The sequence below is a fragment of the Diadema setosum genome, chromosome 20 (genome assembly GCF_964275005.1).
Source record: "Diadema setosum chromosome 20, eeDiaSeto1, whole genome shotgun sequence".
NCBI lineage: Eukaryota > Metazoa > Echinodermata > Echinoidea > Diadematoida > Diadematidae > Diadema > Diadema setosum.
The window spans coordinates 34,908,678-35,032,737 of NC_092704.1; the positions used below are offsets into that span (position 1 = coordinate 34,908,678).

The following is a 124,060-nucleotide window of genomic DNA, read 5'->3' on the forward strand; positions in this document are numbered from 1 at the left end:
TGTTTGTATTTCTGCCTTGTGTGTCGGTGTGTGCGTATTTCGTAATGTATTTTCTCCGTGTCTGGCGGACGAGAACCAAAAGGCCGCTTGTAGCTTTCTTCGAATGTTGACCTTTAATAGATAAATGGTACAAAGGTAACTCAGTTTAGTTTCAGTCTCGTATTGTGGCTGCTGTATAATCATGCTTCGAAATATTCCGTTCGAGATATCTTGATAAAAGAAACTATACTTCTTGCCATATTCTTTAGAAGGATCGACTGGTGACTGTAAATGTTATGTTGTAGCTTTGGTTAGAGCTGAGGTAGCTAAGGTACATCAAAATATAATGGCGAACTACGAAAACAAGAAACTATTTGGCGCGTGGGACTACGTTGTCTGCTGTCTAGTGCTCGCTGTGGCGTTCATTATAGGCGTGGCGACGGCCTGCTACGGTCGGAGAAGACGCGTGCAGAGGTCTCCGGAGCGGTTCCTCCTCGACAATCGTAAGTCGAGCGTTGTGCCCGTGTCGATTTCGATGACGCTGACTTTCACAGCGGCAGTCAACATCATCGGCACGCCCGTTGACGTCTACATGTATAATACCATGTTCTGGTGGATCAGCCTGGCCTACGTCATCGGTGGCATTCTCGTCTGTCGTCTGTTCATTCCTCTCTACTTTGATCTCGGTGTGGTCAGTGCATACGAGGCAAGTGTACAAGGGATTATACCGAAAGTGTCCTCGGCTTTTAGCGAGTTTGGGATTGAAAGTGTAGCCCCGCTCAAAACCTGTTTTTCACTTACATAGCCATTCATCACCATATTACCAAATAATTTGACGAAATCAAATATATACGTTATACCTTCGTCTGCCTGTTCGTGTGTTTTGTTTGTTTTGCTATGTTTTGTATTTGTTTTTGTTAGATCTCTTGTAGAAGTATGTACTAAGTCAAGTCAAATGTCCTAATTTTCTGACAAGCCATTTCCATAGGAGCCCTCGACGTTTTTGTCGCATGATCACATTCGAAGACAAAATATACTCATAAATATAAAATCCTTGCAGGTTAAGACATTCGGCAAAACAAGGGGTAGCCTTTTCTTTTCTTTTCTTTTTCTTTAGCTATGATTCCATAAGACGGAGAATTGGTATAGTATCTGATGGGTAAGATGATTCCATAACTCTTTAGTTTTGTTTCCTCCCATCTCTATCAGTACCTGGAGATGCGTTTCAACAGGTCCGTTCGTGTTTTCTGCAGCCTGCTGTTTACCATTCAAATGGTAAGTTTACTTTTATGTTTGTCTTAACTTTCAGCCTTACATTTTACCTATTTTTACACTTTGCCATTTTCTACCCAGATGACCAGGCCCTACCCCACAATGTTTGGGTAAATTGTTGTTGTTTTTGTTGTTGTTGTTGTTGTTGTTGTTGTTAGAGCACTGGCGACACTGTCTACTTTACCCTTATGAAATAAGACCCGTAAACGCCGTCATCATTAACTTTATTAGATTAAAAGAGACTATTTTCTTTATGTTTATTATAGATGTGGCAGTTTGATGACAATATCTGTAAATCAAGTGCATAAACGATGCTCAAATTCACCCCCCCCAAAAAAAAAAATTACATCATCCATTTAGCTGCTTCCCCGAAAATAAAGTTCTATTAGAGATATTTTCCGTTCCATTGTTATACACGTGCCTACAAACATCTTCATTCTCCCGACAGATGGTTTTTCTTGGCGTTGTCTTATATGCACCTGCAATGATTGTACAAACAGGTGAGAAACAAAGATATGATTATTATCATGACTATGACGAGAGAGATATATAAGAGTGATGGAAGCGTAACCTGCTTATAGAAGTAATTTATTTGACCTGAACACGTTAGGGTGTTGTGAATTTAATTATCAAACACTCATAGGTGTCCTGATATATTCGCACGAACATTATGGCAAGATAATATAATATTCACAATCATTAAGAAAATACTGATAAAGCTTATTTTTTGGTCATTCTGTCATGTTTAGATTCGTGGAATTTTTTAGCTATCTACGCAATGTGCATATAACGTCTGGTTTTGTCTGTGTCATCTATCAGAAATCTCTTTTACAACAGGACACTATTTGAACTATATAAACGCAACATGAAGTTTTTCGATTTCTGTTTTTATTTCCACATCAAGTAGTATAGACCTTTTGAATTTGATCTCCATATCTCAGATGTGTTACATGTATAACAAGTTCAAGCGAAACGATATATTATATCATAATGCGTTTCCATCTTCTTTTCTTTCCTGTTTTCACTACAGTGACTGGATTTAGTCTTTGGGCAAGTGTTGGAATAGTCTGGCTGGTGGCAATTTTGTATTCAACATTGGTACGTCTGCATAAACTTGGTCATTACCATGACAACTGAAATGCGTTAACCCTATAAAGCCCAAGGGGGGGGGGGCACATTGTGCCCCCCCCCCCTACCATATTTTCGTTTGCCACTCCTACACCTTTTACTCGATTTCAACCAAATTTGGTGACTTTTCCTAAAATCTTATTGCGAACATTTTGATATATAATTTAGCTATATCCGATATTGCTGGTTGCCATGGCAACCGTAAACTGACAACCATGTTCGTCAGATTTTGCATGATTTTCTGTTCAAATTTCAATTAACAATATGATAATGGATGGAATGGGGGTTTTCTTGGCTGCAATTTGCTGAAGGACCAAAATGTGAAGTTATTATGGTTGTGAATTACCCTGAAATGGTCTTCTTATTATTTCCTTTATTTTTTATATGACATAGGCATCAAACAATAGACATAATAGAAATAATCGAAAATACAGCATTTTCCAAAGACTACCCTTTTATTTTGTGTTATCTTCACACAAGCTTTGCCTGTAATATCATTTCTTAATCATATTATCAATCTGCAAACTTAAAATTTCAATATTTTGGAAATATGAAATATGATACCAATATATGTACCCATTCCAAGCAATACATCATAGGTTTCATATATTTCTTTATATTGTATTGAATAGCGCCCCCACATGTTGACCTTGAGAAATTTCAACAGTAACAAATAGTAAAGGTTGACTTGCTTTTCCTTTGTGGTAAATATGAAAATGATTGATATGAAATAAAAACATATATAGTTGGGATAAAGAAATAAAAAGAAAAAACACGATTTTAGCATATTTCCTATGTATTTCTTTGTATTTTGGTTAATAGCGCCCTCAGTGGATGACCTTGGGAAATTTCAAATGTTGGGTCTTGTAGAGTATGAGTTGCTCTACCCATGTGCCAAATATGACGGTCATACATCATATAATAAAGAAGATATATATAGGGGGGGCACAATGTGCCCCCCCCCCCCCCCTTGGGCCTGGAAGGGGTCAAAATAGCTTGGGCTTTATAGGGTTAAGCTCGCCGCACACCATACGCCTCACGACTATACGACTGACAGGCTTTGGATCCGAAATAAGTCACAATAGCCTAAGAATAAATACGCCTGTCTATTTCAGATCCAAAGTCTTTAGGTGTGGCCGGTAGATCAAGTATAGTGGTCATGAGGAACATAATGTGATGTTGTATCTATTATCTTTACACCGTGCTTACAGTATAGACTCTTGCTCATAACCACCCCTTCCCGAAATTGATTGATGTAAATTATAACGCTACATGGTCCATTTTTCATTTTTGAAGCGCCATGAGCACTGAAAAGTGGACCTGTGCGCTATACAAGTAACCACTATTATTATTATTATTTTTATTATTATTATTATTATTATTATTATTATTATTATTATTATTATTATTATTAAATGGACATACATTTTAGTCCTACTTTATGATAAGCAGGATGTTTTACAAATTTTTCTTACATCAGAATGAAGGAAAGTGAAATATGATAATACAGATAAATTCTTCTGGATTATTTTTAAGAATCGGCAAAGAGGGGGTCTATTCACCACATCTATTTCTTTTATGAAAGAGTGATTCTAACTAAACCAAAGTACAAACGTTACTTTCTTAGATGAAATGAAGGAAAATTATGATAATACAGATATACATGTACTCTAATGGAATGTTTACAATCGGCCATAAAAAAAAAACCCAACAATGTCCTACTATTGCCTCATTTTTACCCCCTCCCCGAATATACACACCTCAAAATTAAAAGTCTTGGAAAGGGCTTAAAAAGAGACTATAGGGGTTACTTCGATTGTTGTTTTACAGTTTATGAAGTCTTGAACTTCAACTCACAAGTTGAGGTTTGTGGGTAAAGGGATTCCGTCAGTGTAACTGGTCAAAACTGTAACAGGACATGGGTTTAATGTTGATGTCCGCCTAATAACGCAATTTTCTGCCCCAAATGGGCACCTAATGGAGCATGTAGAGAAATATGAATACATTCAACCTCGCCGAAGTCGAACCCAGATGGACCGAAGAAAATTTTCCTACTTACGTGAAGTTTGATTTACACCACAGAAATAACTTATATCTATAGCCATTCGGAGTATAACATTCCCTCGACTTAACCAATTTTTAGACTTGTGATAGCTATAATCCAGTGATTTTGACTGAATATGCATGGGAGTTCTCATCTTAAATAATTTTGTTTATTTTCCATTCTAGAGTTGATCATGCCCTGCTAGAGAGAGCACAGTGTCTCACAGTGTTCACAGTGTGTTCACATAATCGGCTATGTGAAAATGCTCGAATTTAACAATGTGAAGATGATTTCACACTGGTGTGGTCTTTCACAGAGAGTTTACATAGCGATGTTTTGTTTCACAGTGTGAATTGATGATTCACAATGTGTTCACACTGTGTTCACAACGTGTTTCACATTGTGTTTCACACTGTGGAACACCGTGTTCTTTCTAGCAGTATGATGTGATCGTAACCGGAAGACTGAAGGTGGCAATTTTCGTTTGCATGTGAAACTAAAACGGAATAATAGATCTCATACACATGCTTTACCTCATTTGCCTGTCAAAGTAAGAAGATGATTATGCAAATTGTCTTATACAAATAGCAGTATCAGTCACGATTTATTCAGAGCATTTGCATCTTTTGGGAGACGAAAATGTATTTTCATTATTGAAGTTCTTTCTCTGATTTTTTTTTTTCTACAGGGAGGCATCAAGGCGATAGTATGGTCGGATGTTCTCCAGGGCGTGGTCATCTTTGTTGGTATCGTGGTTGCCTTGGTGATGGGATGCCAGCGAGTTGGCGGGATGGGAGAGGTGTGGCGGATCGCCAGTCAAGGAGATCGCATCAAAGTGGCAATGTGAGTAGAACCATTAGCGATTTACTGCACTAAGCATTTGATCTATCACAGAAGAATGGATAGCATTGAAAGAATGATATAGCAATTTATATGTTTGACTTTTCTTAGTCTCAGTTGAAACGATTAAAGAAAGACGAATGGCGACGAGGAAGGACTGTTGGTTGATTATGTGTGTACCGCAACTATCGTCAAGGAATATATAAATATTATTGATGTAGTAAATTTCGCCATTAAACGACTACTCTCATTTTCTTTCCTTTTTGAGCTCCTACACACTCAAACACTGTTGTATACAACCACACCACATATATTCTTTTTCGCAATCTCATTTACAAATCTACATGTGATGAGCATTTTAATCGTCACTGCTGTTGCTCTTAGTGTTCCTGGTGTTTTGTTTTGTTTTGTTTTGTTTTAGGGAGTAACAGGGAGTAACAACAGGTGTTGGGAGTAGTAGACCACTCGTAGTTTGGTCATAGGGAGTGCCCGCTATATCAGATATATTAGTAATCCGTATGGTAATACGGATGCTGGAAGACGAGTGAAAGGGAATATACATAATGAAATCAACGCGTAATGATATCTATACTACAAAATCATGGTTCTTACGAAAAAAAAAAAATCTAGAAATATTTTAGAGACAGATGATGTATATGACAACCGTGTTCATGGATCTGCTTCGGAGCAGAATTACGTCAGTGGCGCAAGTGTGCTTCAACCTATTTGATTGGTATCACGAAGCAGATGACACCTCCTTGGTATTACTGAACCTTTATGCACCCATCTCCTTTGTCCTTTGTTTGTACACCAGTATAAGCTTTGACCCCACCGTTCGACACACCGTCTGGTCAGTGGTGGCCGGAATGACCGTCATCGTGCTGATGACCACTGGAACGAACCAGTCTATCGTCCAGAGGTACCTCAGTCTAGCTACGCCAAGGAGGGCCAAAATGTAAGAGCAAAATATAGAGGTGATTTCATATAGTTATGGATGGTCCAGGAGGTACTATACTCGCCTTGGATAGTACCCCCTTGGTATGGTTGAGTTGGTTTATGAGAGATGACACACCAGCAAGTTTGTTTCTTAACCCTCTGGGTGTCACATTTATTTTCCATACATATGTATGTGTGTAAAATTTGGGCATATTTGACTACTGACACAGCCGGAAAGGGTTAAAGAGGAATTCCAGTCCAATTATGAATTAGTTTGATAGGAAATGACAAAATCTTAAGAGCACAACAGTGAAATTTCGATAAAATCAGGTAAAACTTACGGAAGTCATGTAATCAGAAAGGAGGTAGTAACTAAGAGCCGTTCTCGTACAGTTACTGATCTGATGATGTCGTCACCTCACATTTATCCATTGATATGTACCAGAAAAGACGAAAATTCAATGTTTCTATTACCAAAGTGTAAAATATGGTCTTTTTCCTGGTTGAATAACTTCAAAGTAATGATCAGTTAGATATTTCAGGACTTGATACTGAGGCGTAACTTAATTTGATTCAAGAACTAGTATTTTCAACATTTTATGTACAAACTATATGGCAAGTTGTGAGACGATGACATCATGACTTTACTATTTGCATATTCATATTGACTGTTCAAGAACTGTTTCCTGAAGAAAAAAAAAAAAACTTGCAAAACTTCAAAATGTCATAGCTTCTTTCTTTTTTATCCGATTTTGATCAAATTCCCATTTTTGTGCTAAGAAAATTTTACTCCTTCTTTTCAGGCTTTTTTTTTAATAAACCAAATGAATAGTTTTATTTCAAATGCAAATGGTGTTTGGTAAAATCCATGCCAGACCGACAAAGTTTTGAATATATTCATGTGTAATTGACCTCTGCTTATATGTCGCAGTTCTGCATTATTTTTACTCCATTCATTACAGACGTCTCCTATCATAACGGATAGCAGCTCATCCATTAATTTTGTTCTACCAATCTTGACCACGAAACGAACATTATGCTTACCTCCCAAAAGAGAGTTTTTGTAAATTAGATATTATGAATGTATACATGCAGTTTCTTTTATCATGGTTGCCTCTTTCTCTCTTCCCCCTAGTCTTGCAGTTTGATTTTTCTTGGGTTTGTTTTTCTGTTTTGTTTTGTTTTGTTACCGACAGAGCTATGGCAATATCTACGGTCCTAAAGATTGTTCTGGTGAACCTATGTGTCATGCTGGGCCTAGTGATCTACGCCTTCTACAGTCGATGTGACCCTCTTTCTGCAGGTGCTATCACCCATCCAGATCAGGTGTGTACAAACTGATCGTTTGCCGCCAAATAAATGCTAGAATAGGCAATGTTTGAAGAAATTGGAAAGTTCAAAGTACCAAAAGTTTGCATAAGATTTGAGTTGCATTCCATAATTGCATGTTCCTTCGCATATCTGGCAGTCAAACGAATTCAATATGAAGCATAATTGCAAATGTGCGATCGACATAACATTGATACACCTCATTAGCATGTGAGAATAAAGAATTATTATCTGTGAATGAAAAACTAATTTCGTAACATGGAAAAGTTGAAGCCGATGTTAATGTATGCTCAGTTAAGCTGGTACGGACAATTTGAATGGTATGTATAGCACTCACTCGTTGTGCGTTATTACAAAGCGATTCCTATACACTGATACAGTCGATGCACAGTATTCTTTATTCGTGTTTATCTACCAATGAGCAGTTTCTTTTCACGCTTGATTTTCCTTTTTTTCTGGTCAGTCTCTCACACACACACACACACACACACACACACACACGCATACCAAAGCCATACATGATTATGATTATATCTATATTCTTCGCCGAGGCACATCATCTATACTGTAGATGCGCATCTCGCTTGAACTTTGTCTATTCTATTGTCAGCTCGCCCCTTTCTTCGTCATGGACCTGTTTGCTGATCACCCAGGGTTGCCTGGACTGTTCGTTTCTGTCCTCTTAGCCGCATCAATGAGGTAAGCTGTACTCTTTGTTTGCTAATGTTCTCTAGATCCAAAGACGAAATCGTCCTCGGACATGGACTGTGTGTATACAGTAACTTGAGCAGAAAACATAAACATAAATATAAACATAAATACATGTATTATTATAGCACATACATGTACATGTACGTACGTCGTTTATAGGCACCCATCTGAGGGTATGTAGGTTAATTATGAGATAATAATATGTATCAATTATATACATATATATATATATATATATATAGATATATATATATATATATATACATTCAACATGCACAGTGCAAGAACACAATGGAGTGCGGTTTGTTCAAAGATTTATTTCTGTAAGTTTGGTAATTGTAGGAAGACGAAGAATTCACTCGGGCTTAACAGAATGCCCAGGCTGTATGTATTGACAGGGTGATTGTTTCTGGTACTATCATAGGACGATTTTAAGCCCACCCAGCTAACTTGAATGTTGGAGGGATGCAACCTATTGTTGAACGCTATTGCCAGTATGGCTTTCATCTCAACACAAAATAACAAATATCAAGCCTTGTATTCACGCGTATTCAGCACACGTATAAGGTTCCAAGACTAATTTCACTTATGATCACATCTTACTCAAAATCTATTCTTTCATCTCATCATGAATTATTGCATGACAAGAAATATCGTTCAATCTCAGATATTGAAAACAAAAGACTTAATTCTTTGGCATTTTCTTTGACTTGGTGGATTTTTTTTTTTTTTTTTTTTTTTGGGGGGGGGGGGGTGAAATAGCTTATGTCAAAAGTAAATAGCGAAGATAGAATTTCTTTTCATATTTACCCAACATTGTTTCGTCTCTCACCTTCATCATTTAGCGTGGTTATACCCAATTTGAGGTCACGTGGTATTATTTAAAATGTGGGTAATATGACAAGGAGGAATGCAGGACAGTGTAGGGTCCACAAAACGTCATGTAAGACGATGCAATGATTGATCGGAAAATAAAAACGTAATGCAATGATTGATCACAAAATAAAAACGTAACGCTCTCAATCACCAGCTCGCTATCGTCTGGAATCAACTCACTATCAGCTGCAGCAGGAGAGGATTTCATCAAAGCTCTCTGGCCAAGCATGGGCAGCAGTCGATATAGTATGGTACTGAGGTTAGTAGGTTAGTATCGCCTTTTATCTATCATTGATAGGTTATGATAGGCCACTTTACACTTCAACAGTGTGTCACTATGACATTTTTCCCTAACTTTTAGGCCTATATGTTTGTAAAATCGATTAAACATTTCATTTCGAGACAATATGTATGATTGAAAGAAAGATATTATTCAGAGGGGTGGAGGTTCAGTTGTAAGTTTCTTCAATTTGTCTCCCTCTACAAATTATTATCATGACTATTTTTTTTTCTTTTAGATGACAGCTTCAAGTCCCACTTGTTTCTTTTTTCCGACATGTTTGTTAATTTACACATCAGCAGTTGCGTTCTCAACAAATTAAATTTGTAGAGAGAGAAATAATGACGAAACTTACACCTGAACCCTCACCCCTCTCAATAATATCTTTCTCTCATTTAATGTGCCTTGTCCGCCTTGAACTACTTGACATAACAATGTCGGAATTTCAGAGCTTGGGAATTTGTTCCATGTTCAGAAAGCCGAGCGTGTCACTTCCTGCAACCACGGACAGCCTGGTGGTAGTGTCGCTGCCCGGAAAGCAGTAGATGACAGGTTCGAGTCTCACTGGTTCTTTTTCACCGACATGCCCGTTAATTTATAGATCAGCAGTTGCGATGTTAACAACTTCAATTTGAAGAGGGAGACAGATTGAAGAAACTTACACCTGACTGTGTATGATTATTGTCGGAATTCGAGTCAACGCCACAAATGTCGTGATGTCGTGGGGTCATGAGAGTTATGTCTATTAATTTGTTATGACGACTGATAAAACAACTGCAGGTCAACGTCTGCATGTATATTCTTGTTGAAGCCGTTATACGGGCTAGTCTTGGTGGCCACGTGATGCGTCGTTTCCTAACTCGTCACTAGTCCTCCTGGCGTACAGAATGCGGGACCAAGCTGCTAAGAGTAAAGTGGGAACCTCGGCCATCGCCAGCATGGTGAAAGATGCGTTGAAACTTCCAAACATATTTGCCAGCAGGCCTGTGGGGGCGTTTAACGAGACATAAGGAGAACAGAAAAAAATTAATGACAATCGAAACTCTGATCATTCGTTGGGCGTGCGTATTTCTGTATTTGATTGTTGCTTCACTACGAGCAACTTAAAGTTCGTGTGTCCCTTTTGCATCCTGAAAATTAGATTCTTTCCATAAGATTGTATTATATAGAGGTTAGTAATTCAAACATTTCCTTCTGAACTGGAAACTTCTTTTCACTATTGATGAGGCAATAATACTATAGATTTCCAGTTAATCTATTCCGACACCAAAGGTAAGTCTTCCAACTCGGATTTCTGGGGACAATAGGCGTTTGATCACGTCACTGTGACGTCAAACTATCATTTATGAAGTGCGGCGGATGTCGGAACTTGTACATGTTTTTTCATGAGGCATATTTTGTTATTGCCCATTCTCCATTATACATGTAGATTAGATGTTATAGCACATCCTGCAAGGCAGAGAATGTTCACATTTATATGTTCATATGTTTATATATTCATATGTTTATATATTTATATATTCATATGTTTACATTTTTTATATTGATATGTTTATATTCAATCATAAGTATGTCTGTTCGAATAATTTGATAAAAGATATTTAGCAAATGACACATCAGTGTCATGTGATCAAGATGGTTCTCCCAAGAGAGATCATGAAAAAAGTAGCATGCAAGATTTTCTGTATGCCTCGAAAGGCATCTGATATGGTAATGATATTGCAGATAGAGAAATCACAAAGTTGTCAGGAAAGAGTTGCTACATGTTATCTGCACGTATTATGTAGCACATGTACATTTGTGATGAACTAACCGGCTATGAATGAACCAAGCATAGTACCAGCTCCCCAGCAAAACACCTGCAGACCAGCCACGATGTGGTAGCGTTCGTCTCGGGACAGCTGCCGTGGAATGAGTAGACATAGTGTGGAGCGAGAAGATATGGAGAACTCGGTAATAACTGTGGCTCCAAACATGACGGGGATATTATAGAACATCACATCAATTAGGAGAGACAGGGCAGACAGAATGGTCGCAAGGATGAAGACGATGTGGAGTCGGTCGCTGTACCGATCTGACACCACAGCCATGACGACGCGGCCGAGGAGGTTGGAACCAGCAGCTATCCATCTCAGGGTGACGATGTGCAAGTTAGAAGCGCCATACTCGAAGGCGCGGGGTATAAGGAACGAGTACCATCCACCAAATACCATTCCATAAAAGAATGTCGCAATTATGAAGACGGTCAAATAGGAATGCGTGTGCAATGAAGCATGCAGGCACGTTTGCAAGAGTTGAAAACATTTATATTCCTGCGGCACATCCGTTAGTGAGTCCTTTAGGGTTTTATGATGGGATAAATCTTTGGCATGTTCAGTGTCAGTAGTTCTATATTTGTCATTCGAATTCGTGGAAGCTAGGCATTCTACATCATGGAGATTATCGGATTTTTGGTCATGGCGAGGGTAGTGGCTTTTTTTGGCTAGTGGTGAGCGTTTTTTCCTTGTATCTATCTTCTTGGATGACGATGAATCTTCAGATGTACTTTTGCGACCAGATATCAGTTCCGTCTTTTCATCGGAGCTGTCCTCCGACGTAGAAACCGTATCATCCGTGCTCTCCGTTGTCATGACAATACAGCTCGCTGTGTCGGTCTTCCCCAGCCTCTTCCTCCGTGTGTCAGCTCTTCGGCCTGCCGCGCGTGTTTTACCCATAACCCTAGGCCTACCCTTGCTTAAAGTCTCCCTAGCTTGGGATACCTCTGCCGTGGCGGTGACAACAGAATCCTGAGTTTCACGTAGGACAATCAGAAGCGCAAGTGGAATCATGTTACACATTAATCCACCAAAAATTAACAAAACACCTCTCCAGCTGTAGGCAGGAATCATCAAGAATTCCAGTTTTGGAACGATGAACGTGCCAACTGGATAACCATAAAGGGCCAATGAGAGGAGAGGCCCGAAATAGGATCCGGCCTCGTCGCTCAGTTCTAGTATGGAGGGAACGGTGAACATGCCGAGTCCTAATCCTGGAAACAGAACAAAGAAAACATAGAAGTGTGTAACATTCCAGAAAAGTATGATGGGAAGGAAAATTTTACATCGCCTATTCAGTTCTGTTGTGCATATATGTTCTCGCAGGAATCTCATTTCTTTCCCAAAAACACAAGCACAAACATACACACAGACACATGCAAACAAACAAAAAGAAACTGACAGAAAGGAAAAAGTTTAACGTTCTTGCATCCAGTGCACGTTCATTCAGTCCGTCATTTTACCGATTTTGTCTTTGCAAATGAGTTTGAAATTTTGGACCGTTGCATTTTTCCTGTTCTTTTTTTTTTTCAGACCTTTTTTCCCTTTGTGCATTAACTTATTTTCTACTGACATTCTGTACCTAAGGGGCCAACATTCTACAAGCTTTGACTTTCTAGTGGGTCCAAAATTCAATTTTTTCGTATTGTTATTTCATTTTGATCAATTAAGTTTTCATGAGAACCTATAATTACTACAAGGTTCCACAATTATTTTTTCCCATCTCAGTTTACTTCGTTCTGCCCATGAAACTGTATTCCCTGTTACCAAAGAAAATGAAATGTCTTTGTTTGTTTTTTTCGAAAAATGAAATAAAATTTGAATTGAATCGCATAAACATTGTCTGCCTACGCCATTGATGAGAGAAGGTAGTGAGTTACAAAGAATTACAGAATTTATATTTGTTGACACAACACCCAGGATGGCCTGCCGATGCCTTCATACGGCTTCATGTTGACCTTTTAATTTTAGGGTTTAAACTATTTCGTTCTGTCTGTCTGATCTGCCATTAATGTGTGGGTGTTCTTCTTTCACTCGAGTTAGAAAGCCACACCAAAATGGCGGCAGACTCTTCAGGTAAATGCCATGGATGAACAACTCTTGCGATTTACGACATTCTTCACGATAATAATGATTTAATTCTTCATAAAGCGTGATCTACATCGGGATTACAATCTACCTAATTACCTTCACCTGGTTGTTTTTGCTGATTTCTTGTTCAAATCACAAGAGTGAAAATATCATCCAGAGATTTACAAGTAAGCATCTACACGTAGGTCGACATATCCCGTTCCAGCTAAAGAAATTATATACATCGGATGGTTTGAGAACAGCTAGCTAGCCCTTAACAGGGAGGTGACCACCTCCCTGCCCTGAAGTGAGCTTGCGTAGGTTTATTTGCCACGATAATTGCGAGAAATCTGAAAGCCAGTCGGCCATTAAGGTAGATTATAGCTTTTTTCATCGTTTCTGTGTGAAGCGTTGCAAAGCACAATTCGAGTTTGGTCACGGATGAGGGCACACGTGTTGCGTATTACAATGGTGTTGAGGGCCTCAAGGAAATGTTACATAATGGGACTTCTCGAATGAAAAGAATTCGTTTTACAATGAGAGTAAATGTTTCCATACCGTAACTCGCTACATTGACCTAATATACGTTTTCTTGGCCCCTTTCGTGAAATTGTTCATTTTCATTTTATGTGCATTCAAATTCGTATTTTTGGACCGGTGAAGTGACTGTGGCCAAATGATTTCACGTTTAATGCTGTCAAATTAGTCTTTAGGCACCCAAATCAGTGGTCACAAGTTGAAATACAAATGTAAGCGTTCAATTTTGTGTTTGAGCTTCTAATTCCAAGTTTGTGCGTTCAGATCAGAACGATGGGATCGCCGGACAGGAATATAAAAGCCCTTCCAATTTCGTTAATTCATTTGATAATGAGGTATTTAAATCTAAGGCTGGTTTCTTCTTAGCTTCGTTTTATTGTAATACAGATCGAGCACGTAACAACGGACGAACACCTATAATGATTTGACTTCTGACATGTTTTGAAAAGGAATACGTTTAACTTCAAGGGGGAAGAATGTCATGTACTCAAAGAAATAAAAACGTGTTTTGAATGCAGGAAAGGAAAGATTTTTTTTTTTCTGCGATTATTTCCTTAAAATCATTTCTATTACTCAACAAGACGGGGAACGTTAGCACTTTCAAATCGCACTGGACCAGACCAAAAATTATTAATGGGTGTGTGTGTGTGTGTGGTGTGTGTGTAGGTAGGTACACATTTGGTCAAACGACCAAGGCAGTTATTTTGAAATCTGTTATATACCTTTGTAGATTACTTACATTTTCACCTCGATAGAATTGAAGATGGCCCAAAATCCCAAAACTTTCCTATTTTGTGTTCAATCCGAATGAATCATCCACCGCCCTGTTTATTTCATTTCACTTTATATTCATCGCAGAATTACTTGCGAAAGTTCGTCATGCATCCACCCTGTGGGGTATTACAATATACAGGAGGCAACAGAATCGATGCTTATTGACCTGATTGATGGGCAATTAGGTCTACCAATAGCAATTAAAAATAATCCATGCAAAGAATCATTAATTTTATCCAAACTCTTGTTTTGTAAAAGGAAACATAGCTAAGTAAGCCTACTCACCTGATACCGCGAGACTAACAGCAAATCCATCAGTATCCAAGGCAAAGCTGGCCATAATGATACCAGCAGACGAGAAGAATGAGCCAGCTACCAACATCAGGCCATTGTGGGGCGGGTCTAAACAGCGGTACGCGACGCCAAAGACAAGCGCTGAAACGAAGAAAGCAATGAATAAACGAGAAAACTCGTGGTGTACTTATGGTATAGTTTCGGTTGAGGTGGGGTTTCAGGCAATGTCAGGTTTAAGACGTTTTTGATAATGATTTTTTTTTTTTTGTTTTTGTTTTTAAGATCGTGAGAAGTCTCTTATGAAATGTGAAAGAACAAATCAAAATTTATTTGACGAAAATTAATTTTATAATAGCTGAGATATCTAAACAAAGCGATCCTAATAAATGGTGGGAGCCGCCTTTTATTAGGATCTCTTTGTTTTACTGTTTTGTTGTTGTTTTTGACACTTCAGCAGCCATTTCAAAACCGAATTTTTTTAATCACATGAACTTTGAATTTCATCTTAGAATGTAATGTTTTTGAACATTTGATAAAGTGGTTTCTATATCTCGCAAAAAGGTAAAAGCTGAATCCTCATCTCGATCAATACTATACCATCCCTTTATTAAAGAGAATAGAATTGTTAAATTCTACATTGTTCATCATTTGACAGACATACATGAACATGCTTGGGAATATGCAGGAACTTCAAATTTCTCATTTCTCCATTTCTTCTCAGCCAAGTATGGCAAGTCTAACCATGGTGGCAATATATATCATTTACTGCTCATCCACAGACCTTAGATTTTAACAGGGGAGTCGAAGAAAACACCCACAGTTTTTAGTACTTGTCTATTCTGGTTCTTGTTTTATATATCATGCATAATGTAGAAAAAATATATACCCCATTCCCCTCCCCCCCCCCCCCCCGGGGAAAAAAAAAATGATACGTGGTTACATGATGAATGAGAGCAATATTTAAGGAAAAGATGCAGTAGGTCCAAGAAGTCTCCTACTCCAGGCATTATATAGTCAAGAAAGGCTCCCAGTGTAGATCAAGCAGGGTACCGGTACCAGATATAGAGAAAATTGATGGTTCTAGCTTGGGTTCATCCGAGAAAGAACCTTATACTAGTATTTGCCTCTCAGTTTCCGCTAATCAGGAAACGCTATTTGGCAAAATATCCAACCATCACATTTAACAGCTCGGATATAGTATGAAACTTTTGAATATGAATTATTTGTAAGTAGAGAGGAGTAGAGCGGTAGGAGAATATTGAAATACTCTCTAGCGTGTAATCCAAGTCTTGTAACAAAGGGGCAGCTGAGATCGTTTTCTGTATCTAAACAGTTTCTGTCTTTATTCTGCTAAACGTTGTGAAATGCAGTAATAAATGCAAGAACATGAAAACTTGTGTTTCAAAAATAAGATTATCAAGAACAGCCCCCACAAAAAGAATATATATATATATATATATATATATATATATATATATATATATATATATATGAAGAGAGAGAGAGAGAGAGAGAGAGAGCGAGAGAGTAAGTTGTGCACGTGTTGGTGTGATAATATCATCAAAAATAAAACTGAAACCAAGTTCATGCTGTATTCACCAACAATTTTTTTCGGCACAAAACTTTTCGAGCGATTGGTCCTTTCTCAAGTGTTGATATAACACTTGAGAAATATATATATATATATATATATATACATATATATATATATATATATATATATATATATATATATTCATTTAATTCACTAGGAAAATAAAGCTACTCTTTGATTTATGATATATCATAATACGTCATGCCAATACATATCGACATTTTAAATCAAGGAACACGGCTACAGCTCCTCTAGGTCTGGAGAATGAAACATTTTTATAGGGGCTCGTGTGTGTTTTCTCTTCCTCCGGTTCCCCACTCGCACGGCTATGTGAGCACGTATCACATACTGGGGCAAACATAAAATGTGATATCTCTATCGATAGTTCTACAGAGGCCTGCTTTGTCGTGATTTTGTTTATCCGCTTGACTTACGTCTAGGAGTTTATCATCATTATATCCGCTTGCTTGCGTCAAAGCCCACACTAAATATGTTGTTCGGTCTGCTTACTTTTTGTTTGTTTGCTTGTTTTCGTTTTTTTATATAATGTGGCTCTTTCAAGCAGGGTCATGTTGCATAAAAACTATAGTAACTCTAACTCTGCAATCAATGGTAATCATCAGTGATTTTTGGGCGTTGACATGGGCTATGGAATAGCATTGCTATGGTAGTTACCATTGATTGCAGAATGACCATGAATTGCTAAGTTACCATAGCTTTAATGCAACAGGGTTCTGGTAAATGAATACGGAGACTGATCTATATCTAAAGAGTGTAAAACACATTGGTGGGGCCTGTGATCAGGAGATGTTGCCATGTAACCTACCTGAGCAATAGGTGAAAGCGCCGAAAACCCCTAACACGATCCAAAAATCCGTCGCGGAAGAGTCAAGACTCCATGAAATATCGGGGAAACAACTTGTTACGGTCTTCACGATACCCGATTCGAGGCATGTCCTCAGGAAAATGAGAAGGACGATGATCAAGCAGCGAAGACTGGCGCGTCCCGATGATCGTGCCATAGTTGACATGAGACAGAATAAGCGCCACGATTCATTTTCACCGAACTGTCGACAGTCGCCTGAGCGTTGGCACTGGATGGGCTTCTTATAAAACGCGAAGGGAGTACGTATTCATGGATAACAATGTGCATTCAAGTGTTACTTGTCCTGGTATTTACAGCGGGCTATGTTTGAACACACACGAAATGAAGTAGAGCTGAAAGCAGACATTATTATATCTGTCGCGAGGACAGTCTTGTTATACTGGCTGCATGTTTCTGCTTCCACTTCTTTTACTTTACAAAGCAACCACTTTGTCGAGACCGTCGACTTACGAATACAGATATCATACACTTTCTACACACATGGTATTTGCCGACAGAGCAATATGTTTTAGATGCTAGTCGGCTAATGTTGTACATTGGTTTGTATTTGCCTGCCTGTTACTTTACAGCTTGTATAGATCCAAGCTAAGGTGAGGAGACAAAGTGATTTAGCTTCTGAAATTAGATTTAAATCTAGAATTTAAAGTTTTATCGCGGATATTCTTGTGTCAATCTTGTATCACCGAATTTGAATTGAACTGAATTGAATTTAATCGTTGAACATGTTGACTTTATTTTTCCAACCCATTCACAAGTTGTCGGCAATTAGATAGTCATGATAGCTAAAAACTTACATGTTCAAGTTGTCTTCGAACTTATCGACCAGTACTGATTAATTGATGCAATTTGATGTAAGTTTAGATGCTTCGAAAAGCTGAGATACATTCTTAAATATATATATATATATATAATATGCACCTGGATAACATCACTCAATTCAATACATTTTGTATCTGTGCGGCAAAAAAAAAAAAGAAAAAAAAGAAGAAGAAATAACAGAGGGTACATTATTGGCCACCGTTAGCACACTGGCAGTCCGATAGTATTCAGCTTGTAATCACTTTGTGTTTTCGGGTGTTTTTTTTTTTTTTTTTTTTTGGGGGGGGGGGGAAATGCCTTCTCATTGTCTATCACTATTAATCTGATAATTATAGCAGCTAATTCTGTAAAATTGTCGTCAGCCCAAGGATTATATGAGTTTGGTCAACATAGCCACACCCCACTGGTGGAAAAGACTTTGTTAAGAATTGTCTCGTTTGATGAAATGAAGGGGCTCTCATCAGAAATAACTAAATTCCAATTTAGTTATTACTAAATCAATTCAATTACCGTTTTCTGTCTCTTCATCCACCTTCTGTCTCTCAATCTTTCTCCATCATTTTCCGTCTTTTCTTTTTATCTCTCACTCTCTCATTTCAAATGTCACACATTGCAGGCATTCTCTATGGATTTGTTATTCTCGGTTTTGCCTTTCTCGCCGCAGCGCTTCGACAGAGTATCTTGCCTGTAAGGACAAAATTTTGCAATTTGCAATTTTATTTTTCTCATTAATGGATATTTAATTTGGAAGACTTTATTTCAACCTTAAAGCGATTGGGGAGTGAATACCAATAACTAATTTCACTTTTCATCAGCACACCAAACGGAACCAAAGCAATAGTATTCGGCCATGACATCCTTCGAATATGGCAGCAAGATTTATGAAAATGATAATAATGATAACGCTCTGTACTTACGTAATTTTCATTTTTGTTTCGGTATTAATTGACTCTGTGTGCTACATTGATTTCTTTGCCATACGTATTATGTGTGTGGAATTTGAAACGTATGTGTTATCTCTTAATGTGTTTCAGTTGACAGTAACTGTGTTTGGAGTAATCGGTGGAGTAACTCTTGGTGTCTTTACGCTGGGTATATTCTTTCATCGGAGCAACCCGAAGGTGAGAAGATTTTGTAGATCAGTGTATGTCAGAAGTGCGGATAAACATCCAAAGTTCATTCCCGTCATGTCTCAAGTCAAAACTCCCGAATTGTCTGGAGGATAACGTCTTCTTTGTCATCATTACTACCCAAAGCATTGTTAACAAACAGTGTCATTCAAATTTCAGTTTGATTATAATTTCATTTTAATTAAATTCAATTTTTCCCCACAGAACATAAAACAGGCGTACATAATATAAGAAAAATTACAAACGATCTGAGTGCACGTTGGTTGACTGGAAAATGAAAGTAGAAGTAATTGTAATGAATGGAAAGCCAATGTAAATTTATATATATATATGTATATATATATATATATATATATATATATATATATATATATACATATATATATATATATATAGTTTCAAATGAACGTGTACATCATAAAGTTCTGAGAAAGCAAACTTTCATTGATAGGTTTAAATGCTTGAATGTTATGCTTTGTGTAGGGCCTTTACACACAATGATTTGTACATTTTCAGTGTTCAGCATTTTGATACAGCTATGAAATATTGATGCCATAAGTGAATGACGTGCGGCACGTATTTTTTCGTTCAGTCTTTCTTGAATCCTGTTGAAGTCTCATTTTCATCACTTTCATTAAAGACTGTGTGAAATTAGATTTGATTTGATTTTATTGTTGCACATCTCAAACACAAATAACGTGATACAATCGATTGAACGTAAGACTGGACATAGCGTCGCAATTTAAAAAAGGAGACAAGAGAAGACGATTTTACAAACATGAAATGTGGGGGACCTACTAAAAAGCAGAGCTTGTAATCTATAGGTCCCTTGATGAAAATGTTGGTCGTATAAAACAAGACCGGTGACCAAATGACTACCTTTTCGTCTCAGGGAACCCTTATTGGAGCCCTGATCAGTCTCCTTGTAGTCGTTGTGCTGAAACTCATATCGACCACAGCTCCCTCCTCATTTTATGACGGAAGTCCGATGATGATAACGGGATGCTTGTCGAAGAATGCTACGACCACGGCATACGACGAGCTCGGAGCCGTGTTCACCGAAGTTCCGATGACTTCAGCTGAACCCTCATCAGACCGAAGGTAAGTACATCTACATAGTTGATTCATAAACTGCACTCAAAACAACTACACATTCGTTCATATTCTTGGAATATCTATAAAATCCAAAATTGTTGACAACACGACTTACGCGTCAAGAATTATTTCGATGTCCAGCAGATTCGTTAATTTCTCATTTGTTAGTAAAAGAAAATGAAAATTTTCATTTTGATAGGTAAATGTGCTGGACTGGATTTTCCCTTTTTCAATGTGTGTGTGTGTGTATGTGTGTGTGTGTTTGTGAGTGTGTGTATGTTTGTGTGTGCGCGCGCGCGTGTGTCTTTTCACCCAGCGATGGCTGCACCAAAACTTTAAGATTCATAAATTTTGAACGGATTGTATGATTTTACTTAAACTTCACTGATGCGTTTCACTAATATCAGTGAATATTCCTGGATTTCCTTATTCATAGATATATATTTGGGTTTCATTCTCCTTGAAGAGCATGTTTCTTCTTCTTCTTCTGATTAAGTCTGCCTCCGTCAATAGGCTGAAGATTCTTGCAGACTGTGCTATTTACATTATAATACAGTTTATTTACAGATATAAGCACATAGAAAATTTGAAGAAAATAATTAGCCACTGTGATCAACCGTTAGTCGGTTTCGGGATGATCCCACAGATGGCGCTGAAACAATTATTTCTGACGACAGGGAATTCCAGTTACTTACAGTTCTTGTTTACGACGGGTATGATATATATCATTATAATTTCATTATTGGTGATGCTTATATCAGATTTTCTTGTTCTGATCGTTGAGTTGTGCTTTTTCGTGTGGTATCTAATCATATGAGCAGTGTGATTAAAATCGCCACCACTTGTGCTATTCTTTGATCATTTCTCCATCCAGATACATCCTCGCCGGATTATATCGTTTGTCATATCAGTACTACGCCCTCATTGGGCTTGTCCTGACAGTCGCACTAGGAATGGTAGCAAGCGGCTTGTCCGGTAAGTCTATCCAATGTCCATTTATTTCTTTTCCACGTAGTGCTTACTTTGTGATGATGATTAGTGTACGATAAAATGAGTGAATCAGACCAGTGTTACGCCTCCCTGGACGAATGAACGGGGTCATCCCACTAGACCGACACCCACGAGTCATACAGCCCACGAGTTCGACATTGAAAACAGGTCCATGAGTTATACAGCTCACGAGTCATACAGCCCACGAATTCGATACTAGGCAAATAAAGCCCATGGCCCGAATTTACGAAGGTGTTACAATCTTGTCCGTGGTTTATACCATGGAGACCATGGAGCGCCAAATGTCGCATGGAATTTCTCATTAGGAAATCCGTCATTTCGTCGACGAAATGATTATTTCGTAACAAAATATTCTATGCGACACTTGGCGCCCCAAGGTCTTTGTCCATGGTTTAAACCATGGACAAGATTGTACCACCTTCGTGAATTCGGGTCTTTGAGCTCGACACTAAGTATAAACAGCCCACGAGTTCGACAGATATAACACGGGAAGTAATGTGTCGGTCTCGTGGGCCTTGTTAGCTTAGTGTCAAACTAATGGGCTGTATGACTCGTGAGCTCTATGACTCATGGGCTCTATGACTTGTGAGCTGTATGACTCGTTGGTGTAGGTCTCGTGACGTGCACCCGAATGAACTGAGTGCTTTGAGTCTTGTGATTAGATGCTGTATACTGGTTATGATTATCAGGCTTGGTGGAATGAGACACACATTTCCATCTAAATACTAATGTAGATTAAAAGGTCATCATGTTAACTCTTCGATCTTGACATGCAATCATTCTGCCGTATTCAGGTATTATTTGCTCGCTTGTTTATTTGTTTGTTTGTTTGGTTAGCTGGGGTTTGGTTTCATTGTGAATGTCTCCCTCTGTGATTTGGCTTCTATCTCTGCCTCATGAATAATCTTGATGACACTTGTTTCATTCATTCATTAAACTTCTCAAAACATTCAGCAAAGCTCATGAGTAGTTTTTAGTTGTCATCATCCTAACTCTTGACTTTGTTTTTCATGCTCTGATTGGAACTATTTATGCTTGATAAAATGCTTGATGATAAAATTGCTTGATGCTTGTGGTTCAAGAAAATGAAACTGTTGTGTCACTTCTGTTGGGCCTTCTCTCGTTTCTATTCGACACATTTACATTAATTTACATATATGTGTGTGTGCGTGTGTGTGAGTGCGTGTGTGTGTGTGTGTGCGTGCGTGCGTGCGTGTATGCGTGTGATTAGATATTATTCATCATTTCTTAACCTACAGGATTCACTGTGTGATCTCCCGAACATTTCATAATTGACGGCTATCATGTAATCCGGGGAGAAACCCGTTCTTCTCGCATACAAATGATCTTGACTGCTCAAAATATTGATAAGCCGAGTAAAAGCGCAAAGAATATATCTTTCCATAATCTACTGAGTAGATAAATTATAGAAGAAGCTCGCGCGAGGTCACGCGGTAAAAGTAGAGTAGCCTCTTCTTATCAATGATTAATCTTTAAAAGTCGTCAGTATCCAATTTAGATATCATTCATATTTGATAAACTGCTTTGATGAATAATCTCCAAGCAGAGTTCTTTTTCATTTATCTGAGAAAATAAACACCGGTAGAAATTTGCTGATTCAGGGATTTTGCACTGGATTTGTAACCAAATCCTGGAATGCCATAAATGTGTGGCAGGTGTAGCGACGTAGATTTGCTACAGTATTAAACAGTTGAAACTTGCACATGATACCTGATCTACCTGATGTATGTTAAATGCATCAAGTACAACCTCAAGTTAACCTTTCATTCAGGTTTCCTTGTGCTCAATTTGAATAATTGATTCATATAACATTTATATATCTATATCTATCTATCTCTCCCTCACTCCCTCCCTCTCTCTCTCTCTCTCTCTCTCTCTCTATATATATATATATATACATGCATACATAAAGGTCTCGCATTCATGATAAGGTCACGAAAATGCATTGACCCACTCAAAGACACACTATACATTCACAAACACCCCCCCCCCACCCACACACACACACAAATATGAGTTTGATATGAAATACAAATTTATTACAAAATTCAAATCATAAACGCATATTGTCTTTCAACTATTTCAAAATGAATAGAATGACCAGACTGACTGGTCATTCGAGTAAACGAATACAAAAAAAAAAATGTAAGTAAGATATTGGTAGTTTGGTAGTTCATGATGCTTGATGTGTTAAAGGATAATAGTGAGTCCAGTGGACGATAAACTGAACATTTTCGATTAAGAGAAAAAGCGCAATCTTTAGAAAGTCAGCGTTTGGCTACCTTCTTTAGGGAATCTACATCCAACGACAATAGAGGTCTATCAGAACGCTGGACACAGGAAACTTATATTTGCACGTACAGTGTATCCGGAATATCGATACATTGTATAGTACCTAAAATGGCTGCTGTGGTACATGTACTTGTGCAGAATCAATCATAACTTCTTCTTTTTTCATGAATGAAAGTGAATAGCATTCAGTGGTGCCATCTCCTTTTCATGATTACAAGCATTATGCAATACTTTTTGTACCAGGTGACTTTTTTCATGCCGATTTAATGCTGTATATATCATGCCGAAGCGAGCTTACGACACTACGCATGATAGTTGACCACCGTTTATCAAATGAAGAAAATTATTAGTGTAGTGATGAGAAGACAAAAAGAAAGAAGACCGGCGGGAAGGAGGACAATAAGAAAAGAAAGAATTCGAGAAACAGAAAAAGAGAAAGAAGACGAGTTTCAGAGCCAGACATGTTTAAATATCTTTGGCTAATTTGGTGTAAGCTCTGGAGAGGTATAACTCTCAGTGTATGGGCAGGTAGATATTCTGAGGACAGTAAATTTCGTCACTTTTCAGACTGGCATCGTTTATAAATACTCGGCAGATATATTCAAGAGGCGTAGCGAATCACCACTTTTGACAAAGACCATTATCATTATTTGCGGCAAAAAAATGACGTCATTCGGTCGAGTTGATGTTGCACGTCAATCATAAATACCACATGCTAACATTTCTGAAACGTTCAATCTTTACATCGTGCCCTTTTATCCAGTTGTTGTGTACGACCACAGGTTTGATGTCGGCGTGTTTCTCCCGCCATTCCTCGTTAAAGAAATCGTTTCCGTTCGGGAACCGTCTGGGGTCCAGAAAATTCAGGTTCAGCGATTTTCTAATGTTTGGCTTCTTCATGAGCCTATTGAGAACCTGCTGGTCGGGTATGTTCGGTCGCTTCTCAATGAAGTCAATCCAGTTCTGAATAAAGTTTATCGTAGCGTTGGTGGCGCTGTAGTAAGCAAAACCCGCGCATATCATGTCTGGACGCGTTGCGTCCTCGTATAGATCCTTTTCGAAGTGGATGTCATAGTCGCCAGTAAAATACGACAAAGGATTTTGCAGCCAAACGGTGTCGACGTCACTAAAGATGACGTCGATACCCTGGCGCAGGAAGTCCCGGATGTACTCGGGTCGTTTGTTGACCAGTTTAAGGTAGTCTTCAGAGCCAAACTGCAGGAGTTCGCTGGACAGTCTGGCGGCGCTAGTCAGTCGCACGTCAAGGGTGATGTCGGTTCGGTTACGCAGTTTCTCGTAGACATCCTTGTCCTCGGCGATAATGGTCACGTGGTCGGTTATACCGCATCTCTTAAGGCTTTCCAGCCAGTTGTTCGTAAAGTCCAGAAAGGCAAGGTTTGTGGAAGCGAGTATGACCCACTGACGCGATGTTTGCTCCTCACGAAGCACTCGGACAGCAGAACCCTTGACCAAGGGCGTGTTGTCCTCAGTATGGCTTGCCAGGTTAATCGGTCCACTACCATCTTCAGAGTGGAGTGTCCGCTTCTCGACCGCTTGAATTTTGAGCACGTGCACTATAGGATGTTGACAAAGAAAGGAGGAATAAGAAGAAACAAGAAATTTCATTATAAAAATATTAATTCATGAAGACCTATGGAAGATTTTTAGTGTCTGAATATGACACAGACTTAGATTATGTTATTAATGCTTTACATTTATAGGCGTTACTACGTATGGCACAGCATAACGTCTTTACATTCACCTATAGGGCTCACACCTGTAAATAAAATGGAATGTCCCAGACCCCTTCACTAATTTGTATCAAAGATACCAAAATAAATGAAGAAAAAAAAAATCAATGATGCAGTTTAGCAAAAAAAAAAACAAAAAAAAAAACCAAAAACGAATAGCTGTAGATATTGAGTATGAATTCCTATGGAAGATGAAAGCTTTTCTCATGGAATTTGAGGGGACTGTATTTCATTGGGTGCATGTACAGAAAAAAAGCTGATTTTTTTGAGTGAAAAGAACTCGTAGTCTGGCCTTGCGGACCCTTGGACAGAGTTTGAGCGGAAATTTGATGGATGAAAGGGTATATCTCACTTATCCAGGTTAGTGAAGATGAAGCACCTCATTTCTCCCAGCTATTTTACAGAAATTTTTTTAATTTTTGATTTTAACACACGTCTCTATGGGGAATTATTTACCCGTGTGAGCCCTATAGTGTACGATTCAGGAAAGCTGACCGTTAATTGCAAACACGTGTCCGCTTATACCTGAAAACGGACCAAAAAGGGGGACTCATATACCATGATATTGACATATTATCATATGCATTCAAAATACTGAAAGCAATAATTGAAATCGTTGGAAAATTTTCTTTTGAAGATAAGATGTTGTCTATTATAACTATCATACAAACTCTATTGCAGTCAAAATAATTAATATAGATAACTTTGTGCCTGCTTTTATAGCTCTTTTATTGTGCTGCAGTACATATATATATATATGTATATATAATATATATATATATATATATATATATATATATATATATATATATACATATATATATGGTTGCTGTTTTTATCCACCATAAATACACTCAAAACTGTACTCGACAGAAATCCACACCGGTTCATTGCATAACCCCTTTTTCATATTTTTTTGTCTTCCAGTTGCTACAACATGGGTCAAGAACCCACTCAACCCCCCCCCCCCAAAAAAAAAAAAAAAAATAAAAAACCACCGAAATTCTTAAATCACGCTTCAACTCGATCGAAGTGGAAAGGTAACTTCAAGACCTGAAATTTTCATTTTCTTACCTGTCCTTTACGTGTTTACATTATTGTTATGCCTTTTTTACGTTTTCATCATTACTACTACTGTTATTATTGTATTATCTTTGTCATCATTTCTGTTATCATTGTTAAAAGGTAGAAAAACAAGGATCATGTTTCGATATCATTAAGGTACATGAGTCTATAGACCCACGCGAGGTCAAAGGTTGATGACTTAGTTAAAAAAAAAATCATGGTAGACTCACCTCCAGCCGATTTCCACCCAAGAACAAAGCTAAGAGCCCCACACGCCATGATCAGAAGTGCGTTTTTTATCTGATAAGAAAACGAGGGGAATGAAGAAATAAACCCCCATATCTCGAGAGATAACATTGTAGCCACCTTCAAGTAGATAGGACAAGTGCTGAGCGAGATGCCACTTGAAGTTTGGATCACATCATGAACGTCTCATAGAAATCTTATGACAAGCTTTATAAATGGAATGACGTGCACGTCATGTTTGGTTATCTCTCACAGTTAGGGGAAACAGAACCAGTTGTTACGACACTAGTCATGTACAGTTTGAAAGAATTTGATGACGAATAGACTTCATTTCAAATGACTTTTGGCCTTCATGCCTTATGGCCTTTTTTGAGCCACATCAATTTGAAAGCTGTGTAATGCTGTCGCTCATGTGCTTCGAACATGCACAGACAAAGCTGTGTTGTAACTTTGTAAGAACATGTTAGGACACGAATAATAATAAATCAAGTTGGACTCGATCTGCTATAATCATGCTTGAAAGTTGACATTTCTTATCTGCACAGCATTGAAGAAAATTCATCTTAATATGAGTTGCCATGATAACTCATGCTATGTGCTACTCAGTGTATATATTATTCTTTAGATTGTATTCTAGGGCATATCAAATACTTACGAACTTTTAACTTTGGAAGACTTTACATCAGACGACTAAAACGTACGAGCAAAATCCACAGCGGCGAAGCATTAATTTGGTCCCTTTAGACATTCAACAGGTATTTGTAACTCACTGATAATCTTGTACGGTACCGGGTTTACAACATGATAATAGCGGTATACGATCTTCGTCTCTACACACATTTTGGTATCAAATTGAATAATTGCACTTAACAGCTTGTGCCAAAAGATGCCAAAGTGATTGACATTGTCATGATTGTCGACCTGTTTAATGTCGCATTTGAACAAAACTTATTTGTTGAAGGATTTTGTCGGTCATGTCTACTAACAGACAGTGTTGAAGATGAACAGTAAACGGGAGAATGTTATGAATAATAATTCATGGAGTATTGGTGGAGTTCATAACTCAATTGCCAATGAAAAATGAGGTGAATTAGTAATTTCGGAGGAAAATCTTTACCATTCCAGCACGTGATGTTCTCATCATGTTGTCTTCACTCATTGGGCGTGGTCTAGAGATGAAACTGGTCGGGCTCAGCTTGACGTCACGTGCCTAGACACTTAGCTCTTAACGTCCGACAGAGTCCTGTGATATTTGAATTGTGGGAGAAGAAGAGGTCGGATAAACATATCAAATACAAAAACAACCCAACAGTACAGATGAAAATTATCAAACGGCTTGTGGTACCAAAAAGGCAGCCAAACGTATTTATGCAAATGAAACGCAGACATCCCCAACCATGACTGAACAAGGACATTTGGTATGCACCGTTACAATTATAATGTTTATCTCCGAGTTTGGCTGTTTTGATATGAATCAGTCATCCTTATGATGCTAAAGATGACGATTATTACTACTGAAAAGAATAGAGATGAAAACTGTGATGAAATAATGAAACAATGAGGACGTTTATTACCTCACAAGCATACATGTTCCCTCAGTTGAGGCAAAATGTAGATCTAGGGTGTCTTCAATTTTTGAGAGTTTTCGTCTGGAATAAAAAGTCACGTCAAATCATCACAGTTTAGCTATATTCTTGTAAGTGCTTGGAAGTTTTTTCCAACCTACTTTTCAACTGCACAATCTGCGTTTATAGCGTTTCTGGTTCCAAATCCCTCCTCGTGTTCATTCTCGTTTGGCATGGAATAATGCTGATGGACACAAAGATCTTTGTTTCTATTCAAACAATCGCAATCGAACATTTCTGACTGATATCCAATTTTGGTTGATATAGCAAATTACAAACATAATGCTCTATCTTGCAAAGAGCGCGCTTTTATATATTTCCCCTTTTTACTGTACGCCAAAGTGTGTGTGTGTGTGTGTGTGTGTGTGTGCTGACCACTCGAAGTGGTATTTACTCTTCCCTTTGCAAGAAATGAAGTGGAGGTCCTTAACATGCCTAGGTCATTGCACACACACACACACACACACACACACACACACACACACACATAGTGTGTACCGGTAGTCAGTGCAATAGACAGAGCATCGCTTCAGAGAATGCTTCGCTCATGCATCAGCGACACTTGACATTTTGACGTGCATGGATCAGCATTTCAAACGAATCAAAAGCGAATCAAAACCATTCTCAAAATCGGATTGAGGTATAAGCCAGGTCGGAGTCAATTCATACTATACAAATTGATACAAATAACCTTTTTTTTTTTTCTCTCCCTATCTCTGTCTTTCTATCTCAGTTAGTTTCTTCATTCGTTCCTAAGCGATATAATACATAAACTTGCCGGACGTAACAATCATTTATTGAATCATTAGTCATGTTCAAACAGAGAATGTAATTGCGTAGATCACGTGACCAGAATAGTCTGTCAATCGACACTTGGGGAAGCATCCATTTGACGGTGATACATTGAATACTTTAACAAACTTTAGTCTATTCAAATTCATGAAATTCTTCCGTCGAGATGTTTTCATTGCAACTGATTGACAAATTTCCCTACATCGACGTAAATAAGCACTGAATTGATCAGTGTTTTAGTAGTAGCCATGATAAAAATCACGGGCGTACATACTCGAGCAGGATTCGAACCTACGACCTCCTGATCACCGGACAGGCGTCATCTCCACTAGACCACCGAGCTTTCGCCCGACAGCAAGTGTTGGTTCTAGTCCTTATAGCATGCAGCGGGTACTGCTTTGTTATTCAAATTCATGAAATTCTTCCGTCGAGATGTTTTCATTGCTACTGATTGACAAATTGCCCTACATCGACGTAAATAAGCACTGAATTGATCTGTGTTTTACGCCCATGATTTTTATCATGGAAGAATTTCATGAATTTTTATCATGGCTACTACTAAAACACTGATCAATTCAGTGCTTATTTACGTCGATGTAGGACAATTTGTCAATCAGTTGCAATGAAAACATCTTTTTTTTTTTTTTTTTTTTTTACTTAAAAAGTAACACGCCTGTTGGTACAAAAAAAAAATGGCCTTTTCTGCTCATGCACAGTGTGGAACACAACACACCTCGAACAGTTTTCAGAGGAAGATAATTTCCTGCTTACTTTCGTAATTTCGTCTAGGACTGCAGGAAATTGTCGTCTTACTAATAATACTAAAAAAAAAAAAAAAAAAAAAAAAAAATTCATGGAAACCATACCAGAAAGCGCCATCTCTGAGAGACATTCCCTTAGCAACGGACTTTCAGCTGAAAACAAAGTACTTTTTTAACCACTGTAAGTGGACGAATAGTTTAGGGTGCCTTTCGTATCGAGTTTGGTGTTGAATTAAGAATCAAGTACCATTTGGGAGTGCCCTTCAATATTCTCGAGCAAATAAAGACAATATTCTCAATTATTTGATTTTGTCAAGATGGTAGCAATTCATTGCCAGGAGCCAATACGTCAATTTTTCCTTCCACAATTTATTTAGAATGATCTAGGTCAATAGACAAGAGATCAATGGCTCTCGAGTCTTCCGCGGCATGTAATGAACGTGCAAGGCTCATAATTCAATCCAGAGTATCAATTTCTGGTTGTTGAAGAATTTCCATGAGAGCTGTTCTCGCATTCCACAGATATTTCGCGATGCATACACCAAGAAGTACTTCCGCTTGTTGGCGTCAGATGTGAAAATAATCCTAATGAATTAGATATATATGTATATAGATATTAAAAATTTGCAACCACATGCAGTGACCTCAGTTAATGATGTGCTTTAGGAAGAAACAGATTGGAACGATACTAATTAGCCCCGTTATAAAAGAGCTGTGTTGTAATCCGACCTGTTGTGTTGTTTTTTATTTTGTGTTCGTTTATTTTTCGGGGGACTAATACAAGCTACGCTGTGTTATTTAGTCTCCCCACTTTGGTTCTTTTGACTACAAGTGTTGCAAGTGATGTTATTAGTACATGCATTATTGTTTCAATTATTTTTGTTACAAAACGGAAAATATTATTGTATAGTAATAATTGAAGTAATCATTGTATCTTAGTTATGTTTGTTCCATACTTTTGTAAACTCAAAGTGGAAATAAATACAAATCAAATCAATTAAATCAAACCTGCAGTCAAAAGAACAACCGTCATCCGCAACACATTTGACAGATTTAATATTTGATATAGTATATCAGACATACTGCTATGTGATTTACCACCATGCAAAGCTTGTTGGAAATTGAAGTATTTCGTTGCTGGAAATGTTTTGCTACCATCTTAATAAATCAAACATTCGAAAATGTTGTCCTTTGCCCAAGATTTCTACCAAAGGAAACCCGAAGTATTAGTTTACTTAAAGCCAAAATGCTTGAGTCATGTAAAAAGTGGGTAAGTTTGCTTTCAGCCTAAAACTTTTTTTTTTAAAGGGTAGATCTCTGAGAGATGTCGCTTTCCAGTAAAGTTTGCATGAAATGTATATTTGTGTGCGTGTTTTTCTGCAGTAATAAAAGGGTTATGATATCAAACACAATATCATCTTTCTTTAGAGATATTTGAAGGTGTGTTGAGTTCACCCAATGCCCTAATCACATATTTTTGAGATTGATTTTGATTCTTTTGATACACTTTTGATTCGTTTGAAATGCTGATCCGTGCACGTTGAAATGTCAAGTGTCGCCGATGCATGAGCGAAGCATTCTTTAAAGCGATGCTCAATCCATTGCATTGACTATGGTTAGTGTGCGTGTGTGTGTGTGTGTGTGTGTGTGTGTGTGTGTGTGTGTAGCTGATCACTCTAGTAGCTATTTACCTTGCTTACCTGACCTTTGCAAGAAATGAAGTGGGGTCCTTATCATGCCTGGGTGATTGCATACACCAATTGCATACACCCTCTACACACACACACACACACACACACACACTCCTCTCTCACCATAAATTATAACTACTCATTATGCATCCTAAAGTCAATGCAATTGACATAATAGTATTATGAAAGCATTAATAAACGCGCTAAATGCATTATAGCATGGGTCTTGTCGATTTCAGGTCGAAGTAAAATGCTTAATGTATAACATTGGCATGGGGAGGGTGCGTGATTTCTTTTGCCATATACCCTTTAAATAATATTAACAAAACAACTTCAATTTAAACAATCGAGTAAAATCAATGACAAATAATCATACATCTTGATTGATATTTAGCTATCTTGACAGATCGTGTTTTTTTAAATAAGGTGTAAATCGACATACTGTAAATGAAATGGTTACCCAGTGAAAATGAAGCGGAATAAAAAAGATAAAAGAAAACAGTAATAATCGTTTTATCTATCATCTAAGGGTTTATAGTGATTCTATGGAAAATTAATGCTGCAACTGTACTTTGATACGATAACATAGCTGCGGCGTTGAGTTCCAAATGTTTTAAACCTATCATCGAATGTCGCTTTAATGTACTTGTGGCCATAAGGGCATTCAAACACAACATGCAAACATAATCCCAAGTGTATTTATTCATGTGATCTTCGTCTGTCAATATGCCAACGCCTACACATCCTTTCTTCTTTAATAATCCCTATAAAAAACGCGGTAACTTTTGTCATAGTTTTCATAAATTGTGTTGATATTTGTCGTCAAAACATTTGACGTCTTTTCGTACCGTAAGTATCCATCCGCATGTGTTATAAATGGCATGCAAGTGAATTGTGATTGAAATCTAGTGTGCAAGCAGTCACTCGTACTGTATTTGATCCTCAAGTGTTACTCTTGAAAGAAATAAAAGACCTGGAAATTAATGTTTGAAGTGTAGAAACGACAGAGTCATGGAAGTATTTATGTAGCTAACAAAGATTAGTTTTTAGCTCAATATGACATGAGGACGATCCAGTTTATTTGTTGGTTTCGGAATGCTTTTATTATTATTATTATTGTCAAGAATTGACAGTATAAACGTAGATTGTGGCGACCAAAAAAAAATCGACGATGCGACAATAATCTTGTGCGTGGAGATACGACCAGGGGGTAAACTACAAGGTACAAATTAGTCTTGATCAGGGCTTTACTGCGTTCTTTTTGTAGTCAGACTAACTCCATTTTTAGTCAGCCCATACCCGAAAGGAGACATACAAAATAAAATTATTGTCTTAAAGACGACGAGAAACATTGTTGCAATCACCGATGATCTTTTGATGAACTTCAGTTCTATCATTTACAGTGCGTTTTACTATCCCATGTTCAAGATGACATTTTACTCAATAGAATGATATAAAGCGATATGATCTTCAGTATATTCATGCAAATTAGAAGTAAAATCAGAAAGTCATGGAAATATAAAGTTGACGTACTTCATGAAATTGTAATATCAGGTTACAACTACTATGCTAGTTAGATGTGACGATAATGTTATCACGTCACAGCTCACTCATATGTCTGTATACGTTACAAAATCATGTTTATCCCAAGGTTATCAAGCAACTGACCCCAGACCCTGCTTAGTTACAATTTTGCAGTAATCTACTACAAATTATATGATTCATTTATTTGGTTCATTTGTAGAAAGGAAAACGCTCAGGGCAGACTTGTTTACATATCGTTATGGGACGTGTGAGAGGATGATGACATACATCATCAGTGTGGAAATGCGATCGTAGTTAATATAACTGTTTCGATAATGGGAAACTGTTTAATTCAATAATTCCTTCTCTATAGTAGTCCAGTAGACGATGTCATAGACCATGTACATGACCTGGAAAAGTTTTTAAGTACAAGGTTTTTTTGTTCGTGTTCTAGAAAGGTATTGGAGTAAATTTAGCTTGGTTGCCACCTGGGCAACCTTGGGCAACTGGCCTACTTAGCATAATTACGTAATTAGCATAATTATATAAAATATGTAATATATTACTAATTTTAATACAGGGAACCAGAAAACATGGGAAATAAAACTTTTTAAGGGTTTTCTATATCGAGGAATCCATTCATAACTTATTTTCAATTTCAAATGATGTAAGTATCTTAAATACCGTAATTAGCATAACGAGCGTATTTGCATACGTATAGTAGTGAAGTATATGGTAATATATACCATATATTACCATATACTTATCAAATACAGGCAAGCTCAGTTAACTGTAGTACCCATCTTAAGAATGAATCAACCACAACATCAAGAAAACCTTGGGCTTAACATTTTCAGGTCATATCCATGGTATATATTACAATCTACATGTACTTCACTATTGTACGTATGCAAATATGCTCATTATGCTAATTACGGTATTTAAGACACTTACATCATTTGAAATTGAAAATTAACGTTATGAATGGCCTCCTCGATATAGAAAACTCTTAAAAAGTGTTATTTCCCATGTTTGCAGGTTTCTTCTATTAAATTAGCAATATATTACATATTTTATATATACTAATTACGTAATTATGCTTATATAATTATAATTATACGTTAGTAGGCTAATAAAAAAAAAAAAGTTGCCCAAGGTTGGGCAGGTGGCAACCGAGCTAAATTTACTCCAATACCCTTTTAGAACACGAATCAACAAAACAACCTTGTACTTAAAAACTTTCCAGGTCTAAAAAGTTTCTACTCGACTAAGGTGGCAACCGAGCTAAATTTGCTCCAATACCCTTTTAGAACACGAATCAACAAAAAACCTTGTACTTAAAAACTTTTCCAGGTCTAAAAAGTTTCTACTCGACTGTAGACTTTTATGACGTTTTCACTATAGTCTGATTGTTTATTTATAGCTATGTATTACAGCTAAGACAAGCAGTACACATTTCACTGTCTCTCTATATCCTCGTCTCCAAGTCACTTCGAACCCGTAAACTCAAGTTATTTCATCATTCAATCAGAATGAAAAATGGCGCTATAGAAATTGTACGTATTATCATCATTATCTGCAGCCACAATGGCTTTGCTAACGCGACAGCCCTTCCGTTTGTTGATATATCGCTTCAGCTCATTTCGCATTGTTAGTGTACACACATGAACTGTGTGATAATGGATGCGATGATGATAAAGAAGACAAGAAACCAAATCAAATCAAATCAAATCATACTTGGCATTCGCCAAAACATTGTTATACTTACAGTAGGATTGTCCGGGGTTAAAACCGCATAATGCTGAGACTTTCGAGACACCTGAAGAGTGGGAAAAAAAAATCATTAAAAAGCTTTCCGAGGTAATCTCTGGTGAAAAAAAAAAATGGTCTGCATGATGTACGGATGAAACCATAAGCCTTCCAAGATCTTTTAAGTGTGTGAAGTGTCACAATAAGTCGATTGATTCCCCCGGGTTTTTTTTTTTTTTTCATCGGGCTTTCATTTCTCCTGTCTCTTCTCATTTCGCAGCTGTATTTGTAAACCCCGTTACCTCCCCTTGTTCAGCAGATGATAATCACTCTACAATACAATACATGAAGAGCCACAGCTACATCCAAAGAGGTGTGGAGAACTGCGATTTAAAGGTTTCATTTCAGTTGCCGTTGCTTTAAAACGTTATTGTTGGGAGGTTTTAATATATCTTGACTTGAATGCGAGCGCATTCTTATAATAAAAACTAATGAAGGAGAAGTACTACATTAATGTTTTCATGTTTGTTGCTTTCATTTTAAGATGACCGACTCCGCCTGCGTCATTAACTATTCAAATCACACAAATCTTTGGGTCAGACAATCAATTTTAACCCCTCGCACATTGGAATAGGGTGTTTCATGCCTGAACACAATTGGTGGATTGCTCTGTCTTGGCGGTAACCATGATAACGGGTCAATGGCTAACATGTTATCGACTTTAGACAGGGAGAAGGACAAGGTTGTGCCACAATTCCGCGAGTAGAAAATGCTTAATTTAGGCCATTTTTTTTTCAGGAAGGTACTGCTCATACAAGAGCCATATCTTGATAATTATGTTGTATCGGTGGGTCGGCGTAGGTCTACTCTTCATTCACATTAGGTCTATCCTTTCAATTTCTCACTTCACTCAAGTTCCTTCAAATTTCATTTTCAATATCACGTGTTACCTAACAACGCACATTTAAAACAAGGATGAATGTAGTATGCTGCCTAGAGAAAAAAAAAAGATAGAAAAACATTAAATGTAGATGTGTGTTAGTTTAAGGGGCACTTATGATAGCAAATACGTATACATTGTCCATGCTTTTCATCACAGAACATATCTGTATATCTGAGATGACCCTAGAAATGTAATAAAATGCAGCGCTGTTAAAATCTTAATCACTCTCGCGATATTTCTTTTCTGTGATGTCAGTCATGCCTTGATACAGCATTTTAATTATATATTGGAATATAGGATAGACTAATCTGTTCTTTTTTCTATCTATCTATCTACCTACCTATCTGTTTATCTATCTTTAATTATGATGAAATGACTACCGTCTGGGCTTATATACCAAAGACCACACAGAACCATTAAAACTCATATGGCATGCAATATTCAGTTTTAGACTGATGATATAGAAACACTACCTTAAAGAAGCGGTCATGATCCACAGCCCGCCGCCAGAAGCTAGCGGCCAGGTTCTCCCGTGTAGGTTGGGTGGAGTGGACATTCAAACTCCGTCAGTCGTAATAACTACTCACTGTGTGGCAAGCACCGGGTATACTGTTGATCGCCCAAGGACCACTCTTGCGCTATGGTTCTTGGTCGAGGATGTTGTCTGAGATAGTGCGTGAGGCTCCTGGTGTACACAACGCGTTGAATGCGTAAGGCTGTGAGAGAACTCTTATCAGTTAGCTATTTAGTACCACAAATAGGTATTTTACCAGACGTGATAATATTATGTGCTTTAACGCACCTGCACAGTGACGGAATATACTAGCCCGACGATTAACTACAGATGTACTATGTGCGTTTCCCCGTTTTATTTGACGAATCGAATGCGAATCTGGTGGCGCCTTGTAAAATCGAGAAACATTTCTTAAATAAGTGTCCAACTGTGTTCCATGACTAGTTCCGATTCAATCTTGTTGTTTTACGGTGTGAGTGAATATCACAACTAGATGCAGTCAACAGACTTGCGTAATCTGCTCGGCAAATAATTATTGATAGTAAACTCACTATGTCTTTTTTCTTGTTTTGCGGGAAACAGATATCAAATGGAGATGAGAGTCATTTATTTAGTCATCTGATACATCCGTGTAAACTGCGAGGTATTTACAGTCTTCATCACGTGACGTCACTCACGAAGAAATCCCCGTTGTTCTCCAAGAAACAGACCAAAGAAGATTTGGTCGATCGATTAGTCACATTCCTTTATCTTCGAGTATTTTCGATGGTACGACGACGTTGACAGATATTGTTTAACAATTCAATTAAATTCAATTCATGTATTTCATTCTCATTTTTCTTCCAACAAAACATATCACAAAGTAAATCAGGAATTCTATCATAAGCATATATATACATTACAAAGTACGAAAAATAAACGATAGTCAACAGACTAATAAAAATTATGTATACATACCGAAAAATACAAGGTTATGTTTAGAGGGAGAAAAGGAGAATTGAGAGGTCCACAAAAAGCGATGCTTGTAGATTGTGGACCACTTGATAATTTCTTTAAAAATACTTACTTCAATTACAAGTAGGCGTACATAACACAAAAATAATCAAGACAAAATAGAACAAACAACAGAGACACAACAGCATGGCATGACTAAACTGAGGGGGATACGATCTCATGATTAGACTTAACCAAAGTTTCAATAACGCTATCAGATATCTTATTCACATTTAATCAGAAGAAACTTTATTGGTTTGAATATGTATTTATGGATAAAAAGTTCAAGTTCCTTAATCCGAAGATTCGTAATTCCGATAATGAAATCAAGCTTGTTATTCTGAAGGTTCGTTTATCCGAAAACGAAATAAGCTTCGTAATTCCGACGTCACTATAGTACGCATCTTTTTTTCTTCTTCTTTTCTTATTATTATTAACAAACATAGGTATACTGAATTTTTGTGTCTCGAAATAAGGAATCTTCTGAATAACACCCTGGATAAAATACTACTTTTGGCAAGGGTGTTGGGGGAAAAAAAGATAAGTGAATTTCATTCACACGACAATGAAAATTGACCGATACCAGACAACTGGGTTATGATAACATGTGATGACCGATGCGACGTGTCAAACTGCCTTCTGATCTCAACGGATTTTTATTATGTGCTGACAATATTGCAATTTTTGCAGAATATTTGTGTTAAATGTATTTATTTTTCTCATGTAATTTGGGAAGTTGTTGCCACTTAGTGATTTAGGCCACGGACTCTCAATCACGAAGTTCCTGGTTCGAGACTCATGAATCCAGCCCCTATTCATAGGCAAGACACTTTATTCTCATTGCGTGAGGTCCTTCGAACCAAAGGGACTTAAAGCTGTCGCTTTCGTGGTTACTTGCGTACAAGCATCAATTGCTTCCTTGGAGTTTAAATGCAAAACAATTTGATTCTTAGATTCAAATGCGGTTGACATTATGGTTACTGGATGTATACGTGGGTGTAGGCAGCCAAATCAAAACCGTCAACAATTTTAATGACAAAGAATTACCCGCAAACGAGTATATATTAATAAGGACGGGCTGCTGACCTTTATTTACGAACCAAATGGGACAATTGTTTGATTGCGGCTGCACTTCTCGGACAAATCTATTTACTTAATCTTAAACATATCCAGGATACGGAGATAGCAGGGTTGACTCGATTCATTCTCGAGTCTATGACCCCAGATCCAGTAAACCTTAACTTTGTTCATTTGAAAGTTGAAACGCAACTGTTCCTTCGAAATTTCTGTGCTATGCGCAACTTAAGTTCTTTTATAACCCTGTAAGTTCGCTTACGAGGAAATGTGACGTGTGCACAAAATCATAGTATAATCATATTGAAATTGAATGAAAACAAGTGAATTTTAAGCAGAGGGATGAAGATTGGGTATGAGTTTTCTTCAACATTTTCTACCCTCGGTTTCTTAAAATGTGTATCAGCAGTTGCGATCTTACAAAAACTTCATTTGTACAGAGGGCAGACAAATTAGAGAAAACTTAAACCTCATATTATGGTATTCTTGGTGTGATCACTCCTATAGTTGCCACCAGTATGTTCAGTAGAAGCAGATTTGATGTAGAGTTCTTCACTTGGTGTTCAATTAAATGCCTGTCAACAATTACACACACGTCATCTTCACAGAAGTCAATTCAAATCCATACATACGCTACACTCGCTCCACTCCCTAGGAAACATTCCAGAGAGACAGACATTTTGGGGTTTTACTCGCGTACTTTAATCCAAGCGCAAATAACGCTCGTCTTCCAATTAGGAATTCATTTATACGCAAGAAGTCAAACCAAATAGAGTGTTGTGATTATGATGTCTCCTACACGAGTCCTCATTACACGAACTACCATAAACCTGTTCCCTTCGAGGACTCGAGGTAAATATAGGATCACACCATTAAAGACGATGTGAAATGAGACCATTTTGAGTTTTATTGCTATTGTGGTGTCAGTTCCACTCATCAACGCACACCATGCACCCGCGTTTCACTCTTCATCTTATTTTGGTCAACAGAAAACTTGATCCGCCTTGAGAAGTCATCGCTAATTCGACCAGTTTAGTTGAAACAGACATTCCACAAAGTATTCATTCTAGTTTACATGAATTTCAGTCAAAATGTCGACCCTAATAATCATATTTTGCTCCCCCTCGAAAAAAGAGGGCATCGTGTGAACATGGACCCTCCATGGTGTGAATACCATGCGTGTTACTATCAAAAGTTTATATAGGTCTGAAAGAGAGAAGGATGGTCAAACATGAAAAATGGGAGGAATACTGGGAAATAAATTCTGTGAAAATTGTCGCTTGTTATGCCAGTGAAAATCAGTAGTTACCATGGTCGGGCCGACTCCACTTCAGGCCACCTCTGGACGTGATCTGTGGTCTGTAAGCGGTACTTGATTCTCTCCTCTGTCTTTCCTTTTCTACTCATGTCTTTCTTTCTCTTCTATATATCTGTCTCTCCCTTCCCTCCCCCTCTTCTTTTTCTTTCTTTGCTGGTGTATTTGAGTTTGTCTTCCGAGTGCGTGGGTTGGTTTGTCTCTGTACTCTCAAAAGTACCTGATATCTTGCATTCCTGTAAATACTCCATGTACATGATAATTGTTAATTGTTTACTCTCAAACTCGAGCATGAAGTCTTATTATTCTTTCACCAAGGTCATATTTACATGATACTTCACTTCCTGCTGATAATTCCACTCAATATCAAAACGTTACGTATTCCCTTCAATTGAAATAAACACTTGACGATATAATGTTAAAACCATTTTCTAGAAACAGATATTTTCTTGTTCATGTGAACGGAAACTCCCGTAGACAGTGGAAGAGAATCTAGTTCTATAATCACGAGTAAATTCATACAAATTGGGCTTTAATACATGCAGTACGTATACAAGAGCAAAGATAGCTCTATATCCCTGCGCGACAACTTTGATTAATTTAAGATGTCTAAAATGATTAAGTACTGTTACGACATCTTTCATTCGCTTGTAAATGTACTCGGCTTATTTTACAACAAGAAACAAAAAAAAAAAAAAATCGGCTCTGAATAACACCACTCTGTGCTGAGGAGATTCGTTGTTGTTGTTATACAGGACACGGTTGTGCAGTTAACTTCTCCACGTAATATTAAGGTTATGGATACATGATACTACCTAGGACAAGTTGCACATGCTCTGTTATTCACCACTATAAACTACATGGACTCCAAGCCGTTAACTCGCGAGATATATTTCAGTATTTCTCCATGCATTCTGTAAATAACCCAGAAGTAAGCAAAAGCAGGTGTATAATTTTCTTTCATGATAAAATTGTTGCCAAATAAAACTAAATCAAATCACATCGCATTACATCAACCTGTAAACTTGAAGATGAAATGTCTTAATACCCAATCCCCTTTCGCGTGCCCCACTGTAATCAGGATTCGAAGACCCCGACACGGTCCATCCAAGCCTAAAACTCTACGTGGTGGACTCGCTACTCTGCTGTCTACCCGTGTGCCTGAAGGACCTAGTACGTCGAGATGGTCTACACGTGGACGCACACGTCGACAAGGTTAGCATGTGAAGAGAGCTTTGGTCATTGTCAATCTTGCCTTTCCGCTCAGCAATCCCAATTGTAAAATATCAACCACAACGCGCAAATTAAGATACGAAAACATTGAGATCAATAAAACAGGCATAATTCAATCAATCTTTAACAATAATTTTGATAACAAAGGCTAAAAAAGAAATAAAGCAAAGTTTTGGGAAATCTTGACGAGAACATTATTTTCAATGTCAATACAACTTTTGAATATATATGTCTCATCTCTTGCGACACATTAGAACATTCGTCATGAAAAGACCTGTCTTCATCATTTTACCCCAAAATAATTGCAAAATTTTGATGTTTCATGTTCATATACCCTTCGGTTTGAATCAATGGGAAAGTATTATAATTCTTCATTAGGTACTGAGACCCTGTGTAGGAGACTTGACTTCAATTAGTAAGAATAATGATCCTACTGATAGTTTGATAGCTTTTATCAAAAGAGGCCAACGGAGTCAACGTAGAGGCCCCCTACTGCAATAATTAAGTCGCACTTTATAGGTTTTCAAGTGAAAGTGGTATGCCTGTATGGTGGTTATCATTCCTGTAACTTTATTTCTTTTTTTAGTCGATTAAGTACGATGCATCCAAGCATACCAATGTAATCACGCAATTAAAAAAAGAAATAGATATGGTCACAGCATCGCCGAGCCATTGCAGCGGCAAACAAAATTGCGCTAAATCATCTATATAATCAATGTATTGATGAAGGGCTAGATTACACATTATGTTCGGCTATTACACCTCAATCTTTTCGCAAAGGATGAATATTACGAGAAAAAAATTATGGCTGAAAAAAGGTAGTCGAAATTGATATTGGATCATAACAATGAAAGCAAAACAAAAGACACGGGAAATTAGTTTTCCTGATTTCGTCTCTCTTACTTTATTGAGCATTCGAGTGTTTCTTGTAATTTCTTTTCTTGTGCTTTGTATTTGTTGTTATTTTTTAGATAGAGAAAGAGAAAGAGAAGGCCAAAAATGCATGCGAAGATGCCGAGACCTCCGTACCAATGATTGACAAGCCACGCCCAGCGACACCCGTCTCCGACTACAATGACTACCAGGATGAAGAAGACAAGGTTACAATCTTAGCTTTTTTTTTTTTCATGATAGGTTTGTGACAGGTCGTATACAATATATAGACCTATACATTATTACGTAGCTCAAAGAATGCAAGTGAATTCTTAAACATTATCTATGTGCAAAATTGGATTTACACACTGATACTGACTGTAAAATAACATTAATCTTAATCGCATTGATCACTCTATGAATCAAAGAGAATTACAAGTATTTCGCATGCCGATATTATCTGGTTAACCAAAGAGTACTTTAAAGCTTTGATTAGAGCTATCAATAAGTGATGTTCCATAAAAATCGTAAAAAGTGGTAAATGTATTATTAGATCAGGAATCTCAAAATTGCCACATTGGAATGTGAATAAAGGAGACGTAACATCTATTCCATACAACTTGCAGTTGACTTGTTATGAGCCCCAAGCAACTCCGGTCGCCTGAGTTTACAGAACATAACAGTATCTTTCATTAACATAAGGAGGGTTCCATCAAAGAGTAGTGGATCACAACTAGCACCTGTCGGGGTTTTTGTCTCTCTCTCTCTTGAATGATTAAAACGAATATGATTATTGGAAAAAGCAAGAAATGTCCATGTTAATCAATGAAACCAATTCCTGTCATAGATGTGTGAGTAAAAGAATACCCTCTGATGAAAAATGCTCAGCGGTATTCATGCAGCAACTGCTGTTTTAATGTGAGCATGTCAGAAACTCATATGTGAACATTACATGCGTAGAATCACTGCAAAAAGGGCATACTAGACTTGTTAGACACATAGAAATGATAAATACTTGTTAATATGTAGTCATACATATCAATTTTCAATTTGTTTGCTGTCCAGGCAAATGAAGAACTTGGAAATAGTCCAGAGGTGGACGCCATACTGGAACCGTCTGCAGTCGATAACAATGAGGACTACGTCCGAGGCCGCACGATGACAACAGAATTATGAAGTGACAACTTGGCTGTGAACCAATCACCATGGAAACGATCTACACGACAAGGCCAACCATCTCATTATAGAATAACATAACTTATTACTTAACCATACCTTCCCTGAATAATAGTTTTGATGATGAAACAACTTTTGTGGACTCACATTATGGCAATATACCACTACCATGTAATGATGTCAGACAAGAACATTTTCTTGGTTAGCTGCTTCATAGCATCTCAAACAATAAGGTTCGCATCCCAGCTTTCACCTTGGTTAGAATAAGCCAAATAAGTTATCACTGTTTTGTTGATCATAAACTGAAGGCATAAGTATTGTATGCAATAGATCGGGGAGGACATCCGGGAACTCTGGATCTTGCTAGGCGGAAATGACTTCACTGCGCCAAATCTATTAGAAATATTGAGAAGCAGACAGAGTGACGTCACACCTCGACCATCTTTTATATAATACGAGCACTTTCTCGAGCTTCTCATTCTCATTCATAATTATCCATGCCCACTCGGGGTGAGCAAGGCTCTTCAACTCACGTGTAGAATGCGCCTCATTGAAACTATTAAAATGGATTAAAATGTCATGAATGCTTTACGTATTCTTAGAGAGGTTTTCCGTGATTCTTCAGTCACCCAAGGCTTACACAGCATCAATATGTAGCGTGTCCACCATGTCCACTGTGAAATATTTCTACTCAGTGGGAATACGGAGTGAAAATTACATAGAATTAAAAGACGTTGAAATAGAATCCACGTAAAAATAGCACACTTAGCCCATTCAAAAAGGGGCAGATCCAAGAATTCTGTAAAGGGGAAGGCTTTAAAAAATTAAAGGGGGCGCACACCGCCCAATTTTTCTTTTTATTTCTTTTGTTTCTAACAATAGATAAATTAAAAAAAATAAAGGGGGACAACGCGCGACCGACGCGCCCCCGCCTGGATCCGACACTGCAGAAGGTCTGTGCCTGAATGAGAAAAGGGAATGTCTTGCTGAATTTTTAGAGAACGTACCCAACTTAACTGCGTATCATGTTGTTCTCAAGTTGCTGTCGTCAGAATCAATGCAATGATCGTATCGGAGCTCACAGAAGTGGATAACCGCAGAGCACGAATTAATGTTATCGTATCGTGGTGTATGTGTAATCTTATAGGACTCTGAAATATCGGCCACAATCGCTACCGCATCGAACGTGCCTCTAAGAATAGTCTGTACAGAATAATTCCTATTTCCCTTAATATGAGTTGTCTTTGTAGACAGATTTGACCGTATATAATTATGGGTGCCTATGTACAAATATCTAAATTTACAACACAATACTGCATTCGTTTGTTGAATTGCTTTATCCTAAAATATCTGAATATACTATACAATACTGCGTTCGTTTGTTCATTCCTCTATCCTAACAAGTCATTTAGCAGTCATTTAAGCCACAAAGTACTAATCTAAGGCACATGTACGAATCTTTGAATGATATGTACTCTGTGTAGCAAGGGTCAATTTACAGTACAGCTTGTCTTTTCTTTACATTGATCTACTTATATTTATAAATGTTTGTATGTACATTTCCCCCTTGTAAAGAACAAAATATTGAAAGGCTTACAAGCACAGCTTGAAATGCTTTCAACAGATAGATTTCAATGACTCTTCGACAAAGGCTAGTACGCCCTTTATGAAGGTTTCGTGGCTTAAGTAGGTTGAAGTTTAACAATTTAACCCAACGCTGTCGGGCTAGTATAAGTCACATAAAAGGCGGAAAACTTTAAAGAAATTAAAATTTCAACACATGAATACTATCATTGTGTCCTTTTATCTATTCGTACACAACCACATACACACACATAAATAGTATATATGAATATATATATATACATTTGTGTGTCTATATAAATGTATATATATATATATATATATATATATATATGTATATGAGATACATAATATATAATATATATTTGCATGAACATAATGCATACTATAGTACACACAATTGATAATGTGTGTATAAGATCACCTTCACATCATTCTTCGGGCGTGTCTTGGTTGTTGCCCACGCTAACACCATCCTTAAAATACAATCAAAGGTGAATAAAATGGTATTATTCAGATCTCATTTGCCCTGGGAGCACTATGTGTAAGCATAGTTTCCTTTTTTTTTTTTTAATAATAAAAATCTGTCATTATCATTACTCCCAGCATTGTCAGATGGACATTTTGTACACCTTGGTGAACGAGACAATCTCCTGTTGGAAAATTCAACTGTTCAAATACAGACATATTGATTTATAGATAAGAAATGAATGCCAGCATATTACCGACCACATAATCATATTTTTTCCATGGCTGTCTTAATAAGCAGAAATGATAATCTGGGGTATCGCGAGAGCTAACAGCCGATAGTTATGCAGGGTAAAGTCTCGAGTCATTAATTGTTAAGATCAGCTATTAGAAAATGACAAGAAATTTTATCTTATTTTGTAATGAAAAGTGCTTATTTGGTTGTTGGTGGACACACACACACACATATTTCAAGTTCTAGTTGTTCAAGTTCAAGTTGATTTATTTCATTTCCAACGAACAAATAATTAGGAATATAATGAAATGTTCGTATATACAGAGGTCAGGAAATTAGTACAACAATGCGATGAACAGAATAACATGTTATAAAGACACAGGTATGTTATCAACAGAGATATGAATAAATGTTATATTATTAACGTTAAAGACAGAAACAAACATATACAGGCCTACACATTCGCACATGCGTCACGTCATATGAAATATGATAAGGTATCATTTTTATGCCGCATGAAATGTCTGTGGTATGCAACAAATTAATTTATCAATTAAATATCAATATTATGTGTTACTCTATGTTTTCCCCGTTTTCTTAATTTCAACGAAGCAGGAAGGCATCAACAGAGGGCGTCGGTCAGGTTATAAATCAGTTTCGGATCAATGGTCATGTCGTTGTTCGAACCTTTAGAGAAGTTATAACAATTTTTTTTTTTTTTTTTACAGAATAAAGCTTCAGACACAGTTAATTAAATGCGTTTGAATTCGAAACGAAACATAAAATCTGAGTTGGAGGTGCCAAGCTAGATCAGTGAGTAACTGATAGAACTTGCAAAATGCGTCACAAGTGAATTTTGACTTAGTCAAGTATTTCTTTGCAAAAGAAGACGAAAAAGGGACGAAAAAAAACCCGACAAATTTCGAAGAGCTTAGCCTCCTCAGTGACAGACGAGGTCATCGGAGGTGACAAGCTATCGTCTATATGGCAAAACCACGTGAAATATCATGGACTGTGTTACTTTCTTGCTAGTTAAATGCTAGTATTACCTCCAAACTTGGTGACCCTTGCGTACAATTGGTGGATGCATATCTGCCCTACAGTCTTCATCCCCATCATCTTCTGCGTGATGGCCGCCAAGGCATTGATTCCCGACGAAAACGAACTGAAAAGAGGAGCACATAAATCATACATATCACACACATATAAACACACGCACGCAAGCACACACACACACACACACACACACACGCACACACACACACACACGCACCCCCCCCCCCACACACACACGTACGCACCGTGCAGTATAAGCCCACGTCCAAAGAGATATAATCATCCACGCCCCACTAAACCCCAAACAATCGTAAGCCAGGAATGAACATCCCGTTCAAAATCTGAAAGCAGATACCAGCGAGAAGTAGATAAGATTCCAGACAAGCAAAACGTGCGTAGGAACCGACTCCAAAAAGACACTCGAACCATTCTGGCTCATCCATGTCTCTGATCTTCTCCTCAAGGCAGCACTACCCATGAAATGAGGTAAGTGTGATCTCCCTATTTCTCCCAAAAGTGCTACTAATTAAGGCAGTTCATATTACTCGAGAAATGGTGCTGCGAGCATCTTTTTTAAAAAAAATGTTAACTGCTTGCAAACACGTTTTCAGATATGTTATTCTGTGCGGAAACTTTATTGGCGGTAGTCACTCTTCCCCCTCTATTTTTCCCCTTTTATGTATCATGTATTACGTATTATGTATTATGTATTATGTACTATGTATAAGGACTGTAAGTAAATCAAGCTGGACAATACGTTAAAGCTGCAGCCTTTCTGTATTATTTACAAACTTTAGTTGTTATTCAACGTAGTAAACCACCTACCTGCATTATATATACTATAATGTTATCAACAATGTGTGTACATGTACGATGATAATGCAGAAACCAATAAATCAAATCAATTCAAATTATATCTCGTTAGAATTAATGTGTGTGCCTTTTTTTCTATAAAAAACATATATAACTCGGATTTACGTCATTTTCGAACACCCCCCACGCTAAAGTATAAAGGGCAGTAGGCCTACACGTATAAAGAGTCAATTAACTCAATACATTACACGTAAGTACATAAATTATAATATGATACAGAGCACACACAATATACATGTCTCCACGGAAGCCCATTATTATTTGAGATCCACGCATATCAAATTTAAGAGAGAAATAGTTGAATAGGAATTACTTTACATTTTAAGACATTTGAAGATATGTAACTATTTGCAGTCTTGTAAACATAATTTGTATTTTTAGCGAAATCAGCTCGTGAAGGTGATACGTACAAATCACTGTGCATAGTGAGATACGTATGAACCAAAATAGTTTCTGTTGAATAGGCACTGAGTTGAAAAGTTGTTGGTACTTTATTCGCAGGGGTAGGCCTACATGAAGAAATGATGAAAATTCCAGCGTTAAAAGGCATCGCGACGGGAATGTGAACACTGCGTGCGAGTGACCCCATAATTGTTAATGTTTCATTATCCATCAGTGTAGCCTCTCATTATTGCCACTGCTCTCTCAGAGGGCCCTACCATTCCTGCTTGATTAATTTGTTAGTGCGGTAAAAAAGAAGAAAAGAATGCAGTAGAAAAAAAGAAGAAAAGAAAAGAAATGTCTCGCATCATTAGAAATGTTAAGGATGACAACGGGGAGGGCATGCCAGATCCCGCTCTATACCACAACGGTGGTTGGGAAGTACAAAGACCCCCCCCCCCCCCCCCCCCCAAGAAGCAGACAAACATGTATGATTACTTTTTATTCTCTTTTTCATGCTATCTTGATATCTGACAAACGATTCATTCACTTCACACGGTCAACCTTTCATTCGGTACTTGGCAGTCTGATATGCAGTGACTACACCTTGTTCAACCTATGCATTGTCACTACCACTGACTTTTGATACTGATATCATGACATGCAAATGGGCAGAAGTGCCCTACAGCCATTAAACAGCATTCCTTTGTTGCTCATTTGGGCCTTCCCTGCTGGAAAGAACACAGTGTCTTACAATGTGTTAAACTCGAGCGTTTTAAAAGTGTAAACACAATGTGAGTCATCAATTTACAGTGTGAAACAAAGCATTACTATGTGAACACTCTGTGAAAACCACACCTCAGTGTGAATTGAGAGTATGAATATAAGAAAGACCCAAGTCCATGGAAGACCATTTCGAGTAAACTTAAAAATACTTCATATCCTTTTTATTTGTCCAATACTATTCTATTCAATAGTGATGGGAAGGCAACATTGTATATACAAATTAGAACATATTATAACAATTAACATTCACATTATTTGTGGAGAGGCCATTTTGTGTGATGGACTTGGGTCGTTCTTTGAATCACATACATGATATTCTGCTATAGAGATGAGAGAAGGACGAGAGAGGGCGTTATAATATGAATGTAAGAATGACCCAGGTCCTTCATTCTTACATTCATATAAGATTTCACTCATTCATTTCAGGCACTTCCGGGGGTAATTAGGATTTATCATTTATACACAAGATGAGTCCATGCATAAGCTACAATTTCCCATGTCAAACTAAATTTGGCCAAAAATAAAATGGACTTGGGTCGTTCTTATATTCAGATCTTCAATTCATCTTCACACTGTTAAATTCGAACGTTTTCACATGCATAGTCGAGTATGTGACCACACTGTGGACAGACGATGGGACACTGTGTTCTTTCCAGTAGGGTTGCTCGGTATAAAAAGACGGCATAAGTCACTGTACGACACTCTGATGAAATAGGTGATAAATTCACTTCCAATGGGAGTACCTTATGATGTGGTAAGGAAATGTGCCTCAGAAAAAGCAATGCCTACACTAAATCATAAAGAAGTAATGTTTGGGTGGATATTGTGGATTTAGCAACTTTTGGAACAAAACTTCTAGTACGGAAAAGTGCAACATGTAACTACAATTGAGAGACTAGTTTCTACGACTTTGTGTATTTTTTTGAGAAGTTATCTCCATACAATCCTCATCTGTTTTCTTCGTCTCTCAAAGGAATTTTTATGCATGGTAATTAAACATTCCTCAGTTAACAATCTCGTAATATGTGGGTAATCACGGAAACTTTAGCACAAATATGAAAGCTAGCCCGAGAAGCTCGCCAGTCTGGTGTTACTCAACTCAAAGTCCGGTCATGCATGCACACTTGTTTTTGCTCGGAACCCGCTGGATATATCACCTTTGGGAACAAAATACGTACGGATTACACAGATTTTGGAACAAAACTCATTTGTATTGGCCTGACTTTCTCCATTTTCTCGCAAGAATGTCAATAATATAAAAACATTTTTCAAAATATGGGACTACTGAACTGAATGCATTTCCGCCAATTAGTCTAACTGATAAAAAAGGAAACAGATTTAGTACTTTTCGGAAAGGAACTCTCCATAATATGATATAAAGAAGGTACATGCAAAGTCTACTTTATTCATGATTGTTTTTGAACTTGTGTCAATGTTTTGAATGATAATGTGTGAATATGTAGAAACACAACAGAATGTAATGTATCCAGGAGCAATAGAACCCAACATCGTTGTAAAAGTGTTTTGATAATTACTTTGTCTCTTCATTTCAGAACATCAGTCATCTAATTACAAATACATCTGAGAAAAGCTGTCATTTCAATCTTACAGACAACGACTGGGTCGCATTGAATCTCTTTGCAACCAGGTCTGTACCTGGAGGATCAATATGGCATTTACCATGAATTTATCTACAACATCAGCAGTAGCCAGGCAAGGTGAGTTCAGATGCAGCAGTTTCTCAATGAAGCCAAGGTATAAAAGCTGGCATATGGGTTTCCCTAGTCCAGTTCCTAGACTGTATTCGCAGCATCCATGCATACAGTGTGCCTACCACGGACGTTGATGGCGTCTGAATTACACAAAATTTCGGGAGTACCCGTTGGTGGAGTGTCGCTATGTAATCAGCGGTTGGGCGCCTTGTGTGGGGCACATGTATATGCGTGTGTTTGTGTGGGGATTTGGACTAAGGTTTACCCAATGTTTGCATTATGAGCTTAAAGAAAGTCAATCCAAATGGCACTGCCAAATATTTAAGATCCTAATGAGAGCGAATGAGAGATACAACAAAAAGGTAAAGTTAATGAAAATAACTCCAACAAGTAGCATCTTGTAGGTTCAGATCATATCAAAAATACTCATAGATATAAAAACCAACTGCAAACCATACTCGTCAAACATTTTCAGCAGATACAATGGGTCAAACTTGTAGCATCACCCACGTATAAATGATAGTCCAACATATTTCCAGAGATATAATAGGTCAAACTTGTAGCATCACCCACGCATAAATGATTATAATAGTCCAACATATTTCCACAGATACAATAGGTCAAACTTGCAGCATCACCCACGAATAAATTATTATATAGCCCAACATATTTCCACAAACTGTGACTACTCTATAGTTATAAAGTAAACAGTTTAAAGAAGAGGTGGGTATGACAGCATGGCTCTTCATCTTGTAGTTTATTCCATCGCACTTTGAGGAATCATATGGCTAAAATATAGTATAACATATATTCTTTGATATTACATTTCGATAGGAGAGTCCTATTTTGAAGAAAAAAAAATGTAAGCCGAGAAAGGAAAATCAAGAGAGCACATCATATATAAATTGAAAACAATCGTGACTGTGCTGATCAGTTGTGTCAAATTATGTATGTATACTATATATAGGCATGATAAGACTATACTACTGACAATCAAATGTACAGTGCTACGTGTTCAGCAAGTTTGTGTTGAATAATGTGAACTACCAAAGCAGAACCAGCTATGAAAAGACTCACAGATAAGAACATAACGGGCCGGATAGCATTGGAAGAGCGTGGAATTACATAAAACATGATGAGCCGGGCATCTGACACCTGATCGTTTAAACTTCATAATAAATTTAGCTACATTTTGAATAAATGGCACGTATTTGTTTTCATTTCTTCAAGACCTAGAAACCTGAAATACGTAATAAAGTGCACATGCAGCATGAATAACGATGACCGTAGGCAGGACTGGACAGACATGATCCTATCTATGTCATACTTATATGTTCAACACCATAAATCGATCGAAACAATGTAGCCACTGGGTTAACGATTAGAATGATAACGGAAACTGGGGGTTTTGTGATCTATCATACTCTTATTGTCAGTGAGTGCCCGAATGACAGTTGCTTGTTTATAGGTCAGCAGCAATTTGTATATATAGGCGGTGAATACAATAGTCATATTTCCCTACACAGCAAATTAGAATCTAGTAAATTCAGTGTTTTATGCTATGCGACGATGCCCCTCTAACGATAACCCCACACAACATTCTCTGGGAAAGGATTGTTAAATCCGTTTATCTTATTCTATGTCCAGGTCTGAGGAACCTTGGGACGTCACATCGCATTCGGCATTGTCGACCGTTCAGTGTGCAGAAGAAAGATGTCTCCAATGAGTTTACCCATGTCATCGTGGGGGCAGGGTCAGCTGGATGCGTCCTTGCCAACCGTCTCTCAGCATATCCCAGCAACAAGGTTCTTCTCTTGGAAGCTGGGCTGAAGGACCACACTTGGCAGATACACATGCCTGCTGCCCTAAAGTATCCTCTGAGCAGTAAGCGGTACAATTGGTATTACCATACTGTTCCTCAATCCCACCTGGATAACCGAAAGATGTACTGGCCCAGGGGTAAAGTGCTTGGTGGATCTTCCTCCATCAATGCCATGTGTTACGTCAGAGGACATCCCTATGACTATGACAGGTGGGAGACAGAGGGAGCAAACGGTTGGTCCTATGCGGATTGCCTCCCGTACTTCAAACGTGCACAGTGCCACGAACTCGGGGGCAATGACTACCGTGGAGGCAGTGGCCCACTCAATGTTTCAAGGGGCAAGACCAACAACCCTCTCTTTGAAGCTTTTATTGAAGCCGGATTACAGAGTGGGTATCCATACACTGACGATATGAATGGCTTCCAGCAAGAGGGGTTTGGATACATGGACCTCACCATCCACAATGGTGTTAGATGGAACACTGCAAATGGCTACCTTCGAAAGGGGGGTGTCCAGAAGCGGCAGAATCTCACTATCAGCTCGCGATCTTTGGCCCATAGAATCATATTTGATGGAAACAAGGCAGTTGGTGTCGAATACATGCAAAACAAAGTCAGGAGAGTTGCCAGGGCTGCAGAAGATGTGATATTGAGTGGCGGAGCCATAAATTCTCCGCAGCTCCTGATGCTCTCTGGCGTTGGAAATGCTGATGACTTGACAGGCCTGGGTATTCCAGTTGTAGCCCACCTTCCTGGTGTTGGGCAAAATCTTCAAGAACACCTGGACGTCCACGTACAACATCGATGCACTCAACCGATAACCCTATACACTGCACAATGGAAGTTTCCCCACAACATGATTCGAATTGGTGTTCAGTGGTTCCTGTTTCAGAATGGACTCGGTGCGAGTTCGCACCTCGAAGTTGGGGGCTTCATCCGCAGTCGCCCCAACGTCGAGCACCCAGACATCCAGTTCCACTTTTTGCCTTCAGTCGTAAATGACCATGGTCGTGAGCCTGGAACTTGCCATGCCTTCCAAGTTCAGGTAGGAAACATGAGGGCCACAAGCCGGGGGAGCATAAAACTGAAATCTAAAGATCCATTGGATCATCCAATCTTGGATCCCAACCACCTTGCAACAGAAATTGACAGATGGGAAATGCGCGAGTGTATCAAGCTCACTCGTGAGATTCTTGCACAACCTGCCTTCGATCCCCTCCGTGCCGAAGAGCTGCAGCCGGGACCATCTGTCCAGACGGATGCTGAGATTGATGCCTTCATCCGTGCAAACGCCATCAGTGCCTATCATCCATCATGCACCTGCAAGATGGGATCAGAGGATGATCCAATGGCTGTTGTGGACAGTAGCACCCGCGTCTTCGGTGTTGAGAATCTCAGGGTAGTGGACGCTTCTGTAATGCCGAGCATTGTTAGTGGGAACTTGAATGCCCCGACCATTATGATCGCAGAAAAGGCAGCGGACATCATTCTTGGAAAGGCGCCACTAGCCAGGGCAGATGTCCCAGTTTGGAGACCCTCCACCTTGAAGACCCAACGGTGTAAGGGACAAGATGAACCACAAAAGTATGCTGTAGTCGCATGAATCAAAGACCTCAGATTATTTAGTAATTTATATTATTTTTATTACCGTGGTGATGGTGAATTTGTTACTGTCATACTGTAGGATTGGTACGTCTATAATGGGCACAGCAAGATAGGGTAACAGAGATGACAAAATACGAAGATCATGGCAATTAAGTGTTTGATTACTGAGTGTTATGTCAAAGGTCATTGTCGAAGTTAAAAAGGAGAAGATGGCAGGATGTGGTGTGCTCGTAGGCACACTGAAGTGGTAATAACAGTATAATCATACGGTCTTATGACGTCATTCTTCTCGTTGCCACCATCACCTCGGCAACTAACCTGTACTGCCTCTCCTCGTCTTCTGCAGGTAAGAAAACTTTCATTCCATTTGTAGTTGTATTTTGTACGCGTAGGACATTATTGTTGTCTGTGGACTGATTGCTGCTATGTTTGTTGATAAAACAGTGACAAAATTTTAGGTTAGAAGACATTTTTCTTGTAATTAAGACTCGAGAAAGTCATAACGTCCTTATGCTATTAGTTTAGAGAATGGGTGTTGATTTTTCACTTTTCTCGCAAGCATATTGTCATCCAGTGTGTAGAGTTAGATTCTTGGTGTCCGTAAACTGACTTAGATGATGTATAATAGTTGGTCATAGGACGAGAAATCATTAACTAAGAAGATTCATTTCCGTGGTTTATTATACTGATTTATGTAGTGAACGACTATCTATAGGGAGAGCTTATGGTTTAATGGGAAAATTCCCTGACGCAGACATTTATATTACCGGGATGAACAGTACCGCTAAGTATAAAGACAAACTTGCACAGACTGACAGCTGCCTCGAACATTACCTCTATTAGCCTATATATAACCACAAGTGACAACGAAATATGTACCCCATGTTCATATCAATATAAATTCTTGTCTAACTCTGCAAAGATAAATGTAAGCAGAACACGTCGGCCTGAGCGTCAATGGGCAGGCTATACTTTATGTTCACATGGAGTCCATCCTGCAGAGCGAACGGTGGTGGTATAACATGCCTATCATTGTCTACATTGTTTGAAAAAAATGCTTTAAATAAGTGAACATAAATTACATTGTATTAAGAATTAATCGTCTGTATTCTATTAATCGAATGATGATGTGAAAGAGTTCATTAAGAGGTTTCAAATAAAGTTTCTTTTTCACATCACCCAACACTATGTGATTTTGCTGTATTAAACCTCTCCAGATTTTTAGAATATGGGTGTGTTTTGGGTTAACTCCCAAACGTGCTGTAAAAGTTCACTTACTCTGAATATTTTATCGCAATGTTGTTTCAAGCAGCACAAATTACTTAGTAACACGTACACTGCAACCAGATCGAGAGAGAGAGAAGAGAGAGAAAGAAGAAGAGGAAAGCAGATGGAGAGATAGAGAAAGACAGACAGACGGACAGACGGACGGACAGACAGGAGTCAGAAAAAAAGAAAAAAGATGTGCTAACCTAATGGACGCGCTGACCTCAGCGGAGAGAAAGAGTCCGGGCAGCCCTGGCGAATCCCCAAGAGTTCCATGACGAGCAGGGGCATGATCTATGCGGAAGACAGGCCACAGGACATTGTGTAAACACTGTTGTCTACTCACTTGTTTAATATCACAATAGAGCAGACCGATCGTATAGTTTTGGTTGAGACCTAATTTCAGGTTTCTACCATTTTTTGGTGAGATAATCAGAAACCTCTTATGAAATATGAAAGAGCATGTAATTCTATGAGGAATTCAACATTTATTTGATGTAAATTGGTTTTGAAATGGCTGAGATATCCAAAAAAGAGCGATTCTAATGAAGTGTGGGACCCACACTTTATTACGATCGCTTTGTTTTACTTTGTTTTTTGATGTTTCAGTCATTCCAAACCCGATTTTCATCAAATAAACTTTGAATTCCTCTTAAAATGGTTTGTTCTGCACTACATCGTGTATGTGTTTTCTTGGTATCTAGCAAAAAGTGAAAAGCCCAATTCTCATCTCCACCAATACTGTACCATCCCTTTAAACTATGCACAAGAAGTATGGAACTATTGGTAATAGTGATGTTGCCTTGTTCGCTCGTGGCATTTTCTACGGTAGGCCTACTTGCATGACACTTCTAGAGAATGCCTCCCGTATAACTGTTACCCGATATTTGCTAGATGTGGACTCATGTAACACCGTGGTTGAATAGGGACAGGATGGGTAATGTTGGGTCAAAAATATCTGCCTTATGGCCGCGTTGAAAACATGTTAAGTCATCACTTTCTGTAAACAAGCTCCATTAAGAGGTACGTGGCGGTTTTATTCATAGGCTGTCTCCTTTCTATTTCTGCTTAAACTCTTTTAATCTAACACTTGATGAATCATATGGCTCTATGCACTTTACACGCAAAACCTGCACATAAGTGTATTAGTAATCGTGGATAAATTTTGATTGTTTTCATTTCATTTAAACATTTTATTAAAACTTCATTTATTTTCCACATCCTGATAACAGGCATTTACAAAAAGTACAGGAACAATAAATACACAGTAGAACATTGGAACAATACAGGAAAAAAATATGTCCAACTTACAACAATTTCACAACTACAGACAAACACAACATAAAAGCAGTTATTTCAGTTTGTGGGGGATCAACATAGACCGTTGGTCTTTCTATGGCTGATCCCAAATATTACAGCAAAGAATAGTTACATTGATGCAATATTGATTGTTCTTAGTATATTCGTACCGTACAGTGCGAATAAAAAAAAAATGTAATCCAACTTTTGAGGGCTACTATTTGACAATTGTCAGCTAGGGAGAGCACAATGTTACTTATTAGGAAAGACGAAATATTCTTCTTTCCATTGGAACCTAATTGTGTTGACAAATGTCATGCATGACTGAGCACATCAACTTTAAAGACAAGAATGACAAATTACACTTTTTCCAAGTTTGTGTGTTATTGTGAAGGAACAATGCATGTCTCACTGCATGAATGAGATATGTCAATGAAAGTGGCTAAGAAGTAAAAAGTTTCTCCTAACCTTTTATGATTCATAGCACACTTAGACATTAGAAATGTCTGTGCCTGCATGAGAAAAGACGTTTGAGAAAATGTTCACAACTTAAACTGCGTTGTTCTCAGTTGCTGTCGTCAGAATCAATACATTGATCGTATCGAAGCTCACAGAAGTGGATTAGTGCAGAGCACGAATTAATGTTATCGTATCGTGGTGTATTACATGTATGTAATCTTATGGGACACTGAAATATCTGCCACAATCGCTACAGCAATCGAACGTGCCTACAACAATTGACTGTTTATAACGACATTTCCTATTTTCATTGAGCTGTCCTTAACCCTATTAAGCCCAAGCTATTTTGACCCCTTCCAGGCCCAAGGGGGGGGGGGGGGGCACATTGTGCCCCCCTATATAACTTCTTTATTATATGATGTATGACCGTCATATTTGGCACATGGGTAGAGCAACTCATTCTGTACATGACCCAAAATTTGAAATTTCTCAAGGTCGTCCACTGAGGTCGCTATTTACCAAAATATACAGAAATACATAGGAAATATGCTAAAATCATGTTTTTTCTTTTTATTTTTTATTCCCAGTATATATTTTTTTATTTCATATCAATCATTTTCATATTTACCAAAAAGGAAAAAGCAAGTCAACCTTCACTATTTGTTATGGTTGAAATTTCTCAAGGTCAACACGTGGGGGCGCTACTCATTACAATATAAAGAAATATATGAAACCTATGATGTATTGCTTGGAATGGGTACCATATTGGTATCACATGCCATATTTCCAAAATATTGAAATTTTGAGTTTGCAGATTGATAATATGATTAAAAACTGATATTACAGGCAAAGCGTGTGTGAAGATAACACAAAATAAAAGGGTAGTCTTTGGAAAATGCTGTATTTTCGAAAGTATTTCTATTATATCTCTTGTTTGATGCCTATGTCATATAAAGATAAAGTAAATAATAAGAAGACCATTTCAGGGTACTGTAATTCACAACCATAATTACTTCACATTTTGGTCCTTCAGCAAATTACAGCCAAGAAAACCCCCATTTCATCCATTATTATATTGTTAAATGAAATTGGAACAGAAAATCATTCAAAATCTGACGAACATGGTTGTCAGTTTACGGTTGCCATGGCAACCAGCAATATCGGACATAGCTAAATTATATATCAAAATGTTTGCAATAAGATTTTAGGAAAATTCACCAAATTTGGTTGAAATCGAGTAAAGGATGTAGGAGTGGCAAAAAAAAAAATATGGTGGGGGCACAATGTGCCCCCCCCCCTTGGGCTTTATAGGGTTAACAGATATATTTTACCATAAATATGTAAGTATATAATTTTGGGTGCGATGTACAAATATTTAAACTTACTGTACTACACTGCATTCATTTCTTTTGTTGTTCTATCCTAACGAGCTATCTAGAAGTAATTTAAGCCTCAAAATTCCAATCTAGGCAAGGCAAACATACTCAACTTTGACTGATCACTTATACTCTATATATGTAGCAAAGGTTCATCTATTTATATAGTACAACTGGTCTTTTCTGTACATGGATCTACTTATATTAAAGATTTGTAATACATTTCCCCTTTTTTATGAAAGACAAAATATTGAAAAGCTTACAAGCATAGTTTGAAATGCTTTCAATATAATAGGTAGATTTTAATGACTCTTCAATAAAGACAAGTAGGGCTATTATGAAAGCCTGATGACATTAATAGGTTAAAGTCTAACGCAAACGTGTGAACGCAAAAGTATGAAAGGCGGAATACTTGAGAGAAATTAAAATCTTAACTCATGAATACTATTACTATAGCATTGTTTAGTTTTCATTTTTATTATTTGTTTCTCCTTGATCTCTATCAATTTCATTCAAATCATACATGAATTAATCCATTCTAAAAGGTATAGCATAAAAAAATACAAATACAAAAAAGATCGTTTTATCCTTTCATAAACACACCTTCACACATACACATACACACACACACACACACACACACGTCTCTCTCTATTCAATATTGTAATATATATATATATATATATATATATATATATACATATATATAATATACATTTTATATATATATATATATATACACACACACGTCTCTCTCTATTCAATATTGTAATATATATATATATATATATACATATATATATAATATACATTTTATACATATATATATGTGTGTGTGTGTGTGTGTGTGTGTGCATATGCACATAGACATTCATACGTCATCTCTAATTAATGGTAGAAATGATAATGTTTATATAAGGCATGGATTTCTTCACTTTATTATTCTACATGAAAAAAACAAACAAATAAACGGCCGTCTGTCACCAATGTCCACATTTTGAGATTCGATTTCACACTCCTGTGATCCGCTCCTGAGGAGAATCATCCTTCCAAAGCATCTTATCGAATTCTTTAGGCTCGTCTTCATGAGCCGTCGTCTGGTCTGTTGTCTTCTTGTCATATTGCGAAACGATCACCTTCTCATCTTCGGGCGTGTCGTGGTCGTTGCCCACGCTATCGTCATCCTGAAAATACAATTATAGGTGAATATAGTGGTATTATTCAGTTCTTATTTGCCCGGGAAACACTTTAGTGTGTAGACATAGTTTTCTTCTTTTTTTTAAATGTCATTATCATTACTTCCACATTGTCAGACGGACATTTTTTTTTTTTTTTTTTACACCTTGATGAACGAGACGATCTCCTGTTGGAAACTTCAAATACAGACATAAAATTATCGACTCATAGATACGAAATGAATACCAGCATATTTCCGCCCCAAATCAGAACAGAATGTGGATAAAATTCGATACACATGATTGTATTTCTAAATGATCACAATTACTTTCATGACTCTCTTAATAGGTAGGCCTACCTGAAAAGGATCTCGGGTGCCTACAGATAACATGTCTCTCGTAAAAGATCAAGGAACTTTGGAAAATAAGTTCAGCTATGGCAAGATTTTTTTTTTTTTTATGAGAAGTGCTAATTTTGTTTTTCAGTGGACACATGCACATAAATATTATACAAATAATATACAATATAGATAGATATACATATAAGATTGCATGATTATATCCATACATACATAACATCGTGTCTAATGTATGCATTCTCGACATTACACCACAAATTGAATAAAGGAACCGCTAATTTCAACCTTATGTCTTACTTCAATGTATGTTTTTCCGTTTGTTGGTTGCCTTTTTAATTTCATTGATGCAGGAAGGCAACAACAGAGGGCGTCCGTCAGATTATACGTTAATCTCGGATCGATGGCCGTGCCGTTGTTAGAACCTATAGAGAAATCATAACAAAGTGTAATAAAAGCAAGACAATATTCAGAGTTGTGAAGGTTCAGTTGTGAGTTTCTTCAATTTGTGTCTCCCTCTAGGAGGGAGACAAATTGAAGAAATTTACACCTGAAAATATGAATACATTTAGAGAATAGAGCTCCCAAAACACACCTGAAGTGGAGGTGGCAAGCTGTATATTTCAATAACTGACTGACAGAGCCTGCAATGTGCGTTACAAGCACAAGTGAATTTTGATTCACCAAATTATTTCATTGAAACAGAAACAATTACACGAATATCAAAAACATATTGGATAAGCAAGCATTCAAGGCAGTACAGTATGTCCCCCCCCCCAAAAAAAAAAAAAAAAATACAAGCAATCCTTATTTCTCTTTGACCACTGAAGCAAATCGAATGGGGTTTCCTGAAAGATGTGTGCCTGAAATTGTATTTAGATTGATTCCCTATTTTTAAAGATATCATTGCGTAGGGTCCCGTGGTATTTTTTTTTTTTTTTTTTTTGGAGGGGGACATACGGTACATGAAGTAAGGCACAATTCTTCATTAGTTTCTCTGATGTCAACACTTTCTAAAGAGAGTAAAATGTTAACAAGTTTTATAAAAAGACAGTCTGAGGATTACTGCAAAGACCTAGTGCATTATTTTAGTGATGAGAATATGAAAAAAAAAATACTTCAGGAAGACGCATTAGGTGGTAGGAAAATGGCGATGTGACACGAGTTGTTACGAAAGTGTCGTGACACCAACAGATTTTTGATCCTGATAATAATGCTACATACGATTGCGTTATCCACATAACAGGCCCCCTATGCCCCCACCCCTCCCCCCAGGAAAAAATAAAAACAAAAATCACAGAAGTTCAGGTTCATCATTGATAGAGTTCCTCATTCACAGAGTATACAGATCCCGAAATATGATCCTATATCAAAATAAACTCTTGTAAAACGTTTACTTTGTTTACAACACACATTAACATAGGCATTATTTTAGAGATAAACTTTATAATAATCGATGTAAGCACTGACCTACAAAGAAGCAAGGGTACAACAAAGCCTGATAAGATAGTAGTATCCCGTATGTTTGTGCCAGTCCTATAATGATCATGATACTATGGATTTAACAGCGAGAGTCCTTTCGTATCGGATAAAGGTGTTGTAATGCTCTATGATCCTCACATATTTATCTATATCAAGGACTTCGCCTATTTCGTTCTTGCTTAGACATGCATTATTAGTGATTGATTATTCCACATGCTGTGCCGTTTAATTACTCCAAATCTCAATGAATTGCATTTCATCTAAATTCCAAATATAGCACATTGACAACGAACCTGAAAGTTATTACTTCAAAGGGAAATTTTTTTCACCGATTTCCTTTTTTTTTTAACTGCGCGACTTGCCTGTAATGTAGCTAGTGACGGTTCCCATGACAACACAAACGAAGCATCCAATAGGCGAGTAGTACAAGAAGGATAAATCATACAAACCGCCTACACTTGGTCTGGAAATGAAAAGAAACACACGAAACCAAGATCACTTAGGATACATAGAATATGTATAATGAATATATACATACATATATATATATATATACTGCAAGGGTTAGGGGAGAGGGTTTTCTGACCGAGAATCCGAAAAATGTCAGACACAAGATGACATCGACTAAAACCAAAAGAGCTTTATAACTCTGCCAAACAAGAAGGAAAGAGTCTGATTATAGAGTAATATTCGCAGACGGGTAAAATGGATTTTTTTTTTTTTTTTTGGCCGTAGCACATGACATAGAAATGAAAAGAAACTACCAATTTTGAAGAGTTTACCGAGCCTCCTCAACGGCTGACGAGGTCACTGGCGGTGACGAGCTATCGTAAGTCGAGATCATCTCCGAAACCACCATTATCTCCGTTGCATTGTACATCGTACAGCCGTCTACAGATAGGACGTTAACTCCTGAGGAAGACGGGTATATCAGCGAGCCGACTTTAATCCAACCAACGAAGAGGACGCCACTCAGTAATCCAACGATTGCACCCTGAAGAAAGACACCATTTTGATAATCAAGTAATACACGGTATATTGTATTATCTGCGAGCACTAGGTAAATGAATGGATGAATATAGTGTGTGTGTGTGTGTGTGTGTACACATATTTGCACAGCTTTTTATGAGGTTAAAATCCATGCTATAAACATGAGGGCGAGTCTCTTGAATAAGCTTATTAAGTACTTTCATTCTACAAACAGTAATATGGTGCTACGAGCATTAAGAATTTGTTGCCAAGTAGCCACTTTGAGTGATTACGATGCCGTTTCTACAGTGAATAAGCTAACGTGTTTATTGAGGAAATAATTTTCCTTAATCTTGGTTTTCATGTAGTTGTAACACACGGAGACCGTTACACAAACTGAATTGAATTGAATTGAATTGAATTGAATTTATTTTCCATTTCCATGTCAACATGAACAACATGAACAAGTACAAAGACATGATACATATCATTAACACACAAGTAAAAGTACAATTTACATAGACAATTGAAAAAAAAATAGAGACAATATGAATGGCAAATGGATGGATCTCCAGAAAGTAATAAAATAACTTATAACTTGAAGATCCAACAACAATCATATAAAGTATAAGTTGTCATTGACATGCATATCAAGAACATTGAGACATTTGTACATACGCACACATACACGCACACATATTCAATTCAATTCAATTCAATTCATTTATTTCATTCTCATTTTCTTTCCAACAAAACATAACACGAGGTAAATCAGAAAATCCATCATAAGCATGTATACAGTACAAAGTGCGAAGGATTAACGATATCCAACAAACTAATAGAGATGAATCATGTATACATACGGGAAAATACAAAGTTATATTTTGAGGAGAAAAAAAAAAAGAGAACTGAGAGGTCCACTAAAAAGCAGTGCTTGTAGATTGTGGACCACTCAAGAATTTCTTCCAAAAATACACATACAATTACAAATACATTACACATATGCACAACAACATGGCATAACTAAACTAAGGAGATACAATCGAACGGAATGGGACAAAAACAGAATTAGTGGAAGAAAGGGAAAGGAAGAAAGAGAGAGAGAGAGAGAGAGAAATGAGAGAGAAGGGGGAGGGAGAGGGAGGGAGAGGAAAGATAGAGAATGCCTACACGCTGAACAAGAGAAACGGAAGAGAGAATTGATGAGGTGCTTCGAACAGCTGGTGACTGCACGCAGCTGTGTAGAAATTATGCAAATAACATGCCGTATTTCATTGCCTAGTAATGCCGTTTTTCACTGCGTAATAATGAATTAAATAACCGATGATGACCCTCATGTTTGCTGTAACCTGTATAGGTAATGAAAATAAATATCTTAGCTAGAATTTAACAAAAAAGATTTCAAATTACGCTTAAAAATGTATAACGATGAAGAATTTTTTATTTCAGGACCTAATGAATTCCCAAATTTAGGGCCGATGTATATAAATGTGTTCTGAGCTAATAAGGTTCTCAAAAGGGGTAAGTGAAACTCATTAGAGCTCCTAGTAGGATAATCATGAAAAGATTGATTTCGTGGAAACATTGAATTAAAAATATTGGGAAGAGCATTTGTGTTATAATTGAACATGAACTGGCCCAGTTGAAAAAGAAACAAATCTTTAATTTTTAAAATCTTATATTCAATGAACAATGAATCTGAATGAGAACGTGGCGAAACCCCACAAATAATACGAAGTACTTTCTTTTGTAATAATAATAATTTATCTAATAAAGTTTGATGGGCGCTACCCCATGCTAAAATTCCGTAATTAAGATAAGGTAATATTAAAGAAAAATACAACGTTAACAAAGACGACGATGGAATGTGAAACTTAAGTCTGTTGATAATACCAATATTTCGTGAAATTATTTTACTTATGTTGATAATATGAGGCCTCCACGAAAGCTTATCATCCACTGTAATACCAAGGAATTTTATGTGGGATACACGTTCTAATTGAGTACCATCAAAAATAAGATCTGTGCTTAATGTTTCTATGGATTTACTAAAAAGCATATACTTAGTTTTCTGGAGATTAAGTGATAATTTATTAGCTCTTATCCATTGAGTCACTTTTTTCAATTCAGAGTTGACGGTGTCAATTAAAGTAACTGGGTCTTGATGGGAAAAGAAAACATTTGAGTCATCAGCAAAAAGTATAAATGAGAGTGTATCAGATGACCTGCAAAAATCATTGATGTAAACAATAAAAAGTAAAGGACCTAATATACTACCCTGAGGGACGCCACATTTAATAAATTTGAAACTTGAGTTATTCTCGTTCAGAGATACATATTGTTTTCGGTTTTGCAGGTAACTCCTGAACCACTCCAAGGCCTTCCCCCTTATGCCATAATGTGACAATTTATGAAATAAAATGTCATGATTAATTGTATCGAAGGCCTTGGAGAAGTCCAGGAAGATACCAACAAGATGCGAATGATTATCTATTGTATGCGCGGCATTATCAATAAACTTCAATAGAGCGTGAATAGTGCTGTGTTTCCGACGAAACCCAAATTGAGAGTTTACAAAAACATTATGAGAGTTAAGAAAATTAATTGTTCTTTTAAATACTAATTTTCCTAAAATTTTAGATAAGGATGAAAGTAAAGAAATGGGTCTATAATTGCTGACATCAAGATCATCTCCTTTTTTAAATAAAGGGACAACCTTAGCAATTTTCATTTGATCAGGAAAAACGCCATATAACATAGATTTATTGAAAATATGTACAAGTGGGTCCACAATTGAAGATATAATACCCTTTAAAATGAAATTACTTATGTCATCATAACCCGCACTGCGTTTGTTATTCATTCCAGCAACAATATCCATTATTTCATGTTTCGTAGTTGGAACGAAAAAAAATAGAACTAGAATTAGATTCACCTAAAAAATGTGAAAAATGTGTATTAGACGGTGGTACTTCTTTCGCCAAATTCTCTCCAATCATTGAAAAATAAGAATTAAAAATATTTGCCATATCACCAGAATCTTCAAAAATTCTATCATCGAATCGAATTTTTGTAATACTTGATTTCTTTTTTGATACATTCATGGCCTGTTTCAATACCTTCCATGTATTCTTCATATCATGTTTATATTTTTCTAACTGAATCGCATAATATTTCCACTTTTCAAATCGTATAACTTTAGTTAAAACATTTTTATACGATGTATATTTCCTTTTTGACTCTTCAGTTTTTTTCATTTTATATTTATAATATAACCTATTTTTCCTATTCACAGAACGCAAAAGGGATTTAGAAATCCATGGAAGCTTAGGGGATGTTTTATAACTAACTAACTTATCTTTTATTTTAGGAATATATTCATCTAAATTTCTATTAATTATCTCTAAAAAATTATCACATGATACATTAACATCATCATTATCACAAACACCAGACCAATCAACTCTTTCTAAGCTAGCACCAAGGCTAGCTAAATTTTCTGGTGTGGCTCTTCGTCTAGTTGGAGGAACATGAAACTTATTAACCGCATGCTTAAGATTAAACCAAGCCATAACTGGGAAATGATCAGTCATATCGGATAAAATTATAGAAGAATCTAAAAATTGTAATAAATTACCAAAAATATTATCAAGGAGGGTGGCGGAATGATTTGTAACACGTGTGGGTTTCGAGATTAAAGGCAAAAATGAGGCTGATAAAAGTATTTCAAGAAACTCTTGTGACATGATATCATTTTTTATCAAATCAATATTAAAATCACCCATTACAAAAACATTTTTATTAACAAAAAGGGGACTCTTTAACACATTTGTAATATAATTCAAAAAATCATTAGGATTAGAACTAGGGGGTCTGTAAACAATACCAATTATAATATTCTTACTTTGTGGAACAGATATTTCCACAAATAAAGATTCTATAATATCATTCATTGAATTTAACTCATCGCAAACGTTGTAATCAAATTCATGAGACAAATAAAACGCTACCCCACCACCCGTCCTATTCAATCTATTATTAACTATTAAATTATAACCATTTATTGCATACGGTAAATTAATATCAGATGATAACCATGTCTCAGTTAAACCTATAACTGAAATTTGTTGTTTATTTTGATTATCTAATAATATCTGTAATTCATCAAAATGCTTATTGATACTCCTGACGTTTAAATGTAACATAGAAAAAATTTTTCCAGAAAAATTTTTCACGATACCTTTAAACTGATCAACTGTAACATACTTAGAAGAAATTTGGGCCGGATCATATTCAAAATCAAAATCATCATATAAATCTTGTGAAGACGAATTAACATTATTAATATATTAATTATCAATAAAAGCAGATGAATGTGAATTATTCCGACTTGATTCTGTAGGGGAGTGTCTAAACAAATCAAAGAGTTCATCATCATCAAGGGAATCAAATGCTAGGTTGGGTCTATTAGCCATAATGAAAAGCAGGATCTACATAACAGCATATCAATTGGTGAGGTTGCAAGAGAAAAGACATATTCTGGCATAAGTGAAGCACAAACAATTCCGAGTTCATGGAGAGTACAGCGAGTAGGCAAACACAATAAACAAAGAATTCTGACAACATAAACAATGAACATAGAACACATAAACAGACTTGAATAAGTGTATGAAAAAACATTAATTTTCAGCACAAAGCATAATATGTCTGCGTTGCAGGTCTCATAAATTAATCTTCTTGTTTTTCTACATGGGACATTGGCTATCCTCTTGACAAAATATGGATGTAATCAAGGTGTCGATAAAAATTGTTAATGGCAAACAGATATTGCAGAATGTTGGGGGTTTTTTTGAAATAAAAAATCAAGATACACATGAAAATGAGCTATAGCTTATCATGCTAAGTGGATGAGTAATAAACAGATTAAAGCTTTCACGCAATGAATCCATTTTGGGAGAAAAATATACAAAGAAAGTGTATATTATTTGTGTTGAACAAACGGAGCGACAATGTGGAGGCCACAAAGAAAAGAAAAATATATATATAAAATCACACATTATCAACTCAATATCAGAATAAGTTTACACATATTACACAGCACTGTTATTTCCAATAACAATTCAACAGTAAATCTATTCTGATCACTTTAAAAAAAAAAAAAAAAAAAAAAAAAAAAAAAAAAAACATGCAATACCCTCAGAGTACATCGTTAACCTGTACACCTGTTTTGCAGTCAATCACCTCACAAATGATTGTGCATACAGCCACGGTGCAAGTCATTGTGCATGACCGGACGGTCGCGCACAGAGTACAGTCGAAAAGGTAAGTGTGCCAGCACGGACGGACAGCAGTACAGGTGTGGTGAGGTAAATAAGAATTCCTTTCATAATCTGTAAATACATTTCATACTTGTGACGTTTGTAATAACTATTAACCTATGCATCAACTTACTATAACCTATCAATCATTTAAAAAAAAAAAACGTTTTAGATATAAATTCATCAGTATTCAAACCTATCATATCGAGTGGATGACTGGTAACAACTACAGACAATGTCATTCTCATCGTATTAATATAAGCTAAATATTGTATATGCTTAGAAAATACGAGGGAAAACATGAGGGAAAAAATGAAGAGCCTGTTTGCAAAAAACCGATAAGTCCACATTTGCCAAACGGAGATATTTGCGATTAAAGGTCAAGAAAAATAAAGAGAATAATAAGAAAATTTTTGCTTCTTTTGACCATAACTTCAAAAAAGTACCTTTATATGTAATGACCAAGATATCATTTAAAAAGTGATATTTTGTACTTTATGACAGAGACCGTACTTCAAAATCTTCAAAAATGGACCCATCGGTTTCTGCAAACAAGCTCCTCAAATGTACCAGTACAGACATCGAATATCGGGATATAGGCCAATATACATGTACCGATGGGTCTGTGTATTAAACAGTACCAGCCACCATTTATAATACCTATTCTTATCAATAAATTCCTAGATTACTTAATATTAACGTAGTCAAAGTAACGCCACTCTGAGCCTATTCCCTATTACACAGACGAGCGTAAAAAAGTACTCATACTGCATGGACAGTACATCACCTTTCGCCCGCACGTAATCATTCTGAAAAATACATGTTGTGTAACAGCAGGGATGGACGGTAACACCACCCTTTAACATGCGCGCACACCCACATAAAGTTACATGTTTAATAATTACGACTAAAATCTATAGGAGTGCCAAATGAAACAACTGATTTCTTAAAATTCTTCTTGTTTATCGGATTCATACATAAGATCCAGATGTAGGGCTATTACTATAAGCCTCGGGCCTTCCTCCCCATATCATGTTATTGCACTAATACTATGTGCAGTACGTGAATCACCGTCTTCATCTATGCATGTGAAAAAGAATTTTAAAAAATCTAAACAATTTGCGTTAGAGAAAAAAAAAAGCAAATGGTTTTATGACTTGTGGTCTCAGTACAGATTGTTGTGATAAGACTGTAAACCATGATGAGAAAGACGAAGTGTATAAACTGCTCTGGATGTCAATTTCAGTCTGCCAAAAAAAAAATAAAATAAAAATGATAAATATATATATATATATATATATATATTCGGCTGTTTTCCTAACAAAAATGTTTATATATAACACACCCCGCGCACAATCGTCTTGCCTTTTACATGCGAATATCTAGACTTATTACTCAAACACAAAAACAAAGACTGAAACGTTCAGAAGAAAAAAAAAACAAAAAACAAGGAGAATTATCTAACTGATCCATACTCACTCCCACCTCAGTTTGATAACTTTCCCCCAAATTGAGTGAGCTGCAGTTACCGGAGAGGGGATTTAGATCATAAAAGTACACGTATTCTTCTTGGGCGACTTAATTCATGCTGACAATCTATTCATCTAGTGCTTTATACTTACTGAAAAAAGGTTACCTTAAAACTGAAAATTCGAATATCAAAGGTAAGTCATGGTGCTTGGCTGTATGGCCGCGCACAGACAGTCTGAAAAGGTGAGTATGCCAGCACGGACGGACAATAGCACAGGTAAGTATATATGAAATGAATAAAAATTTATCTTATAATCTGTAAATATCTCTCATACGTGTTACTTTTATAATAACTGTAATCCTATATACCAGCTTATTATAACACATCATTAATTAAAAAATATAATTTACGTTTCAGTGATGGATTCATTAATACTCAAATTAGATTGTCCTGTCATATAAGATGGATGACTGGTAGCGACTACATCATTCCCGTCGTGTATATAAACATATTATTGTATATGCATATAGTAAATACAAAAGAATGTACCAATTCAGACATCGAACAGAGAAAACAGCGATGTAGGAGTCATGAATTCAATTCATGTCAAGCAATCACACAGCTGACTTGATCATTATCGGGACATAGGCCTTATACATGTACCGATGGGTCTGTATATTAAACAGTACTAGCCACCATTTGTAATAATATCTGAAGAGCCCGCTTGCAGAAACCGACGAGTCCACATTTGTCAAATGGAGATATTTGCGATTAAAGGTCAAGAAAACAAAGAGAATAATAAGAAAAATTTTGCTTCTTTTGACCATAACTTCAAAAATATACCTTTATATGTAGTGATCAATATATCATTTAACAGGTATTATTTTGTACATTATGACAGAGACCGTATTTCAAAATCTTCAAAATGGACCTATCGGTTTCTGCGAACAAACTCTTCATCTATTCTTCTCAATATATTCCGAGACTACCTGATACTAACGTAGTCAAAGTAACACTACTCTGAGCCAATACACTATTACACAGTCGAGCGTAAAACAGTACTTGTGTGTACTCATACTGCATGCACAGTATGCACCACCTTTCGCCCGCGCCAGTGCCGTATATTATACGGCACTGGCCCGCGCGTAATAATTCTGAAAAATACATGTTGTGTAACAGCACGGACGGACGGTAGCACCACCCTTTAACATGCGCGCACACCCACAAAGTTACATAAAATGATTACTACTGATGTTTGAGATCTATAAGAGTGCCCAATGAAACAACTGATTGCTTAAAATTCATATTTATCGGATTCATACATAAAATCCAGATCAAATATCATTAAAGATCCGTAAGCCCATTACTATAGGCCTCGGGCCTTCCTCCCATACTATGCAAATGTACTATGTGCAGTACATGAATCACATTCTACATCTGCATGTGTGCAAAAGAACTGTGAATATCCAGACAACAGCAAAGAGATGAGAGCAAATGAATGATAACTTGTGGTCTCAGTACAGATTGTTGCGATAAGAATGTACACAAGACCATGGTGAGAAAGTCAGACTTTTAGAAACTGCTCTGAAAATTATTTGCAATTTGCCAGCTAAAAAAAAAAAAAAGAATACTCGGCTGTTTTCCTAATAAAGTGTTTTTTTTTTTTTTTATGTATCACACATTGCACACAAGCGTCTTGCCTTTTCACTATAACACAGATTAAAGGATGGAGCGTCAAACAGTACTGATATTGAACAGTACGCCACCTTCCGTCCGCGCGTAATCATTCTGAAAAAAATACATGTTGTGTAACAGCACGGACGGACGGCAGCAACACTCTTTAACATGAGCGCACGCCCACATTAAAGTTACATAAAATGATTACGACTGAGATCTATTATAGGAGGCTGAGGGCCAAATGAAACAAGTGATTTCTTGAAATTTGTCTTACTTGTCGGATTCATACATAAAATTCAAATCAAATATAATTATACCTCAAAGTGAGCTTCTCAAATAGCTTTATTTCTCATTAATATCAAATGGAGAAGCATTTGTATAGCTTTCTTGATTGAGGACACAGTGTAAGTTTGATACAAGAACTAAAAAAAAAAATAAATAAATAAATAAATAAATTGCCATATATGCCAAATGAGCGTTGCACGTAATTTGTTACAAAAACAAAACAAAACAAAACAAAACAACCCAAATGGTTATTAGTCAATATCCATATATTCTTATCAGATTCATACGAATCATAGATATACAGCAATTATTTAGCACTTATCTTCATACATGTAGGTCGTCCTTCACTCAAAGTTGAAGGGGATGCCACCAGCCTGTCGCCATTTGCCGGAGTAAAACTTCAGTTTTGTTCCTTTGTTGTATAGATCCTGAACTTGTTTTGTCCACTTCTTTTTTTCCTCCAGGTCCGTTGGGGTGAGATCATCTGTGATGAAATACCTTTCATCCTTCAGGGTCTCGCGGGCACGGCGCATGATGTCGACCTTTTCTCTATACGAGAGAAGCTTCACTAGAATATGCCTGGGACGACCTTCGACTTTTTTCCCGTCACGATGGGCTCTCTCCACTTTCGTCTTCACCTTAAACTTGGAATGGAGGATCTCCTCCACTATGGTGACAGGATCTTCGCGTTCGCCTTGAGGAGCTTCCGGAATACCCACCAGCCTGATGTTGTTTCTTCTGGAGAACCTCTCGCTTTTGTTGTTGGCCGCTTTGTTTCTCTGAACTTCCAGTTGGAGCTCTGCTATTTCTTTTTCCATGGCTTCTAATTTGCTTTTCATGCCCTTTTGATTTTCCACCAGGTCGTCTACACGCTTCCGCTCAAATTCCAACGAAGCTCCAAGATTCAGCTCGAGCTGGTGCAGCTTATCCAGGAAGTTATCCACCGCACTGCTGATCATCCTCTCGAACCTCTCAGTTGCCTTCTGAAAATATTCTTCCATGTTCGATGAAATACCTTCTCTCTCCACCACAGGTTCCGCAACGGCCTGGCAAGAGGACTGGGAGGGTGACCGACTTTCGTAAGACGTGGTTGCAGGCGCCATATTGATGACGTCATCACCCTCAGCTTCTGCAACTGGTAGCGTGTCGCTGTTGTCTGGCGGCGTAGTGGCTGAGTTCACCGGGCTAGCAAGGCTTGCCCGGCTCGCGGACCGAGCATTCAAATTTGGCGGGCTGTTCCGTGCCGTAGCTGGTTGGGCCTTTCGAGCAGGTTGAAATGGTACATAAGTTTTCGGCCTCGTAGCAGCTAGTCGTTGAGGTCTTTTGCTCTGTTGTTGATCCATACTCGATCTACGATGAGTAATGAGTAAGATACTGCACAGATTGTTTGAAGAAAAATGGCCTTGGAGTCCCAAATCTGGAAAATTGTAGCCACTTTTGAGACGAGCAACAAAACGCGTGTTCGCTATTCCATAGCGCCCTCTAGGACATATCACAATAACTCAGCCTGATTATTAAAAAAAAGGAAAAAAACAACTAATTATCTGATATAAACTTTTGTAATAAATATTTTTTCAACTTTACTTTAAAATTTTTCACAGCACTGCATTGTTTTATATTTTCAGGTAACATATTCCATAATTCTGGTGCTCTGCATATGATATTAGAGTTTGTAAACGAGAACCTTCCGTATTGCACACGAAAATCATTTGCACTTCTTGTATTATAATTGTGAATTGACCTATTTTGCACAAACAAATTATCAAATAATTCTGGTAACCTATCATTAGTATATGAATGCATAAAACAAATTACTTGGTAATCATAAAGTAAAAATACTGGCAGTATATTCAATTCATGAAACAATGGCTTTGTATGGCTATCATATGAAGACTTTGAAATGATACGTACCGCTCTTTTCTGCAGTACTGCTAATCCATTTTGGAGGAACAAGCACACAAAATGCTGGCCTACAAACCTTTAAAGCCGATCCCTTAATGCTTGTAGCAACTTTAATCGCACATATACATTTTGTATACCATGCATAAATGCATGCGTTGACTAAAGTGGTATACATATTAATTCTGCTTCTTTTATTCTGTGTTGAGTGCCACCATACACATTACAAAACACGACTGAATGGTTGTCTGCCGCAAAACTTACTATCGGGTTACATCGTGTTGAATATACTCCCTGTAGAAACACACCCAACAAACTGCCGTTGAAAATTCCAATTAAAGACAGGCACAACTGCGGGAAAAAATAAATTCCAATTAAAGAATGGAACAACTGAGGAAAAAAGAGAGAGAAAGATGATGAAGATAATGATGATGATGATGACACAGATGATGATGATAATGATGATGATGATGATGATGATGATGATGATTAACAGCATTTGTATGGCTCCATAAGGGGAAAAGGGAAAGAGAGAGAGAGAGAGAGATGGGGGGGGGGGGTGGAGAGAAAGAAGAAAGCAAGCAACATAAGACAAACCGAAAAAATGTTCTTATTTACTTTCACGAAGTGATATCGTCTCTACAGCTAGTCACAAACCTCGTGGCACTCTTATTCCTCTGTGGTAATGTTGATCTCAAAGACAATGATTGTCACTTTATTTCATCATTTAACAGAGTATAGCTGCATGTCCTTTCCACTATTATCATATCTCAGTCGTGGGGGGGGGGGGAGGGGTATCATGTCATAGTGAACTGGGATTGGTAAGAAGTTTCCTAGAAGTTGGACGAGAGCACTATAAGTGCGGATTTGAATTTAGTGACAGCTATTGGAGGGCATTAGTACAACAGTATGTTGAAAGTCTTCCTACATACAATTACACACATACACACTCACACACACACGCATAAGTACATACATTATAAATATGTATTGCTAGATTGTGAATTTATTTTTTATTATATAGACCATTATTTTCATATAACTAGTGGTATTGATAAGAAGAATGGTACAAAAAGGAAAGTCTCTTTGTTATGATAATGTTGATCACTAGTTGCATGTCTTTTTTGTTTTGGTTGTTTGTTTGTTTGTTTGTTCGTTTGTTTGTTTTTTGTTTGTTTGTTTGTTTGTCTGATGTTTTTTGCTTTCCTTGTCTATCGTGTATAACCAATAAAGTTGAGATTGTCCGTCCTTACCGACAAGACTCCTCCTCCCAGCTGACTGGCCACGAATGCAGATCCAATTGACACCACGCCGAATAACAGAGCTGCAATAATAAAACGGGAAAAAAAAAATACGGACATACACTTCCATTTCCAAGATGGCAAATCCTAATGATCTTGCGTACGTTCGTGGATGCATATCTGGCCACATTATTTTCACCCCATCTTCTGCGGTGATAGCCTTTTGTCAAGGCCCTCTCGCTGTAATGGGCGAGCGAAGCGAGCCCAGCCGAGCGCGCCAGCGCGAGGGCCTTTTGAGATCTGCTTTACACATTATTATTCATGAACGTGAACCCTTCTGAATACTCATTTTAACGGGTTCCGGTCAACCAATGGAGTGGCGCGCTCCCCGCATCCTCAGCCTCGGTGTTGTCATGCCTGTTCGCATGCATCACTGACCGCCCGCGGAGGTCTGCCACAGAACTCTACACACTCTGTGTGTATAGAGTTCTGTGAGGTCTGCGGCGTGCACTGGCTCTATTCAAATCGGGTTCGAGCAGACAGACACGCTGATTGGTCGTCGACTTTTGCTCCCAAAATCGGGGAGCAAAAGTCGGTAATTCAAAGGGCTAACAAAAGGATGCGAAGCAGATCTCAAAAGGCCCTCGCGCAACCCCACTCAGCTGGGCTCTCTTTACCATACAGCGAGAGGGCCTTGACAAAAGGCTACTGCGGTGACGGCTGCCAAGGCATTGATTCCCGACGAAAGCGAACTGAAAAGAGGAGCAAAATTGCATTATATTATAATGTTGTCTATATCATATTCATACAAACACATAGTTATACACATACATGATATATTAGGTGTGTTTATGAGTGCAAGTTTTTATCAGACCCGTGTAAGCCCTATCTATTATTAGAAATCCATCGAATAGTGGGTGTCAAGACAAATATCAAATCTGTGATTTTAATCGAATTACTTATTTTCTTGATGAGAGAGAGAAAGAAGAGAGAGAATAAAGAAGAAGAAGAGGAAGAAGACAGTCGGAGAGAGAGGGGGTAGAGATAAAGACTGTGAGACAGACAGACAGACAGACAGACAGACGTAAAGATAAAAGGATTCCGATGTACTCACCTAATGGACGCGCTGACAACAGCGGAGAGAAAGAGTCCGGGTAGCCCGGGCGAATCGCCGAAGAGTTCCATTACGAGTAGGGGCATGATCTACAAGTATGCGGAAGACAGGTTTACATCATGGGCGTAAATCCCGGGGGGGATGGGGGGGATATATCCCCCCCTGAAATGGAGGAGGGGGGGATGGCCTGTACAATCATCCCCCCCTGAATTTTGAAGAAAAAAAAATGGAGGAAGCAGAAATGTGATTGTATCAATTTTGGCATATTGCATGACGTTTGTACGCCGGCCTTCAGACAGGTAACAGAGCTGAACAGTATTCTATCTTGTAGGAAATCGAATGCATAATTTTCTCAAGCGCTCGCTCGCTTCGCTCGCTCGCGGACATGGACATACACTGTAAGGTATGGCTCAGACGTTGACAACGTCAAATAGTGTAGGCCTACATGTACATGTAAACATGCTAAGACGAGAGTAACTTGGGACCATCTGCAAAATATGTACGAAAACAAACAAACAAACAAACAATAACAAAACTATATTGCCATAATAATTATTGAACCCCCTCCATTTCCTGAATCATTCATGAGGAACGACAGTGACTGATAATTCAGTCAAGATACATCTATGGGTATACCCAGGGAAGATCAGGGGCGTCGAAAATATCTCGGGGGGGGGGGGGCAAAGGGCATTTGCCCCGCCCCTACGAAAGTGTTTAGGCAGGCAAATCATTTATCCCCCAAGCAATTTCCGAGATGAGGACAAATTTCGAACTTTCTTAATGGAATTATTGTCCAAATACCGCCAGAACTATGCACCAATTCGTTGAATTGCAATCATAAACATGCAAAAGCTCCGCTATACTGGATCACTTTCGATAAGTACACTGTTGAGATTGACGTATATTTCCCTAATTTGTCAACGAGTGTGCAGCATATCTTTCACTTAACAAAAGGTCCCTCATATGCAGAGGCGTCGATGGGGGGGGGGATGGTTCCCCCATAAAAGTGGGACAAACCAAATCGCAAAAATATAGCTTAAAACGGCAGTTTTTGGGGTGTAAAATGTCAAAATTTTAAAGCTCGCTCGCTCCGCTCGCTCGCATTTAAGCACTAAGCCATTCCCCTGATGTTGCTACCAGTGATTGACAGCAGTTGCGCCCGGTGCGCCCCCCCCCCCCCTAATCTCCAAAGCAAAAAAATATAGCTACAAATGGCAGTTTGGGGGACTGTAAGATGTCAAAATTTTTCAAGCTCGCTCGCTTCGCACACTCGCATTTAATCATTATGCCATTCTCATGATGTTGCTGCCATAAATTGCCAGCAGTTTTCGCCCGGTGCTCCCCCTTAATTTCCAAAGCTAAAAATAAAGCTACAAACGGCAGTTTTGGGACTGTAATAAGTCGAAATTTTGAAGCTCGCTCGCTCCGCTCGCTCGGATTTAATCATGATGCCATTCTCCTGATGTTGCTGCCAGTAGTTGCCAGCAGTTTTCGCCCGGTGTGCCTCCCCTTAATTTCCAAAGCGAAAAAATACAGCTACAAACGACATTTTCTGGGATTGCACAATGTCAAAATTTTAAGGCTTGCTTGCTCCGCTCGCTTGCATTTAATCGCCATGGCATTCTCCTGATGTTGCTGCCAGTGATTGACAGCAGTTGTGCCCGGTGCGTCCCCTTTAATTTCCAAAGCGAAAAATATAGCTACAAATGGCAGTTTTGGGGACTGGAAGATGTCAAAATTTTCAAGCTCGCTCGCTTCGCACACTCGCATTTAATCATTATGCCATTCTCATGATGTTGCTTCCAGTAATTGCCAGCAGTTTTCGCCCGGTGCTCCCCCCTTAACCTCCACAGCGAAAAACATAGCTACAAACGGCAGTTTTGGGACTGTAAGATGTCAAAATTTTGAAGCTCGCTTCACTCACTCGCATTTATTCATTATACCATTCTCCTGATGTTGCTGCCAGTAATTGCCAGCAGTTTTCGCCCGGTGCTCCCCCCCCCCCTTAATTTCCAAAGCGAAAAATATAGCTACAAACGGCAGTTTTGGGACAGTAATAAGTCAAAATTTTGAAGCTCGCTCGCTTCGCCCGCTCGCATTTAATCATTATGCCATTCTCCTGATGTTGCTGCCAGTTATTGCCAGCAGTTTTCGCCCGGTGCTCCCCCCTTAATTTCCAAAGCGAAAAATATAGCTTCAAACGGCAGTTTTGGGACTGTAATAAGTCAAAGTTTTGAAGCTCGCTCGCTTCGCTCGCTCGCATTTAATCATTATGCCATTCTCCTGATGTTGCTGCCAGTAATTGTCAGCAGTTTTCGCCCGGTGCTCCCCCTTAATTTCCAAAGCGACAAAATACAGCCACAAACGACAGTTTGGGGGACTGTAAAATGTCAAAGTTTTGAAGCTCGCTCGCTTCGCTCGCTCGCATTTAATCATTATGCCATTCTCCTGATGTTGCTGCCAGTAATTGTCAGCAGTTTTCGCCCGGTGCTCCCCCTTAATTTCCAAAGCGACAAAATACAGCCACAAACGACAGTTTGGGGGACTGTAAAATGTCAAAATTTTCAAGCTCGCTCGCTTCGCTCGCTCGCATTTAATCGTTATGCCATTCTCCTGATGTTGCTGCCAGTACGAACTGCCAGCAGTTGCGCCCTGATGTGCGCCCCCTTAATTTCAAAAGCGAAAAAATACAGCCCAAAACGGCAGTTTTTTTTACTGTAAAATGCCAAAATTTTCAAGCTCGCTCGCTTCGCTCGCTCGCATTTTATTGTTATGCCATTCTCTTGATGTTGTTGTCAGTAATTGCCAGCAGTTTCACCCGGTGCCCCCCCCCCTTAATTTCCAAAGCTAAAAATAAAGCTACAAACGGCAGTTTTGGGACTGTAATAAGTCAAAAATTTTGAAGCTCACTCGCTCAATCATTATGCCATTCTCCTGATGTTGCTGCCAGTAATTGCCAGCAGTTTTCGCCCGGTGCTCCCCCCTTAATCTCCACAGCGAAAAACATAGCTACAAACGGCAGTAGAGTTTGGGACTGTAAGATGTCAAAATTTTGAAGCTCGCTTCACTCACTCGCATTTAATCATTATGCCATTCTCCTGATGTTGCTGCCAGTTATTGCCAGCAGTTTTCGCCCGGTGCTCCCCCCCCCCCCCTTAATTTCCAAAGCGAAAAATATAGCTACAAACGGCAGTTTTGGGACTGTAATAAGTCAAAATTTTCAAGCTCGCTCGCTTCGCTCGCTCGCATTTAATCATTATGCCATTCTCCTGATGTTGCTGCCAGTAATTGCCAGCAGTTTTCGCCCGGTGCTCCCCCTTACTTTCCAAAGCGACAAAATACAGCCACAAACGACAGTTTGGGGGACTGTAAAATGTCAAAATTTTCAAGCTCACTCGCTTCGCTCGCTCGCATTTAATCGTTATGCCATTCTCCTGATGTTGCTGCCAGTACGAACTGCCAGCAGTTGCGCCCGGTGCGCCCCCTTAATTTCCAAAGCGAAAAAATACAGCCCAAAACGGCAATTTTTTACTGTAAAATGCCAAAATTTTCAAGCTCGCTCGCTTCGCTCGCTCGCATTTTATTGTTATGCCATTCTCTTGATGTTGCTGTCAGTAATTGCCAGCAGTTTCACCCGGTGCCCCCCCCCCCTTAATTTCCAAAGCTAAAAATAAAGCTACAAACGGCAGTTTTGGGACTGTAATAAGTCAAAAATTTTGAAGCTCACTCGCTCCGCTCACTCGCTCAATCATTATGCCATTCTCCTGATGTTGCTGCAGTAATTGCCAGCAGTTTTCGCCCGGTGTGCCTCCCCTTAATTTCCAAAGCGAAAAAATGCAGCTACGAACGACATTGTCTGGGATTGCAAAATGTCAAAATTTTAAGGCTCGCTTGCTCCGCTTGCTCGCATTTAATCGCTATGGCATTCTCCTGATGTTGCTGCCAGTGATTGACAGCAGTTGTGCCCGGTGCGTCCCCTTTAATTTCCAAAGCGAAAAATATAACTACAAATGGCAGTTTTGGGGACTGTAAGATGTCAAAATTTTCAAGCTCGCTCGCTTCGCACACTCGCATTTAATCATTATGCTTCGCTCGCTCGCATTTTATTGTTATGCCATTCTCTTGATGTTGCTGTCAGTAATTGCCAGCAGTTTCACCCGGTGGCCCCCCCCCCCCTTAATTTCCAAAGCTAAAAATAAAGCTACAAACGGCAGTTTTGGGACTGTAATAAGTCAAAAATTTTGAAGCTCACTCGCTCCGCTCACTCGCTCAATCATTATGCCATTCTCCTGATGTTGCTGCCAGTAATTGCCACCAGTTTTCGCCCAGTGCTCTCCCTTAATTTCCAAAGCTAAAAATAAAGCTATAAACGGCAGTTTTGGGACTGTAAAATGTCAAAATTTTCAAGCTCACTCGCTTCGCTCGCTCGCATTTAATCGTTATGCCATTCTCCTGATGTTGCTGCCAGTACGAACTGCCAGCAGTTGCGCCCTGTGCGCCCCCCTTAATTTCCAAAGCGAAAAACATACAGCCGAAAACGGCAGTTTTTTTTTTTTTTTTACTGTAAAATGTCAAAATTTTCAAGCTCGCTCGCTTCGCTCGCTCGCATTTAATTGTTATTCCATTCTCTTGATGTTGCTGTCAGTAGTAATTGCCAGCAGTTTCACCCGGTGCCCCCCCCCCCCTTAATTTCCAAAGCGGACAAAATACAGTCACAAACTGCAGTTTTGGGACTGTAAAATGTCACAATTTTCAAGCTCGCTTGTAACAGTTTGTCAGAAATATATCACTCTCCTCACACTTTATATTTCACGCAAAAGAGTGAGACATCCGATCCCTGTAAAGTGTGTGTGTGTGTGTGTGTGTGTGTGTGTGGGGGGGGGGGGGGGTTACCAAGCTTCTCTCACCCCCCGTCCCCCTCAAGGCTGCGCCGGTTCGGTTATGGGCTTGTAATCGTGGTGATGGTGACTATCGCCGATCATCCCCCCCACTCCTCAGTATGGATTTACGCCGTTGGTTTACATAGACCATATCGTGTCACAGCGCTTACGCTGTACGTTGTCTACTGACTTGTTTCATATCACTTAATTAAGACCAGTTTTTAAACGTGCCGTGCAGCACTTCGGAATCAGTCAACTGAGCACAATTGGTAATCCGAGTTTTGCCATATTCGCTCAATGCATCCCCCGCAGTACCTGCACGACCCTTCCAGATCTATGTTAGATGTCAACTGACTTAACACCTGACTGAATAGGGACAAGATGGGTTAAGATTGGTGCAGGAATATCCGCCATTATGGCAGCATATACAACGTAGATGATAACTCTTTAAACAGGAATTGTGAGGAGGTACTTAGTGGGTTTTTTTTTCATTCTTTGAATACCTCCTTTTTATTTTGCTAGAGTGCTTTTAATTGAACACCGGATAGATCATTTGGCTCAATTCATTTTATTCACGTCAAACCTGTACATGAGGGTAATCGTGGATTAATTGTGTGTACTTTCAATTTATTCTTATACAGACTGTATAAAGCACAGTGCAAATCCACGCTTAATAGATATTCGGATGAATGGCAGTAAACTGTTGTGCTTTATAGTGACGTAAGAACTATGGACATATTCCATAAACACGTTATTTGGTTCATACAAACGAAACCCATGTCAATCCTTTTAACCGCCACACCCCCTTTTAATCATTCTCACAAAGGATAAGGGTTAGGAGCTTCAGAGGGTTGACTATCTTGGACTAAGGTTTGGTGAGAACTACTTAATTACCAGCCAGTTAACAGCCAGTAGCCAGCCATATATTTTAAACTCATAAAAACTGACAAGCACAATAGGGTCAACGCCTTGAGGAAACTAATCTACACTTTAAAAACAGTTAACAGTTAAAAATAGTTAACAGTTAACAGTTAACCTGCCACTTAATCTCACTGTCAGTTACATTGGACAGTGACAGTAACGCGACATTTCGTTTAACTCTTTAAATTTTTACGACTGCTCAGGCATAGATCTATCAACAAATAAGTCAAGCAGCAATTGACCCATCGCTTAATCAAGTTGTAATCCTTGGATCATGATGCAGTAACAAAATGCTAACTTGAACATGAGTCGTACCTGGTCCTTGCTCTGGACAATGCCCATGGTCAAGGGGTCACAGTTCACATAGTAAGCGTACATAACCACACCGGAAGCGATGCAGAGACCCACGATCACAGAACTCCCAAGAGCCGAGAGATAGAGTGATCTGAACAGGGTAGGGAAAGAAGGGAATCATTTACAGACAAGAAATTCTAGCTTGTCACAGGGGGTTACAATTCATTATTGAAAATGAAAGAGTTCGTTAAACTGAATATTATGTGGCGTTATTATAAAGGTTCATTATTTCGAATGTTCGTTAATCCGAAAACGAGATAAAGTCCCCTACATCGATGGTTCTTTAATCCGAAAACGAAATAAGGTTCATCAATCCGAAGGTTTGTTAGTACGCATGTTCTTTTTTTTTTTCGATTACTAATTTTCTCAATGAAACTCTTATCAATATCATAGTACTATCTTTTGTTCTGCATGTCATGTATTTTTTTTTTCATTTGTATGTGTAATAATCTTAGTGATGTTACATACTCTGCAGTTGTTTTATGTACGCAAGGCCCCTTACGAACAGTGGGCTGCCTGGTGAGAGAAGACTGAAGAAATAAATAAATAAAAACAAAAATGAATAGATAAATGTAATCATATGAATATAAACTCCTCAAAAAGTCCTGCAATTCAAGTTTAACGCATCATATTTACAATTGTACCTTAACTCTGCATCATTTTATTTTATTGTGGCATCATATGAAAGTCCTATTAATTATCTTCAAAATGATAACTCACTTGTTTACATTAGCATTCACGGAATGCACAGTACGACTAAGTATCAGAAAAGGTCAAATGTAATCAGTTGTAAAATGGAGCAAACGTGTTATGTCAAACAGAGTATTTCCAAATTGTTTTGTCTTTTCAGTGGAGGCAAGTGCTAGAAGAGAATACATTGTTCGGATATCATTAGATTCCAGGCTTCATCCATGAATTAGAAAACTTCGGTAGTATCTGCTGATTATGATTAAAGGCACAATTTACCTTTTGCATATGAAACAAAAACCCAGCATTAGTGCTTTAAAATAGTTCTAAAATGTGATTTAGGGATTGAAACAACCACTGTAAAAATTTGAATCCGTGTAATCGATGTCAAGTGTTGTTAAATACACAAAATATAAACAATAGTTATAATAAAAATGTTTCCAGACTAAAGCGTATACAGTTACGGTTTATTGAGAAAAACACTGATATCTCCTTATATTTTAGGCTTTATTGCAAAAATTTTATATGGTAGGATGTTTTATGATACAACAGACCTACACATATGAATCAAATGTGATACCTTGAACATTTTTGAAATCACTGCTCCCAAAGGTAAACTGGACCTTTAAACAATAAGATTGACCAAACAATTCCCTAGTATTTAGGAAACGTGAGGGTTTTTTTAAGTGCTCACATTTCAGCATTATATTCCAGTGGCTCTTTTCATCAAAACAGGCATACTCAACAGCGACTTTGCACTTAATTTGATCTATCCTCATATATATATACACATATATATATATATATATATATATATATATATATATGCATATACATATATATATATTTATGTTGTTGCTGTTGATTTAAAGAAAAAAAAAGAAGAGAGAGAGTATACACATATATATATATATATATATATATATATATATATATATATATATATATATATGCCACTCACAGCGTCGCCTTTCTCTGAGATCCGGTGGCCAGAATTCGCTGTGCAATCGTCTGGCTGGTTCCAAAGGTCATATCAACCGTGGTGAATCCAATCAAAATCGACCACACTGTGTACCGTACGCGGGGGTCCACGCTGAAGCTATTCCAATGACAACACAGGTGATAAGTTTTCAAAATGTTACAACTGACAACCTTAATGCTACAAGGAAAATTCCCAAGCTATCAATTTACAATGTTAGTATGTGTGTAGTAGTCAGGAAAAAAAAAATCAAAATTCAGCAGTGCAGGAAGGGAACAAAGAATAGTTGCCTTCGAAGTTTGTCAAACAAGAAATAATTGATCATCATTTTTTATCACATTCATTATATAGCATCCACTGACTGCACAGTTGTATGATTTGTAATATTATACAACTTCCATGTTGCAAACATTAAAACTTTTGAAGATGCTTTTCCTTTCCATACACATTTTGCGCAATTAAAATCGCTAAAAAGACAATGTTAGATTAATTAGCATACTACAAGACCTATATAGTTCTATGACAGTTAAGTGAGAGAATGAGTACACTCAATATTACTCTTGATGATTTCGTACAATGTTTCGTAATTATTGTAATGATTTATGATGTTTCGGTTTTGTCGTAGCGTACCTTCTGTTCTTTATATTGTTCTTTTGTCGCAGTTAAAAACATTGAAGTGTATATCATGTTCCGTCAAAAATAATGAAAATATATTTCAATTGAATTAAAATTGAACGACACAGCTAAAAATGCACGTACTCAGAAAAGCTAATTCGATTTCCTTCTTGGGCAATTCTCCAGACTTCTTTGACTCCGCCCATTTCTAGGGTGCCCTTGACGATAACGGAGACCACGCCCACGAGAATGTCAGGATGGGAAGTATATGTGGTTTGAAATATCTTTTGACATGCAATGAATATCCGCAAGGAAACATTGACATAGATTCGTCTTTATAAAAGATGATAAGTTTTCTTTATTCTGATGTTTGATATCAAAGGTCATTTCAGAATACGAATAACTAATACGAATAATAAGGTTTGTTATTCCGAAATTCACAAATTCCTTATACCTAGAAGTTCGTCAATCGGAAAAAAAATAAATAAATGTCATTTCTATATACGAAAATGCAAAGAAAGTGCGTACTAAGGAACCTTCGGAATTACAAACCGTATATTGTTACATTTTATATTCTACATATTTAACTTTTCTCTTCAATGTTTTATTTCACTTTTTTTTTTTACTGAATTTGTCTTCTTACATGGGGTGAAATTTTCTTGAAAAACACACACACGTCATGATATTTCCTTCCTCCGTCCTTGTGTGTCTATAGGGCTAACATTGTTTGCCATAATTAATATGATGCTATGCTACACTATGAACAGTTATCCCTTGGCTCTGAAATCACACTTTAAAAGTACTACCTAATTTACAGCAGATTCATTGACACATGCTCCAGTAAAAACTGATTTACTCCCTGTTCAACAACAACAACAACAGCAGCAGCAACAACAACAACAACAACAACAACAACAAAAACACTCGAATTTCCTCAGAACATTGTTGATTATAGGTGATTCTATACTTATTACATCGTGTGTCATTTCTTATCCTTTATTAACAAGTGCGCGTTTCAAAGGGGACCGCCTGGCTAAGGAGGATATTGTGTATCTTGTCTATCACCATGAAATATTTATAGCATGGCCATTATTTCTATGAATGAAGACCGAGAAATAATCGAGGGCGTTAACCAAATCAATGGCGTTTGAAATTTGTTTAACTGACACGCATGTGCGCTCAATGTTTATTGTTTCTGAATTATTGTATTCTGCTGTCAATCGGCAGCAGGCACTCACGTATACAATAAGCAAACAGTATACAAAGAATACAGATTTCATAGGGCGTCAGTAAGAATTTTTCACCCGATTGTGACATCGGAGCAATCGGTTTCTCCTCGTGCGTTTTGGACTGTTCCAAAGTTATGGAGGTAGGAAAATGTTACTCACGCCCAAGCAAGTAATGGGCATTACTCAGTAGTTTGTTTTAGAATTGGTGACATGCATGGTTCTAGTCTTGTGAGCCAGCCATTTTCGCAAGATTCCCAGCCCATTTCATAACTCAGTGTCAGTCGTTTGTGTGTGACATTGGCAATTATACTCACCACTGATGTGTAAAATATGCAAACAAGTCCGGTAGAAATTACACAGGCCCAAATATCCATACCGGTAACTAGATATCAGTTTAGATTAAAATGCATATTATAGGTCGATCTACATTGATTTCTATAATTCCATTGTAAGACCACAAGTATTAAGTTACCCAAGAGTTCGATAAAAACTAAATTATTTGCAAAGATACACTAATTCAACAGGAAGATGACGTCTACAAAATAACAGCAATATTGTTTGTCGTGAAATATTAATAACCAAATATTATGTTATACTGTTACCATAGCGACGTCAATATAACTTTAAGAAATGAGAAATGAGATGAAAGCTCTGTCGTCTTCAGAGTATCTATATTAGTTCTGTTCTTCATAATCTAGTGTATGCCTTTTTCACTACAACTCACCTGCGTTAATCGCCAGAGCTGGGGTATACATGACCACACCCATGTATATTATCTGTGAAACACAGGAACATTGCAACAGCGTAAATGTAGCACCTTCCATAAGACCAAATAGATATTTTTGTCTAGTTATTATTTTCCAGTCAGTATTTGTCTACGAGAAGTAACTTCAAGTTTGTTTTGCAAGGGTCCACACTATGATCTACCATTTTTAATGGATCCCGCCATGTCCTGCAATTATTTAATATTATTGCAATACATTTTCAGTTTCATGAGTTCCTTCCCTTTGCTACTATTTGTGAGTTGTTATTTTTGTCAGTTAAGTTGGAAACCTTCATTTTTATCAATGTCATGTCCGCAGTAATATTGACTATTTTCGATGGCAAAGTCTGTGTTTGTTATACCCATAACTTGTTCTGATGAGTGATGCTGGTATCTTTGTTACAGTGACATGCGATATGCCAATGGCACAAAGAAATTCTTGAGTACGTTGTGCCAGCAGGTATCACTAGAATACCGGTATATCCCATCATAACAAGTGCAAATTCATGAGTGTCTGTCCTTACTACTGGAACTATACTTATGCGCTTTAAAAGTCAGTGATGTTTGCCTGCCAGGATTAAAGAAAAATTTGTTAGTATCATATCAGAGTATTGAAAATTTGTGCTTGAATCTATAGGAAAAAGCAATTTATTCATTGAGGCAAACAAGCATTCGCCGGCTTTTATGAAATTGCTCATTCCTTACTTGTGCGATAATTTGTCTTTAAAATTATCCCAGTTAGGTCTCTGAAAAGATTTGGTACATTGAAATGCATGGCGGATCAAAATAATAAGAAGATTGAGTATAAGAGACATTACCGTTTGAACGGAGAAGATGACAGTGCCAAACGAACGAACAGTACGATTGAAGCGCATTTCAAGGTACTGAAATAGGATAAGTTATAAATCAAACTGTCAGTATACGAGAATAAAACAAACCAAGCAATTCCAAATACATCGATTTTATCTTCACAAAGCACAAATACACATATAAATCACTTGACTATATAATCGAATTTCGGTCAGAAAAACAAATAATGTAAATACGCATACGTATTCTTTCTTAAAATAATTATTCTAACCAAATATGATACAATATATAAAACATGAATCAATCTATAGTGCTCATAGATAGTGTGAAATTTCCACTCAAATAATCACTCTAAAAAAAGGAGGGGTGGGTGAAAAGAGGATTATCAATGCTGCCAGAAATTACAGCAGTAGTATCAAACATGTTAATCTTATCATCTTTCACTTTCACTTGAACTGCGCTGTTATTTGCCGAAAACACTTTGATCTATCTAGGGCGCAAGTTATGGCAAGTTATAAAAATACTTTTATTGAAATAATGTCAATTTTGTTCATACTGCCAGGTAAAGAGGTTGCAGTTCGTTATTCTGACTGTCCGTCGGTCCGACGATGAAATAGGGTTCGTTATTCCGAAGGATCGTTAATCTGAAAATGAAATTAGGTTCATAATTCCGAAGGCTCGTTACGGATTAAGAAATCTTTTGAATAACGAAATATATTTCATTTTCGGATTAAGGAACATGCAGATAAAGGGAGTTTGTGTGCTTCGAAATAACGATTCTTATTTTACTTTTGTATTAACGAACCTTTAGGAATAACGACCATCAACCTGTCGAGAATTCTTCCTTATAGGACTTACCTCGTACACGCTGGTGATGTGAAGTCGAAAGAACACAGGAACAAATAGTCTTGAAACCAGAACATTGGCCATGAAGTATGAGATCAAAGACCAGGCGAACATGGTGTCATATATATAGATCTCACCCGGTGTGCCGATCACGGAAATGGCTGAAATGAAACTGACCGTGATCGACATCGATACGGGAATGATGCCCATATTTCGATTGCCCAGCAGGAACTCATCGGCCGTTCGCTGTCGGCCTCCGGACAGCGCCGAGTAGACGCCGATGGCCATCGAAATCAGTAGCATCAGGCCGAAGATGACGTAATCCCAAACTCCGAAGCGCGTGACCATGCCTTCTGCTTCACCCATGTCAGCGATTACCATCCTCTGGCCTGTTATAATCGTCACAGCAACAAGGAAAGAGGCACAGGGTAAGAAAGAGTCACATCACATGCACACTATAACTGAGTCTGTCGTTGGACCTGCTTCGAATTCAGAGTAACAGGTTTCACGACTTATTCACATTGAATTCATCACACATTGCGCAATGTCACTTGAGGCCCTTCCAAAAGTTGTGACTCGTTCTCAAGGGTGTGTGGTCTACGAAATCATATACCAACGGTAAACCAATAACGTTCGGAGACAATAGAACATTTGTTTTTTTGATTGTCGGAAGGTGTCCGTATTCTGGGAATCATTGTTTAAAGAGGAAAAAAGTAAAATTGATTCCTTGCAATTGTTTTCATGTCAAAAGGTGTTATATGGTGTTATACATCCGAGGAACGATTTTGTTTTTTCATACAATTTCATAATATTATTAGGTAAACAATTTATTTTAAGTTGTAAGTATGAAAGTTTATGTCCTCAAAGGCAACATTTTGTGCAATATGTAAAAAAAAAATATAGTTTGATTGAAGAAGAAATAGCTAAAAGCAAAAATAAATTTGATTTGCATGGGGTAAAGTGGAGGAAAATAGAACAAATTATATCTTTATAGAAAGTCAAATGCCCTTCCCACTTTCTTCTTCCTTTCCCTTGCTCTGATGGTCCTTTCTTCCTCACCGCGGTTTATACTCCTTTTTCTAATTCCCTCCCTCTCTCTCTCTCTCTCTCTCTCTCTATCTATCTCTCTCTCTCTCTTGTCATGGCATTCACTGTAGTTTATGTTTATGAAACAATTATTCTGTCCTGCATTATCACCTCAAAGATTGCAGCGTCGAATACCCCCCCCCCCCCCCAAATGCCGGGAGAAGGGACAGGAGACTTCGCATCTTCAGCCCAGGGCTGGGTGTATAATTATGTTATCGTAGAAAGGAAGTTACGGAGAGTGCATAAATGAGCCAGGTGAATAGTACCTTTGATTTGGTTTTCTTGTTTGTTTTTTTTTTTTTTTAAGATTGTAGTGTGTGTTCTTGCTCCTTTGGTTTGTTTTGTCTGGTCTTTGGTAATATTTAGTGTTTCCACTGAAGGCTATTTTTTTTCCTTTTTTTTTCCCTCGTCGTCTGTGTATACGATTCTAGAATTATTGGTGTTAACGTGTGTTAGAGACTATAGTCCAAAAAAGGATCAGACGCCTGGTAGTTTTACTATCATTGAATGCTATCAAACTTTTGTTTTGTGATGTCAAAAATGTATTTGTCATATGACCTGTGAAAAAGCACGATGTTTTTCGATCTGATCAATAAAATCCAGAAATACAAAAAAAAAAATAAAATAACGTTTGCATGGGCCTACTATTAAGAATAGAACCCTGACAGCCTACAGCTAGATTTAACCGAGTACATTGAACGCTACATGATTTATCATTCATGTGATTTGAATGTATACCATCAAAGTGTTGATATTAAAGCTAGGTGTGAGACGTGAGAAAATTTCACGAACAAAATCTGATGCATCGATGCGATAATATGCTTTGCCTATATATGCAAGACATGTGCAATCAAGCTCTAACAAGACACCCAGAATATATGAAGAATGATGATTATAGGCCTAGTAGAAGTAGTAGTAGTAGTAGTAATAACAATAATGATAATATTAATAGTAATAATATAATAATAATAATAATAATAATAAAAATAATAATAATAATAATAATAATTGTTATTATAATTATTATTATTATTAGGATAACAATAATAATAATAATAATAATAATTATTATTATTATTATTATTATTATTATTATTATAATAATAATAATAATAATAATGATAATACTAATAATAATAACAATAATAATGATCTGGTTTTATTTCAGTGATGGTATTGAGGAGGTATAATAGAATTAGTTTTTATAGTTCAAGGTTGGACAAAAATAGCTTCAATACCAACCCTGCTATAACCCAAGGGTAAAAATGCCATTTAAATACGAAACATCATTCAAAATGGACGCATGGTCCAACACGCCAAATACCAAACTTGAGGTTCAGATGATGAGGTTTTTAATGTGTTTGTAATTTATTCGGGCTGGAACATGCAAGTAAGTTCACAAAATGGCTGAATCGTCTGTGATTTGTGTACGTATTCAATAGGCTGAAATTGTACACAATTTCTCACTTAATTGGGGAAAAGAAATTTAAAAAAGCGAGTTTGACCCCCCCCCCCCCCCCCCAACCCAACAAGGTACCGAAGTGACACTGAAGTGAGTCAGGTAGCCATGCATCGCTTTAAACGTCGTATAGACGTGCTGTAGACACGTGATCACGACTTAGTGCCTGCTCACTGATGAGCTAGTGTCGAATGTAACGAAATAAACTCAATAGAAAGTACTTCACTGCGGTTTGAACGGATTGATAAACACATCATGACATATCTTACCTATATCTCGAAGCGAGAAATGAGAGCCACAGCTGTGAATCTATTGAGTACACCAGTCGTATATAGCTGTGATGTGATTTCAGCGATTTGCCATGAGTTTGCAAAAAAAAAAATGAATGCTGTTTGATGTAGGTATTTTTTTCCTCCTATGCTTAAAAAAAAGAATGCTCAGTGTTATCTCGTTGGACTTTATACCTCCATTACGCGTCATTATGGACTGACAACTGACCCATTTGTAGCCACCATCCTGAGACACGCGACATAACATTCCAAGTCTTCTGATTGTTGTGTTCAAACAGGTCTTAACACTTGATACAAAAACACTCATTCCCTTTCTAAGCAACAACATGGAGGACACTAGTATTCAAGATCTTTAGAGGCAAGGTTGGGGAGGGGGTTACCCCTTGGAAGTTTTCAGAGTATTTATACACGCACACACGCACACACGCACACACACACACACACAGACACATGCACAGATATGTGTATACATAAAAAATGCTTCCAAAAGGCGCTAAATCCATAATTTTTCAATGGATTTAGTGCCTTTGGAATCAAGCTCTTCATATATATATATATACATATATATTATATACATATACCCACGTGAGCACATACATATTGCGTATTGATTCTCCTTTCCACACGGGATCCCACCCCCAGAATAAAAAAAAAAAAAAAAAAAAAAAAAAAAAACTTATTACGAAGCACATCAGATAACATCTTAACGAAAACTTACCGTTTATCTCACTAGCCTAGTAAAGTAAACTTATCCATCTAACCTCTCCAGGTTTATTTGCTCTGAACTCCATACTCCTTGATAATTATGAAGGCTTATTACTCGTCGTCTTGTGAATGAGCGCTTTGTGTTTGCAAAGATTTTTTTTAGGGGATTTCTTTTTTTCATTAGGACATCATGAAGTCCATAGTGGTTTGTGGATTAATTAGAAAGTATTTAACAGCAGGTCTAATGTCAGAATAACGCCTGATTGTATTAGAAAATCATTTCTCCTCCATTTTTTCCCGTCTGTTTGTATAAGCCAGTTCGGCATTACCTCACGTGCACATTGGTGCAAATGACCTTTCCTTTTACTCAGTAGGTTAGGCACTTCACTCGTTTTAAAAGTGATGACATAATGCATGAGCTTGGCAGATGTAACAATTTATGGAATTCATGTTCAAACTAACAATGAATTTGGGTAAACCACTTAACAAGAATGGTCCGTCAGCTTGGAGAAGCTTCCATTTCTTCGTTTTGCATTATACTTTAACGTTTTTTAGGTTAATTTTGTCAAAATACCAGGTCTGCTGTCAGCATGTATGGTCAGGTGGATATGTTGGCAAGCACCATAGGGATAACATGAATAATCAATGCATCACAGATGCTTATATCACTGAAATTTAAAAGCCATTATGCCTGTTGGTACAAATCACGTTTTTCTGCTCATGCACAAAGTGGATCTCCAAACTTGCTTATTCTAAAAGTGCGACAAAAGACAGTTCGTTCACCGAATGAAAAATGATCATAGCTGCATCATTAGTAGTGAAAAGAAATTTGAAAAAGATGTTTTCAAATTTATGATTTCATATTCGATATTTTACAATTGGATACAAGTCTACAAAATAGACGAAATGGTTGGAAAGACTGGAAATCATTTACAACTAACACAAAAGCAAAAATTCATCACATACGCACACACAGACGATTTTTGAATAGCATTATCATTGTGATCATTACGTAACTATTGGAATTGTGTCTGCTTCAAGATAATTTGCGTTGAGACGGCATTAACCTGATTACATGACGTGTGAATTCAAGTGAAGCTTTGATTTGTCAATGTCTGCGTAACAGCCACAACTAACTCGTAACGGCAAGAAAAATGTTTTGGTAGGTTGATCCATCATGTATGATTGCAGGCCATCTCGCTAAACATATGAAGAAGCCCATAGAATACAGAGTTCCCGCAGATAGCAGCGTTACTCCTATTAAAAATGCTTGAGATCCAAGTGTGTAAATGAGAGATTCAGACTGAAAGATTATCAGTGAAATATTTACAAAGACAATTATCATCATGACATTATCATCAATGTGACATTGATGATTATGATGATTATGATGACGATAACAGCCAATATTTACGATAATACCATAATAACAGCAATACCTTGAGAATATAGAAATGACTATAAGAAATTCGCTACAGAACACGATACCTTCTAAGAAATCAAATCATCACAAGTATGATGACCTTTGTTTTATTTATTTTCTTTTTTTTTTTTGGGGGGGGGGGAGGGGCTTGACACTCTGTGTTTAAGACCCATGGCGTGGTGATCTGAAAATCTTTACGGCCAAGAAAATGTTGACCTGATCTTTCTCCCCTCCTCGCCCTTCCGATGAGAGCATTAGTGTCAACAAGCTTTATGTTTAACGACCGCGTGGAGATGCTGATAGTGATGTTTGGATATTGCAAATCCGAACTCCGTCCCCTATTAAATTTCCGAGCAAAAACGGAAAAACGAATAAGAATAGACACACCATCCACTCCATTTTATTTTCCGTTATCATGTGAGCTGCACTCCTCGCTCCACGCCAGAAAGAACATTTTGCATCGTTCTTATTATCAGTCTCAGGTAAGTACCTCCTTCATCGATGCTAAAGTTTGTAGTCTGTGAGACATAATTTAAACGCTATATATGTTTATCTATTTTACGTCATTTCTTTAGCAAGAAAACAGGAACTTTAGTATTCATCAGCACGTTAAAATGAATCTAAAGGGATAAAAGAAAACACAACCAGCAAAGCACCAAACTATTCTTCTTCTTTTTTGACACGAAGCAGTCATAGAGAAAGAAGTGTGTTCTATAGTTATTAGTAAGTATGAACAGCAGTGGCAGCAGCAGTTGGTCAATGATAGTGTTGTAAGAGCAAGATCTTGATAATAGTTGAAATAGAATAAAAAGCCAGAGGAAAATAGTAGACTGAGGTTAGTAAGTTTGGAAAGTACAACAGGAGTAAAAGATTCAGGAGTGAGAGACATATAGTAGTAGCAGTAGTAGTTGTAGTAGTAGTTGTTGTAGTAGTAGTAGTAGTTATAGTAGTATAGCAGTATCAGTAGTAGTTGTATAGTAGTAGTATCAATAGTGGTAGTAGTAGTAGTAGAGTGTTAGTAGTAGTACTTCTAGTAGTAGTAGTTGTAGTAGTAGTAGTAGTAGTTGTAGTAGTAGTAGTAGTAGTAGTAGTAGTAGTAGTAGTAGTAGTAGTTATAGTAGTATAGCAGTATCAGTAGTAGTTGTATAGTAGTAGTATCAGTAGTGGTAGTAGTAGTAGTAGAAGTAGTAGTAGTAGTAGTAGTAGAAGTAGTAGTAGTAGTAGTAGTAGTAGTAGTAGTAGTAGTAGTAGAGTGTTAGTATTAGTACTTGTAGTAGTAGTAGTAGTAGTAGTAGTAGTAGTAGTAGTAGTAGTAGTAGTAGTAGAGTGTTAGTAGTAGTACTTTAGTAGTAGTAGTAAAATAGTAGTAGTAGTAGTAGAGTGTTAGTAGTAGTACTTGTAGTAGTAGTAGTAGTAGTAGTAGTAGAGTGTTAGTAGTAGTACTTGTAGTAGTAGAAGTAGTAGTAGTAGTAGTGGTGGTAGTAGAAGTAGCAGTAGCGATACATTGTTTAAGTGATGGTGACGTTAGTCGTTTGAGTATATCATATAAGCAGAATTACTTCATGTATAGTAAAATGGTAAAGCTTTTGTCTCAATTATGTATATGCATGTGTTATATAATTATGTCTTTTCATTTTTGAAGCGCCATGAGCACTGAAAAGTGGACCTGTGCGCTACACAAGTAGCCACTATTATTATTATTATTATCATGATGATGATGATGATGATGATGATTATTGTCATTATTATCATTATCATTATTATTATCATTATTATTATTATTATTATTATTATTATTATTATTATTATTATTATTATTATTATTATTATTATCATTATTACCATCATTATCAATCTAACCTAAATTAGCTAATGGCAGTCGTAGAAGTCATGGTGCATATAGCGAGGACGTTCTGAGATAGCAGTGTTACATGACCTGTCGAAAACTTTGAAGCCTTCTAGTCCTTTAATACTGTCTGTCTTTGTTTGCCTTAAAATGCCTCCTGTCTCCGTTTCCTGTTTATTATCAGAACTTAAATCGCACTGCCATGACGGACCATAATGTGGTTCGCCATTTTGGCGTGTGGGACTACGTCGTCTTCGCGCTGATGCTCTTGGTTTCGGCAGCCATTGGCGTCTACTCGGCGCTGTCCGGAGGCCGACAGAAAACGGCCAATGAATTTCTGCTGGGCAATCGAAACATGGGCATCATTCCCGTATCAATGTCCATCATGGTCAGTTTCATCTCAGCCATCTCTGTGATCGGCACACCGGGAGAGATCTACATGTACGACACGATGTTTCTCTGGGGTGTGATAGCTTACATCCTTCCTAACCTGCTCCTGGTTAGACTTTTTATGCCACTCTTCTTTAAGCTCAATATCACGAGTGTTTATGAGGCAAGTTACTTTGTTTCTTTCATCCTCTCTTTCTATTTATCTGACAAGACAAGTTCTTCTCAAGTTTTGTGACGCAGTCGCCTTTGAAAGTATTGCACTTTGAAAGTATTGCACTAAGTATGCACAACACGGCATACTTAGAGACGAAAAGAAAGAAGTTATTCAGAAATAATTTCAGGCTATCTTTTATTCTACATACATGTATCAGTTCATCTGTTTTAAATTCATTATTAAGGGAAATGTATCAACTTTTTTTTCCTATTAGTGGAATAATGAGCAAAGAAAATGGGATTCCATCGGGATTTGAACACGAGACCTCCAGATGCTAGTCCGGTGCTCTACATTTGTATCAACTGAGCTATAGAAAGCCCTAGTAAAGTGTTCGTCCCAGAAACCGTAAATCCTCAATGGTCGAAACTTTTTTTTTTCTAGTCAACGTGTCTTATATTATATGCTTTACTAATGTATCAAGCATTACGAGGAAAATAAAAATAGAATTCTATCATCTTTACACAGGGAGTCGACAGGTGTGAGTTTTTAAAGGCAGTCTGCAAGACCAATATGCAAACATAATTCGTTAATTGATGTCCAAATAGTTGTGACAGAAATCTTTTTAGGCTGAATCTTTGTCTGATATCAAAGGGCATATGAATAACTTACGTAACGTCTGCCTTCCACAGGTGCGCGTTTGACTGTTAAGGGAAAATCACGGATTGGTTGATAATTAGTAATAAAGCGTTGTCTTTTTTTTTGTATGTTGTGTTTACTTTGTATTTCATTGTTTATCACAGTACCTCGAGTTGCGATACAACCGAGCCGTTCGATCATGTGGTACAGCCATCTTCTCCATACAAACGGTAAGCACAATTTTATCAACAGAAATTCGAATTTGCTCCTTTTCCATTCACTTCTTGTCCATTTTTTTTCATGAACTTACCACGATATTATCAAGACGTACAGTGAAGAAAATACGTGTAAAAAGTTACTGGATGTCACTCTTCAATTGAGGGACACAAAGATAATGAAAACGTGTTTTTTCTCTTTTATAAGATCTCGTGCTCCATGTAATGTTCAACAAAAGTATATACCTCTCAGTAAAGTGATACAGTAATACACCAAACGCGTGGTTTACGATTGCAACCTACAAGTATGGTATACACGTATGTTTCTTGTATTTTAAGTGATAATCACTTGAAGCATTTTCATAGGCGTTAGATCAATGAGAACTTCCCAACAGAAGACAGGTCTTAAGTAGTATTCATATTGACGCCCGATTATATATTATCTTTCTATATTCTCAGCTGATCTACATGGGTATAGCAATGTACACACCAGCCCTAGCCATAAATGCAGGTAAGAAAATCGTATGAGTTGCTCTGCTGTGTAGCTATTATAATATTATGGCGTACTGCTTTCCCAAATAAGATGAGCATTTATAAAAAGAAAAAAAAAGAAAAAAAATAATACTTATGTATAATCTATTATATCTTGTAACATGTAGCAATAAAATCTGTTCAGTCTACCAACTGGACGCTGGCAGTATTTACTCAGTCCAGAGCAGAAATCGCAGATATTGTTGAATAGTCCTATGGTTGAAATATGTTTTTTATTATTATTATTATTATTATTATTATTATTATTATATATATATATATATATATATATATATATATATATATATATATATTGATCTAATACTACAAACTATACATTCATTCTGCCGATCTCTTCAGAGAATCCATACTTCCAAAACCACAATCACGATCGACGTGCCTTTCCATCTCGTAATGCTATTATTTCCTATACTATAATTCCTAGAATGATGCACTTCCGAAGACCGCTGTCACAATAACTGAAATCACTGCTAGCTACCAAGTTGTAGGCCCTACACTTTATATTACTACAACTAGATCAATATCCATCATGTGTTGTTATTGTTACGTCACCTCAATCGATCGGGTCATATCTGCTGCTGTTAAAAATATGTAATATCGGTAATTATATTTCACATGGGTTTGTTTACTGCAGTGACTGGAATGGATTTGTGGGCCTGCGTTATCTCTACCGGTGGGGTGTGCATCTTCTACACAGCAGTGGTACGCACGGAATGTATTCTAAGGAATTAAGAATCCACGTGTGTCACATGTTCGTCGTCTTCATAAGATGCGTGGTTTACTATTGAATGTGTGCGTGTGTGCGTTTGTGTAGCAATAACCATTTGTAGATGAGTTCGTCTGTGTGTGTACATGTAATTGCCGCGTCAGCATACAGCGTCTGAGGCATGGACTTGGGTATTGGCTTTGGGCCTCTAAGAAAGGTACAGATTAAAGACATAAATTATTAGATATGAATTATTCTAGAGGTAACTATCTGCTGCGTCATATATATCCATCAGGAAAGCCAATATTGATACGTTCATGAAGGCGAACTTTATGAACTTGACGTGCTCCAAGTTCATCTTATCCTCCTCGAGTGCTATCATATTTCCTGCCCTTTTTCTGTTTGATATTTACATGTTGAGATGACATCTTAGATAACATTTCCCAGTTCTGTAAGTTAAAAGTAATCTTTTTTTTTTTTTATAAGCTGTGATTTTATCTATTAATGGAGGGCAACTTTACTGACACTCAAGATCAAGGGTCCACCATTGTCAATGGTGTCATTGTCCGACTGTTCCCGTTAGAAAGATGTGAGCGTCAAAATATCCGTATTTTTTTACGGTTGGGTGTGAACAATTATATGAAAAAATGGCTATGTTCAACCATGATAAAACTGTAAAATTAATTCAGATTACAGCAGCTACATATGCAGGTGACCTTAACACGAAGGCAGACCACTTTTGGAATTTTCAGTTGAAGTCGAATGTTTTAAAGAAGATTTCTCCTCAAGCATTGAAATCTTTGATCGTATTCAAACTCATAGTTCAAAATTATAACGTGATATTTAACCAATATTACACACACCAGCATTAAATAGACAAATTGACTCATTATTCATTACGCTAATATAAATTTTAGCCTGTACGATGTCGTATCCAAAAGTCGGTGGTGCCATCTGTTTACTCACAGTTCATTTATTGAAACGTGGTGTATAAGGACCTTGAACCGATAATTTTTTTCATTCATCATGCACATCAAGATTAGAATAATCTTAACACACACACACACAAACACACACAAACACACACACACACACATCCTTATACTTGTAAAATTTGTGCCAAAAATAATATTTACCCATCGCCCACTTGTACGTGTTCATGAACCCGGTGACATGGTTTATACTGTTTTTATACGTGACAATCCGTGACGGGGGCGACAATCCGTGACGCCAACTCCGTCAAGGATTGTCGCCCCGAGCCGGGGGCGACAATCCGTGTAGGGGCGACAATCCGTGTCGCAACACCGGCCTTTAGCCAATGCCATATTCATGGATCCCGTCTTTTCCCTACACTCCTCTTAAAAGATTATGATAGTATTGACATTAATTACCTTCTTTCAAAGAGAGCATTACTTTATCCTACTTTGTAATCATTATTGGCATCATCATTCATCTGAATAGCCTGACTTCTTGATTTACATTTATATGGTATTTAGTTTTTTCTTTCTTTCTCTCTCTCTCTCTCTCTCTCTTCTCCCTATTTTCTGTTCCCTTTTTTCACACTTTTGCTTCTTTCTTTTTTCTATTCCCGACTTTCCCAGTTTTCCGCACTCTTTGTAGTTGTAAGCTTTTCACTCCCCCTTTATCCCCCCCCCCTTTCCCGCAGAGGTACCCACATGTTACAAACACAGTCTTTTGAGTGGGTACCTCCACTTTTTTCGCAGAGTGTACAAATAGAGTGTATGTTTCTTTTTGTACTGATCATGTAGACATGAACATGTTGTTATCCCTGTCTGGCTATGTGTATTCCCAACGACTCGCATGTCAAATTCATCATATGGTTTCTAGTACATTCTGTTGGAAAAAAAAGTGAAAATAGAGTTTGAATTTGAATTTGAATATTATTTAGCTGTTATTTAAAATCACTGGCATTTTTTAGAACAAATTTTGTCATCGTCTCAACAACCGAAAGAATGAACATGGTCAGAATAAATCTGATTCTTAGAAATATCGGCATGCGGAAAAAAAAAACACCTTATTTTCCGGCTGAAGATTAATTAACATTTTATTTTGTTTTGATATAAAATCGCTGTTTGATTTTCTCTCATCTTTTTTTTTTCAAGTGCAGCAACAAACCAAACACTTTGCTACCATGTAACTTGAGATATTTACTTCTCTAAAGTCAGCGTGAGTTAGAGTACATTATTTCACTTTTTACAGTCATAAAGTCAAAATCATATTTATCTTCCCTGCCTGGATTGGTTGTTTCATGCCGATAGGGTGGAATTAAGGCAGTCTTGTGGACCGACACACTTCAGGCTTTGATCATCGTCATCGGTGTCGTAGCCGTCATCATTAAAGGGACCATAGAGGTCGGTGGTGCCGACGAGGTGTGGCGGATCGGCCTAGAGGGTCGGCGACTCGTCTTCAACAAGTAGGCAGTCCAGTCAAAGAGTTACAGCTGGACTTTTATGCACCACGGTAGAGTTTGCTTTAAGAACATCAAGCAAACAGACCAGTAGATGTTTCATTCAAGTTCAGGGTTGTTTTTTTTTTTCTCCATCTCTAACATAAACTAATATCCCATGCTTACAATGTGAGTAAATGGGAAAAGATGCCAGCATAAGTACAACGGCAATATCAAAATGTAGGGTACACTGTACCTTATTTAACGAGAATCAAAGAAGTGAAATATTTGAGGGTGTTCTTTTTTTTGGGGGGGGGGGGAGGGGGATGGAGGATTAATAGAACCTAAAGCAAGGTTTGTAGATTGTGTGTGCCATCATTTACAGTAATACTTTTTTAAGGGAAAATATGAAATACGTGGTCAAGAAATGCAGTACTCATAACTTAATCATTTGACCAAGTTGCAATAAACATATTTCAAATACATCATCATGTGGGCTGATGAAACTAGGACTGATCAAAACTAGATCATAAATCCAGCAGAAACGAGCCTAACAAGCAGCACACAATATGACAGGCACAAGAGCTTAGACATACCAAGGTATGAACAAGACCACTTATGGAAAAACTCAACAATGGGATGAAGATTCATTCATTCTATTCATTTTTTTTCCAACAGAAACTGAATGCATGAATTACATCACAATTTATAACAAAGGAAATGTATAATGTTGCAAAATATGAACAGTATACGGAAATGTTGGAAAGATCGTTACTAGAGTCGAGAAAAGAGAGAATATTGTACCTGGAGAAAGAGTTTGTTTCTGAAAATTAATTAGGTTTCACATATTTTCATGAAGCAGTTATATCTAAATGAGGTGATGACATCATAGTTTTAAAAAGTCTTCTTTGACCAAATACACACATTTCTACTGTATATTTTATGAAACATTGAAACTGCATTTATCTTCTTCCTATAAATTTCGTCAGCTAGTGTTAATAACTTTAAGAGTAAGGAATCTAACTGCAAACGGTACCAAAGGCAAGATTGGTATATTCTTATTTTTTTTTTTATGAACAAGCGGGTGAGATGTTAGCTGATGACGACACAATCACTTTTTTTAAGTTGATTTGTATAAGCCGGTACAATACTAATGCCACTATCTAATTAGCAAATGTAAAACCTTTACATTCTAAACCCTATTTTTAGACAAGATTAGTACCATTCTGTTTGACCTTGCTTTACTTTATCTGTTGCAGACAACTCAAAGTGAGCGGAATTGTTTTTTTAAACCTTCTTGCAAACCACAGGGGTGCGACACTAGACTTTTCCCAGTTAATAAGCTGATAACATTAAAATCTGACGTCAAAACATTGTAACAGTTTTGTTAAGTGGAGTAGTATGTTGGATCTTGATGATGAAGCATGGTCTTTATACTGTTTAATTCCTTTTGAATCAACTATTGATATTAATATGAGGTGGTTTCAATTTAAGATTCTCAATAGAATATTAAATATGAAAGACGCTCTTTTAAAATTTGGTTTTGTAACAGATAAAAGGTGTACGTTTTGTAATGACAGTGAGGAAACCATAATGCATATATTCTGTTCATGTCCTTATTCAAATAACATATGGAATAAGTTTGAGCGATGGTTACTTTTGAAGATAGATAAACAAATTGTATTTACAAACCAACACAAGTTATTCGGATTTTATGGTCTCAACAACAGTTGCATTAAACTGTATGATGATTGTTATAAGAAGAGAATTTTTTTCAGCGAAATTTTAAAAGACCGTTCCGTCATTTGAACATATAATATCTGAGATAAAATGTTATTTTGAGATGGAAAAATGTATAAGTCAAATGAATAGTAGAGAAAAAAATTTTGTGAAAATGGACTTTATTTATTAAGTGCTTTTGAATATCAAAATTACATGATACTTATAGTGTTTTCAGGGTTATTTCTGCCAATAAAATAAAAGAATGATATAAGTTATATGTTGTTAAAAAAAGATAAAGAAATTGTGTTATTATATGTACAAGTGCAGTAGGCCACTGTTTGTCGATAACCAAATTATTATTCTGTTTTGTATTTAAAAAATTATTTGTAAATGTGACTTTCTGAATATGTGTATGAATAAAACACCCTGTGGAAGGGGAAAAAAAAAGTTTGTTTGAAAGTGTGAAATACCCTAACTTTTAATAGCCATTCGTTCACTAATGTTAACAGATTGTAGATGATGCGGACATACCATCAAAGTTACTCTTGTTGTTTTATGCTCAAAGTTTCAGCTTCGACCCACGGGTGCGGTACACGGCGTGGGGGATGATATTTGGCATGGGAACACTAAATCTGACGCTTGGAATTAACCAGACCATTGTACAACGCATCCTCTCCACTGGGTCGAAGCGTAGAGCCGTCATGTGAGTATATAGATTCAAACTGGTCAAATCTGTCCACAGCGGCCATCTAAGGGAGGCGAAAAAAGCGGTCGTTATCCCATTAGTAATCGAAACACCCGAAATCGCACGTTCGTTCTTAAATAGTTAAATATTTTTAAGCTTTATATCTTTTTGTTTTACAAAGAATTATGTAATTATAAGTATGTCAAAATTTTTTATGTGACACACCATTCTCTTGGTAAAGTCTTACTAGGATTTCAAATAAAATATAACTTTTCTTATAACACGGGCTCTAATAGACAGTTGTATTCAGACGACCAAACAATTTGATTAATATCTTCTTTGCTATTTATCCTTTTTCCCACTAAGGCAGTATCGTCGCGGTCAGTCACTAAAAATGTTTTGTTGTTCAAAAATCAACTGGCTATTTTCAATTGATATGATATGCGCTTACCTTCTCTAAGTACCATTACGCAATGTCTAATAAACATCAATGATGTAAAACTGCCTCAATGGAGTCTAATTTTGTCGGATATGCAAGTAGAAGCATGTGATTGTTTCTTTGATCAGGGCGATCGTACTGGCAACCGTGGGTAAGATGATCATAGTATCACTGTGCGTCTTTTCTGGAGTGGTCATGTATACTTACTATGTGGACTGCGATCCGTTCACCATGGGTTACGTCAAAAGCAAGGACCAGGTAAGTTGAGTCACTTTGGTGCCCCTGCCTCCACTTAGTATTAATCATGGTGAAAAAGGTGAATATCAGCAATCATTTTTTTTTCTTTGCTATTGTTTTACGGAAAATGAATACTATACTATACTATATACTATGCTATAGGGGGTGTGAATTTTCTTCAGTTTGTCTCCCTCTAACAAATGAAATTTAGAATTAATTCAAATCAAATTACCGATCAACACTTGCGATCTTTTACAAATTTCATTCTTTAGAAAGAGACAAACTGAAGAAAATTCAAACCTCAACCTTCATCCCTCTACTTAATGTTCTCTAGTATACGGTAACTAACTTTTTACAATTTTGAGTGATTTTAAAGGATTTTTTTTTTCGACGATGGCAGGAGATCTTGTAGGCTTTAGTGTATTTATTTTTTGCAAACCTATTCTCTAGAACTACCAAAATGAGCAATATGCTAAGGATGCAATAATCCATAATACGGATACAAAAGTGAGGCATTTACTGTATGATTCACCGTTGAAAAAGTGAAGATAATATTGAAATTGAAATACCTATCTAATTGTCGATATCTGCTCATATCTGGCCAGCTCATGCCGTTCTTTGTGATGGAGATGTTCGAAGACATGCCTGGACTTCCTGGAATTTTTCTTTCAGCAGTGGTCAGTGCTTCCATCAGGTAAGAACAATGCCTTACAACTGACCATTGCATTGTTACAGTTTGTGTCGGAATCAATTTTATTTGCAGTAAGACTGCGCAAAAATTTCACGAGGGGCCAAGCGATCGGGGTCATCCCACGATCTCGACGCCCACGAGTCCTTCACGGCTCACGAGCTAGACACTATAGGCAACATGCTTTAACATTTCGGAGTTTCAGTTTCAGTTTCAATAAGTTTTATTTCTCCACTTGTACATAACAGAAGATAAGTATAACAATATGGAACATATTATTCACAAGTCATAAAAATATAAACAAGATTTAACATTACAAGTATATTATCGTGTGAAATAATACATGAATTTCATCACAGATCTCTAAGTGTACAGGTGGGGGAGACCGTTATTAATAAACAAATCGTTTGACTTGGACAACGGCCTCTGAACATACAGATATAAATGCCTTGTAATTTTTTTTTTTTAAACTAAAGGAACGGAATACACACACGTAGAACAAATAACGTAAATCTTTAAAGTATTCTAAATGTCATTTGACCAAAAAGGACAACACAAGGTGGAATGTGTAAAGACGGAAAAAAACCCCGAGAATAAGGTCCCCAAGTGCCGAATGGGAAGAGTAAAGAGAAGAGAGGAGAAGAGAGGAAAAGCAATGAGATACAGTATTCAGGAGTTGGGAGCTAACAAAAACGTAATATCTAATTCCAGTGGTACATTGCGAGAACATTTTTATAGGATGATTTAAAACGTTGTAAAGAAGAACTGCGTTTAAGGTCATCACTCCGTGAGTTCCATACATCTGAACCATGATGTCTTATGGAATTTTGAGTTATAATGAGTTTAGGGTTTCCCAAATGATAATCTGTTGCATGACGGGTATAGGATATGAATGAATACTATAATTTGAAATATACATATCTTTAAACAATATAGGGAGCTAATTGTTAGTATATTTATACAGAAATGTTGCTCCTTGCCATGTATGTATATCAGAAATTCGAAGAGTCTTTAAATCTTAAAACAAAGTTTCAGTGTGTGCTAAGTAGTGTGAACCGGTAATAAGTCTTACGGCACGTTTTTGTAATAACAATATCGACTTTATTTTGTTAACACCGCAATTTCCCCACACAATATTATAGTAGGTAATATGGGATAATATGAGTGCATTATAAAGAATTTGCAGGGTATGTTTAGTAGGATATTTTCTTACTTTCCAGAGGATCCCGATATTTTTTGATATTGTTGAATGAACTCGGTGTATACTCAGCTGTGACGGCATCAACTTTCACGAACGATATCTTATATCAATTACCCAGATGAAATGCATCTCTCCATGATAACATGTACATTGTGCATGATTTTTTTTATCCTCCGGAGTCTCTCTTTATACTCCCGATCTTTTGACCACAATGTTCAATGTCTAATTAACTTTTAGTGAGCCATGTACAGGAGGAAATTTATAAGGATTTGTTTTTGTGTTTTTGTTTTTTTTTTATTCAAAACTACCAGCTCTTTGAGCAAGGATGCTGGGTTGTGCTTAATCACGATATATATCTGAGCATTTTCTTCGCCTTCTAAAGGTTGTTACCAAGTTTGTTTCTCAATTTCAATTTTGCCTTTCCAGTACACTGTCATCGGGCGTGAATTCACTAGCAGCAGTGACCGGTGAGGACGTGATTAAGGTGCTCTGGCCAAACATGGCACCCTCCAGATACGCAATGGTTACCAAGTTGTTAGGTACGACTCATTTGCCAACACCTTCTTATTACGGCTTGGGTGGAGAACTCTTTCTGTGTCACTGAGGCAATGTGCAGAATGTGCACAAATTTCACACACATACTTATAGGAAAAGAAATTAATGTGACTTGCAGAGAGTTAATGTTTATCTTTAAAGAAAAAAAACCTTCATGATTCATAACATACCTTAATTTAAATTTCAGTTCACTTACCCTTTTTTCAATCTAACAAAAGGTACTACATAACACAACGTGTGCATATGACATTTGACAATTTTTAAGAAGCATAAATCATAACGTATAATCCAAAATATGTGTACGAGTTTTATGATGAATAATGAAGCATGATTTGCAATGTTCCCAAAAAACGGAGTTTGTAAGACGCGGATCACTCGAAAACAAATAATTATACCAATAACACATTTATCCAGAATTGTCTATGTAGTATGTACAGAAAGAGCGTCTGATAACTGATATATGATTATAATACAGGAAAAATAAAAGCTTAGTATAGACAATTTATTTTGTTAAGTACAGTCTATACAGAGGAAATATCGTACAATAATCTGTTTATGGTGAAAGAAATATTAAAGTGTGATTCAGAAAAGTGTATAAAGGTCCTTCCTTTTTTCACTAAATACTCCCTTGAAAATAGAAATCTAGCGAAGCTGGGTTTTTCCTATTAGATATTAAAGTGAGATTATGTTGTCTTTTATTTCACATTTCAAGCGGTGCTTTTTGGTCTGTTATCGATTGGCTCGGCTTTTGTGGCAAGCATTCTTGGAGAAGGAGTCTTATCGGTAAGTGGTGATACAAACCCACGAATCGAAGACTTGATATCTTACCAGCCTGCAATAAATTGTGATAAAATTCTTTTTTTTTTCTTTTTTTTTTTGCCTTCTGAATAAAAAAGTGTGACTTGGCAACAAACTCTCTGCCAAGCATCGGCTAACTACGTCGGAGTTATATGGCAAGTTCTTACATTATCTGGTGTATGTTTCTGACTGTTCAAGGTGAAGTTATAAGGTTTAATTTCGTATACATTAGACTAAATTTTTGTTCGATTTCTCGTAGTTTGTAAACATATGAAATGAGTTTTACCTTTAAACACTGTTCCGTGAGTTATGCTTGTTCATCTAATATCCGTTTTCCTATGTGACCATTCACTCAGTCATTCAATTATACCTTTAAGATCAAATTATATCCCCTTCTTACCAGACAGTCAAATCTGTCTACAGCGGCCACCCGGGGGAGATGAAAAAGGTGGTGTCCGTTATAGACAGGTGGCTGCTGTGGGCAGAGTCTTTGACATGGCTTTTCGGGGGGTGTTTTTAGTGGCGTTATACGACAGGTGGCCGTTAAGGCAGGTTTGACCGTTTCATATATGTTTCATGATAATTCAGTAGATACTGAACCTGTGACGACACTTCTCTTGGGGAAAGAAACTTTGATGCCACTTCGTTGCCACGATTATGGCATATTTTCGTTCCATTTTAATATCATTTTTTTATTTTCCATATTCGAATGATATAAAAGTATTACAAAGTAACAATGACGATTTGTGCAAGCGTGCATATAGCAACGACTCTTTTGCATTTGTTACTGTGTGTGTGTCTGTGTGTGTCTGTGTGTGTCTGTGTGTGTGTGCGTGTGTGTGTGTGTATGTATATATATGTGTGTGTCGAGAGTTACGATGAGCGTTATGATGAGCGTGTATTGTCCTCACCAGAAAGGGCTTACTTTTCTCGGTTTATCCTTTTTGTCGGCCAATTGCTGAAGTTGCATAAAATTGTATCAAAATAGTTCGTGATCGAAGCGTTGACAACGAAGTCTTAGTTGAATAATAACAAGAGCAACCCAAGTACCCTTGGTATAATGATGAGTAAAGTTTCATTTCCCGATCGAGATAGCTTTACAATTATTCAATAGAATTATCCCTTTTCCGATTATCCCATCTGGTGAGGTGCTGACATTTTGATTGTCAGCTCCTGGTTACAATGTTTTTGTGGGTGTTTTTTCCCCGTGGTCATAATCTGTATCATAATTGTTATACGTGTACCTTGTCTTTTTATTTGACTTGTTCTTAAAGCTCGCACTCTCACTGGCCGGCATATCCTATGGCGGTCTGCTTGGCGTCTTTCTGCAGGGAATATATTCGCGCCGTGCCAACTCAAAGGTATGTTTGCTGAGGCGGTATCCATTGTTTTCTCTCACTTCTGCACAGTTCCTTAAAAGAAACTCCATAATGCAAATTCATTGACTTGCGTAGATTCCTGATACGTTCAGCATTACTGAGGTGGCAAATTGAGTATCTTAATATCGTTGTATATTTTATTATACATTTTCAACTATTTTTTCTTCAAGTTACTTGGATACTCCCACAAAAACCTACCGTAGCAAGATTCTGTCAGTGACATCTGTAAATCCCTGCGAAAGTACTAATATGACTTACAAAAGACATTGGAATGAACCTTTCCCTTGACTGAGCATAGTAGCTTGTATGTTTCCATGCTACTAACACTATTTACAAAAGATAGTGCAGGAAAACATGTAAGTTATATCTAATGGGAAGGTGCATTCCAACAGTAACGTATTTTGTAAATCATATTAGAAGGCCTACTCTTGCAATGATTGACAGATGATGTCACTGGCACTATTTAGAAGTGTTTTTTTTTTTTTTTTTTTTTATGGGTGTCCCCAAATAATCTCAAGAAATTAATCTCAAGATATTATAAATACAATTGTATTACTACGCATATAAAATATTTTTGGGGCACATAATCTAATTATGTGATGATCAGGGTTTTATGAATCAATACACGTCAACATTGCATAGTTCCTTTCAGGCTAGTAGGTTTTACAACGCTTTTCGATATCATCGCAATCAACTGTCCAGACTCCATCGCCAGAAGAGTCGATTTGTCGGTTAAATAGCGCCATCAGGCGGACGATTGGGGAAAACTACTTTACATTCGACGCTGAGCAGCTTCCTTTCTTATGAGCTCAAAGCTCATTTCAAGCCCCAATGCTGAGAAAGAGTGTTTTAATCGCAAGTAATTCTTGAAATTCTAACTAGAACTCAGGTGATCTGCTTTTGTACGTCTAAAAAGACAAATTGTTATTTTGTATAGTGATAATTATTGTAACTCAAATATGTTTGTTTCTTTGTTTTTGTAAACACAAAGTCAAAATAAATTCAAATCAATCAATTCATGAGTTGGTGCCCAGACAAAGGTCGGACAAGTTTATAATTCGATTCAATTTAATTCGGTTCAGTTTCCATTCAATAAAAAGGTAATACATAGTAGAAAGTATTTTGCAAATAATATTGTTTTAACTATTTTTGTATGAAACACAATTGATAAATACATACATATTTTTTTTTAAACGAATGAATCTACAGTGAGAGAAACAATGCATACTTTGTACCCCACCCCACAAAAAGGTAAATATCGCGATAGAAAAAAAAAAAGTGATATACTGAAAAGGAAACTTTTATGCAAATAACGTATTTACCCAAAAATTGATCTGTGCACAGCGAGAATTTTTGATAAACGATTTGATAGTACATGTATATAGGCAAGGCTATATAAAACATATTGTAATTAACACTTTAAAATTACAGAAGAATACAAATAAGATATGATATCACTGTGACAGCATTGCAGGCACTCATTCATGGAGCCGTGTGTGTTGGAGGAAATATGGTGACAAAAACAACAATATACGCGCGCACACACACACACACACATACACAATCTATATATATATATGAAGGGTTTGTTTGCAAAAACCGATAAATCCATTTTCGAAGATTTTGAAGTACGATCTCTGTCAAAAAGTAAAAAATGATACCTTTTAAATGATATATTGGTCACTACATATAAAGGAATATTTTTGAAGTTATGGTCAAAAGAAGCAAAAATTTTCTTATTATTCTCTTTATTTTTCTTGAACTTTAATCGCAAATATCTCCATTTGGCAAATATGGACTTATCGGTTTTTGCAAACAAACTCTTCATATATATATATATATATATATATATATATATATATATAATGATAAAGGACATTTATACTGCGCAGCTCCTATAATGATATACTCTACTGCGCATACAAATATATGCAAATGACGCGATATTGTAGCAAGACTAAAGAACGCTATGGTATTCATTTATGCATCACAAAGAAAAATGAGAAAATGAGAACAAGTAGAAAAAGAAGAGATCTCGGTGAATACGCCACTCCATCGTCAGGACAGCTGAAAGTACGAAAGCTATTACATATACATATAGGCAACTCAACTATCTAATGTGTTATGGATAAAACAATATTTTCTTAGTTCATATTGAATTGTAATGAACTTAGGAGATTTTTTTTTCTTCAAATAAACTAATTGCCAACGATAATGTGGGTAAGAAAAGTATACAATATGTATGTAATTGTGTATTACCAGCATGTATGTCTGTTCGTGTATGTGTTTGTGTGTGTGATTGTTTGTTTGTGTGTGTGTGTGTGTGTGTGTGTGTGCGTGTGTGTTTGTGTGTGTGGGTGTGTGTGTGTGTGTGTGTGAACTAATTCAGGAGCAGCTGGGAAGCCACAATGACCCTATTGAGACCCAGCTGTTGTCTCATTGTCCCTGACCTATGGACAAATAATAATTGTAATAGATATTCAAATGAACGCACGGGCTCAAAATGTTGTTACTAAAGTAAGGGAGAGGGGGTATTGGGTAGAAATCATTGTGGCGTCAAGGGGTTATGCTCCACCCCTCCCCCCCCCCCCCCCCACCCATCCCGAACCTTTCCTTCTGAAGAACGCATGTATGGGAACCTCCTGCAAATCGAGTTATTTTTGTTTTGTTTTGCTTTGCTTTGCATTGTTTCAGTGTTTCCTGAAAGAAGGAAAGTGGGTGTGTGTGTTTATGTGTGTATAGGGGAGGTTGCAGTCTTGTAGGAAATTATCAAAATGTTATTCAAAAAAAGAGCAAAAAGTGTAAACCAAATGAAATGATTATTACAAGGGAGATTCCTAATGGCAGCTTATATCAATATATCATTGTTCGCTATGCAGGGAGCTCTGTCCGGTCTGGTGTCCAGCGTACTGTTTGTTGGCTGGATCAGGATTGGGGCGATGGTATACCCGTCTGTCACAGGAAAAAACGTCCTCTCCGTAGATGGCTGTCCGGTCTACAATACATCTGAGACTGCGATGATTAACAGCACAACTATACTCTATGCCTCGGACATATCACCCCTTTACACGACTACACAATCAGTGCCGATGGAACACAGCGAGGAGTAGGTCGTAATTCTTAATATGATGAAACAAAAAGAAAAATATGAGAGAGTAGTTGATTTTTTTCATGCTATAACATGAGCAATTACTTAGTGGTACATTACATAGAATATAGACGTACAAAAAGAAAACTAACCGAAAACAAATTCACATGAATGTGTGTATGTGTGTATGTGTGTGTGTGTGTGTGTGTGTGTGTGTTATATCAGGTGAAGTTTTGATGAAACGTATTTGAATATACTCTATAGTTACAAAATGCACTTGTGGTGTAGCGTGAAATCGTGTAACAAATGTTATACGAAAACATTCAAAGAACCAAGCATTTTAATCCTTTTTTCTTTGGGGGTGGTTAGTTTTGGTGATATTTCTAATGTAGCAGCAAAGCCCCGTTATCATAAGAATGGGCAAGAATGTTTGGTGTAAATGGGCATAGAGAGCACGTACTTGTGCCTTTTTGCAGCAAATGGGGAGATATTGTTTTGTTAAGTCTATAGATGATGTAATATATCTTGTGAGGGAAACTTATCCCAACTTTTAGGATGCAATGTGCATCACCTCATTGTAAGGCTGATGATTTTGTAAATGTAATGTGAGGATTCTTTTTTTTTTTCTTTTTTCTTTTTTTTTTTTTGGGGGGGGGGGGGGTAAAACCTTTAGCTGTCTTTCACTGCTTATGGTCTTCCACATGGCCACATAACGCTTCAAAGACGAGTCCCGAGTATCCTCATTTCATTTCATTTCACTTCATTTATTTCATTTCCAACAACATTTTCATATACAAGATAACACAACATCAATACAATGTAGTAACAAAGAAAAATACGTGACGTTAACAATAGTACGCATTACAAATTACAAAATCAAATGAAAATTGAATTAAAACTAAAGTTGCAGGAAATGGAGGAGACATGCTAAAAAGCTCAGCTTGTAATTTGCAGTCTCCTCGTGGACAAAAAGACTAAATATCATCAAAAAAGTAATTAGATAGACAAAATATAAAAGGTGCACAACACATACAGACCTATACAAACAAACAGACGGACAAACAAACACAAGTAACCTCTCTTGTAAAGAGAAAGATACTGGGAGAGAGAAAAACAAAACAGTGAAGGAAAAAGAGGAAAAGAGGAAATTATTTTGAAAGAAGAAAGAGAAAGAGACAAGAGGACAGGAAAAAGGCGAGAAAGGAAAAGAGATGAAGGGTCTATACCAGCACACGCGAGGCACATGGTGCGATGGATCACCATATCGCCATATGTACATAATGTAGGAAAGGAATAGATAAAAGAAAAGAATGAGTATAAAGAATAAAAAAGAAAGCTCAAAATTAAGGCTAATTAAAATATAACTCATTCAACTATATAAGAATTTATAAACAACTTCTTCAGTTTAAATGTGAATGTGTTAAAACTTAAAACTTGTTCCATACTATTATCGAGAGAGTGGGTTTACTCGGGCAGGTTTCTATGATAAATGTGTCTTGTATAGCAAAATCAGCCCGTCCTCAATGGGCCTACGGCCTGCGGGCCTCAAAGGGCCTAGTGGACAACTATAAGACCTTAGCAGAGATAACCACAAGGAGAAAATGCAGGCAAAAAAAAAAAAATATGCAGAATGGGGAGACAATGCAGGTAAAAGAAGAAAGGAGATTATTAATGAGAAAAAAATATGGAGAATTGAAATTATCATTTGAAAATTTGACTTTAAAATCTTCAGTCATTTTCACTGGTATATGAAACAATAATTATTCACATCATAGCTTCTGTTTTCTTTTGCTTTATCTTCTTTAAAGTCCGCCGGTGGCTGAGCTATACCACATATCATTTCTCTACTATGCACCAATCGGGGTCATCATAAGTGTCATCGTTGGAACGATAGTCAGCACCATCACTGGTATAGTTCACATTTCATTATGATTAACGCTGACATAAGCAAACACTATCATTGGCCGCTACTTAGATTTTAACCAAGCAGCAGTGATACAAAATAACGTTTAAGGATTCGCGCGTTCTCAACAGCCATATACTAATTGAAGATATATATCTTGGAAATAAGAATTATATCTCAAGTGGGACATCTCTGGTGATCATTACTTTTGATAAGAAAATGTAAATGACTCTTTGAAATAATACTGATAATGTTGGGTAAAGGGATTTGCCTATACACTTTGGTGATCAACACCCCCTGCCCCGATATTTCTTTTCGTTTGTTTTAATTTGCATTTATCCTCAAAAAGGCAACGAATTTTAAGCATTTATAAAACCATTAAAAAAAGACCCATCAGGCGTATAGATAAATGCGCTTGAAAGTAACTGATGTAACTGAAGTAATGTCAAGAAGTACAGCTTATAAACCAAAACCTGTATTCAACTCGTTCTCTAAAAAGCGCCAAAGATTGTTTGCCCCTTTAGAATACTGTAATCACGTCTTCGCTGAGTTTTCTAATGTTTTTGAGCGACTGGTCGTGAGTACGAGCTGCACAATGTAGCCAATGAAATAAAGGATCGAAGCAAACACACTTACACCTGTCAGCCAATTACAGATGCTGGATAATAACAGCGCGTGAATGCAAGTCCTCATTATATTGAAGAGTGTAAGCCAGTGTTACTAATGTTTTTGAGTCAGAGGCGCAATGTGGTTTCGATTTCAAAATAAATTCTGGTATAGAATTATGCTTTAAAAAATCAAATACAATTACGCGCATTGGAATATTTGCGATCTAGACTAACCCGCTGTTGCCGTCGTTACTAGTATTATATTACATTGATGACATTAAATACATACGATTAGTGACAGAAGTTTTTGAGCATTATTTTTTTGCCATCGTAACCCATCGTTGAGTCTAACTGCGCATTGTATGTTATGTATTATACACCATATTTTCAACTCAGGTTCCAACGAAACAGAGAAGAGAGACTTGAAGTTAATGTCGGACTTTCCTGATGCCGTCTGCTGTTGTTTCTCGGAGCCGATCAAACAAACACTGAGATGCGGAAATGAGAGGATAGTGGATGTCGGGGTGAGAATCATGAGATTGCCCTCTCTCTCTTCTTCTATGTTTCATCAAATCAAATCAAATCAAATCAAATCAAATTAAGTGCATCATAACAAATTATCATCTTCAGGATGAAGTTTTTAAAACATAAAAAAGTCTTCCTTATTAATACCATAACCATACAATCACAAGAGGCAAACTATAATTTGTGTTTCATTTTACCTCAATGCGAATGCACATAATATATAAGCTGCATGATGCACACAGGCTCAAACTTCATTATCAGCCAAGATTGTCTGTTATGAGGAAAATGCTGTCATATCATCAAGCATCACTTTGTATGATCATTGTGACGGCCATTGTAATTGCCACATGGAACATTCATGGAAAGACAATGCAACAATGTACTGTCTTTTGTATCTTAATGATTTATTAACAGGAAGACGAAATCGATGTTGCAGGCGACACCGATGACGAGGAAGAGATCGTGACCGACATGAAGTACATCAAGATGTCGGGGAAAGGCTTTGCAAACGGTGATACGGCGACCTACGAGAGAATGCTTCCAAAGAAAGAACCGGATGTGTGGATCAAAAGAGGAACGGACGTATAGGACTCTTTGCACAGCCTGTCATCTTGCAGCAACTTATAATGTGCTTGAAATGTGTCATGTGTCTTTTCGGCTTCACGTCACGAGACCGACACCGACGAGTCATACAGCCTACGAGTTATACAGCTCACGAGTCATACAGCCTACGAGTTATACAGCCCACGAGTCATACAGCCATGAGTCATACAGCTCACGAGTCATACAGCCTATGAATTCGACAAGGCCCAAGAGATCGACACAGTAAGCTCCGGCCGTGTTGTATCGGTCGAACTCATGGGCTGTATGACCCGTGAGCAGTATGACTTATGGACCTCTTTTTAATGTCAAACTCGTAGGCTGTATGACTCGTGGGTGTCGGTCTTGTTGGATGACCCCGTTTATTATGACCTGAAATTCATCACTTTAGTGGGTTATGTATGGTTATTATGGTCAACACCGTTTTGATGCTTAACCTTACATTCTCTTAGGAAGACCTATGGCTCAAAATGTGGAGTTAAAGTATCAAAACACTATTTCATATAAAGAGTTGCCGATCTGGCCATGTACAGTTTACATCGAAATTTGCCTTTTGAAAATTCCAATGAAGCTTCTGAGGATTAATCGTAGGCCTCGAGTTGAAGTTAAGGAATATACAATGAATATTTAATGCGATAATATTTTGTAATATGCAGTGCTTATATCAAACTGTAAAAAAAAGCAAAATTCGTTTCGTAGAAACATTCATAAGATCTATTTTTGTACAAATATAAGCCAACTTATAGACCATCCCATTGTGTAATATTAATTGCCTGCCATGACTTAGTGTAAGTGAAAATTGTTGGCTTCGTTTTCTTAGCCTGTATACGGTTTGTGATGTTGACGACAGTAAACATTATAGCATAGAAATTTCGGAGAAGGAAACTGTCAGTTCTTAGATCTGTTATTTACGACTGACGATAGTCAGGTTCTGCTATGAGACACACTGTAAATATTCTCAATTTGATATTTTTTAATATAGTAAAAAGGCGCCTGAGCTCTACATCCCAGCAGAATCCTTCGTCAGAGGTAAAATGACAGATGCAGAAAGCAAGCATATATCTATATGGATCACAGACACACAACAAGACAACATGCACCAACGAGGAGAGGCCAGGGACATACTATGAACAGAGAGAACAAAGGGGGCGGGCTTGGCCTTCATTTCACTCCGTTGACATGGCTTTTTTATATGCGATATGCAGTGTTACACAGCTTTGTTCCTGCCTCTTTAACCAGAGTATGAATGGAGTTATAGATCAAACAAAGAGAACAGTGAGTGTTTATTTGCTATCGGATATAACAAGGGAAAGAACTAAACAATGTGATAGTACTATTCCTGGTAATTTATTTTGTGGTATTATCATATGTGGCTATTATCCTCGTCAAGCATCTGCTTATGACAATAGTCTCTTGCATTTTTATTACGCTTAGATTTGCCTGATTTCTTTCTTGACCGCATGTACGCGAAGTCTCAAAGTTTTGATATGCATAAAATGGCACCTGCTCGTATTCATTTTGTATTATCGAGAAAAGCAATTCTGTACATTTAAGTCAATTAGTTACCTGTCTCCAGGTATTGCCACTGTTAGATTCAAATATTACTCAATAACTTTGTTCAGTACTCAAAATTTCTTCACTAAATTTCCAATTTGTCATTAAAACATCTGAGTTTTCAGCATGAGTTAATTAACGTACACATGAAACAGCGATCATATTGCTTTTAAATAAAAGCATACCATTATTTCTCATTTAGTTCGAGTTTGATGATACTAATATGCGTCAGTTCCTTTTCTCTTACTGTTTTATTTTGAAGTCTATGAATGTTTTCATTTCTCTTATGTCATCCAGAATACCAATTTCCATTTCCAATTTGACATTTTTGTGTCTTCATGTGGATTTTGCTTTTCTGTGAAATCTTGTTCTACCAATGCCACTTTCGAATTACATCTTCACAAGCATTCTCGGACCATTAAGCCAACGAGGGTTTGTCTTAAAAATAGTCTTCGTAGTGGCTTAAAATAGGCTAGAGGTTATAAGCACGGGCGCATGAGCATATAAAGGTCATTTACACTAAACAACGCGATGTCATTGCAGAAATCCACTGAATTCAAAATGAGCTGCGCCTATGGAATCGCAGTGATTATCATTAATGCATGGAACCTTGGTAAATACCGTTAAATGCAGGTGCTGGAAACTTCCCTTTGCAGTAAGAACACAAAAGATGCGCTCGAAGCTCTGAAAAAAAAAAAAAACCAAACCCAACAACAACAAGTAACATACGTGGATATCACAAGTCGACCATGCCCACTCGTGAGTTCATGATCCTATTTTGCTGCGAGCATGTCATGTAGAAGCCCCATGTTTTTGTCCTTTTTATTCAACAGCTGTACCTTTGTACTGCATATATGGAGACTGGATTTGGTATGTTGATAGTGTTAGCGATGCTGATTAGTGTTTAATATGAATGATATAATGTCGTTATTTAAGCAAGGATATTTTAGGCCTTTTAATTTGCGTGCGTTTATATTTCATACTCTAAACGTTCCATGGCTTAACAAGACGCCGTTTTACAACTTAACCCAAATAATCTAACCATCAGGAGATTTATCCGTGAAGTTGGATCTGTTTGAAGCTTTGTAGGAAAAGCATTTCAATGGTACTACATGTATCAGTGTTTGAGAAATGCAGCTATAGCGGTCTGAAGCAGTCCTTTTTTAACGGTAAGATGATTTTTTTCTTCTGTTAGAATTGATACTGTGACATGTTTTTGTACATACCTAGTAGGCAGCTTATTACATTCAAGTGTGTTTCTTATTGCCAGTCACTTTCTCACAGATAAGATTAAGACTAAGATATCACGCAATACAAATAATGTTTGAGAAGTCAGTCTCATAAATCTATGTTTGCACTTTGTAGTCTTATAATCACCATGTATTGATGTAAAAGACTGAGCTTCGGTATAATACGGCGCCTCAGCATATGGATAAGAAAGAACGATAAATATGTATTATACATACATTTGTATGCTAACATCATACACAGTTCTAAAGGACGTGGAAATGAAATTGTTTATTATCTATATTTCTGTACTCTTTTTTTGAGTGTGTGTGTGTGTGTGTGTGTGTGTGTGTGTGTGTGTGTGTGTGTGTGTGTGTATGTGTGTGTGTGAAAATAATTCGCATGAAAATGTGTGTACGAACCATGTCGGAATTTGGACATTAAGTTTGGTCATCAAGTCGTGAAACGATGACTACCTGTCTTTCCAAACTTCATATTGAGGAAGTTTCAAATATTTTCAAAATGAGTACTTCATATCAACATTGCGTATTTTTCAAGGTTCATATCATTTTGTCTAAGAACAACTTCCGATCACATCTGCGCTTTTGGGGATCTCAATATATAAATCAGTATCTAAGATCAAGGACAGCTTAATCGAATATTTTAATGGATTACACAATATTTTCCTTTTTATTATCATTCATTTCTTATTGACAATGACTTTAGTTTATAGATTTCCGAAATCAAATCAGAAAGTGCCGTTTTAAATGCTATACTGACAACAAGGCTAGAAATGCCATACATGAAATAAACCTGGCGAATCCAATCGACATTTATTGCGCTGCAAGCTTTTTTACCTTTACGTTATAACCTCCCGCGGTGCTGCGCAACCCTTTTCGATGGGTGTTGAACCGACATCTTTTTCAATAAGCGGGACTGCTTTTGTTGAACGCTAGGCAGGTGCACACGCGGCGAGAGGCCTTTTTGGAGGTGTAGAATACGACAACGTCACTGATAGTAGCTTCTCCTCTTCATCGATACGCTGTAATTGGCGAAGACGACACCAAATATCACGTCCTTGCTGTCAGAAGATTCTAATGAAAGAATCATGACAGATTTTATTTATGGATATACATAGGTGGAGAATGATCTCAATCTCCAAATCGACGCCATTCTATAGATCAAACCATTCCCACGCATGGTTTAGACAATGCCACAATAAGGTGCATTTTCTGAGTTTTCTCGCCTTTATAATCAAAAGCCAGAAGCTATGCTTCCATTTTCTTTGGACATTAGAATATAATCGTGTGACGTTGTTCTCCGTGGTTCAATAGCAGCTCGGCTAAAGATAGATAAAGTTAGGAACACATTTCTTCACAAATACACAAGTTCACAACTGACGCGAAGTGTGTGATTATTGACTGGTCACCGTATATCAGTGGACGAATTGAATTCTAAGGAATTTTTAGGACCTAAGTATCATCAAATCTAGGTCAGTTCTAAATCCAAATTATGCAAACAAAACAACTTATGTATTGGCATAACTTCCTCTAACCACCCTTTACTTGGTATTAATTGCCCCCTATTCTATGATAATTGAAGAGATGACGCAGTATCAAGTAAATAAAAGCTACAGAAACCTGTACACAGACATACAAGTAGCATAAGTGAGACGTTTTTGATTATTTGACTTTCGGACTACTGGATATGTGACACATGTCATAGGTTCTTCGGGAGATGTTCATTATTCCGAACTTCGTTAATCCGAAAATGAACAGAAGCTGCGAACTAAGAACCTTATAATCTGTCAAACACAAGTCCTCCTTAATAGATGTTCCTCTTATTGTACCGTATATACCATTCTGTCTATTCTCTTCTTTTATGCCCGCTCTTCTGCATTTTTATGTGTACACAATATGTACAGAATTCTTTACAGTATATTCAATCCAGGTTTCATTTTATCATTTGATTTTTACTCTTACATCCTGGAATCCAGTTTGCTTGTGTTCGTGATGGCACGTGTTGTCGCTTCATTATTTTTTTTTTCTTGTTTTTCCTCCTTTTTTCCTTCCTAATTTTATCCCGCGTCAGTTGACATTGGTTCCTTAATTTGTCTTTATATCTGTGGGTCTGTCATGTCTGTGTGTCTGTTTGTTGTTCCATTAATTCATTATTCGTTCTCTTGTGTATTTTCTGAGGATCCCATTCTATTCCCATCCTTATCTTATTTGTTATGCATATGTATACATAAAAAAATGTAATTACGTTTTCTTCATTTTGTTACTCATTATCACGTGTATTTCGTTAATTTACGTTTTTACAATTATTACAAATATGTTTTACTTACACTCTAAAAACGCAAATGTTGATTCAACATTTAAAAGGGCCGAGGAGTGACAGCATTTTTTGAAGTGTTGCATCCAACTTTTAAAATAACATTTTAATTGTTGAATCTAGCAGGAAAACCAACACTTTGAAAATGTTGTCACCCCTCGGCCCTTTTAAATGCTAATTCAACATTTGTGTTTTTAGAGTGTATACATTGTATATAATTTTCTCTATTTATTTGATGGAAATGAAAATAAATCTAAACTTTGAACCTTGAACCTTCGGAATCATGAACCTTTTTTCATTTTCGGATTAAAGAACCTTGGAATAACCAACTGTAATCACTTCATTAAGGCACACCCCCCCCCCCCATGCATCGTCAGTCCATGTAATTTGGCAATGCACAATGTGTGCGTGTGTGCACGTGTGTGTGTGTCTGTGTGTGTTTTTACCTTTTCCTTCAAACCATATCGAAATGTGATCGATATGTAACATATTGCGTGACGTACTGATGGCACACAAGGCTATCTGGCTTCATATTGTTAATACCTGAACCCAGGGGTGATGTTTGTTATTTTCAAAGTTATTTTCAAATCCGAAAATGTAATCAAGGTTCTTTTTTCCGAAGGTTCGTTAATCCGTAGATGAAAAAAAAAGTGTTTAACTATTGAACTTAAGGAATTGTAAACCTTACTTTGCATGTTACACAGTTACTCGTCAAAATTGTCTCTTCAAGGACGGGCTGATTATGATAAATCTTTAATTGTGACGTGCTTTACACTTTTATGTCAATTTCAGGTGCAAGGATTGTTTTGTTGTTTTTGTTTTCACGCTTACAGTGACAGATAATGAGAGTTTGCTTCCGCAGTTATAAAAATGACCACTGATTGTTGATCGTTTTCCTGACATATTCCAATTTGTCTGTGTCATATGTTCATGATGGAAGAAAAGAGAGCAGTTAGAAAGGAAGCGCGCAACTCGTAAGGTTTGATTGATAAGTATCTTGTAGAGGCTATAATCACAAGCCCTCGGGTGATTAGTTAGTATGATTGAAGTAGCGTCATTTGCCAACAATCATCAATTTAACGTGTCTAATAACCTACCAACACAAAGTACACATGACCTTTAATTTCAGCTGAAATACCATAAAAACTCTAACGATGTTAATGACTTTAAACCTTGGAAAGGTAACTTACTATTATTTTGTCGCGGGATTTTTAGTGTCTTTGCTAACATCAAAACAAAACTTTTTTTTTTTAACTTTAATCGTTATGGACTTTCATCGTTATAGGTCAAGGTGAATGTTTATTGAAAACATACAAACGTTGAAAACCTAGATCGAAGACAGGGTCCTTATGTATATTCTGAAGTTTTGCCTTGAAGATGCATTCATTTTTATCGTTGACCTTTTTAGGTATAGACCAAATGTGTGCAAAATAGATAAACTGGAAACTGGCTTATATCTTTTGAGCAAAATAAAAGTTTCGTTTTTTAAAGCAAAAACAAACACCAACAAGCAGCAAACATCAGAAAAAAGTAACGTACAAGCATATTGGTAACCGGTAAAGAGTCACACGAAATATTGAGTACATTGTATTTGATATTTCGTGTGCTTGTATAAATTTGACGCTATGTGCCATTTTGAGATGTCAGAAATATCGAGTTATTAGAATTTCGTTTTCTAAGACATAATTGGCATTTTGTGCGCAACTTAGTATTTCAAAATAAACATTTGATTTGCAATATATACCACATTATCTTGTAGACGTCCGTATCTTTTCGATGAAACCAAGGTGACTCGAATTTTGATAATAGAACATGTTTGGAACTAAACGCTAAAGGCGGCACTAAGGACATTTTCTTAATTACTAGGTAAAACTGAAATCGGAATGAATGTTGTGCCGTTTTAATTCAAGTAGAATTAAGAAACCAAAATTTAGAGCTATTTTGTGAATACACTGATTTCGTCGAATTTTCCACTGCTGTCAGTGGCTGTAACAGGTGCAATGGTGTTCCAATCCTAGCACTAGATATCACTGTTTGTTTCTTTGTCAGCTCTTACGACGTGAAGTGGAGGTAATAATAAGGTGATGCAGGAGAAAGATAGAGTGAGAGAGAGAGATGGAGAGAGAGAGAGAGAGAGAGAGAGAGAGATAGGGAGAGAGAGAGAGAAGGGGAGCCGTACGGAGGAGAAAGCATTTCCTGTAAAAGAAAGGTCCCTTGGCTGCCATCTTTTTCCTGCTCGCCTGTTAATTGGCGCGCTAGGCAGGTGATCCGGAAACTCGCGCTCGAGCTCTCGTACACGTACGGCATTGTGCGCCGAGGAATGCAGCCTCGCTTATTGCTCCGTCCTTCCCTTTGTGGTGGTATAAAATATTTGATGACTCGGCCCATGATTAATCAGAAAGACCTGTTTGAATCGCGTGTGTAAATATATTTATCTGTGCTCATTATAGGTTTGATCTTCAATTTTAAATGCGCATGAGTATATATTTATTTGTATGTGTGTGTGTGTGTGTGTGTGTGTGTGTGTTCGTTTGTGTGTGCGCGCGTACGTTTATCTATGCAATTACGTGAGATTTCTCTGCTCTTTCAATGCACATTAAATGTCGTATTCTAATTCACAATCTTAATGTACGGGAAGAATTTGATTACCAGGTTCTAACCCGACCTTGAAACACAGCAAACCTTCACCAAACAGCTGAAGATATTATGGAGGTCCAATAGATTTATTGTCTGTATTCCCTTTACACTGGACATGCAGAGTGTGAACTTCGTTTCATGAATTATTCATAAGTCGGGTGACCAATCAGATTTAGCTTTGAACAATAGTATCGCGACCAAACGCATTCATTCCGCCAATGAGGATGAAAGAGGGAAACTTGTCTCCGAGCAACCGGTTGCATGAAAATGAGATTGACAAAAGGGTGTGACATTAAAAAAGGGGTAATCACAGGAATTAACGCACATCATCATGAAGGAACAGAGGTTATATAATGAGAAGACTATTCAAGTCCGCTTAGTGTTAGTTGCCTCGGGGCCGACTGAGCCCACAGCAGTATCGTCTTGCATCGAAAGAAAGTCATCAAAGTTTCTTTCCGACAAATATGACGTCATTTTCACTAATACAAGTTCGAAAATGGACTACCGCGGGCATTAAACACATTGGACAGAGAATAAGACCCGGGCGACATGGAGTGAAGACATTTAGCATCGGAGAGGTCACCGGATCATGTGATTTCAAATGAGAGTAAGTAGGCTTACATGCCGAAAAACATTTTAGAACTAAACAACGGTTTGAATCTTTTTTTTTCCTGTACTATGGCTTGTGTTATCTAAACATTATGTTTGAATTTGACCATGAAATAAGACTACTTAGCCGCTAATGATAAAAACACATTTCCGATATTGCATTCACTGCTTATAATGTTGATATCATTCAGTGTATTTTATGATGAAATACGGTTTCGATGATATTTTTGGGTATAGTATCACGATTGTTTTATGTGTACACAATAATTGTGTATAAATACTTGTGATAGTCTTGCATTCATTTCAATAATAGAGCTGTGTCTCAAAGCAATCCAACTAGAAATAAGATAAGACACCATCTATGGCAGAGAATGTAATATAGCAAGGATTCAGGAGACCGTCATTTTTAGCCTTGTGATGTCATCATTGCGGGAAATGAAGACAGATGACAACTGACTTAAATGACAAGCATAACATAAAATTTCCCTAACCGCGTCATTTTTCAAAATGAAAAAGTTCGTTGCAAAATATCAAATGTTTAAGGAAACATAATTATGGCATATTCAATTTCCTGGTTATTTTAGATCATTTATGCTAGAAATAAAGTATCGACCTCTCATGTCGACATTTTTTATTTGTCTTGCTCTCTTGTGAAATTGTGGTTGTGAATCTTGTGTTTGTTTGCGTGTGTAAAAAAAAAAAAAAAAAAAAATATATATATATATATATATATATATATATATGAGTGTCTTTCTTTGTGTGTGTACTACTTTGCTTTCACATCAAATATTAAAATTGTTTCATAATTCCTCTAGGCATCATACATAACCATGTATCTTTAAATGTATATAGGTATATCAGCCTGGAGATAGGTCGAGTCTAATTGTTTGTTAGGGGTTCTCATTTATTTACTTTTCGTAAATTCGGGTAAATGCAGCAAAGTAATCTTAAAAAGAATATTTGGCTCAGTATTGACTTGATTTAGGCGTTATTGTTACTTGACGAATAGTTATATATATATATATATATATATATATATATATATATATATATATATATATATATATATATTTCCAAAAGCAAGCCTCCACTGCCGCACCAAGAAGTTCAGGTGTCATGTTCTGTACCTCAGGATACCGTGGCTCAAATCCTGGAAATAACATCCCAGACGACCTTCCATGTATATAACATGGATGATTGTCTTTACACCTCCCCCCTCCCCCCCCCAAAAAAAAAGAAAAATAATAATAATAATAATAATAAAAAATAAAATAAAAATAAGATGAGATAAGATAAGACCGTCGCAAAAACTCAGAATTTTATAAATGAAATCTCCTGCTTGGTTACGCGAATCAAACTGAAGATGATTAACTTCCGCCTCCGATGTATTGCCGAATTCGCATTGTAGACTTAAAAGGAAAATTAGCGTGCTCTTCCCTTTAAGCAGGTTAATCAAATTAGAATGATAGACTTCCTATGTATATTGCAAAGTGGAATAATGGTTAATTATGTATGATTTATCTGTTTATTACGATTCATGGCGAAATTTTGATTGGCTTTACTTTTTTTTTGCAAAAAAAAAAGGAAAGAAAAGAAGAATTGAATAGATATCTGAAGTTTCTCTTTTACAATGGAGAGAGCTGCCCTACTTCTAATTTTAGTTACAAAGAAGTGTTTGTTGCATTTTTCTTATGTGTATCACCATTTTTTACTCTTTGTTCTCTTCTGTTTTGTTCGTTTCTCTTTCATCTATATCTTCAGTTGCTTTACACTTTATATTGCTTTGTGTTAACACTCGTTTCTGAAACGTTTGTATTTTGTTGACATATTTTAATGCGGGAATTATTGCCGTTCACTTAAGATATTAGATAATATTACACAACAATAGTTATTACAAATAATCTAATGTAACCTCGTGTGGAAAAGAGTGGTGTAAGAAATACAGAGACATCATATTCAGATCCAGCCATATTTCAAAGCGCCCATTCACGTTCATGATTCGGCAGGTGCGTGCATTCAGACAACGTATTGCCATGATCACAGTCTAACAGGGCGTGCTTCATTTCACCGTCCACGTCCGATGTCTCGCGCCTGTGCAGGCCCCTGGCAAATCTCTGTGGGAACCCGGTGCGCGATATCTCTTCCTTCAACCGAGCCTCGGCCCGAACCTTGGGGTTTCGTTGCGTAGATGCAAAGACAAAATAGTCATCATTATCAATGATCATCTGACGCGTTTATTACAGAAAAAGTTTTCGTTACGGTTGATTGAATGACGTATACAAGTCAGCGTCCAGCATAGTGAAGGGACTTTCAACCAGAGTTCATGCGAAAAGCGTTGCAGTAACGGGACTT

The 124,060-nt window shown here is 37.2% G+C and overlaps 6 protein-coding genes across 6 annotated transcripts; 3 read left to right on the forward strand and 3 right to left on the reverse strand.

Annotated features, from left to right (window-relative positions):
• The first annotated feature begins 325 nt into the window (after window positions 1-325).
• Window positions 326-43,057, forward strand: LOC140243638 (sodium-coupled monocarboxylate transporter 1-like). Its single transcript, XM_072323303.1, has 16 exons — window positions 326-685; window positions 1,189-1,254; window positions 1,700-1,751; window positions 2,282-2,349; window positions 5,112-5,266; window positions 6,078-6,218; window positions 7,396-7,525; window positions 8,139-8,227; window positions 9,270-9,382; window positions 18,800-18,870; window positions 19,218-19,304; window positions 20,206-20,414; window positions 21,283-21,383; window positions 40,857-40,990; window positions 41,980-42,108; window positions 42,947-43,057. The coding sequence occupies exons 1-16, from the start codon at window positions 326-328 to the stop codon at window positions 43,055-43,057; spliced, it is 2,016 nt and encodes a 671-aa protein (XP_072179404.1).
• On the reverse strand, window positions 23,507-26,827 carry LOC140243970 (uncharacterized). Its single transcript, XM_072323631.1, has 2 exons — window positions 26,779-26,827; window positions 23,507-25,306 (listed from the first exon to the last, which is right to left on the reverse strand). Exons 1-2 carry the CDS (start codon window positions 26,825-26,827, stop codon window positions 24,432-24,434), a joined length of 924 nt encoding a protein of 307 aa, XP_072179732.1. The 3' UTR covers window positions 23,507-24,431.
• A 7,064-nt stretch (window positions 43,058-50,121) lies between the features above and the next one.
• On the forward strand, window positions 50,122-53,577 carry LOC140243827 (choline dehydrogenase, mitochondrial-like). The gene is made up of 2 exons (XM_072323495.1): window positions 50,122-50,158; window positions 51,800-53,577. Exons 1-2 carry the CDS (start codon window positions 50,122-50,124, stop codon window positions 53,575-53,577), a joined length of 1,815 nt encoding a protein of 604 aa, XP_072179596.1.
• Window positions 53,578-61,770: 8,193 nt separating this feature from the next.
• On the reverse strand, window positions 61,771-89,902 carry LOC140243639 (sodium-coupled monocarboxylate transporter 1-like). Its single transcript, XM_072323304.1, has 14 exons — window positions 89,865-89,902; window positions 87,063-87,439; window positions 86,213-86,278; window positions 85,356-85,407; window positions 84,928-85,013; window positions 83,547-83,686; window positions 82,770-82,907; window positions 81,083-81,212; window positions 74,967-75,055; window positions 74,574-74,604; window positions 74,000-74,072; window positions 73,865-73,944; window positions 72,876-72,962; window positions 61,771-61,986 (listed from the first exon to the last, which is right to left on the reverse strand). The coding sequence occupies exons 2-14, from the start codon at window positions 87,429-87,431 to the stop codon at window positions 61,771-61,773; spliced, it is 1,557 nt and encodes a 518-aa protein (XP_072179405.1). The 5' UTR covers window positions 87,432-87,439; window positions 89,865-89,902.
• LOC140243971 (uncharacterized) lies at window positions 71,057-72,055 on the reverse strand. The gene has a single exon (XM_072323633.1). The coding sequence runs from the start codon at window positions 72,053-72,055 to the stop codon at window positions 71,057-71,059; it is 999 nt and encodes a 332-aa protein (XP_072179734.1).
• Window positions 89,903-94,088: 4,186 nt separating the features above from the next.
• Window positions 94,089-113,386, forward strand: LOC140243896 (sodium-coupled monocarboxylate transporter 1-like). The gene is made up of 15 exons (XM_072323566.1): window positions 94,089-94,412; window positions 95,204-95,269; window positions 95,714-95,765; window positions 96,441-96,508; window positions 98,792-98,946; window positions 101,207-101,344; window positions 101,894-102,023; window positions 102,608-102,696; window positions 104,318-104,430; window positions 105,159-105,229; window positions 106,519-106,605; window positions 109,503-109,729; window positions 111,520-111,620; window positions 112,619-112,746; window positions 113,162-113,386. Exons 1-15 carry the CDS (start codon window positions 94,122-94,124, stop codon window positions 113,333-113,335), a joined length of 1,890 nt encoding a protein of 629 aa, XP_072179667.1. The 5' UTR covers window positions 94,089-94,121; the 3' UTR covers window positions 113,336-113,386.
• Window positions 113,387-124,060: the final 10,674 nt, after the last annotated feature.

Excerpts from the sequence above, each read along its gene's own strand:
- LOC140243638 (XM_072323303.1), top strand. The coding sequence starts at position 326 with ATGGCGAACTACGAAAACAAGAAACTATTTGGCGCGTGGGACTACGTT. Across the intron at positions 686-1,188 it reads GTGTGGTCAGTGCATACGAG|TACCTGGAGATGCGTTTCAA; the intron begins GCAAGTGTACAA and ends CATCTCTATCAG. Across the intron at positions 7,526-8,138 it reads CTATCACCCATCCAGATCAG|CTCGCCCCTTTCTTCGTCAT; the intron begins GTGTGTACAAAC and ends TTCTATTGTCAG.
- LOC140243970 (XM_072323631.1), bottom strand. The coding sequence starts at position 26,827 with ATGGCGTGTGGGGCTCTTAGCTTTGTTCTTGGGTGGAAATCGGCTGGA. Across the intron at positions 25,307-26,778 it reads TGGGTGGAAATCGGCTGGAG|TGCACGTGCTCAAAATTCAA; the intron begins GTGAGTCTACCA and ends AACATCCTATAG.
- LOC140243827 (XM_072323495.1), top strand. The coding sequence starts at position 50,122 with ATGAATTTATCTACAACATCAGCAGTAGCCAGGCAAG. Across the intron at positions 50,159-51,799 it reads ATCAGCAGTAGCCAGGCAAG|GTCTGAGGAACCTTGGGACG; the intron begins GTGAGTTCAGAT and ends TTCTATGTCCAG.
- LOC140243971 (XM_072323633.1), bottom strand. The coding sequence starts at position 72,055 with ATGGATCAACAACAGAGCAAAAGACCTCAACGACTAGCTGCTACGAGG.
- LOC140243639 (XM_072323304.1), bottom strand. The coding sequence starts at position 87,431 with ATGGTAATCGCTGACATGGGTGAAGCAGAAGGCATGGTCACGCGCTTC. Across the intron at positions 85,014-85,355 it reads AGCTCTGGCGATTAACGCAG|TTACCGGTATGGATATTTGG; the intron begins GTGAGTTGTAGT and ends ACTGATATCTAG. Across the intron at positions 83,687-84,927 it reads TGGTGAGTATAATTGCCAAT|ATATTTCAAACCACATATAC; the intron begins GTCACACACAAA and ends GCATGTCAAAAG.
- LOC140243896 (XM_072323566.1), top strand. The coding sequence starts at position 94,122 with ATGCTCTTGGTTTCGGCAGCCATTGGCGTCTACTCGGCGCTGTCCGGA. Across the intron at positions 95,270-95,713 it reads CCATCTTCTCCATACAAACG|CTGATCTACATGGGTATAGC; the intron begins GTAAGCACAATT and ends CTATATTCTCAG. Across the intron at positions 102,697-104,317 it reads GTGGTCAGTGCTTCCATCAG|TACACTGTCATCGGGCGTGA; the intron begins GTAAGAACAATG and ends TTGCCTTTCCAG.